Source organism: Cyprinodon tularosa, unplaced genomic scaffold, assembly GCF_016077235.1.
Source record: "Cyprinodon tularosa strain WSP-4 unplaced genomic scaffold, ASM1607723v1 ctg78, whole genome shotgun sequence".
Taxonomy (NCBI): Eukaryota; Metazoa; Chordata; class Actinopteri; order Cyprinodontiformes; family Cyprinodontidae; genus Cyprinodon; species Cyprinodon tularosa.
The window spans coordinates 937,605-1,081,783 of NW_024039540.1; the positions used below are offsets into that span (position 1 = coordinate 937,605).

Genomic DNA, 144,179 nt, shown 5'->3' on the forward strand with positions numbered 1-144,179 from the left:
TCCATGTCGCCTAAATGTCCTTAAGCGATGAGAACTCCCTTTTTAGAGAAGTGGGAAATCATTTCAGTGAACTGTCCTCCTCCTCTTCATCGCTCCTTCCTTTGAGGTAGCGCGTGCTGCTGGCCGCTGTGGCCCCCACAGCGCAACGCTAATTCAGACAGGCAGGAAGCAGACATGATTCCAATATGAATGTCAACTCTGTGGATGTTTTTTTACGAGGCTCAAGGGCCAAGAGCTTCCAGCGTGTGAGGAAGGAACATCGGCTTCCTGGAAGCCTGGAAAGACCTTTGGCACCCCTGGGGCTTATTGGAACTTTGGCACCCCTGGAGCCTAGATAGAACTTCGGCATTCGCAGTGGCCATGAAAGAACTTTGGCACCCCCAGGGTCTGAGTGTAACTTTAGCATCCCAGGGGCTTGTGTAGAACCTGGGTAGAACTTCAGCATCTGGGTTGAACTTAAGCTTCTCTGAGGCCTGGAAGGAACGTCAGCTCCCCAGGAGCCTGGGTGGAACCTGAGGCACCCCTGGAGCCTAGGTAGAACTTCGGCATCCCAGGGGCCAGGAAAGAACTTTGTCAACCCCGGGGCCTGAGTGTAACTTCAGCCTGGGCAGAACCTGGAGCCTAGGTAGAACTTCAGGCCTGGAAGGAACTTTAACTCCCCAGGGGCCTGGGTGGAACCTCAGGCACCCCTGGAGCCTAGGTAGAACTTCGGCATTCCAGGGGCTTGGGTGGAACTTAAGCTTCCTTGAGGCCTGGAAGGAACTTCGGGTCTCCAGAGGCCTGGGTGGAACTTTTGCAACCCTGGTGGCCTGTGTTTAACAGACAGTCTTTTCTATTGTTTGGGCGGAGGTTTGGTCAGACCCGTGGATCCTGGCTCAGCATTTATTCTGCTGCCTGGCTGAGAGGAGATGGTTCATGTTAAGAAGAACGCTTCTGTTTCCTTCAGCTTTTTTTAACAGCTTTATTTTATATGAAACCTGAAAATTGTTCTGCTCATTATTTCTGTTTCATATAAAATGTCAAGTACATTTTATTCATTTATGAAAATAAGTCATATTTTTTATGAGGTAGACACCCTGTCTACTTTTAAGACTAGGCTTACAACTTTCCTTTTAAAAAAGCTTATAGTTAGAGTGGCTCAGGTTATCCTGAGCTATCTCTACAGTTATGCTGCTATAGGCTTAGACTGCTGGAGGACATAGGGACCCCTATTTCATCATTCTTCTTACTATCTCTATTCTCCCACTCTGCAGAATCTATTAGTTCAATCTCTAACCTTCTGCTCTCTCTGCTTTTTCTCATAGTAGCTTTGCCTCGTCTGTTCCTGTTTGGCTGTGACTCCATCCTGGAGAGAAATATCAGCTGTGGTGCTGCCATCAACACCTTTGTTTATAGATGTTGGAGATCAGCCTGTTTTTCAGTGTAGTCCTGTTTCTCTGACTGTGACTGGCTGGATGTGCTCTCTTCATCCTCTGACAGGAAAGTTGGATCAGAGCTTGTCTGCCTGGCTGTGTGTTTCTTGGACGGGACCATATAAAACTGTATCTGGAGCGTGTTACAAAAGTAATTTCCCTTTGGGATTATTAAAGTATTTCTGATTCTGATTCTGATTTACAGCTGCTTTCGTATCTCTGCTTCTGTCTCCTTGAACCCCAGTCAGCCTCAGCAGATGGCCGCTCACACTGAGCCTGGTTCTGCTGGAGGCTTTTTCCTATTAAAAGGGAGTTTTTCCTCTCCACTGTCACTACAAGCATGCTTAATGTGAGGGATTGCCTTCAAGTCAATGAGTCGATGCAATCAACTGGTTTTCCTTAGATAGAAAACGATGAATCAATTTGTATGTATGTATATATGTATGACTGTATCTGAATTGTAAAGTTCCTTTGAGATGACATGTAGTATGAATTGGCAAAATGAATTTAATTTGTTGTGTGTTTTTGAGTTGTTTGTTTGATTTTTTGGGGGGAGGTCGTCCTTTTCAAACTGGGACATTCATAGAAACAGTTCCCGATCTCTAGCGGATAACCGTCCCTTGTTCCTTCATGCCAGTGCACATCATAATGCCTGTACTCTAGCCTAATCCATACACCGTACCATAATCCAGTTACAGATAGTGTCCTGAGATAACCCACCCAGTCGGCTAAGGGCTAACCACACCAGCTAGCTAAATTTCGCCGCTATTTGCCCGTACTCAAACACTGAGAATCCATATTCAGCCAATCATGTTCCAGAATTATGGGTTAACGTGGGACAAATAGCTGTGATAAAAGCAGGAGTTAAACAGCCCACATCTGAACCACAACAAACATGGCAGCTCAGGAGGACATAGCTTATCTGCTGCTCTAGCAGAATCTATGACTTTATATTGAAAGAGGAGCAGCAGAGCGTAAGAAACATAAGTTGTTGTAGTTTGCTCTGGTCTCTGCTGCTGTTTCATTTGTTACTGTGATTGGCTAAAACCAAACCTTGGTAGGCGGGCACTAGGTGTCACTTCGCCCAATCAGTAAGGAAGGTTCTATTCAATGCCCCACCTTTCCTTGAATAGGTTCAATCTGAGTAGTACCAGATTAATAAACCTGATGGCTACAGATTATTAATCTGGATTTCCAGATTACCTCTAATTCTCATTGAATAGGTTGTGACATAATGTTTGTAATTATTCATTATATCCTTGTTTGACCTGAATTGTCTAAGGTTGTGAAAAATGTTCACATTGTTCCACATTAAATTCTCTGACAAACTCGCCTTTATTTGACTTTTTATGGTCTGAATAAATAGTTTGGAAATTAATGTTTGTTTATTAAGGAACTCTAATATTTTGGGATAAAAAGTCCCTTTCATGTGTGAAGGTGGTTTTCTTTGCTTGTAGTGATTCTGTTCATTTCCATGTATTTGGTAAAAATGGTCGAAAGTTTTGTTGCATCATTTTGGGCTTTTTTTTTATCTCTCTTTTGAAATACAAAACAAAAAATATTTATTTCACATCGTTATACATTAAGCTACATTAACAGTGTTATAGACAGACTGATAAATCAGCCAGCTTATATTTTGGTTGATATTTTTTTTCCTTGTATCTGGAGATGAGATGTAGAGCAGTTGAAAATATTTTTACTTTTCCCTCAGTTTCTCAGCAGCTGTTTGTATCAGAAGGACAATATTTGAGCAAATGAACCTAAACTGTCCTCTAAACACCCAAACAGCTGCCAAATCCAGAAGCTTGATCTAAAGCTGCTAACATGTGTTTTGAACAGTTGTAATGTCAAAATCAGGAAAATGAATTTGCTGATGAAAATTTGCAAATGAAACTCATTTTTCATCATGTTTTTTTCTAATTATCAGCTTTTTCTCAACTGTTGCATAATTGATCATTTAACATGACCAATACATAAAAACTGCATCAACTGATAGTGTTAAAAGATCATGAAAATCCACTGTAATATTTAATAGGCCATACATCGCCATGGAGACAAACCTGATGGTGAGAAAGGATCCAAAATTGCAGACCTGGAGATCAAAGCTGTTGATGGGAACAAAAACATATTTAATACAGAAATCCAACATCCTTTTACCTGGTTTAAGGTTTAAGGATAAATGCGATGTTCAAAAACTAGAAACTCCAGATTTTTGCTTTTATCATCTTTGCCGTCATGGTGAGTTGAAACATCATGTCCTCCATCTTTAAACTAGCTCTACTGGCTTCAAATGTTAGCTTGAGGGCATCAAAAGTATTTATTTCTCAAGTAGAAATATAAATGCTACTTTTTAAAAACACTTTTATAGAAGTTACAGGATCAACTTCAGCTTTTTACTTAAGTAAAAGTGTAAAAGTGGCATTTTTAAAACTACTTACAGTATAAAAGTAGAAGTAATGCAGAAAAAAGTAAGGACCGATGCTTGATTTGGATGATAACTTCCTTATACTTAAGTTTCTTGGTTCTTTATCTAATGGCAACAGTGTCAAATGTAAATTTGCACAATCACGAAAACTTTTTATTTTGGTATGAGGAGAAAAACAAGTTCTTGCAGTACTGAGTCTGACCACAAATAAAATTGCCTGTCTGGATGAAAATAATTTTTATACCAAAATGGCCATAAAGAAAACGAGCAGTAAAGTAAAACGTTGTCTAAAAAATAATTCTACCAGTAAAGTATAGATAGCCAAAATTTGTACTTAAGAGAATTTACAAAGTATTTGACTGTTAGGAGCTGCGACTCTAATGATTCAACCTTTAAGTCTTTTTTAGGTCTTCATTCAGACAATGTGGATGTGAAGAGAAAAACAATCATCATACCTGAAGCTGTTGTCTCCAACAGCGAAGGAGGGCCTATGGGGCTGGTTATACTCCCGCAGCAGTGTGTCTTAGGCCCTGTCCACACGAAGCCGAACCCTGGCCTAAACGCACAAATTTTTCACCAAACCAGCCTCTCATCCACACAAAGCCGGCGTTTCGGGGGTCTGTAAACGATTTTTTTTTATTCAGCCTTCAGAGTGGGAAGATTTGGAAACTTTAAGCTCTAACCGCATTTTTTTTGTACACGCATGCGTCATAGCGTTGCCTCTAAACATGCATGCAGTATCACAGTATCACAACAACAATGGCGCCGTACTGTGTTGATGGTTGCTGCTAATGCTACTCACCCTGCTGTCGGGCTTACAACAGAATCTTCTTCTTCTGGAATATCTCCAGGAAGAACAGAGCAATATCGACGACATAGTTCAGCACCTGAATTTGACTTAACCACGAAAATGGACCCGCAGGGCAACCATGTATAAATATTAGTGCGCATGCCCAACATTTCGTCGCTTATTTTTGCTTTGGCACCACAGCGCCACTTACAGGCCTGGCATACATTTTGCAGCGTTTTCATGCATTCGTGTGGACGATCATATTTATTTTACGTCTTTACGACAAACGTTTTGGAAAATATCAGCGTTTCGTGTTTGTTTTGACTTCGTGTGGACGGGGCCTTAGTGAGCTTGTTGCAGGTATAATGCAGATATTTTTTATTCGTTCCCAATTTTGGTCTGCGCTATGTTATTCCACGCCACAACGCAAGAGGGCCAATCAGGAACTAGCTGTGGGTATAGATATGGCTGAGGAGGTGAGGAAGTGGGGGCAAGTTTGTGTGACAATGGAGGGATATGAGAGCAAAAAAGAGCATCTGAATACTGTGCACTCGCATCCTATCTACATAACAGCTGATATGTGCGTAGGTTCCTGGTTCAGCAGCCATGTCTTAGGATCACACATTGCTCCTTCCTCCATCTTCCTTCCATCGTTAATGTTTTGTTGCACTTGTTAATAAAAGTTTTTTTTTTTTTTTTTTTTTTGAGAATGGTGTAATGTCTGTTATCATTGTGTTGTTTTATCATGAATACGGAAGAAGAAAAAACAATACCCCCTAAAATCAGCAGTGGGTATCCTCTGGGTGACTGAAACCTCTGATTAAAATGATCCAGAGTATTTTCATGTTTCTAAAAGAAAGATACAATAACTAATGCTGAAGTTTCGTAGTTTTTCTCCCATTTTTTAACTGAAAAACTGCTCTGAATTTGTGACCGATTGCAGTTTTCTGGTCGATCGTCAATCTTAAAAACACCCGACAAGTAGATCCCAATTTTTGACCAATACCGATTTCTTACATAAAATGTCATATATAACATCGCAATACAGCCTCAATGTTTCAATTTCATTCTTCTTAAAAACTTAATAACACCCAAAAAAAAAAAAACAATACATTTTATTTTGCTGTACTTGATAATGCTTTAAATAAAAATGTATTTAACCGGTAGGTACAAATTTAGGTAGATAAGTGAAAAAAATCAAAATATAGGCCAATCACTAATTTCATAGAATTAGGGAAATTAAGGCAGATTAATTGGGGTATACGTGTTTTTTTTTTTTTTTTTTTTTTTTTAGATCTGCTCTTCTTATTATGTTTGAAAGAAATTCTCTGTTTCATCACTTTCCAATAATATCAACATCCCATAGAGGAAAATGTTCCCATCATTTTTTTGCCAAAAACTTTCTTTTAAAGCTAGAATTAAAAAAGGCTGGTCCTTACATTTTAAAAAAGTAGATCTAAATAAGTAGGTTTTTCTGAAAATAAGTGATTTTTTTTCTTGAATTTAGAACTTAATGTGACACTTTGCCGGTGGAACAAGACAATTTACATTTTAAAATAAGAAAAAACAACTTCCTTGTCTTCCATTGGCAAACTATCTCGTTTATCTACTCAAATTATTGGTAAATACACTTAATTTAAGAAATTTTTACTTATTTCTAGATCGTTTTTTCCAGTGCACTTTGTTTCTGACTCTTAAAATACCTTCACTCCAAAAAACTGAAATCTCAATAAGTCATTTTTTCTTAAAATAAGTGATTTTTTTTTCTTGAATGTGGGACTCAATGAGACACTTTGCCAATGGAACAAGACAATTTACATTTAAAATAAGAAGAAAACTATTGCATTGTCTTATTTCAATTGCATATCATCTATGTATCTAAAACATCTCATTCCATTTGTAAATCATCTTATTTACCTACTTAAATCAAGTGTAAATACACTTAATTTAATTCTTTTTTACTTATTTCTAGATTGCTTTTACAGTGTAAAAAGGAAAACCACTTTTCTTATTTTTTTAACAAGAAATATTGTCTAGAAAGTGACAACATTTGCAACTCTATAAGAAAAATGTCTCTTTGGATTGTAAAGTTTGCATATCTTTGGTTAGAGTGACGTGCAAATAATCGGACCATCTCTGCTGTTAGTTCTTATCAGGAACCGTCGGAAATCAGTATCAGAAAGGCCCCATTTTTCTCTCTGAACCTGAAGCTGTGTGATGAGCTCCGGTGGTCCCTGAACTTGACTTTACCAGCGTTTTCCAACAGTGTAACCAGTGAAGTGCAGTAATGGAGCGTAGTGGCCTGACATGCAGCTATGGAGTCCTCACTAATGGCTCTAGCACATGTGCGTCTGGCTTTAAGCCCTCTCCTTAACGTCACCGGACACTGTATACTTTGTGGCTGTGTGTGTGTTTGCCAGGACAGCCAAGCTTGGGGCACGGCGGTGATCTCATCTGCCCTTAAGGCGGCACCTCCTCCGGCTGAGGAAGGCTCTGCGTTCTCCAGCACACACACCTTCAGGGATGCTTCATCTAAAGGAAGTCGTCTGCAACCAGCTTCCCCTTCGTCATTAAAGAAGCTTCCGTTCCCCCTCTTCTTTCTTTCTTTTCCCTAATCCTGGGCGAATGTTTGTTTCATTTCAGTTTCAGGTACAGATGTTTTGTAACTCCTGCTTGTTTGCATGCCGTCCTGCATGTGTGTGTGGTAAACAGGCTGGTTAGCTCTGTGGAAGGAGGAATTTCCCCCAGCAGTCCCCATCAGTAATAGTGCCTGTAATGAGCTGCAGCTGTCAGCGTGGCTTCTCCACACACACACACACACACACACATGCATGGAGGAAGCAGTGACTCACCCAGCAGTGTGCCGTCATAGCGTGCGCCGATAAACAGGGCAGCTCATCAGACAGGAGATCTGCGCTCCTGAACAGATCTGGGTCTGTAAACCGACTTTGCAGTTTGTGGTTTTCTGTTGTTTTACAGTTTGGAAGTTTACAGAGCAGCGTTAGTGTTTGTTCATTTCTTCATCACCCACAGAAATCCTTTATTTTATTTTTTTTTTTTATACAGTCAATAAAAAATCAAAAGTATTTATGTTGAGTTTTTAATGTTATTATTGGGCCCAGGATGCTGCAGACGCTGAGAGCTCAGCAGGCCTTGAACTGATTATGTGCTGCAGGATGTCTGAAATTTCTGTTTGGATGTGAGGCATCCGACTGTAAAATAGGGTTAAATGTGAGACCCGTTCACATGTTCCGTGTTTGGGTGTCACGGCCTTATGACATAAGCTCCTGAGTTATAAACCACCATGTCTGACTGTATTCCACCGCACAGTGGCCCCCCATGCAAAACCTGGAAAAAGTGAAGCTCTACAAACCTTCTTAATGTTTATCAATCATGTGCTTCATTTGAAACGTGCTTAGCCAGTTTGATGTAGTTTGCAATTATTTTAAAATGCAAGATTTGAGTGATAAATGTGATAAAGCTACTGGTTCTAATAGTTTACAGCAGTGGGAAACAGTGATGCATGAGTGGCTCCTGGTTAGCGCTTTGCTAACCATTAAAATGCAGGAAATCATCTTAGATTGGAACAGTGCTGCTCTATGGTGCTAAAATGTGGTCAATAATTTTGTTAATAAATAATATTTTTCAAACTGGAAAGAAACTAAGTTTTGAAACAATATTTATGACCCAACTACTTTTAGATTCAGGTTTTAAATTGATTATCAGATTTTCTTTCATGCTGATGGCCTCTCTGCCTGGGGGCGGGGCTTAGATGACATGAGGTGTGAATTATAATTTACAGTTTAGGGCCTGAACAAAATATTCCCAGCTGTTGCATTCGGGGTCTGTGGGAAAAAGTAAATGGTTTTAAACCATCATTGATATTCTGTGTTAATATGATTGTTTAAAACTATAGCTTGCTTCCCTGATTAATGTGTTTATGTCATCCCATGAACAAAGACTCATTGGAGAAATTATAATATCGACAGATTTACGTTACATTTTTCATATGTGTTCGACTTTGAGACTTTTTTGTCTGAATATAAAGCAGAAGAACCACCAGCAGCAGTGGGATTCACACAGCATGGTTAGCGTTAATCAGTGAGTCAGGCTAATTTTTATAAAACAGTCACATAAACACAGAATATTGATGCAGTTTTACAGACAATTCTAGTTGCCAAAGCTCCTCAATGCAGCGGATTTGAACATTTTGTTCAGGTACCTAAGCCTTCATTTAACTTTCCACACCCCATGCAATCTAAGCCCCGCCCCCACACCGGAGGGCCAGCAACAACAATAAAAAAGTTGAATCTAAAAAATTGTTTTAGATTACATTAGATTAGGTAGAACTTTATTGGTCTCATAGTGGAGAAATTCACTAGTAACATCAGCTCTTATACGCAACAGAAGGTGCACAAAGGAGGAAAATGTGCATGAAGCATATACAGTGCATCCAGATGTTTACAGTGGATAGGAAAAAATTAAGACGGTAAGGATTTAAGGTTTCTCAAGTACAGTAAAGTGGTGGCAGGAAAAAGAAAAGAAAACAAAAGAAACAGTTTGGTTTCTGGTTTGTTAAATAAATAAATTAAATAAGAGAGGTAACTGAAATGGGTGAAGGCTTCTATAATAGAGGATTATTGTACAAGGTATAAACAGTTATTGCAGTGTTATTACACCAGATCATAGTGCAGTGGCATTGTAATCATTTAAACTTTTCTTTACAGTTTAATTTTTTCAAATGCTTTTAAACAATCTTTATGGCACCAATTGAGCTCCATACAATCCCACACAAAGTATGAAACCCTGTTTTCCTGTTTCTTAGCAGGGAGGAGGGTGCGAGTCACTGCACACCCCCTGCTGATTGTACAGGCAGAGAAGGCCACAGGAAACCTGCTCATGGCGCAGATGACAGGTTAGTGACCAAAACATGCAGAGAATGTTTCTTTTAAATTGCAGCATCAGCAAGCTTTCTCATGTTTATCTAAAGATTGGTTGTGTTTTTATCATTTTTTAATGGGGGGGGGTGTTTGCAGAAAACCCCTGGTGTTTGAGGTTTTAGAAAACTTTTGTAAAAACACACAGAAATGGCTTTTTGATGAATTCTTAGAAAGGGAGGGGTCACCGATTGAGACACACATTAAATAAACGAATTAAATAATTAAATAAAGAAAACATTGTAACAATAATCTAAAAATATATGCTTTTGATAAATCAACATTTCTTAATAAACTTTTGTATTTTTGAAAAAAACTTTTATTTAAATGGCAAAAATTGTAAAACAAAATACAGGCAATTGGACATCTAACAAGAAGATTTCTAATCCTTAATGGAAACAGTTTAGATATTTTGTCGAGTTTATAATTAATGCTGTAAATAGCTTAATGTCTGTGTAAATAAATCTAGGTAGCGATTGGATTTCCAATTATTTGATAATTATCCCAATAATCTGATTAATCCCATGGATGGTTTCAGTTAAAATGCAACAATATAAAGCAGCTCAAAGTTTGTCAGATTTAAGTAGATTTAAAAATGCCTGAAAACAGACAAAGATCCTGTGTTTTTAAAGACCCATTAAATAGCTTTCTTCCTTTTTCTAATAAATACACCTGTAGAAAATTTTAATTACTGCTCATAACCTCCAGATTACATTTTTTTTCCAAATGGTTAGACCTAATTTCTGCCTAAATGAATCCTAATTCCCAGTAATGTGTAAAACAAAGCAGAGCATCAGACTGAGCTCCTTCCTGCCTGATGTTTCGCCTCTGTGACCTCCGCCAATTTCAGCCTCATTTCTGTCCAACTTTGTAGATCAGACCTTAATTTTGAAGGCCGGATCAGGGGACAGTGATGAATAGGCCACATCAAGGAGGGCTTAAATTACCCCGCTCCCTGGTGGCAACACTGACCACAAGGAAAGGTGTGTGCATGCGTCTGTGTGTGTCGTGACCTAGTGGAGCAGACGGAGAGAGAAAGAGGGCTGGTCAGCACTTGGCCTCTCAACCCTGCTGGCTCCGCAGCAGAGGGAGAGAAGAGGAGGCGATCTCTTTCCTGCGCCTTTATCCTCCTATTTTTAAAACATTTCTGTAACTTTTCAGGGGATTTGAGGAGTGACTTCAAAGCACAGCCTAATTTCCCTCCTTCTGTCAGTTTAAATGCAAATAGTTGCTGGAAGGTGATGCTGGAGCTGAATCCAGATGTTCTCCCCTCATTGCTGGACATTTAGGGGGGGTAGGAAATGGTTTTATATGGTCCTCTAATGAGCAGCACATTTGGAAATGAACGAGTAGCGATTCTAGTAAAAAAAAATCTATTTTCTTACTGAATTAATCAAATATAAGATAGTTAAATATAACTAAATATGATAAATATTTATCAAATTAAATGTTTAATATATGCCTTGATGCATTCAGCAGTTTTATACTGATTCAGTTTTTAATTAAAGGCAAAACAAGATGAAGGAGAAAGAAACGGAAAGTATTTATCTGCTGAAACAAATAATGTCAAATAAAATATATGCAGATGATGTATTAAAAGTATGTCTGCAGTCACACTGATCATCCATGTCCTTCAGCTCTGTCTGCAGCTTTGCAGCAGCTGCATTAGAAACCAGATGTTTGGTTAAATCGTGGCCATGAGAACATTTTTTAAAACGTCTAAATAAACATTTACGTTTTAGATGTGTGAGTTTCTTAAATGAATGAAGCATTGAACGTCAGGAGACGGAGGGATGGAGCTAATTTACTTCTTCATACCCTCCCACACATTTCCGACTCCAAAAGTACTAATAATCCCTTCACTATACATATCCTGTTCCTCATCCAATTGTTAATAACCTATTGTAAAATAACCATAAGCAATAATATTTATAAATAATAACCTGAAGAAAAAAAATGTTGTAAATATCTTAAAGTTTATTATATTTTCAAATCTGGTTAAATTTGGACATAGATGTGTTCACGTTTTACTTTTTTTTTCTTTGCTGTTTTCCCAACTTATGTGCTTGTATGGTATATTTAATTATCTAATTGTCCATTTTATAATTTAAAAATAAAAAATAAAATGTACATATTACTCTCTGATGTATTCTGGCCTTCAAACAGCTCAGGGATGACAGCATCAGTAATTGTGGGGTCTGTTTGTGACCCTCTGCTCTGATAAAAACTTCAAGCTTTAATGTGTGTGTGTGTGTGTGTGTGTGTGTGTGTGCTCCTGTTTTGGGATCAGATTGAGGACCGCTTGTCCTAAAGTGAGGACATGTTTTTGGTCCTGCAGTGGGAAAAAGTATTCAACTATTTGCTCCAGATAGATAAATGGAGATCAATAGATTTTCTATTTTTCTCTTTGCAAAGAGAGAACATTTCATGCATGGTAATCAGCCCTGTTTCGTCCTGGGCAGTGTTAGTTCTCCTTCCTTACAATAGTGGAAAGTTGTCAGAGTCAAAACAAAAACACACTTTGGTTAAAAAGCAACATGTTATAAATAAACCTTGAGAAAGAATCTGGAGAAAGAAGGTATGTCTTTAAAAAAAAAAAAACTCAGGGGAATTATAGGTGAAACAGCCTGAGTGAAAAACTTTTATAGTGAGTAAATAGGATAAATTAATAAATGAAAAAGGAGAAACTATATTTTCCGAGCACAGTCTCAACTTCCTGTTATGCTGGAGGTAAATTACTGAGGTGTGAACTGGGTTTATGGTCATTTAGGATCTGGTTCTGATTATTATCAGGTTTAAGGAGAGAGGAAAGGGTTAAAATGTCTGAAAATCAGCGGAGGTAAAGAGTCCTCACTACATATAGCGAGATGGGACGGTGTGTGTGAGTGTGTGTGTGTGAGAACGCAACACCATTTTTATTGATAATTATTTACTCATAAAGAGCAAAGAAAATAAACTTTTTATCTAAAACAGAAGAAAAAAAAACGCATCAATATTGGTTCCGCTGACCCACGTAGAAACTTGAACTCTTCCTGCTCATTTCCAGGTGAAAACAGGCGTGAGTGTGGAGCTGCTGCACCCTCTCTCACAGCGTGTTCACATGCGGTAACTTCACATATTCTCCAATTCTCCACGCTCCGTGGAAAACCCCTTCAGGGCACCGATTAGGCTACGCGTGAAGCTGGAGCCCGTGGACTCCTGCTCCGTCCGTGGGTGGGAGCGGACGGACTGAGGTTCTGTCAGGAGTCAGTGAGCTGTCTGTGACTCAAACACGCACAGAAAGCAGGTCCAATAAAGACTCGCTTCGGCCTGGTGTTTGCAAGACATGCGGGAAAATCTGCGCTTTTTTTTGGGGATCAGTAGCATAAATACGCATAAGAGCAAAATGATCCTGAATAGTGGGTTGTTTTGGGGAGGGAGGGGGCCCGTGGCGATGTTTTACGCACGGGCCTCCAAGAATATCAGCAGCGCAAGAGTTTCCATCGGGCAGCCGGAAAATGGTGCAGCTGATGCTGCTCATTTATTAGGAAGAATCCTGCAATAATCCAACATATTTGGTTGATTTGGCTGCAATGAAAGTGATCCCGGTGAGAAAAGTGATGCATGAAGGAGAAAAGAAATGTTGCATCCATGCATCAGCGGCGCGTGTTTCTGTGAAATCATTCAGGCTTTATTGGAAATCACTGATCGTTTAACATTTCCTCTCTGATCTCTCCTCTTAACGCTGAAAACTTTTATTTTCTCTGTTTTTTAGTTTGTTTCTTATTTTTACTGAGGTCCAAAAGAAGCGGAACAACAGAAACTTTAAACAGAACAAGAACTAAAAGTTTGTTTAAACATTTTTTCTGTATTAAATCCGTAAAAAAAAATTAAATTTAACTTTTAGTCAGATGTGTTTTTCAAATTTGAACGTATTTAGAATATATTTTATTATTCCATCTTTTTTGACGGTCTGTTGAGCAAAACTTTGGGGAACTTTTGGGGAACGTTTCTTCTCTTTGGCTCCTGGAGTTCAGGTCCTGTTTAGTTGTGGTTTGATCCCCCATGGAGGCGATCATCAAGAGGAGATGATTTGGTGCAGGTTTACACCTCCTCCTCCTCCTCCTCCTCTCAGACCTGCTCTGCGCAGCTCCATCATTTAGGAGAAAAACGACCAAACAATAACTTGTTTGCGATGTTTATAACAAAAAATATTTGTTGTTCTCGTTTTACATTAATTGTTGTTGTTTATTACAGTTATTTATCGCTTTTTAAAATACTTATACATTCATATAAGTGGAAAAAAATTAATCTGATTTACACCCCCCCCACACACACACATATATAAATGCTTTTAACATTCTAAAATTTATTTTGGTAATATAAATGTATATATATATATATATATATATATATATATATATATATATATATATATATATATATATATATATATAATATATATATATATATATATATATATATATACTGCATCTAAATACATATGTATACATTTATATATATATGCTACTTTTCGGTGTTTTCCAAAATAAATTATTTTAGATTTTTACAAACCGCGCATTCTTGCATAGTTATTTTTTTACATCAAAACCACAAAGAAGTTTTTAAGACGATGACTCAATAACTGAGTTATTTTTAAAATCTTTGTTTCTTTTTCAGGTCTTAAAGCAGCAAAACAAGCATTAAAATAAAATCAGCGTTCATGAGGAAACAAACATAAACAACGAAGGAGCGTTTTAGTCCGGAGGAGGAAAGGATGAGCGGCGATGGAGTGGCACCTCATCCTCTGGGGGGGGCGAGGAGAGAGAGCGCGCGCGCGCGCGCGTGGTCGTGTGTGTGAGAGAGACACTGATGGATGCACCAATGGAAAGACGGACAGATGCTGGGGCGGATCTAACGGCGGAGCCGCGCGCTCAGTCACGGACAGATTCGGAGCGGAAACGTCGTTCATGTGCGGAGCAGAGGAAGCGCTCTGGCTGGAAGGAAGGGATGAGAGCAGTTAGCGAGCGGACAGCTGCACATCTGGATGGGGAGGAAGATCGGAGGAGAGCAGCGTGAAAGGAGAGAAGAAAGAGAGCAGGAGGAGGAGGGCAGCAGCCTTTGGTAACTCAACCTTACCTTCCTTCTTCATTTTTCTTTCCACAAAAACCTTCAATCCGCCGCTGAAAGCTGCGCCGCTCCAAGAAAACTTTTCTTCCCAATAAGGTGAAATCAAATCAAAAAAGAAGAAAAATCATCTGTTAAAGTTCTGAGCTCACCTGAGAACTGCTCTGATCAGAGAGAAAAACTTTGCTGCGGGAGCGGAGGAAGAAGACATGTCTGCCTGAAAACAGGAGAGAAAAGAAAGGAGGAAAAGAAGACTCTCCTCCAGGAAAGTGTGTCGGAGCTGCTCCTCCGCGCGCCCGCCTGCAGCCTGCTCCTCCTCCACCTCCTCATCTACATCATTACAAACAAGGGAGACCCAATCAAGCGCGTATCTCGTCGATTCACGCACGCGCGCACGTGTGTGTTTGTTGTGAAGCGTGTCGCGCGCGCGCGCCCATGCTGCCTGAATGACTTGCCTCCCAGCAGATGTTTTCTCGCAGCACACCTCGGGGAGCCTCCTCCTCCTCCTACTCCTCTGAAGCGGAGGAAGAGCTTGAATGAATGGATCCGGAGAGGAGCTCCAGCGGCTGGTGCCAGAGGAGCGCATGGAGCCTGTGAAGTAAGTCAGGACCAGATCATCTGCTCACTCCGCCCCCCCCTCCGGTGAGCTTCAGGAAAATATCGGAGGGCTTGAAGAAGTCAGGAGGCGTCAGAGAGGGGGTGGGTGGGGAGGGGAGGGGGGCGGAGAGCTGGCTGTGAGCGCGAGGGGCGCAGGGTTTCAGTGTGTCTGTAGCTGCTGCTCCTGACTGACGCAATCATCTGTTGTTTTTATCCCTCCAGCTCGCCTGTTGCCACTGAGTCACACTGAGGATCACAGGGAGACGCAAAAAAAAAGGGCGCAGATCGGCCGTTATTCTGTTGGACCCCCACCCTTACTCCACCACCTCCATCAGAGCGGAGCGGTGAGCCGCGCGCTCCTCTCTGGCTCCTTCTCATCCCGGTTTTTTTTTATTTTATTTCCCCGCAAAACTGCAGCCAAGTCCTCCGCCTTCAGCAGCTCGGTCTATGCGGAGCCAGGCGGGGGAGAAACTGGATCAAAGCTCCTAAGGATATCCCCCCCCCCCCCTACCCCCTTCCCTCCCTCCCCCCCTCCCCTCCCTGTTGCTGGGACCCTGAAGCCGACATGCCGCGGAGGAAGCAGCAGGCGCCCCGGCGCGCCGCAGGTAACGCGCTGCTTTTGTTTCGCATGTTTTACAACAATTACCCCCCCCCCTCACCTTTTTAGTTGTGTAAGGTTTTGCTATATTAACCTGTCAGAAAATGCCACAGATACAGATTTACCTGCTTTTTTAAAGTTTGTGTCAAATGGATTAAAGGATAAATCCTTTCTTGCTAAAACTAAAGACTCTTTGGTCATTTTGGATCCATTTCCGCTTGTTTTGGTTAGAAACAGATCATCGTTTACTGATTCTGGAGGAGTTCTCTTATTTTTATTTTTATAATTACTGCTTCTTTTTAATTTAAAGATTTTAAAATGTAAAAACATGTATTAATCCGGCTCACATGCGTGTTCATATTTTGATGGAATCAGATTCAGAGGTGTTTACATGACAGAGCTGTTAATTAATCTCCTAAAAGGTCACAGGTCACCTGGGAGTTTGTGTCCTTTCAGAAATCCCAGTGGGATGGAAGTTTTTTCAGAGCGATCCTCTTTTTTTCTGTTTTACCCACAGAAACTCGGATTCATTTATAGTTTTAGAGGATTTTTTTTTTATTCCATAAAGCTCCACGTTTTTCCCCGGGTTCGAGCTCCTCATCTGAATTTAGAGGTTTGAAAGTAAAGGATCTGAAATAAAGTCGTTTAAGATCGTGGTTGCTGTTTTAAAATATAACTCTCTGCATCGTTTCCTTTTTGTTATTATTATTTTATATAAGTCTTTGTTGTTTAGGATGGAATTCAGCTTATTATGTCAGAAATCTCACTGATAGTTTCAGCTGTTTTTGGTTTTGGTTCCGTTTCTGGGAAGAACTTTTTATTTTTAGCCAGTAAAGATTATGTTCCGCCCCCAGGCTGGGAGAGCAAACTAGGAGACACCATAATGGACAGTTGCTGCCTTTGACTTGATGCCTGATTGATGGCATGTCATTAGTCGGAGCCTTTGGTCTGTTCCCACCCGTTAAGTCTTAATGAATCGCCCCTCGCTCCTCCCCGTTCCTTCATAAGCTCCCTCTGCTAGGACCCGTCCAGTCACTCAACTCATTTCTAGCACATCTTTGTGATGTAGTTTTATTTTCTCCACCTGGACTATCCACGGTCGGAGGATTATTGGGCCACTTAGGCCACTATACAACGACCAGCCTTTTAGACTGGCTCCTTAAGTGTTAGCGTGGATGGAAAGGAGAGGACTGCTTTGCTCCATCAGAGGAGCCGTCAGAGAGAATTTGTTTCATATTTGATTTAATTGTCTGCCCTCTGACAGCCACATTCATCAACGGCCCTAATGGTCAATCAGACATTGGCACAGAGACGCGAAACGCTGAGGGAGACTCATGTATGTCAGGCTGGAGACTAGCTGGATCAAAATGTTTTAGTCCTAATGGAAACGATGGTTGGAGGAGGAGGGGGGGTGAAGGAATGCCTGTAAAGACGGATGGATGGATGGATGGATGGATGGATGGATGGATGGATGGATGGATTAATGGGTGGATGGATGGATGATAGATGGATGGATGGATGGATGGATGGATGGATGGATGGATGGATGGGTGGATGGATTGATGATAGATGGATGGATGGATGGATGGATGGATGGATGATGGATGGATGGATGGATGATAGATGGATGGATGGATGATGGATGGATGGATGATAGATGGATGGATGGATGGATGGATGGATGATGGATGGATGGATGATAGATGGATGGATGGATGGATGATAGATGGATGGATGGATGGATGGATGATGGATGGATGGATGATAGATGGATGGATGGATGGATGGATGATGATGGATGGATGGATGGATGGATGGATGGATGGAAGGATGATAGATGGCTGGCTGGATGGATGGATGGATGGATGGATGATGGATGGATGGATGGATGATGGATGGATGGATGGATGGATGATGGATGGATGGATGATGGATGGATGATAGATGGCTGGATGGATGGATGGATGATAGATGGATGGATGATGAATGGATGATGGATGGATGGATGATAGATGGATGGATGGATGATGGATGGATGGATGATAGATGGATGGATGGATGGATGATGGATGGATGGATGGATGGATGGATGATAGATGGCTGGATGGATGGATGGATGGATGATGGATGGATGGATGGATGGATGGATGATGGATGGATGGATGATGGATGGATGGATGGATGATGGATGGATGATAGATGGCTGGATGGATGGATGGATGATAGATGGATGGATGATGAATGGATGATTGATGGATGGATGATGGATGGATGATGGATGGATGGATGGATGATAGATGGATGGATTGATGACGGATGGATATTAGATGGATGGATGGATGGATGGATGGATGGATGATAGATGGACGGATGATCAATGGATGGATGGATGATGGATGGATGGATGGATGGATGGATGGATGGATGATGGATGGATGGATGGATGGCTTGATGACGGATGGATATTAGATGGATGGATGGATGATATATGGATGGATGGATGGATGGATGGATGATCGATGGATGGATGGATGATGGATGATGGATGGATAGATGGATGGATGGATTAATGGGTGGATGGATTGATGATCGATGGATGGATGGATGGATGGATGGCTTGATGACGGATGGATATTAGATGGATGGATGGATGATATATGGATGGATGGATGATAGATGGATGGATGGATGGATGGATGATGGATGATGGATGGATAGATGGATGGATGGATTAATGGGTGGATGGATTGATGATAGATGGATGGATGGATGGATGGATGATAGATGAACGGATGATGGATGGATGATGGATGGATGATGGATGGATAGATGGATGGATGGATGATGGATGGATGATAGATGGATGATAGATGGATAGATGATGGATGGCTTGATGACAGATGGATATTAGATGGATGGATGGATGATATATGGACGGATGGATGGATGGATGGATGGATGGATGGATGGATGGATGGACGGATGGATGGATGGATGATAGATGGACGGATGATGGATGGATGGATGGATGGATGTAGCAAGATAAACGAGATGATTTCTCTAATAAACAAATAAGGAGACATGAGTTAAAGGAGGCATTTCTACCCTCCCTCTCTCCTTTCTTCCTTCCTTCCCTCCTTCCCTCCAGCTGCAGGCTGCAATTCTCCGCCACACAACGAAATGATGACAAACTGATTGCTCTTCAGTAACGGCAGTAGTTAAAGGCAGAATGCAAATGATCGGCCTTGATTAGGATTTTTATTGGTGTAGTTAAAAAAATGAAATCCCCTTTTTTTCACTCTTCTTCAGCTTGAACATGGGAGGGGTTTATGCAGAATTAGTTCTCACTCCATGATGCGTTCTGGACCGACTCGCCCACACTCGCTTCCTGCCCAGGTGTCGCAGCGCGCCCAGGCAGCTAAACAGAGAAGTTGTTTTGCCAGCTTCATTAGCGTTCCTCTAATTAGCCCGCCGTCTGATGGATCTCTGACAGACCTAATGATTGGAGATGACAAGCTCCGCACTCATGTCACACTCACCAATTAAGCCTGCGCCATACCTCGCCATGTAGTCCTCTGGACCCCGTGTCGCCCTGATTGGGCCCCCCCTTCGCTCTCTCAGACAAAGCTGGAGGTTTACACTAAAGTTTAAATTTCCATCATCTGTAATTGACTTTTAAAGAGTTACTTTGGCTTTAGTCGGAAATAATAAACTAAAATGAAGAATAACATTTCATTAAACGTCTTTATTATTTGGTTAATTGGATAAAAAAAAAAAAGAAGATGGATGTTTTTCATTGATTTATACTTAGTGGCTTTCGTTAACTTTTGTCCATTGACTTCATTTGCTTTTTAGAAAGTGTAAATTACTTTATTTTTCTATGGGAGGTCAAAGGTCACGTCCACAGCCTTCTACATTCGTCCAATTAAAAGCAGAATTTAAAACTGACCTCGTGGCTCTGAAGCTAATCTTGACCTGAAGACTTTCAGCAGCCGTTTTACTTTATGAGCAGAATAAAGACGAAAAGATCAAAACGTTGCTTTTCTGCACCAGTTGCTGTAATTCAAGCAGAAGGAACATCGGACTCGGAACGATCCGTTAGTTCAGATGCCGAATGATACATTTTCTACATTTTCATCCAACTGCAGAAGAAGAAGAAGAAGCTGGTTTCAGGGTTGTTTTATTCCATATAACATATAAAACCTTAGGTAGCATTTTTAAAATGAATGTTTGTTTGCAAAGGTAAAAAAAATTATAAAATACTAAATTATATTATTGTGACACTTTGAGGAAATTCAGATATTGACTTTAGCTCCTAAACCGAGGCTCTGCAGCCTGCGGACCCCCTCACTGTGGCTCCATCTCTGAATATAAAAACATTTTTGATTATTAAGGCAATAAGAAAAGGTTCCTTTATGTTTTCATGCAAAATTAGTAAAAAAAATCTACAACAGCAGCAGCTGCACAAGGACTTTAACAATAATTTAATGTTTTTTAGCGTTAAACAGATGCTGTGCGTTTAGAGGTGGGCTGGCCGTCGTTCTTCATCGCTGCCATCACAGCAGATCACTCAGCTGGCCTCGTTCCACTAAAGAAAATAATTTTTTCTATTGTAAAACACAATAATAGAACATCTTGGTTTATTTTCACTGGCTTTCTCTAATTATACATCTTTATCGTAGCTCTCGATGAATTCGGCTTTAGCAGCGGTGGCTAAAAGAGAATGGAAAAGGTTACAGAAGTTTGATTCCATCCAGCTGGAATAAAATATGTTTTCTGTATGCTGGACGGTAATTCGTCACACTTGAAAAAATAACAAGCAGCCTCTTTCAAACTGCAGAATTATCTGCTCTAATTCTGTAAGATGATTGTGATGCATCATTGCTGCAAATGGCTGTTTTTATACCGTATTTACATTTTAAAGTGCTCTTCGTTATTGTCTGCATCGGCTCTGTTTAATAGGCTTTCCTTTCCTTAATGTCCACATCTGATGGAGAGTTTAGAGGCTGAAACGCTTAAAGAGGAAGGAGGAAGTTCAAGGAAGGAGTTGAAATGAAAGAGTTGATCAAGAGCTGGAAAATAGAAATGTTAATGTTCATGAAATGAACGCATCTGGAAATGGATTTATCCATAAATATTATCCACCCTTTGATTTTTTTTGTTATTTTGTTTTTGGAGCGACACTAAAATATTTAATTTATTCTTTACAAATTTATTATAGATGACTAAATATCTGACTTTAAAGGAAAAGTCAGATTATATTCAGAATTCAAACTTCTGAAAGTACTTTAAATATGAAATTATTACATACGGTTCAATAAATGATCAGTGTTTTTAAATAAGAGTAATTTTCATTTGAATGTGTTTTACTGGAGGCATCCATGTTTGTCAAAGAACACTACTGCCACCTACTGGTTTGTGACGTCACAATGCGGTATCGGCTGTTGATCAAGTCCCAGTGCTGTATCTGGTGTTTGTCACAACGCGCTATTATCCAAGTCATCTTGATCATTCTTCCAAATGTTGGCTACACATTACGTGTTTTTTCTCTGGCCAGAAGTTTGAAGGCAAATCCTCCCTCTTCAAGTTGGCAATCCAACAATTAACCCAAGTAACTCTTTTTTTTTTCCACTTTTACCCAATGTATTCCAACATCCAGCTGCCATGCACGTGGGCATTGTCAGTTTCACTATAGCTCTGGTGAATTTCAATGATGAAGTCCTCTGGAAATCTTCAATAATTGTTGTTGATTGCAGATGTGTCTAGTAGTTCCCATTGATTTTGCTTGTAAAGCGGGGAGAATGGCGCTAGGCTTACCGCACCGTGACATCACTGCTGGATGTTGGCAGGATTGAGGCGCTCCCGGACTCAGTGATCGCGATGAAAATCGTTATTTTTTTACTAATTAATGCTTAATTCATTAAATCACCGTGAATATATTAGTTTCAGGTATGAATAATGAACCATTCTTACCTGTTAACTGGCCTCATCTAAATCACCAAAAGCATCTGAAAAAAACGTTGTTATAGGAAACAGGAGCCTAACAAACATCCTGCTGATGAGACGTGACCAGCTAACACATTATTGGGATATTTAATCATTCATTAAACAATTTACTGGAATATTTAAATGAATTAGATGCAGAATTAAAAGTTACACCCTCTTAATTCAGGTTTATGTTTCATTCACGTATGTGCCTTTCATATAGCACAGCGACCACATCCCAATTATCTTGTGACTCGCCCACTTGAGAGACATTTTGTTTGAGAAAAAGGGATTTCAGAAATATTTTAACTGCACTTTACTTTTGACTTTTACTTGAGTAATATTATTAAATTGAATATAATTCAGTTTATTTCTATAGCGCCAATTCACAACATATCATCTCAAGACACTTTACAGTTCAACCAGATCATCCAGTGAAATTGATTCAAAGTTTTCTATCTAAGGAAAACCAGTTGATTGTATTGACTCATTGACTTGAAGGCAATCCCTCACACTAAGCATGCTTGTAGCGACAGTGGAGAGGAAAAACTCCCTTTTAACAGGAAGAAACCTCCAGCAGAACCAGACTCAGTGTGAGCGGCCATCTGCTGAGGCCGACTCGGGTTCAAGGAGACAGAAGCAGAGATAGATAGATATAAAGACAACTGTAAATTAGTATTATTTCTAGTCTTACTACTGAATAAGGAACAAACAAACTGCATTTGTCCCTAAAATACCGAGAAATTTTCGAGCAGTATTTTCTTTTCTGCACACGTACTGCATCCTGTTTTATCAAATATAGTTTATAAACTGTTAGAAATAGTTTAAAATGTTTTATGTTAAGTACATTTATAAATTACATACATTTTCCAGTTTTATTTGAATTCATTACTTTCTTTTATTCTGTGAAACAGAATGATTTTGCATGTAATTGTATATTATTATCTTACTGATAATTAAATGCATCGTTTTAATATAGAAAATCGTGCGTGTGATGAGATACCAAGCATGAGTGGAGTCTCTAGCGGAGAGCGATTTTCGCCTCTCAAAGCGGCAGTTTCTCACGCATGTGTGATTTTTTTGTGGGATGGTAGATAAACCATATTTGTGAATACGTTTATTTTGCTTATTTTGCATTTTAAAATAAATGTGACACAATACAAACTCTTCCACTAGAGGAGTTCTGGATGGAACATATTGACGAAAAAGTATTTTTTTTCTTAACCCTTTACAGGGCAGGTTACCAATTTTGTTCCCTTGCAGCCAACTTACAAATAGAATTTAGAGTTCAAACACCCACGCCAACATATTTATGGACAGTTATTTCACTCCATATCTACCCAACCTGAATAACCTCTCAGAGGGAAAGGGACAGAGGTTCTGTTTGCGTTGAGGCGAGGCGGCCTTGGTTGGCCCAATGGTGTAAATATCGGTAAGCTGAGACAGAAGTTACTTATGGGCCCACAACCTCTTAGGGGCCCCATCACTGTCACCTGGTGGGCCCCCGACGCAATTAGACTAAGACGTCTCTTAGCAGATATTATGGTGCGAAAAATTCCTCTTAAACCCACCTGATACTGAAGTATCTCCCTGAAATGAGTTTTTGGAACTTGGGATGTCTGTAACGTGGTTGTGCGCTGTCACTAATGGTTCCATTCAAGGTGCGCAGTCACTATTTTTGTGTGTGTGATGTGTGATCACATACTACTGAGAATTGTATAATTGTATCTTCTTGGCCGATTTCTGGAACTGTCGCAGTATCCTGAACCTTTATCACGTGTTATACTTCATATGGGGCCTACTAAGATAATGTTGCTGACGGGTCTATTGTTGTGTCTTTACGCCGTTGGGTTGGCCTTTGTCCGCTCACGGTTACTCCTGTATAAATACACTCTGTGTTCACACACGCACCGTTTCATGAGGAGGGCTATTTATTGTTTCAGACGTCCTGACGGAAAAAGAAATAAGCTTGACCCCCCCGGTTGGACTTTTGTCCTTGGGCTTCAAAGCCAAGCTGGACCAAGACGATCATTGTTACCTGAGAGGAAGCCTGGACATCAAACACTTCCTGCGCTGCCTTCATCCCCCCCCCCCCCCCTAAGCTGCAGCTTCACAGCTTTTTTCACATGAAGAATGCTTAGCGATGGATCGTCTCCGCACGTCGCAGACGTCTTCCATCCTTCCAGGGACCCACCGCAGATTGATGACGTTGACATGGGTCATTATTAGCTGCTCAATGACACTTCCCCCCATGTCGAAGATTTTTCACCTGGGTTGATTTTCCAGAAACGCCGATCATCAGCATGGTGTCCAGAAGGGCTAAGCATGATTTATGTAAATATTACCATCAAGACAGATTCGCTTCTGTCCAACAGGAGATAGATTACAGCAAAGCGGGTTGGGGGGGGCAGCAGCTGATTTCTGTGATTTCTCTGCCTCTGAGTAGGCGTCTGTGTGTGTGTGCGTACGTTTACAAGTGTGTTTGATTGATTGTAGATGAGAGCGGGGGATTAATCATGCTTGATGTGTTAACGTTACACTCGTGGTGGATCTGAGTCGAGATGCAGTGGCCCATTTAAATATACTCCCTCACACAGATTCACCCGGGGAGGGGGGGAGCGGCGGCCCTCACCTCGTTCAGCAGGGAGGAGGACACATTCCTAACGGCAACTTTTTAATTGCCATAAAATGATGGAGAACAATGATAAGAAATCAGGATGTTTTGGAGTTCATAAATGTCTTAATGGAAGATGAGGAATTTTATGCTTTTTTCAAAATAGTATAATAGTTTCTTTAAGGTAGGGTTAGGGTTTGGAACATGCAAATCATTATTATATTTGTTGTTTTGGAGGAATGAGGTGAAGGCAGCCTTTGTTTGCTTTATGAAAATGACACTGTTCTGTCAGATCAGCAGACTTATAGTCAATACGCATGCGCAAGATGTCAGATTTGCTTTTTTTCCCTTTAGTTTTGTATGAAAAATAGACTTTAAACTACCTCAATGGGCGTGTATCCCTTTAATTATGTACAAAAAATAAAGAAAATCTAAGGTCAGATCGCCATACGCTTCAGAAAACATCAAAAAGTAAGTAATTAAATAATTTTTTGTACATGACTAAAGGGATACACACCCATTGAGGTAGTTTAAAGTTTATTTTTTGTACAAAACTAAAGAGATAAACAGGGATTGACTATGGGTACGCTGGTCTGACAGGGTATGCTCATCTGACAGAACTTCTTCTTTTATGTCACCTGTGGAGCTGGGAAAATAATCTATCAATATCCGTTGCTGTAGAAGAAGTTGGCCTAATTTAGCAAAAAGTTTCTTAATCAGGAGGAAAAAAATGCAGCCAGCTGTGATTTCTTTCCTGAAACTCCTTAATGTTTCCAAGAAAATGACCTTTAAAACATGGCAGAAGAGGTTTGTTGTGGAGAAATAAAATTCAGAAGATATCAATCCCATAGAAAGAAAAACATTCTCTGCTGTTTCTAATGATCTGGACACATTTGAAGAGAAGATTATTTTAAAGATAATTGATATTCTCTGTTTATGTGATTGGTTTGAAAAAGATTACTGATCCAAACTTTGGACGTTAGATGACAAATTTGCTCTGCATTTTCTGTCCTTGTTGGACATTTTCTATCAAAGCAGAGCAGAAACCTCCATTCTGATTGTAGCAGCAGGATTCTCTCAGGATTGAAGGTTTAGTTCAGATTTAGATCAGCAAAGCAGGTTAATATAAAAGCTTAGTGTGTTTACAAAATTACTGTAACTTCAGTTTATTTCTATAGCGCCAATTCACAACACATGTCATCTCAAGGCAGTGTACAGTTCACCAGAACAACCAGTCAAAGTTTTCTATTTAAGGAAAACCAGTTTATTGCATTGACTCATTGACTCAAACGCAATCCCTCACACTAAGCATGCTTGTAGCGACAGTGGAGAGGAAACACTCCCTTTTAACAGGAAGAAACTTCCAGCAGAACCAGGCTCAGTGTGAGCGGCCATCTGCTGAGGCCAGCTGGGGTTCAAGGAGACAGAAGCAGAGATAGAAAAGCAGCTGTAAAAGGCGGCCCCATCCAGGAAACACACAGCCAGGGAGATAAGCTCCAAGCCAGCTCCCATGTCAGAGGATGAAGAGAGCACATCCAGCCAGTCACAGTCAGAGAGACAGGACTACACTGAAAAACAGTCTGATCTTCAACATCTATGTACAAAGGTGTTGATGGCAGCAGCACAGCTGATATTTCTCTCCAGGATGGAGTCACAGCTAAACAGGAACAGAAGAGGCGAAGCTACTCTGAGAAACAGCAGAGAGAGCAGAACGTTAGAGATTGAACTAACAGATTCTGCAGAGTGGAAGAATAGAGATAGAATAAAGCAAAATGCTGAAAAGGGGTCCCTATGTCCTCCAGCAGTCTAAGCCTATAGCAGCATAACTACAGAGATAGCTATTCACTGAATTACAGGGTCTGACTAGGAGATGATGCTTCTCTTTAGATCTTAATGTCCACAAATCATGACAGAAATAATATCTTAGTACAAAGATTGATTGATGTTTAAAAAGGAATTGGAGGGGACCAGCAAAGGGCCTATCAAGGAGGGTGGGGAAATTTTGAATGGCTACTATTGTACAATACTTTCAGTCTAACCGAGCATGGCTGCTGTACACCCACGTATATCAGAAAATTGGCATCAACAGACAAACATATCGGGCGGCCGATGTATCGGCCCATCTCTAGTGAAAGCAACAAGTGGGAGTGGGGGGAGTGAAAAATGAAAATTATGTTCTTTATAATGTTTGTAAAAACAAACATTATAAAGAACATTTTAGCAGTTGGAAGCACCAGCACTTAGAAGGTTGAACCTGATGCCCCAAACTGGCCCCTGCTTGTTCTTATGGCTAACTTCCTGTTACTGCCTGACCAATCAGGCCGCAGGTTGAATAACACCATTAAATAAACATCCATCAAAGCAGATCTGAAAGAATCTCTGCTCTTCATCTGCTGCTTAGTGAAACTTATCGTATTTAAGTCCAGTTCTGCAGAGATCTTTCTCTCTAACCGGCCTCTGTTTCTGTCAGGTCTCTGTTTGCCAGGATCCGTCCTTCTTCCAGCCTCATTTTGTGCCGACTGAGGTTTTTCCCAGGCAGCAAACTGACATGGTGATTTGTTATGCCCCTCTTCTGCCTTCCTCTTTTTTTTTTTCAGCTCTCCTGGCCTAATATGCCACATCGAACCAAGAAACAGAGAGAGGAGATATGAAGTGGAAGAACTCTAGCTTGGTTGAATATTCTATCTCCGCTAAAGACAGAATGGGAATGAGATTGTAAAAGAGATTATGGGCATGGCCAAGAGGAAGTAGAAGTAAATGAAGAAGTAGACAAACATTCAGACAGAGGGAGAGGCTCTGGGACTCCCTCATATCTCCCCCTTCCCCTCCATTTCTTGAGGATAAGTGGCTGATGGTTTATAAACAGTGTTTCTTTTCCTCTCTCTCCCAGAATCTTCCGTCATGGCTCCCATTAGGTTGACAGCTGTCAATTAGAGCTCCCTTGGTCTGGCGCACTGCACTTTATTGCAGGCAGTTGATGCTGTCATTTCGCTCCCAGTTTCGCCTTGAGCGTTATCACGAGTGCTCAAACAGTCAATAGCTGATGCATCAGCAGTTATTTCTTAAATTGGCTCACAAGGCTGCATCCTTTTCTCAAAACCCCCCCACCCTTTTACCCCCAGTTCTTTTCCCTCTCTGCTCTGTCTGTCTCCTCCCTGTTCTCCTTTTTCTCCCCAAAGATTATTTTTGAGGAGAGAACTGTGCCTGTATCTGGGTAGGAGCAAAGACTTCAAATTTTTTTTTTATTCTGCATTGTATGGCGGCTAAGGAAGATGGCTAATGCAAGACACCATGAAACATTTTTGTCTGAACTCTACCCTTCCATTGAAGTCGTTGGAGACGTGTTTGATCTGTGACGAAGATATATGGTTGAAGTCTGTACTGCGTCTCTAGGCAGTGTAAAAAATAATACATTTTTCTGAGATATTACAATATTTAATTAGACGATATTGATCTAAAATATGGGTTATCCATACTTCCATCCATCCATTTTCAATCACGCTTTTCCCAAGCTGGGTTGCGAGGGGTGTTGGTGCCTATCTCCAGCTGTATACTGGTGAGAGGCAGGGTCCACAGGTCTCCAGTCCATTGCAGGGTAAGACAGAGACAAACAATCATTCACAAACACACTCACATTTAAGGAGCATTTAGAGAAGCCAATTAACCTAACAGTCATATATTTGGACTGTGTGAGAAAGCCGGAGTACCCGGAGAGAACCCAACCATGCCCTGGGAGAACATGCAAACTCCATGCAGAAAGATCCCGGGTCAGGAATCGAACCCGGAACCTTCTTGCTGCAACGCCAACGGCTTATTGGATCTTAAATATAAAAACACATTTATAGGCAAACATACATTGTTTTACTTGTTATAACTCCTTAACTTCCAGCCACTAGATGGCAGCAAACGTTATTTAGCTGCTCTCCATCAGCCGCAACAGAGGAACATCTCCTGAAGTTTTCCCAGAACTAGATTATAATAAAAGTTAAAATATATCGTCTTTATATATTTATCTACATATATCATATCATAATACATGGATCAAATCATATATCATGATACTGCGATACATGATATCATGATATTTATCGTATCACCGGATTCTTACCAAATGACATACCTACTGGGCAAGTTACTCGTATTAAAGCTCCAATGTGTCAGATATACTCCCATCTAGTGGTGGGCTGAATGAATTACAAACGAGAGAAACTCGCTCTGATGTCTGGCTGTTATGCTCGTAATAACTGATGAGGTCGTGAAGCGTCGTAAATGCAATTATTTAAATCCTGCCTGATATAAAGTTTCCGTCAGACGATGAAGAACAGAACGATACATTATTCTATTATTAACTGAAGCCAGTAAGTCACCAGTTAATAGAAACTGGTTTTACTTTGATCTGATCTTATTTCAGGGGTATCAAACTAGTCCCAGAAAGTGGCTGCTTTTATATTACTATTATTTTGTTTATAGGGGTGTGGGATAAAAAATCGAATTGGTGATATATCTTGATTTCTGTTTCCCCGATATAATATCGATCTTTCAGTTCCTAGTATCTATTTTTAACCAAAAAAAACAATCAAGGAAAATGTGCTACCTCTGCATCCCCATTCTTGAAGATAGCGCTGTGGATCCCTTTTACTGTGCGGCCCAGCGCCATGTCTGTAGCTGAGGCACTGACAATGGAAGACATGGACTGACTCAAAACCCAAACCACATTGGTACCAAAATAATTAAATGATCAATATCTTCTGATGGAAATATACAGCAATTGCTTTTTATTGAAACATCTAATTTGATAGCTGGGAAAAATATTGCAATTTATAGTGATATTGCGGTATTGTGAGACATGTATCATATCGCAACACCCACACCAATATTCACCCCTAATGGTTTATTTAAAAAGTTGACTTTTTTTTTTATTTTGATGCATTTATGGGCATAATGGAATAAAGATTTTTCAGTATTTGGACTGTCAGACTCAAAGTCAAAATATTTCAGCCAGTGGTCAGTTGGTTTGTAAATCCTAATATATGGAGGTATGGCAGTGGAACCCGACTGTTTTAGAACCGATTTCGTCGGCGTTGTTTGACTTGACTTCAGTCATTTTTGTCTGGGGCATCTTTTTGGTGGTCCACCAAGTAGCCAGCTCTAAATCTAAAGAAGACAAACAGCTTCTGCTCCTGATTAACTCGGGTCTGTTCCATATATTTCCTGTCATGTTCAGAACAGAGCAGGTTATATGGCTGTGTGTGCAGAAAGGGCTCCTTAAACCTGAAGGAGCAGCAGTCCTGCTTGGAAGATGAGTTTTTCTAAAGAGTGTGTGTATCTTTTGAGTGTCATCTGGGCTCGGCTCCAGGTCTGGGTTTTTCTTCTTACCCTCAGTGGGGGTTGCCTTTATGTCTACAGAGCGTGTGTGCGGGTATCCATGTGCGCTCTCAGACAGTCCAAAGCCCTTACCTCACTTTCCCACGGAGGATTTGGTGGAACCCAGACAAGACTGGCAGCCATCAGTCTTTTTGTGTGTGTAAAAGTGGCTGTGATGAAAGGCAGGGGAGCCGAGCAGAACCCGTATGAGGCCCTGGTAATCAGGGCCAGCCGGCGCTGACATCCTTCTAGAACTGACAGCTCCTTCCTCCTCTCTCTGCATGCACACAAAGACACACAATGCTCCCTCTCTCTATGTTTGTGGGATTACAAATATATAGATATATAGATATATAGATATCTATCTATCTATCTATCTATCTAGATAGATAGATAGATAGATAGATAGATAGATAGATAGATAGATAGATAGATAGATAGATAGATAGATAGATAGATAGATAGATAGATAGATAGATAGATAGATATAGACACAGAGTTCTATTCAGTTCATTTGTAAAGCTTAAACTTATGTGATCTCAGGTCCTTTTCCAGGTTTTTTTTTGATGAGCATGTAGAGACAGTAGACATTCACTTGCATTTTCTTGTTGGGTCTCCAGCCATTCATCAGACTGAGTCTGAATGCAGTGACAGTGGAGAAGAAAAGTACCCTTTTAAAGGTCTGTATAGGAAGGAAACAGCTCTGAGCCAGTTTTAATGTCAGGGGATGAAAGAGAGGACACCCAGTTAGTCCCTGTAAAAGCTGAGCCCATAGCTAGGAGAGAAACAGGACTAACCACTGAAAAACAGGCTAAGCTCTATCATCTATAATCTAAGCTGTTGATGTTCCAAATAAAATCCACTGGACTTTGTTTCCAAATTTGAAGGCGTTTTGCTTCCCATCCAGGAAGCTTTTACAATTCGAAATGTAAGAATTAGAGTTGAGTTCGAGGCTTTATAGTGGACCGAACAAAACCTTATTTTGGTTTAGAAAACATGCAAATTGAACCAGAAGAATGGGTCCGCCCCTATGTAATGGGGACTCGTTGGGTTGTTTGTTAGCCTGCAATACCCAATACTGGTCTATACCTCTGAAAGGGGTGGATTTTGGGGGGGATTGTTGGCCTGGCTGAGCTGATGAGATGTTCTAGTCCCCTGTATGGGGGAGGGGTTGTTTAACGTTGATTTCTCTCTTAACATAAATTACTTCTTTCACACTCCTTTCAAACCTCCTGTCCTCTTTGTCCAAAATGTGAACATTCTGGTCCTCAAAACAATGTCCTTTGTCCTTAAGGTGTAGATGTACAGCAGTGTCTTGTCTGGGGGAGGTAGGTTTGCTGCTGTTGATGGCAGATATTCTCTCCATGATAGAATCACAGCCAAACAGGAAGAGATCGGATTAAGTTACTATGTTGAGAAAAATCAAAGAGAGGATAAAGTTAGAGACTGAACTAACAAATACTGCAGATTTGGAGAATAGAGATAGAATGAAGCAGAATGATGAGAAGTGGCCCCTATGTCCTCCATCGGTCTAAGCCTATAGCAGCATAACTAGAGAGATAGCTCAGGATAAAATCAGCTGTATATATAATAGGGTTGTCACGATACTACACTTTTCAACTCGATACCGATACTAAGGAAAATATTCGATACTCGATACCATTTTCGATACCACAAGGATAAAAACAAAGACTCCAAAATTCAACAGAAATATTTTCATTAATAAATAAAATACAATAAATAAATACAATAAACAATAAGAACAATATTTTGAGGTTGTATGCTGTGCACAATATTAAGCAAGCTTCATAAAAAACTTATAAAATAAAGTTATAAAATTTAAATTAAGTGTTCCTTCCTTGGCTATGCTTTGCACACATAACAATGACACTAGCTAAACCGGTTAAGAAACAAAAATAATTCTCAGCAGCTGCATCTGTTACAAAAAAAAAGTCTGAAACTGAAAAGTGCACAGAATTATTCACAGTGTTCTGAAAGTGCATTGTCCTCTATTCTGCTCTTAAGATGAATGACTGCTTAGGTGCCACTGGTGGTAGCACTGTATCGATACTTTTGAAAATGAGTATTGTATCTGGATACAACGTTTCAGTATCAATACTTTTTTGAATATCGATACTTTTGACAACACTAATATATAAGAATATCTGTGACCTTTTAGTCATGCTGTAGGACAGGGATCCTATTGTTGCCTCCTTCTTGTTTTATATATTGATTAGTCTTTTCATCCCAGTCTCTGTGACTGTGTGTTTCAGATCACATGGTGTTTGAAATGTTTTGGTCTTACAAGGCTGTGCTATGAAATGTGTCCATATTCCTTCTCCAGGTACATTTCTGTCTCTTCTGAATTCTCAGAGGTGGTTAAGAGGAGGGAGGCAGGTGATAGAGAGAGGAAGAGAGTCGACCAACAAGGAAAAAAAAAGTGTGAGAGATGAGAGGAGAGGGGAAGAAGGCTGTTTTATTTTATACTGTGAGGGCCTGTTGCTAATTAATGTTTCTTGGTCGGTTTCTGTCGTAGCTGAGTAATGTTTTTGATCTTTATGCCTGATAACTGCATACCTAATGAGATTTCAAAGCTGGTGGAGATGGGAGTTGCTGCTCCCTGCAATTATTGACAGATGCCTTTTCTCCGCCACTGGCTGCTGCGCCATAAATCCTTCCTCAGTAATGAGCTTGAGAAGTGCCACCCTGCCAGTGAGCTAATGAAACCGAGCAAAGGGGGGGGGGGGGGCGTCTGTGTGTTGTGTGTGTGTGTTGTGTGTGTGTGCATGACTGCAAAAGAGTGCATTACACTCCTCTGACACATTTTTTTCTCTGTAAATGCACTCTGCAGATGTCAGCCACCTCGCCTAGTAGCGACAAAGAGAGAAAGGAGAGAAAGATAGTCAGCGAGTAAATGTGTGTCTTGAAGGGGGGGGGGGGGGGGGGGGCTGTTTTCACTTTATGAGAGAGGGGGGGGCAGACTCAGGTTACAGCCTTAACTGGGGCTATTTGTCTAGTATGCCTTTTATTTGAAATACTAGTAACTTTGTTGCCAAATGTCTCTGTGAGTTACACTTTTCTGTCTTTTCTCCTTTTTTTTATTTCTTCCCCAACAAACTCCTGTCTGACTCAGCGAGGGGGTGCAAAGGTCGTGAAATATAAGGAGCAAAGAGGCGTGTGGAGTTTAAGAGAGCAGAGAAGAAGGGGAACAAGCGTGTTGAGAAATCAGAACGTCCTCGCTGACTTGCCACAGGAAAGATCCCCTCAGTATCTGGTGTGGGTCTGATCGCAGCGTGTGGGTGTGGGTGTGTGTGTGTGTGTGTGTGTGTGTGTGGCAAGTGTTCTGGAGTTTTCTAGAAACCAGAAGAGGAGGGCAGCCAGTGGACGAGTGGCGTCTCCCTGCCAAACAGTCGATTTCCCCCTCTCATCGTCGGCACCATACATCACAGACCCACCCTTCTCCTCTGACACCCTGACGTGTGTCATTTATCAAACAGGGCCTCACATGTGTGTGTGTGTGTGTGTTTTGGGGGGTGGGGGTATAATGGTGTGTGTATTTGTGCACATATGTGTTCTTTAGCGGTCTTCCCTTCTGCGTCTGAGGTCCACCGAGGGAGGAGGGAGCGATGAAAAGTGAGCAGGAGAGAGAAACAGAGAGGAAGGGGGAGATTATTGTTTGGACGTGTGAGTTACAGCATGAGAAGCGATGGAGGAGAGGAAGGAATCAGTTACACGTGTTTCACGGGGCCGACTTCCCTTATTGTCTCCGGGCGATCCGGGAGGAGAATCAAAAACTGCTTTTATGGGCATCAAGGTTCGAAAACTGTCATGATGTTCCAACTGTTGAGATCCCCCCCCGCATCCTATCCCATCCAGTTATTTTTAGGGAAACATGAGGAATTCAGTGGTTTTCTGGGTTTTCTGTTGCTACCAGGTGGTTCTGATCCAGTTGTGTGCTGCAATTCTTCACAACTTTAAAAAGACCTAGCAGATGTTTTCAGAATCTTCCACCTTCACACTGAAGCTTGTCACTAACAGATCCCAACATCTTGAGATGACATGTGCTGTGACTTGCCGCTATATAAATAAACTGAACTGAATTGAATTGATCTGTACCGGTAGCACAATCCCTACCATCAGTGCATTTGCACAACCAGATATCCATCCAGGTCACCGTTGATTTTACTTCACAAAAAAGATCTAGCTCATGTATTTCCCTTAAAAAGGTAAGCGTACTAAACTATGATGTGTTAAAGGCTAATAATGTATTTCCGGAGAAAATAAATGCCTTAAAATCCTTTCTGTTTTATCACTCCTCTGTAGCCGATCGGCACTGGAAATAGGATCCTACGCTACTTCCGGGAGCTAACTTTTTCGGCTTAGGATTTAAACATAAATCTATTTTAAGTTATTTTTTTTACTAACCTTCTGCTATATAGTGTGTAATCTAAAGAAAGAAACAACTAAAGTGCAGATAAACATGGTTTTATCTTATTTTGCCGAACTGCTTTGTGCATGTCCGAATGATGAGGTCAGACGAGCAATTTAACAGAGAAAATCTAAAAAGCATCAAATTGTCTCAATAAAGTCATAAACTACCTTAAAGTATTTGAATTGGCATTCTTTGGTAATTGAAGGATAGAAATAACTATTTTTAGTACAATAATTGCAATATTTATGGCGATTTAGATCAATATCTGCTTGCACATGTGCAAATGAACTGATGGTACGGATTGTGCTTCCATTACGGATCAGATAGTGACAAAGCTCTTTAGTTTTTTTCCTCCTTCCCCTTTACTTTACTTACGTCACATCCTGTCTTCCTGCTTTTCACACACTGGGATGGTCCCACATTCACAGGTCAAGCAAAGTACCCCAGAAACCGAACCTTAGAGGCGTCCCAGAGGTCTGCTGCTAAAGCGGCATCTATAGCATGTCCTGCTCTCTTTTTTTTAAGATCAGTTTTGGCCTTTTAACTCAGTGTTTACATGCATTTAATCGTCTACTGCCCCATGACTATAAATCACATTAAATGAATGTGTGATCGTAATACAGCTTCATTAAATACTTTTAGTCACCTTTCATAAGGCAAATAAGCAAAGATTTCTAAAATTCCAATAATCGGTCTGATTTGAGTACATTTGTGTCAGTGTTAATAACATCATAACATTTCTGTCTCAAGGGTTGTTTGCAGGCATTAATAAGTCATGATGTCTTATGTAAGATACACAAACTCACAACTTCTTGCACAAGTCTCCCGCCCCTGTGGGTTCAGGACCTGCGGTTTCTCTCTTCGCTTCTCTCTGATTCAAAGGGAAGCCTTAGAGAAGATGGATGCTTCTCAAAGAAAGAGCCAGTTGATGGATATGAGTCTGGCCTCGCCATTCATCACAGCTCTGTTATTTAGACTGGATAGCTACACCACTGTAACCCGAGCCACCGCGGCCAACATGTGTGTACCAGTGTTTTTATATGTGTGAGTGGAGAAGGCAGCGAGGGGACAGTGAGACGGCTGAGGTCAGAGCCATGAAAAAAATGGCATTAGCAAGCAGTAGATAGAAAGTTCTGTAGATGGAACAGTGAGTCTGATTCGTGCAAAGCAGGTTCACATCTGAACTAGAGAAGAGTATGTATAGAGGCATCATGCGTGTAGCAACCATGACATGGCTGGAGTATGCCACAGTACCTTGTAGATGTGTTGGGCGGCATTAGCAATGCTTGAAAGAGTTGGATAACACAGAAGAATGACCTCCTCTGGACAAGACTCGGCAGTACATCTACACCTTATGGACAAAGGACATTCTTTTGAAGACCAGAGTGTTCATTTTTTAGACAAAGAATACAGGTGGTTTGAGAGGGGAGTGAAGGAAGCCATTTATGTTAAGAAGGAAAAATCCAACCTTAAAAAGAGGGACTCGGGTTTCAGCTTCCAAAAACCTACAATTGAGATTGAGATTTCTTCCTACTATCATCGCAACCCCAACCGCCTTACAGGGGAACAGAGACCTCGCCTGTTCAGTGAGGCCAACAATTCCCTCTAACGACCCCCCTATCAGAGACATAGACAAGTATCGGGTATTGCAGGCTAACAAAGAGCCCAAACGACCCCCAATCCTATGGCGCGGACCTGTTCATCCGTTTAAAAGCCAAAACAATGCCTTGTGTTAGGTCCACTCTATAAAGCCTTGAACTCAACGCTATTTCTGACATTTTTAATTGAAAAAGTTTCTTTGATTGGAAACAAAGTCCAGTGGATTATTTTTTTTTTTACTTTTTTGGAATGAGTCGGATAATGTTCGAAATTTCAGGTTAACGTGAACTGGATGGTTTCCAGCTGCTCGGCATTGCAGGGTATGCATGCCACAGTAGGCAGTATTGAAACCAGAGGGGTTTCAAAGTACATTTGGAAAACCCAGGGAATCCACATTTGTTGTTTTCATCCAAATGTCTTATGACATTTTTAAATGTTGCACAAAAGAAAGAAACAAAACCAAATTTGAATTCGATTTGATAGCTTCAAGTTGAACTCCTCCCAGTCGCTAGGTGGCGCACTCACACTTACCTGCTAAGGTTCTGTGTTGTTACCAGGTCCACTAATGCTAACGTTAATGATAACCTTCACTTAGCATCAGCAAACATTAGCCTTACCTTTTCAGAAGGAAAGGAACAAACACCACAAACCTTCTGATCAACTCTCTATAGCTGGGCTACTATTCCTGTTGGTGCACAATCCAATGGTGTTAATGTTATTGCAGAAATATTAATATTTTATTCTATATGTTCTGTGGATATTGTAAAAACGTATCACTTTGATGGAAAATGTGTAGCCATGACGTTTAAACTATTTGACGCACAGCGTCAAAAGGTGACATAACATGTGACATTTGTGGACATTAAAATCTAAAGAGAAGGGCTATATCCTGGTCAGGCCCTGTAATTCAGTGAAAGGATGGAAACAGAGGAAAACAAAATGCGCGCCAAGGAAAAGGCCAGTGGCTGGAAGTTGGAGGGGATTTAGCTGGGAGTTGCAGGGAAGTAGGCTGCCATTCGGCTGGCATTTGACTGGGAAGGGCCATTTTAATTGGCTGCTACTGTGAACTGGAAGGGGTGGTTCTGTTATCTGAACTGGTATAGCCAACTGTCTGCAGGTGTAGAGAAATAAATGCAATCCTAATGCACGCAGTGAGGCTACATGGCATACAGAGAACAGAAAGTGTTGAGTCATGGGACCATTTACCTCACATGACTCAGCTCAGGTGTTTTCATGTCAATTTCAGCGTATTAATAAAACTTTTTAAGAAAATTCAGGAAGATTTTTTGAATGCTTCATCAATCCTCATACTAAGCATGTTTGTAGCGACAGTGGAGAGGAAAAACTCCCTTTTAACGGGAAGAACCTCCAGCAGATCACATTTATCACTGATCCAGTCCTCCATGATACAATACTGTATCTGTAGAGAATGTTGACATAAAATAATCCATCTTAAATTATCAGTTTGTCTGTTCGGTGTAAAAATGTTTTAACACATTTTTTTTATGTTAGTGACCCAAATGCATCTTAATTCTTTACCAGAAGAATAGCTGGTTTGACATTTCTAAAATTTAAAGAAGATATTTAAAGTATTTTAAAACTTAAAAAGGGGCTTTTCTCACTTTTGATCTGAAATCCAATAGAGATGTTGAACAGGATATATTCTTTTTTTCAGTAAAGTATGTTGAATATTCGTGTAACTGTGCAAGTTGTGTTTTCTAAACTTTGGGAAAATAATCTAACCTTTTTGACCAAAACTCTAAGGTGATGGCAGTAAATTATGCAACTCATGAAAACTCTCAGCGTGCAACTGTGTGGAAATTCTACCGTTTTGGATTCCCAGATTTGCTCCCACCTTCGTGTCTCTGGCTTCCTGCTCTCCATCCGCTTCGCTCTTCCCACATTTCTATAGCGCCCAGGCAGACGCGGTGATTTATTGTGGCCATCCATCTCTTCCACTCATCCATCACTGGCCGGTTGCTAGGCAATCATGGCAGCAGCTGTTTGCTTTTGAGTTCGACGGAGGGGCCGTCAGTCAGAGGCGGCAGGTGAAAAGCATTACCAACACGCTGTTGTCACGCTGAATAATTAATCAAGGGCTCGAGAGATAATTAAAAAAGATATGACTCTTGCTGTTATTTGGTCGCCTAGAAAAGCAGAGTGGGTAGAGGTGGGGTCAGAAATACCTTTAACACTGTTACAGCTTTTCATTATTTTGTTCATATTTGTTTTTGCTCTTTTGGAAGCTTTGCCAAACTCAGCCTCCTTCATACAGTCTTGTATTTGACCTCCTCTTTCCCTTGTGATGGAGTGGAATAAGTGAGTGCCGTTAATAGTGACAGCCATTTAATTAATTAGAAGAGGATGGGCAGGGAAAAAATAAGAGAAAGGATTAAAGCAAGGCCTGGCAGAGGGAATAAAAGAGCTCTTGAAACTGATGAGGATTCATCTGTCACCTCCAGTGGTAGTTAAATAGCACAAAGCAAAAAAAAAAGGCAGAGAAATTCACCTGCCTTGTTTTATCTTTTCCTTTTAAGTCTTTTTTTGTCATTTAATGCCACAGAAAACACGAATCGTACCGTACAAGTCAACATAAATGGCTGTAGTTTTGAATTCTACAGAGTAAACACAGGAAGGCTAACATTAGCGGAGATGTCTGACTGGTGTAAATGTAAACATTGCTACATTGCGTCGCTGACTCAAAGTTTTCATGAGCCGTTATACATGAGAGATCTGTTGAAACAACAAATGTGTTTAGCTTGTGACCTATGGTTCACTATTGGCCAGTGCTAACGGCATTAGCTGAGACTAGCGTGAAATCAAAATCAGATCAGTAGATAATGAATGACTCTTTAAAGTGACAGTGAAACATCTTTCTTATAACTCAGGGCTCTAATATATCTGAGAAAGTGTTTTGATGCTGATGCTAACCGCTTACGGCCTCAGTTAGAAGCTATTCGTAGCATAACTCTCCATCTGGGTTAGCATCTCATAGCAGTAGCCGCACAAAAACTTACTACTGGTTAACAGGAAGACAATTTAAAAAACTTACGGCTGTACTGTCTTGCATCTGATTTCATGAGTGAATTAAAGATTCAGAGTTTTCTATCTCGGGAAGACCAGCTGGTTGTATCCATCCTCCTGGATGTGCAGGTAGAGACAGTAAACATTTTTTTCATCATGTTTCTGACCCTACAGCAATCCCTCACAGCAAACATACATGCAGCCACAGTGGAGAGGAAAAACTCCCTTTTAACAGGAAAACAGGCCCAGTGCTATCGTCTATAATCTAAGGTGTTGATGGCAGCAGCACAGCTGATATTTCTCTCCAGGATGGAGTCAAAGCCAAAAAGGATCAGACCAGACAAAACTACAATTATAAGAAAAATCTGAAAAAGCATATAGGTTGAACTAACAAATAGTGCAGAATGGGAAAATAGAGATAGAATGAAGCAGAATGTTGAAAAGTGGTCCCTATGTGCTCCGGCGGTCTAAGCCTATAGCAGCATAAACATCATTATACGCCTCAGAAAATGAAGGCAGATGATCATTTGTGTGAGGGTAATTTTAGGTTTGTAATGCATCATGTTTGAAATCTCATTTGGTCTTGGAAGAAACTCTTGCAATGGGTATAAATAGTCTTAGATAAAAATGTAATATTAGTTAATTCAAACTGAAACAATGAAAGCAGAATTACTTTATATGAACCATCACTCCAAGATCTTTCAGTAAAGATACAGATTGAGATAAAAAAAAAAACACATGCAAGCAGAAAAGAGGCCTCCAAATATACCTGACAGATATTTTAAGCAGACAACTTTAACTTTAGAAACAGTAGAAACAAACTGCGGAGAGGAGGAGGCATTGACATGGATGCAGCAGACAGAGTATCAGAAAGCATTTAACATTTTGCTTTCTACATTTTCTGTCACTCTTCCAGGAATGATTCAGCCTCTAGCTTTGCCCCAGGTTATATTCAGTCTCACTGAACGGTTCCCACTACCCAACACACACACTCTGACAAACACAGAGGGGAAGCACACATGCACGTTTCTATGTTGTAGCTGTAATGCAGTGCACTGAGACAGAATGGAGAGATTTCTTTATCTTTTTGCTTTTACAAAGGAAAACATGGGGATTGCTCTAAAGACATCAGAGCAGACACAGAGACTCAGCATGCACTGGTGTGTATGTGTCAGAGCCTTTCATTACCACTTATAACCCAGTCAATGCAAAGCTGATTGGTCAACATGTAGCTATTGATTCATTGACCAATATAAACTCAAATGTTAAGATGTCCTCCCTGCACAGAGCTGCAACAATCCCTGTGAAATCTATATTGAATTACCTTCCACTTACGTCTGAATGTCTGAAAACAGAGCAGTTTACCGTAATGTTTCCTCTTTTGCTTGTTTTCTCTGAAATGTCTGTCACCAGAGAGGTGAAACCCGACATGAAATATCATCCCACTCTACCAAGAACCAGCTTTGGAAACCAAAACAAGTTGATGTTTCTGAGGAATCCATCATTTTTCTGAGCATTTAGCAGCTACTATCAGTCATTTGAAAAAAAGACAAATCAATAATGTGTGTTAAATGTCTCTTCTAGTTTTATATTGCCTTCCTGTCATCCCTGCACATGTCTATATTAGGCATAGCCTGATTACTGTCATGAAGGAATACTGATAAAAAAAAAAATCACACTTTCAAAACTACTAAAATCGAGCTGTTTTTTGTTTTTTTTAGAAAAACATACTGGCGATGCTCACTGCCAGTCAGCTGGCTTAACAGAGGCTTCAACACATTTAACTTGCTCCAAGTCAAACTGGCTTTAGTAAAATACTGGAAATTAAACAACCACTGTTCATAATTCTTAAAGGTACAGACATCAAACTACAAGAGGCAGGTCTGTTTAGCAGCTGATGGCTCTGGGACAATTTTCCCACCTTGTCAAGCGGTGGCGACCCGGATCCCGCTTCTTCCTGTTACACACTGTAGTAAGGGAAGGCATGTTGATTAAAAGATGCTAGTCACAATCTGAAATGAAGGGGTGCATTCGGGGCAGGGCGGCCTTTCACAATTGCCTTTTGTATCTCTGCTTCTGTCTCCTTGAACCCTCAGCAGATGGCCGCTCACACTGAGCCTGGTTCTGCTGGAGGTTTCTTCCTGTTAAAAGGGAGTTTTTCCTCTCCACTGTCGCCTCAAGCATGGTTAGTGTGAGGGATGGCATTCGAGTCAATGAATACGTTTTACCTTCTCTCCATATGTTGTGTGACGTCATCATCGAACGTGCTCAGATCAGTCACAGTAACGTTCGAAAGGCTTTTTAGGTGTATTGCTTTTTTTTTCGTTTTTAGAATATGCAATATTTACGCAAATACATAAATATTCAAAAGGAGCTGTTCAGCTAAATCTCTATTATTCTAACTAATATTTCTAATATAGAGCAAAATTGCCAACACAGAAAGAAAAGTAGAAATATCCCATATTCTGTGTATTAAGCCGTTTTTTGTTGTTTTTGTTTTGTTTTTTGTTGAGTATATTTTTTTTCTTTAATAAAAAAGCTTGATTTCATATTTTTTACTTAGGTACAATATAGAACTTGTACTTTCTAACTTTTACTGTTAAGTAAAGCTGGTACTTAAACGTTTATCCAAGTCTTTTTTCCAACAGAAGTATTTGTAGTTTTAGTTTAGGAAAGAATGAGTACTGTTGACATCCTCTAAAGTTCCTTAAATCATAGACCCCTTTAAACTAATAGGTTATAATTCTTGAATTAAAGGAACTCTGATTGTGCTTAAACCAAATTCAATTCTATCCTTAGTTAAGTGTGATTCATATGAAGATAGAAAGCTTACGATCATAAAAATTGGTTTGTATAACATCTTATTTTCATTTTTCTGTCAGTTCTTGATCATACTATTTTGACAATTATGTGAAAAAATTAATGGAAATAACTAAACCTCTACCTACAGGTAGGGTTTTTTTATTAGAGTCACAGAACCAGATTTTTTCTTACAGTGAATTATTGATGGATTACAAAAATACATCTTAAATCATCGGTTGTCAGAGCCAAAACTATAAAAGGCACGCGTCTTCGCCACCCAATCAGATGACTCAGGTAAATAACCTGAAAATACCAGCATGTTGTACTGTCTGTGTATATCTAGCAATATATTGGCAGTAGTTTATGTAAAGGTTTTGCTTTGGCCATTGCAATAAAATAAACATGATTAGATATAACAGGTACTTTAAAGTGTTTTAGCAGCAGGAGGAATAAACTATGATTGGTTGTGATTTCTAATGGTAAGTTAAAATAACCGATGAGACAATCTTTTAAATGACACTCAAGAAGTTTTAGCTGTAAGGACTGATGGATGGATAATCTCACAGCTTGGAAAATGCCAAGCTGCGTCATTCTGGAATGGCAAACATAAATGAAATATTAGGTTCTCATTTTCTTGAAATGATGGAGCATCTGAACGCTTTAAGGCTTAGTAGCTTCATCGTGGATGTAAATATTAGTGTATTAGAATTAATGAGCATTTTCTCTGAGATAGTTTTGTCTGGTAGTGCACAAAGCATAAAATTGAAAATACTTTTAGTAGTCGCTACAGTATGTCAAATCTTTACCTCTTCAATGCTGTTAAGTTTGTTATAAATTAAAAAAATAAATCCTCAGCTTAATGTGTGGTTACTTTGAAATATATTATGTCATTGTTTCTTATTGGTTTATTCTCTTAAAACATGTTTTACCTCGGTGTGTGCGTGCTGCTCTGTCTTCATATTGGAGTGAGGTCCCGTCCCATCAAAGTGAGGACCGTTTTTTCCAAACCTTGCAGCTCTTCACGCTTTGCTAACAGTTATGTTTAGGCCTAGGAAATGAACTGTTTAGATTAGGGTCAGGCTCAGGTAGGTGATGGTAAAATTTATGAAAAAATACAGCAGACGGAGCGTGCATTCATCCTACGAGTGCGTTACGTTAGGTGTGTCTGGAACGTTATTTACACTAGCAGCATCATACGGGTGTTCATTTATTTATTCACGCTACGCTGCATGCAGGGGGCCGCCAGGAATTTGGGGCCCCATTAAAGACATATGATATTGCAATTTAACAGGAAGGGGGGTGTCAATATATATTTATGATTTGTTTCACTGTTTAGTGCTGAAAAATGAGGGACAATATAAAGATTATTTATTTTACTGCTGGATTTTCTTTTTATATTTGAAAATATAGCAGAACAAATCATTCCTGAGGCCCCCCTCAGTCAAGGGCCCTTACAATTGTCCAAACTTTGGCCCCCCATACGGCCCCCCCTGGCTGCTTGTAAATTACATTCTTCCAATTTCAGATGTGCATTGGCTCCTCTGTGGTCTTTGTTTTACAAGTCACCACTAATTGTCAAGCCTTTAAAGTTGTAGGGAAGTCATATTTAAATGTCAAATCATTCTGGCTTAAGCATGTATATAAATGTACTCTTTATCAAACCATATTGTTCCAAAATGTAGAAAATTTCTATAAAAAAAAAAAATCCTGTCTTAAAATTGGCCAATCATATAACAACGGTCATCTCTCAATCAAATTTTAAAAATAGCATCTTGATTCATATGTCACAGCTAATTTACGCAACGGTTGAAATAAGAAATAAGAATAATTTTCTTTTATATTGACCTCCGACACTAGGCTCTCCTCCTCTTGCATGTTTCCTCTGTCCATAGCGTTCCTTGACAGTGTCGTTTCTAAGTCACCAATTTACTGCTACTTGGTCCCAATGGAATTTCCAATTGGGAACCTACTAGCACTAAGTTGCTAACTGGTTAGCAACGATGCTTCCGACAAAACCAGCCACAATCAAACTTGCTTGCGAATCTTCCGCGAATAATCTCATTATAGGTTCGTATGAAATCGTACGAAAAGTTATGCACACTATTTCGTACGTTTTGGACGTTCTTCCTCAAAAAACCACATCAGTGCGCATGCGCTGGCAGACAGAAAAATAAAAGCCGATCCACGGACGGACGTAAAACTGGGAAAACAGTTCAATAATCACTTATTCATGTCTCTAACTACGTTGCTTGCTGTTTTATATCTTAGGGTTAGGGTCAGGGTTAGGGCTAATTGTAATTTATATTCTATATTCGTGAATGGTGCGTAAGATGCGCATACGACGAAAAAAACGTCCAAAACGTACGAAATTAAGGTGCATAACTTTTCATAAGATTTCATACGAACTCATAATGAAAATACACTGACAATCCCGCCCCCTTGATAAACGACCAATCAGTGTTCTTTGACAAACATGGATGTCTTCAGTAAAGCACATTTAAATAAATCTTACTCTTAATAAAAAAACACTTATCATTTATTTAACAGTTTGTAATAATATTATATTTAAAGTGCTTTCAGAATTTGTAATTCTAAATATGATCACACTTTTTTTTTTAAAGCTTTAGGCTTTTTGTTAGAGCATAGAAAAGGTTCAGAAATGACTGAACATCAGGCAGTCGAATGGGGTGAACACACGGTCCTCACTGCGTATAGCAAAACAGAAACCTGTGTGTCAGGGGGGCGGTATTGTATGTTGTAAATCGCTCTAATCAATTGTGGCCTGTGTCAAGGCATGCCAGACATGTCTGTTTTACATTTGGGGGTCGGGTGTTCTGGTGTGTTCGTGCACATGTGGAAAACCGTCACATGACTGCTAACACCCAGCCGTCTGTCTCCAGGACAACAGATAACGGCCGGCTTGATGTTTGAAAGAAACGTGGAGATTTTTCTCATGGAGAATCCATCCGGGAATAAATCTGAGGATGAGGATGGTTTTATGGGGTTAATTTTAGGTTCTGCATCCGTTTTGAGAAACACACCCTTTCCCACACTTCACTGGTAAAATATTGGGATTATGCAAACTTTTTTTTTCCAACCTTACCATGGCCATTTGGCCTAATTAGATGATTGAAAATATCCCCGTCCTTCCTGACATAAGTCATTACTGTAACCCCTCCAAGTCGGACCGAGACATCCAGAGTCAGCACTTTGAAACTGAACACCCATCATACACACATACTGAAACACTCATGGCGCCCCGTGGCTGAGATGAAAGGTTCTGATGCCTCTCAAGGAGCAGAAATCTATCATGTAACACGTCTGCTGTCATACCCGATGTTACCGTTACACCAACAAGGTGAAAATACACTAAAAGCTGGTCATTCAAGACCTACGGATATTAGGTTTCATTTTAATTGCACTTTGTAACATAAATCATAGTGAGACGTTGAGCTTTGAATTTTATTTTCTAGTCATCGACAGACTGAAGGTTTACCCTATTGCTCTGAGACTATTCAAAATATTGCAGGATGGAAAGGGGAGATTTTAGCGACAAGCTCGCCATATGCTGTCAATGCTTTGAATCGCAGCAGATCCATCAGAGATTTTTCAAAAGATGCTGAAATGGTTTGGATTAAATGTTTATGGTTGTTCAGCAATGCTTCATTCCTTTTCTTTTCTATATCTGCTTCTGTTTCCTTGAACCCCAGTCGGCCTCAGCAGATGGCCGCTCACACTGAGCCTGGTTCTCCTGGAGGTTTCTTCCTGTTAAAAGGGAGTTTTTCCCCTCCACTGTCGCTACAAGCATGCTTAGTGTGAGGGATTGCCTTAGAGTCAATGAGTCGATGCAATCAATTGGTTTTCCTTAGATAGAAAACTGTGCATCAATTTAACTGAATGATCTGGTGAACTGTAAAGTTCCTTGAGATGACGTGTTCTGAAATGGCTTTATATAAATAAACTGGATTGAATTGAATCATGGAGTCATGAAAATACCTGGACAGGTCCATTGGAGACACATAGAGCAGCCTTACCGCTCACTCATGGAAAAAAACTGATTATTCATTAAAGTCGGGCGAGTACGACTTTTTGCCCTTTTCAGGCAATTCAGTTTATTTCTAGAGCAACAATTCACAACACATGTCATCTCAACGCACTTTACAGTTCACCAGATCATCCAGTCAAATTGGTTCAAAGTTTTCTTACTAAGAAAAACCAGTTGGTTGCATCGACTCATTGACTAGAAGGCAATCCCTCACACATACCATGCTTGCAGTCGTGAGAGAGTTTGTTGGATTGTGCTGAGTTACAGTGTGAGAACAGACATTTTAAGGTGGGAACTTTTAAACCCTGCAGTTTTTATCATACTGTGTGAGCTGTAGCTGTGTACAAGGATTGAAAATATCGTACAGTGTATGCCCGGATTTACCGAGATGAGAAGGCGGGTGGAAATGACGCAGTTCTGTGACATCACTGAATAAAAAGTGGAAAATCAAACAAGATGTTTTTTACACTTCTGATCCATTTTCCATACTCAAATTTACATAATTCTGATGCTTTACTGATACCAGAGCTTTGTTTGCTTTAATGTTCTCATAATTACTGGGGATTTTTTAAAGCATCTCATAAAATCCTCACCCCAAGAGATATGAATGAATGAGTGCAGACATGTTCATCCTAAAGGCAACATGAGTTCACCAAAAACTCATGTTAAGAGGAAAAAATATGAAACTGTCAAAGTTCAATCTGATTGTATTTTTAAATCGAAGGCCAATAAAGTTGTAACCATTCCTCTCATTAAGAGATTTACATTTATCATAGAAATAGACTGAAAAGAAGCGTCCGCCTGGATCGGGTTATTACTGATTTTGAGTGAAAGTGAAAATAGTAAAAACTGAATTATCCTCAATACTGGCACCAATACTGATATTGATATCGGATATTAGTTTATCTCAAGAGATAAACTAATATCTAGGGTTAGTCTGCACTTAGGCAAACGCCGATATCAATTAAGATTAATTAAATGCTTTAATCCCCAACCGTCATTTACAGCACAGTTTCTGCCAGTTGTTACTGAAGATGCCAACTAGTAAGACAAAAAGTCTCCCCCAAGGGGATGACGCCCTGAATTAAGAGCCTTTTCATCCGATCAAAACTAACCGATTAGGAGGAGCTCTTCCAAAATCTGGGTAAAATGTTCTAGAATATTAAAAGGCATGAAACCAAACATGACTGTAGCTTTAAAAGAGATTAACATCAAATAAAAGAGATCCCCCCCCCCCCCAAATTATTCATATTGTTAATAACAATTGACAGCAGTTTCAAAGAAGTCAGCAAGTTTATTTGTGTAAGAATATTCATTACATGGGCAATTCAAAGTGCTTTACATGACTTAGATAATAAAATAGAATTCCTTTTTTCAATTCAGTTTATTTCTATAGCACCAATTCAGAACATACCATCTCAAGGCACTTTCCAGTTCACCAGATCATCCAGTCAGATTGATTCAAAGTTTTCTATCTAAGGAAAACCAGCTGATTGCATCGACTCATTGATTCTTCAGCAATCCCTCACACCAAGGATGCTTGTAGCGACAGTGGAGAGGAAAAACTCCCTTTTAACAGGGAGAAACCTCCAGCAGAAGAAAAATAAAAGCAGAATAAAAGCAAATAAAGATAAAAACATAATTAATACAAAACAAAACAGTTGAAAGCTGACATAAAATTATTATAAAAATGTTACATCAAGAGTCAGATTTTTCTTTGCTGTTAAATTGTTTTTTTTTTTTTCATTTTTGCTTCTTCTTATTAAATTAGTGTATTAATATTTCAAAACTTTTAGATCATTAATCTTTTCTTTTCCAGGTGCTTAGATCCCAACTGTAACAAGGTTATTTCTTTAGGCGAGGAGGAGAATCAATTAAAGAATTTCAAAAGATTTTTTTTTTAGTTTGCTGTTTTATTTTTATTAAGGAGCATTCAAATTATAGCTCTTTATTCCTTCCTCTCTCATGACATGTCATTTGGACGTTCCATCTAAGATCCAACTCTGTTTCAACCACCTTCAGCTTTTCAGCGTGTTTCCTGTTAAAAACAAGGGCGTCCAGAAACGCTGCTGCATATAGGTGACAATGGCAGCACTTTGGTTCGTTTAAACAGAAAGCTAAATGAAACAGATTCTTTGGTGTGTTTGTGTAAGTCTTGCAGGTGGGGGGTAGACATCAAAGCCAGAATAAAATAATAAATAAAAACTATGCGCCTGTAAGTGTAAGCCTCATTAAATGAGCCTCATACACGGCTCGGTGCTGTAAACATGCTAATAATTCTTAATGACATTCTTTTACATCCATATATGCATGTGAACTGTGGACCGTTAACCCTCAGAGCCCAATCCTGGTGCTCATCTCCACGCGGTCACCACCACTGCGGGATACCAGTGTTCTATCAGATGAGCATACCCCGTCAGATCAGCATACCCATAGTCAATATGCATGCTCAAGACATCATATTTGCATTTATCCCTTTAGTTTTGTACAAAAAATAGACTTTTATCTACCCCAACAAGCGTGTGTCATTTTAGTCCTGTACAAAACAACTGTTTAAGGTCAGATTGCCATACGCTTCAAAAAACACCAAGGTATGGGAACAATATTGTAATGAAATTATTTGCACGTGTGTGGAGAGTTCTGTGTCTGTATCCTGATTTGTGAGTGGGCAGCGGGAGTTAAAAATGTGTAAATAAATCTGGAAATGTGTGAGGAGATTTGTGTGTCTGTACTGCAATCAAATGTGTAAAAAAATCCACAAACCTGTATTCAGGTTCTGCAAATGTGCACTAAGATCTCCAAATGTGCACTAAGATGTGCAAATGTGCACTAATGCTGCGTTCACACCGGGGGCAGCTGGCGCGACAGAAGCAGCGAGTTTACATGCAATGTCAATGGTTGACGCGCGTCAAGGCGCAGCAAAAGGTCCCGCGGCGCGTTTTGAGCAGCAGGCGCAGCGCGTCTGAGGAGCTGAAGCAGCGCGTCGGGCGCGTTTAAGCATCTGACGCGCGTGACGCGCCGCAAACGCGCTGCTGCTCCTGATGGAAAAATTAAATTTTTGCTGCTCGACGCGCCGCGTCAACCAATCAGAGAAGCTGATCTGGGAACTGGCTGGGAGAGAGACACAGCGCAGATGACTCAGACCGCTCTGATTACTCCTCTTAAACAGTTTATTAATGCATAATTAACTTAAAATATATACATCTGCCGGCAGAATATGTTTGCTTTTATTATTCTGGTGCCTGCAGATCGGATTATTTAGATGAAAAACACCTATCAGCCGCCGCGGTAAACCGCGAGGAGGCGACCCGGCCAGAGGCTGCTGATGAAGGGATTCCTTCTGCCGGCGCACCGCTGGTATGTGGGGGTCTGAGCGGCTCCGACAGAAATAACATTGGGAGACAGGATTGTAATCTGGATGAACTGACTGCACTGATGAAGTTTTCAGGTGTATTTTCTCACTTAAAAACATATTAAAACTACTTTATTCCCACTGATCACAGCAAATATAGCTGCAAGGCAGAGAAAGGATAGTGAAGCTCCGCCCAACGCACGTCAGAGCCACTTTTGCACCGCGCAGCCAGAGCAGCAAAGCTGCTTCAGCCGCGCGTCAGAACTCACTGGTACAAGCAGCAAAAATGAAGCAGCAGACGCGATTTTGCTGCTTTTGCAGCGTCCGGTCTGAACGTAGCATAAGATTTGCAAATGTGCACTAAGATCTGTTATGTGTACTAAGATCTGCAAATGTGCACTAAGATCTGCAAATGTGCACTAAGATCTGCAAATGTGCACTAAGATCTGCAAATGTGCACTAAGATCTGCAAATGTGCACTAAGATGTGCAAATGTGCACTAAGATCTGCAAATGTGCACTAAGATTTGCAAATGTGCACTAAGATCTGTTATGTGTACTAAGATCTACAAATGTGCACTAAGATCTGCAAATGTGCACTAAGATCTGCAAATGTTCACTAAGATCTGCAAATGTTCACTAAGATCTGCAAATGTTCACTAAGATATGCAAATGTTCACTAAGATCTGCAAATGTGCACTAAGATCTGCAAATGTACAGTAAGATTTGAAATGTTCACAAAGATCTGCAAATGTGCACTAAGATCTGCAAATGTTCACTAAGATCTGCAAATGTGCACTAAGATCTGCAAATGCACTAAGATCTGCAAATGTGAACTAAGATTTGCAAATGTGCACTAAGATCTGCAAATGTGCACTAAGATTTGCAAATGTGCACTAAGATCTACAAAGATTTGAAATGTTCACTAAAATCTGCAAATGTGCACTAAGATCTACAAAGATTTGTAAATGTGCACTAAAATCTGCAAATGTGCACTAATATCTGCAAATGTTCACCAAGATTTGCAAATGTGCACTAAGATCTGCAAATGTTCACTAATATCTACAAATGTGTACTAAGATCTAAATGTGCACTAAGATCTGCAAATGTTCACTAAGATCTGCAAATGTGCACTAAGATCTGCAAATGTACACTAAGATTTGCAAATGTGCACTAAGATCTACAAAGATCTGTAAATGTGCACTAAGATCTGCAAATGTGCACAAAGATTTGCAAATGTGCACTAAGATCTGCAAATGTGAACTAAGATCTGCAAATGTGCACCAAGATTTGCAAATGTGCACTAAGATCTGCAAATGTCCACTAAGATCTGCAAATGTGCACTAAGATCTGCAAATGTTCACTAAGATTCGCAAATGTACACTAAGATCTGCAAATGTGCACTAAGATCTGCAAATGTGCACTAAGATCTGCAAATGTGCACTAAGATCTGCAAATGTGCACTAAGATCTACAAATGTTCACAAAGATCTGCAAATGTGCACTAAGATCTGCAAATGTCCACTAAGATCTACAAATGTGTACTAAGATCTGCAAATGTGCACTAAGATCTGCAAATGTGAACTAAGATTTGCAAATGTGCACTAAGATCTGCAAATGTGCACTAAGATCTGCAAATGTGCACTAAGATCTACAAAGATTTGTAAATGTGCACTAAGATCTGCAAATGTGCACTAAGATCTACAAATGTGCACCAAGATTTGCAAATGTGCACTAAGATCTGCAAATGTTCACTAAGATCTACAAATGTGTACTAAGATCTACATGTTCACTAAGATCTGCAAATGTGAACTAAGATCTGCAAATGTGCACTAAGATCTGCAAATGTGCACTAAGATCTGCAAATGTGCACTAAGATCTACAAAGATCTGTAAATGTGCACTAAGATCTACAAATGTTCACTAAGATTTGCAAATGTGCACTAAGATCTGCAAATGTCCACTAAGATCTACAAATGTGTACTAAGATCTGCAAATGTGCACTAAGATCTGCAAATGTGCACTAAGATTTGCAAATGTGCACTAAGATCTGCAAATGTGCACTAAGATTTGCAAATGTGCACTAAGATCTACAAAGATTTGTAAATGTGCACTAAGATCTGCAAATGTGCACTAAGATCTACAAATGTGCACTAAGGTTTGCAAATGTGCACTAAGATCTGCAAATGTCCACTAAGATCTACAAATGTGCACTAAGATCTACATGTGCACTAAGATCTGCAAATGTGAACTAAGATCTGCAAATGTGCACTAAGATCTGCAAATGTTCACTAAGATCTGCAAATGTGCACTAAGATCTACAAAGATTTGTAAATGTGCACTAAGATCTAAAAATGTGCACAAAGATTTGCAAATGTGCACTAAGATCTGCAAATGTGAACTAATATCTGCAAATATGTTGATCAATCTGTAAGCACACACAGAGTCAATTATGTCTGAAATATTTTTGCTTCCCAGAAATACAGACAAATCATTGGTTAGAAGTCAAGCGGTTTCTCGGTTGGCTCACTTTACACACGTGATTTTTGCTACACTTCTGCCGTGTCGATTTGCAAATGTGTGTGGAGGATTCGTATGTGTAATATCTGGATGTTCTGCCCTGTACAGATTTGTAGATCTGAATATAGATTTGTGGAGTTTTTTACACATTTGCGAACCTGAACACACACACAAGTAAATTTACACATTTGCAGATTGTTGTACAGCCACACAAATCTCCTCACACAGATTTATTTACACATTTTCAAATCCCGCTGCACACACACATATCGAGATACAGACACACAACTCTCCACACACACATGCAAATAATTTTGCTACGATATTGCTCCCATAAAAGTAAGTAATTAAATAGTTTTTTTGTAGATGACAAAAGGGATCCAGGCCTGTTGGGGAAGGTTAAAGTGTATTTTTCATTCAAAACTAAAGGGATAAATGTCTATTGACCATGGGTATGCTGTTCTCTGTTTTCCCATTAGCATCCAGAGATTGAAGGCTACATTAGCCGATACAGCCGCGACTAAGATGACATATAAACCCTTAGATGGAGGAATTAAAGCCTAATATAATCAGTTGGCCTTGCATTGGAAAAACCCATCACTCGTCACTCTACGCCGACCATGTGACCTCCTCTCTGCAGCACAGCAGCGGAGCGCCGGGGCCACACGGAGACCGATTTCTCTTTTAAGCAAAGAGATGCTTAAGTGATTTTCTCAAAGGGTTTAAACACATACTTTAACCCTGCGCACAAAATGATACACTTCAAAACAAATACACAAAGTATTGATTTCATGGCTCTCAGAAAGGCCGTGTGTAGGTGTGTGTGTATGTGTGTGTGCAGGAGTGTGTTTTAAAGCTCTCCATCCGGCTGGTTATTTTCAGAGCAAGTGGAGAGCACATCAGTTTTTATTAGATTAATAAATCACCTTTGTTGTCAATCAAGCAGCAGAGAATAATTGGATATGGTTGAAGCCTTGCGTGATGGATTATAAATCATTCAAGATTAAATTAAAAGATAATGCACAAACTTAATGGTTTGTGTTTTGCAGTCTAAATTGCCTCGGAGCAGCCCTGTTTTCCTGCTTTATTGGGAGCCGTTTTTCTTTGGCTCCAAAAGCTCTCACGTTTTACACCTTTTTTTTATAGCCCGGCCCTCGCTGCTCCTTCCTGTTTTACAAATGCAGCTTTAAATAAGGTCACGTTTGCTGTTTTTTTTTTTTAAATAAACAAGCTTTTAGTTTAGTATAATTGTGTTTGTGTGCATGTTGGTAGAGATGGACAGCTTGCATCAGGATTGGCTGTTTGGATTTCTTTTAATTAGTTTCTACCTGAGGCTTGTAGCACTCTGTTAGCTCTCAGAGCAAGAAGAATAAAAAGCTTCACATCGAGTTTCACAAGGAGATGTGGAGCAAAATAAAGCAATGAAAGATGAAGCGCAGAGCCAGGCAGCAGGGAAAACATGGGGAAAAAGAGCTATATCATGTATATTATCCTCCGGCCGGTAAATTTAAGGGTGTCCGTTTGCGTTGAAACAGACCGGGCGTTATCATAATCGCCCACTGCCTACCTGACAGGACCTTAAAGTGATCCTGTCATTTTATTTACACCCAGACCACTGTGCGATTTACTCTGAGACACACACACACACGTACGCAAACACTCCTAACTTCCCCAGTGAGCCCGGTCGGGTGGGTTGGATGACATCTCTTGATCAGAGCTGTCCAAAGAGATCAGAGCAGACTGGCAGGTAATAGATACCCAGCAACTAACCAGACTGCTTTGCAAAAAGTGTGTGTCCCTGCAGAAGTATGCACACATGTGTTGTGTGTGTGAAAGGGTGCAAGAGGAATTTCCACATGAAGCTTATGTGTTTACTGCAAAAATGAAAAATAACTACAAATTTCTTAAAACTGGTGCATTTTTCCGTAATTTCAGGAGGTTAATATGATTGTCTGCTAATGGAATGATTTTCTAAGCCTGTAAGATATTCTGCACTTAAAATTAGATAATGGAGTTGTTTTTTTCTTATTTTGACTGTAAATCATCTTATTTCATCAGCTAATTTTATTAGTTACCTGCTCAAATAATTCAATTCAGTTTATTTATATAGCACCAATTCACATTACACGTCATCTCAAGGCATTTTACAGTTCAACCAGATCATCCAGTCACATTGATTCAAAGTTTTCTATCTAAGGAAAACCAGTTGATTGCATCGACTCATTGACTCTTCAGCAATCCCTCACACTAAGCATGCTTGTAGCGACAGTGGAGAGGAAGAACTCCCTTTTAACAGGAAGAAACCTCCAGCAGAACCAGGCTCAGTGTGAGTGGCCACCTGCTGAGGCTGACTGGGATTCAATGAGACAGAAGAAAAAATACACTAATTTCATGAAAATATTGATTTATATTTCAGGTTTTGCAGTGTTGTTGTTGTTATAAATGTGTATATTGCATCACATGTTGAGTTGTTTGTTCGGGTATTCTGCGTTTTTTGTTTTAGCAAATCACATCTCAGGTCAAAGAACCCGACCGTAGAACCATAATAAAGATCAAGAAAATAAGGGAAGAGAAAGAGAAATGCTCCTCCTGCTTGCTAGGCTAACTCTGCATACTCCCATCTTCCTCTTTCCAAACTAAAAACACAGGATGACATTTATATATATAATTAACACCAATTTATTATTAAGATAACTATTAACTATTTATTAGCTTTCTTTGAGGGGATTCTGGCTGTAAAGTTGTAGCAAATCTATATAGTGATTAAGATGTTTTAAAAATGGCTTTATTACCAGATTTATTTATTTTTAATCAAATAGAGCATTGACTTATTCAAAGACTATCATTAAATAAGGACACACTGATAAAAGTGTTCTTCTTTCTGTGGATAGTGTTCTGAAGAAGCCTGTTTTAAATGGGGCTGTTTTTTAGTTACGTAGAAAAGGCTGCAAAGAAGTAATAAAGAATTTTTCTCATCATTATTACAGTAGTACCAATTATAGTAACACAGCAGAATCCAGAGAGTAGACTCAAACTTTATACTTAAACCTAAACTTTATTAGTGGTTGAAAAACTGCTCTGGACCAAAGCGCAGTCTGACGCTCAGAGCCACATGGTGAGTTTGAATAATTTAATGAACTCCTTCTAGCAGAAAAGACTGACTACTGACTGAGACCCTAAATAGAGGAGAAAACAGGTGCAAACAGCAAGAAAAAAATGGACACAAACAGAAGGTTGTGCATGGAAAGAGAAAAAAAAATGGAAGACTGGGGGTCGGCAATTATGGGGAGTGGTGGCCTAGGGGTTTGGGCATTGTGCTTGGAATCCTGAGGTTCTGAATTCAAACCCCATTCCCACAGATTGCCGCTCTGGGTGAGCAAGACACTTAACCCCACACTGCTCCCCGGGCGCCCAACGATGGCAGCCCACTGCTCGCCGCGTTAAATGCACAGGTACATTTCTCCAGAGATCAAGTTCAATTATCATTATTATTATTTACAGGTGAGGACGTGCTAAATGTGCCCCGTTTTTCCCGGCTCTGTCCTTCAAAAAGACGTTGCATGCCATGGCACGCCTTTGATCGTCTGCTAAATAACCAACATGGTGCCCAACGTTCCAAGGCAGCAATCCTTCTAGAGCCTGATTTAATCTGATAAAACTCTCCAACACGTCCGATCAGCTGTTTGGTCTCAGTGAGGAGGATGTTTCAGGCGTCTGAGAAACACCAGATGTTTGTCTTTTTCTTTGCAGATCCGCTTGAATCTTTGTAGGTTTCCTGGTTTCACTTTGAGCAGCTTACATGTATGTGTCCAGAGTTAATGCAGCTGTTTGATACTCCGTCACCTGTTTATGTTAGCAGATCTAGAAACATCTTTCTAGACACTTCTTTTGTTTGTCTAAAGAAAAAATAATAAATCATACAAAGGATTCTTTGTTTTTTATGTGTTTTACATGAAACAGAATAAATGTAAATCATTGATGAATCACATCATTAAGATCATAGCAGTTTAAACTAGATAAGTATTTTTTTAACCTGATAATGTTTTTACCAAATTTTGAGTTGAAGTTCTGGAGCGTGAAGTTATGACGTGATGTCATAAATGTTTCATTCATAATATCGAACACATCTGCAGGGAAACGCAGAACAACGTAATACCAGCAGTAAACTATACTGATGTAGCATGTTTAGCAAATAGCTACAAGTAGCAGTTACAGCTAGAATAGAATAGAATAGATTAGAACAGAGCAGAATAGAACAGAATAGAACAGACAAGAACAAAATTGATTAGAATGTATAATGTAGCATGTTTTGCAAATAGCTCCATGTAGCAATTAAAGCTAGAATTGATTAGAATAGAATAGAATAGAATAGAGTTGATTAGAATAGAATAGAGTAGAATAGAACAGAACAGAATAGAACAGACAAGAACAGAATTGATTAGAATGTATAATGTAGCGTGTTTTGCAAATAGCTCCACGTAGCGGTTAAAGCTAGGATAGAATAGATTAGAATAGAATAGAATAGATTAGAACAGAACAGAATAGAACAAAATAGAATAGAATAGAACAGAATAGAATAGAATAGAACAGACAAGAACAAAATTGATTAGAATGTATAATGTAGCATGTTTTGCAAATAGCTCCATGTAGCAGTTAAAGCTAGAATAGAATAGAATAGAATAGAATATAACAGAATAGATTAGAATAGAACAGAATAGAATAGAGTTGATTAGAATAGAATAGAATAGAATAGAATAGAATAGAATAGAGTAGAATAGAACAGAACAGAATAGAACAGACAAGAACAGAATTGATTAGAATGTATAATGTAGCATGTTTTGCAAATAGCAGTTAAAGCTAGAATATAATAGATTAGAACAGAGCAGAATAGAACATAACAGAATAGATTAGAATAGAACAGAATAGAATAGAAAATCCCTTTATTGTCCCACATGGGGAGATTCTGATGTTTACAGCAGCAAAAAGATTATAGAAAAAAATGGTCACACAAAAGTGGGACTTAGAAAAATGTATAAGAGTAATATAATAGTAAATAGTAAACAAATAAAAAATAAAATACCGTGCTGTTAAGTGTTTTAACAATATAAAACTTTGCACCTGCATAATAAATAACCAATATGCAGCTATGGACATTTTTACAGTAATGGATATTAGAAAATAGCAGCAACATCAGAGATGTGCAGAATGACAGCAGCAGGTTATTTAACTGACTAAGGTAGATTCTAACCTGCATCCATCTGTTGTTTTTGGAAACGTTATACATGTCTGTTATACATGACAGACAACAGAAAGACAAATAGCATCCTCTGCTGCACATTAAAATACGACAAAGTGAATTTGACCTCATTTAATTTGACCTAATGTCAAATATCCATAAATCTGTGCGTGATTGCTCTGTTATCTGAGACAAGAAACTGAAGCGTAATTAAGCGAAATGCAGATGTATATAATCTTAAAATGACCTGAAAACAGATTAATTCAATCCAGATTTCTGTTGGTACTCGTTCCCTCTGGGTGGGGGGGGTGGTGTTCAAACTGCTAGAAAGCCCTTGTTAGATCGGTGGCCTGCAGGCTGATTTCCTTTGATGTATTGCTGCATGTTTCTGACTCTACATGTGGCACCTAACAAAACAGCATCCGTACCAAAAATAAGAAGTGTTGTGTATGAACACAAGCGTCAGGAAGGCAGCAGCTCTCCTGTGCAGCGCTGCAGGGACAGCGAGGTGAACATGTTGTCAGGAGCCCCCAGCTGACTGGCACCAGGAGATGATTAGCCGGGCTAACATGGCGCCGAGCTACATCTGTGTTTGGGAGCAAACCGAGCTGAGATGCTGACGGCTGCCGCTCTAAGTCCCGCTGCATCAGTTCTGTTGTTTTTGTCTGTTTACCACAAAAAAAACCCAGTAAACTAGAGAAAAACCTAAAGAATCATAGCAGGTAACGTTCTTAGAGATTACATCTGAGAACTTTGATTATCTCTAATAGGCCTGCAGTTTAACGATTGATTAATCTACTGATTTTTATTTTTTTTAACAACTTATTAATCGGTTTATTTTTATTTATTAATAATTTAATTGGTAAGTGAAAATATCTTAATATGAAAGCATTTGTGCTAAATATAGAGTTTGTTGCAAGTTTTAAAGTGAATTGAAAATGGTATATATATATATATATATATATATATATATATATATGTTTATTTAAAATTTGCTATTTTTTTTTTCCTTATTCCAAATGTCTGTTTATTAAAAAGGATTATTTAATAAACGTTTCCTTCTAATTAGTCAAACAAATAATCGGTTGACTAATGGATTGCAAAAATAATAAATAGTTGCAGCCTTAGTTTTATTCTTTTAACTTTTTCTGTTTTTAACATCATCTTATGCATCAAAAGACAAACGATGCCTTATATATATTTTTATTGGTTTAAAAAGAGATAGAACCATTTTCCTGTCGGCCATTAAAGCAGATTATCTGACCTCCAGCTGCTGCTCTGTTGCAGCAGAACGTCTCAGCAGTGGAGCAGAAGTGAATCCGCCGACCTGCACTGATCCTGAAGCTCTGCTACAACTTTAGAAAGTCGTGTTTAAAGAAGCGATTCCATCCGTCAGCCGTCAGGGTCGATGCAGCGCCTCTCACACCTGTTAAATCCCCCGGCTAATATGTCTGCGCATGTCAAATCACTGTAATTAAGCATTATTGATCTCAGATTCAATTAACTTTATTAACGTGGGTTGCACTGGTGATGGTAGAGGGAGGGTGGAGATTAGAGGAGCAGCCTGTGAGGAGGCGTCTCACAGCCGCTGCCACTTCGTCTCAAGAAGAAGAAAAGGGAGTGATGCTTGTTCACCTGCACCCCCCCTTTCCTCCAGAGATCCGAGCTGAAGTGTAAACACACAGCACTGACGTGCCTGTGCGTCTGAAAGGGCTGTTAAGTGATTATATAAGCGTGATAAACTGTTTCCTAACATCATAACATCTGCAGAAAGATTTCCTCCCTTTATGGGCAGACAGGAACACCAAGATGTTGCTCAGCTTCATCATCTTCAGAAGTGTTTTCTGATTCCACTGTGACTCCCAGTGTTTCAGTATTGCTGCTTTAGCAGCTCTGTCAGAGATGTGGACTTTGATGAAACTTTTTCAGCTTCAAGGAGCCGCTCCGTCTTTATTTCTGTTTCTTTCTTCTGCCATGATCCTATGAGATCTCTTGTCCTGCTGACGCCAGGTCAGGAATTGGCTCCGTCTCTCCTCACACTAATTAAAAACTGACCTGCTTACCTGCCGTTCGGCCTTCCCTCCCGCTGTTCCGGTGCTTCTTGTGGTCGTCGCAGGGTTCTGGCTCATGGTGTCTGGGCCGAAGCCAGCCGCCCTCTGAGGTCCCACTTTTGACCACTTTCGAAACTTTTTTTGTCCTCCCCCCAAGTATCCACCTTCTCTCCTTCTCTCAGTTTATAGTAGGAATGATGTGGGTTTATTTGGCTGAAGTTACTGCAGCCTTGAATGCCGAACTTTGCTTGTCCTTATACTTCTTCCAGTATATTAGGACCCCAAGTCGGCCTCAGCAGATGGCCGCTCACACTGAGCCTGGTTCTGCAGGAGGTTTCAATTCAATTCAATTCAGTTTATTTATATAGCGCCAAATTCACAACACATGTCATCTCAAGGCACTTTACAGTTCAACCAGATCATACAGTCAAATTCCTCTCCACTGTCGCTACAAGCATGCTTAGCGTGAGGGATTGCCTTCAATTCAATGAGTCGATGCAATCAACTTGTTTTCCTTAAATAGAAAACTTTGAATCAATCTGACTGGATGATCTGGTGAACTGTAAAGTGCCTTGAGATGAAATGTGTTGTGAATTGGCGCTATAGAAATAAACTGAATTGAATAGGACTCACTGACCGGTGAGTAGCTTCCTTCCAGGTGCACAACAGTTTTCTCTCTGCTTTGGTGACGCAGAGTAAACTGTCTTCATGTTCTCCACATGTCGGCTTCATGGCGTTTAGCTCCACTTTTAGGCAGACACTCACCCCTGCTTTGCGTTTAGAAACCAACCTGCTTGTTCTGCAAAAAACATCCATCCATTTTCCCTCATGCTTTATCCCAGCAGGGATGCTGGTGTCTATCTCCAACTCTACGGGCGAGAGGCGGGGTCCACCCTGGACAGGTCGCCAGTCCATCGCAGGGCAACACAGAGACACACAGAGACAAACAACCATTCACACACACACTCAAACCTAAGGAGAATTTAGAGAAGCCAATTAACCTAACAATCATGATTTTGGACTGTGGGAGGAAGCCGGAGTACCCGGAGAGAACCCACGCATGCTCAGGGAGAACATGCAAACTCCATGGAGCAAGACCCCGGGCCGGGAAGCGAACCTGGAACCTTCCTGCTGCAAGGCAGCAGTGCTACCCTCTGTGCCGCATGCCTCAAAGTAAATATAATATTATATGACATAGATAATTATTATTAAAAGGTTTGTTTGGTTCAGTAAATCCATTCATTATGTGAAACATTAAACTAATTAACTAAACACAGACTGAGGTTTTCAATCCTTTTCTTCCTCATAACTATGATGGTTTCCAGGTTGCAGCTCATGAAAGTACATTAAACACCAATATCAACACATTTTAACACAGAAATATGGACTTAATGAAAAGTTCCTGATTTTCTGATAACAGATCTGTTGGCTTTAATGATGTCAGCATTACTGCAGGTTTTTTAGAGGCTGTCATAAACTCCTCTCTACAAGCGTTATGATACTCATTATGTTTATATTTACATCCCAAAGGGTAACTTGATCAGTGTGAGGTCATAAAAGGAAGATATAGAAAGAGGAAATATTCCTAACAGGACAAATAGAATAGCTGGAAGACTTCAGATTAACTGTATTTATTCAAACTAAAGGCAGGCGCCCATAAATGGGTAAAACATCTTTGTCAAGAGATGTTTAAATTAAATCACTAATTGAAATAGACTGACTAGATGTGCCCATGTGGATCAGACCATTTTCACCTCTACTTTGAACCCTCTGCGTTTATAACCGGTCTAAAATATCCCGTCTGAGTCTGAAAATGCTCTCAGTGCTTCAGGATGAATCAGTCCACTGCTGCAGGAGATTATTGAACTCAGCAGGTGATTATTTTGGCAAACTTTTCACTTCCTCATTGTCTTTTTTTAACTATCACACACTTGCAGGGACACAGATGGCTGCACAGACAAACAAATCCATATTTTGCTCTTTTCACACAAATCTAGCTTGTTTGAGGTGTTCCTTGTGCTTTAAAGGTGATTCCACATTGAGGTTTGGCTTCAGCTGTTCGTAGCGTTATTCTCTTACACAGCTGTCGTTTTGGCTGATGCAGAACAGATGGCGTGTACATGCGGGTCTCCTCGGCTGCACGTATGTGCAGGCGGCTGATGTGTCTCTGAGACAGACGGGGAAAGAGAGAGAGGAGAGAGAAACAGGGCGACGCGTGGAAACAGTAATCTGTGTATTGTCTTCACTAGTGTCAAAAAATGCAGCTAAAATGGATCATCGCTCCAGTCCATTACTGCCCTAAAATGAATGAGCATAAACGCATGCAGAGGAAGGGTGTCATGTGACCCTGCAGCATGTTTAAGGGCTCTCACTGTGAGACAGCGCTGGAACAGATCACATGTTCCACAAAGAAACACAAACGCTTCTCGCCCCGCGGGCAGAAAGTTGTTCCCGTGCTGCACTTATCGTAGAGCCGGTGTGTGTGTGAGAGACATGTAAGGGGCTCCGGGACCTCTGTGCATCTGTTTATCTCACGGCACTGTTGTATCATCGCCGATGGCAACAGAGACAATGACAAAGACTCCTCTCTGTTTTGCTGCTCCTACAGTACGCACATATGCACACCCTCACACACAGCCCTGAGGAGCTCACTATGAGATGCCAGCTAGCAGGTTACATGGAGAGGAAACACCGTGCAACGAGTCCATGAACTCCAGCCACAGCTGGAGTGGAGATATTAAAAAAGAAAGAAAAAAGACAAACAAATGGGTGAAATGTTCACATCCATGATGTCTCTACTTTAGGGAACATCATTATAGAATAAAGGGAGAGAAAATTTCTATGTATGGATGTAGGTTCCTATATGAGCAAGGAGGAGGAAATAAGAATATCTGTCATGAAAAGATTGATTTTATGAAAAAAGAAGACAGTAATCAACATTTAAAAGCATCAAACAATTATTAATTGCATCCATCCGTCTGTCAGTGGTGTTTGTTTATAGTCATCAACAGTTAACCTAACGGTCACTTTTTCTTAATTGTAAGAGATTCAAATTTTATGATTTAATAATCATGAAATGTTCCAGTTTTTTTGTTTTTTCTTTATAAAGGTAATAAGAAAAATATTGCCACTGAGCATCTAAGAAAGGTTAAAGAAAATCAAACTAATCTGAAGCGAACAGGTATGATGATAATAATATATATTATCATATATATATATCATCATAGTGATAATAATAATAATAAAAAAAAGATTTAAAACCAAAAGCGTGGATCAAACCTGTGTCTCATTAAAAAAAAGTAATTTGTGGAATGGAGTTCATAAATAAAAGAGAGTCAGTAAGAATGGTTGACTTTCAAAAAATATAGAAAAATCTGAATTTTATGGATGTTAGAGTTCATGGAAATGATGAGAAAAATACTTATTATGGTATCATTATTATTCTGAATATTTTCAAATACTAAAAAATGTAATAAAGCGAACATTAATAACTGAGAAAATAAGGATGTAAACATTGTAGAAAAGATCAGGTAACAGACTTGTTGAAAAAAGAGTTTCCGCATTGTTGTGTGTATGAATTTTAAAGTTAAGTTTGAAAAATGGAGTGGATGAAATTAACTTATATGTAATAAACATGTAATTATCTAACATTAAATAAAGATCAGTTTTTATTTTTAAAACACTCATAAACCAAAAGGGGATCAGTTGTACCTGTTATTATTTGGCCGACCTAAAAACTTGGAAGGCAACAATATTCCTTAAAATCTCTAGTTCAAGACTTTTCTTTTCTTTAATTTGATTTTTTTCCCCCAGTTTATGTAAAAGTAGTGGTGAAAACAATACTTAAAGTTTTTACCTGAGATTCATGCTTATCATTTAGAGCTTTTTGACTCTTTGGAGGAAATTCATCTGCAGATTTTACCGACATCTTTATGGTTTTTTTGTAGAGTAAAGGTTTTAGTTTTAAATGCCAAGAAGCAAAAGCTTTACTCTCTAACCACTAAACTTTAATATGAAACGTGTTGTTGTCATTGTACAGGAAGTACATTGTTTTAACATTTGGCAGCTTGTTTTTAATAGCTATGTTGCTTTTCTCACATTTCACAACATAAAACCGAGACCTGGATTAACTCTTAGCTTTTCAGGTTCTCACAACCCAAAATAGCTTTGATTATTTGTTATAGAAAAAATATGGGCAGTTATTTAAATTTAATCAATGTGCAACACTTTAGTTTAAACTGCAGAAAGTTTATAAACCCCATAGAGATGCTAGCTCCTCTGTGAGGTTATCCTTTGTTCTGTTCGGGTTTGCAGCCATGTGTGCATGTCACCATCTACATTGCTGAAGGTTTAGGTTTGCATGTGCTTCTGTGTGTGTTTGCTTTTTACTTATTCAAAAACCAAACCGCAGAGCGTGAACATAAATCATTTCCCATCTGATGCTGTTTATGATTTTTATAGACTTAACAACAAAAGGAAACATTCAGAGATTAACAGATGTGATTTGTCTTGATACGTGTTTTTTTTACTGTATGATTTCCATTGTAATATTCTTAAACTAGAGCGATTTGAATATAAATTAAAAGCTTCAAGGCCTCTCACTGAAGCTAAACTGTAAATAATAACCTAAAGTTTTTTTTTTCTAATCTTTGGTAATTGAAGCAAATGGGTTTTACATGGAGAGATTTGTCTTCACAAACATACATGGATTTATTATTTTTTTTTATTTACAAGGAGGCGAAGGCTGAGCGGTGTAATGAGTGAAAACGCATGCTTAATTTAAATGGTGAGTGTGTCTGTTAGGGAATGCATTAGAGTCTGCAGAAGAAGCGTAAGACATATTAATTGACAGACAGGAACCGCTGTCTCCGAGGTTGATACAAGTAATTTATTACTTCAGAAACGAATGCCATCGCCAGAATGTGCTTCATTAATTTCAAATTTAGTTTTAATTTCAAGCTGCTGCCCCTTGAGAAGAATAAGGTGGCGAGTTCTTTTTGAGGAGACTATTTTTTTCCCTCTCCCACATTTTATTGCTCTTCTTCTATCCCTTAGTTTCTCTATCCTTGATTCTCAGTGGTTTATTTCATCCGACACTGAATACGGGGGCTGCCATTTCAAGTACAGATGAGAGAAATTAAAATGTAATTGTAACAAAAATTAGAAAAAGGCCTCCACATATGCATGTGGAAAGAGAATTGTGTGTATACAGGTTTCAGCCTACATAGTGGAGAGTACTGATTTATGGGATGATTTTTCATTCTAACTTTACAAAACCAAAAACAAAGTCTAGTTGGGCATATTGCACTATTTTTTATCCCACCATACAGTGGGAGTGGCTGAAACATTGTGGGTCTTGCGACTAGTTCTGAGCAATGTGTCGTTGCCTGCTATTGCCTGGGGATCCTTGTCAGATTGGTGACACATTTTGTCGCGGAGGCAGCAGTCACATCAGACTCCCAGATTCCCTCTATCCAGCTTCCCTCCATCCAACTTTGCTGGGGGGAGCCTGAGGCACTCCCAGGATAGCCGCAAGACATAGTTCCTTATTGTGTCCTTGGTCGTCTCCTGGGTCTCTTCCCAGTGGGACGTGCCTCGAACACCTTTAGATGAACGTATCCAGGAGGCATCAGTAAAATATGTCTGAGCCATCTCAGCTGACACTGCTGGATGTGGAAGAGAAACGACTCTACCCCTCGATCTCCCAGATGAGTGAGCTCCTCTCTCTAACTCTAAGGGAGCGCCAAACAACATAGATGAGGGTAGGAACATCCATGGTAAATCAAGAGCTTTGCCCTTGGCCTCAGCTCGCTCTACACCACAACAGAATGTGGCAGTGTCTGCATTATAGCAGCAGCCTCTCCATTCTCCCCTTACTCTTTAACAGGGTCCCAAGATACTTGAACCCTTAGACTTCAAGCAGGAACTTTCCCTTGACCTGAAGGGGACAAACCACCTTGTTCAGGTTGAAAACCGTTGCTTCGGACTTGGAGAAGATGATTTTCTTTGCGCGCCACTTTAGACTCGACTGGGAACACTCCTAGTGCATGTTTAAGATGACATACCCAGTCTTAAATGATGTTGCTTTGTGTACAACTGTCAGTTCAAAGTCTGCCTTTAGTCTGTGTGAACTCAAGGCACCCTTCCTTGGGTCCACATGACCATAAGGTAGACTTCAGAGACCTTTCAATCGAGTATTTGGGGAGCCTAAAGACTAAAGCTACCGTTGAGCAAAGTAAACACTTTGAAAATATTATATGTTTTTCAGTGGGATCCTAACAAAGTTTTGTTTTGTTCTTTTCTCTTTCTCTAAACAGCTTATGTCCCAGATGATGAGAAGGAAGTAGCCTTGTTGGATGAGGATGTAGATGGTGAAGAATCTGCACAAGAAGGCGAAGAACCTGCAAGCAAGTTCCTTTGTCAGGACAAGGATTTCCTTTTCAAGGAAAGGCCAGAATCTGCTGGCATCCATGGCTCCCCCAACGCAGCTGACTTTTCTGGTCAGGAACTGGACAGTGAATCTCACTTGAGTGAATCATCAGACAGAATGTCAGATTTTGAAAGCTCCTCCCTTAAAAATGAGGATGATGTCCTTCTTTCTAAAGACCTTTCCAATGAACTGTCTCCCAACTCCTCTTCAGTCATGATGGCTGCCACTAATGCTGCTTCCTCAGTAAGTGGAGAAGAGGCTATTTTGGCTGCCACAAGTTCTGTGGCTGACAGCCTGGAGAAAATGAAGGCAATTTACACTTCCTTTCTGAGCAATTCCTATTGGTCAACGCTGAATCTGAACCTGAGTCAACCTCCTGCAGAGAAGCCCCCTCGCAGTCACAGTAGCAGTAGTAGCAGCAGCAGCAGCAGTAGCTGTGGTAGCGGAGGTTACGACTGGCATCAATCTGCAGTGGCTAAAAGTCTCCAGCAGGCTTCCCAGAACCACCACAACAGACTAAGTTTGGTGCAGCATCCTACAGTAGCGGTAACAACAGCTTCTACAGAACCCAACCTCTTCAGCACTGTCCAGCTCTACCGCCAAAGCTCCAAACTATACGGCTCTATATTCACTGGTGCCAGCAAGTTCCGTTGTAAAGACTGCAGTGCTGCGTATGACACTCTGGTGGAGCTTACTGTGCACATGAATGAGACAGGCCACTATCGTGATGATAACCATGAGACAGACAGTGAGGGAACAAAACGTTGGTCAAAACCCAGGAAACGCTCCTTACTAGAAATGGAAGGGAAAGAAGATGCACAAAAAGTACTTAAGTGTATGTACTGTGGACATTCCTTTGAATCCCTCCAAGATCTCAGTGTCCACATGATCAAGACTAAACACTACCAGAAAGTGCCTCTGAAGGAACCTGTTACACCGGTAGCCGCAAAGATTATCTCCTCTGCTCGAAAAAGAGCCCCCGTTGATTTGGAAATCCCCAGTTCACCCGACTCTAATGGAGGCACCACACCTAAGCCAACCACCTTCAGTGACACGAACGACATACTGCAAAAGATCAGCAACCCATACATTACACCTAACAATCGCTATGGGCATCAGAATGGTGCCAGCTACGCCTGGCAGTTTGAATCCAGGAAGTCGCAAATCCTCAAATGCATGGAGTGTGGCAGCTCTCATGACTCCCTGCAGGAACTTACTGCTCATATGATGGTGACAGGACACTTTATTAAAGTTACAAATTCTGCTATAAAGAAGGGCAAGCCAATTATAGAGTCCCAGGCTCCCACATCCAACTCAACAGTCGGAGAAAAGGTGCAATCAGTTCCCCTGGCTGCCACAACTTTCTCTTCTCCCCCTGCGCCAGTGCCTCCTCCAACTAGCATCTCGCCGATGGCAATGGTTGTCGAAATAAAGAAGGAAGAAAAGGAGGAGGAATGTACTCAAGAGGTCAGTATCAACACAGCCAATGACCACAACAAGGACAAGAGGGCAGACATGGAGGAGGAAGCTGAAGAGAAGTTTGATATCCCTTCAAAGTACAGCTATTTGACTGAAGAGGATCTGGATGAAAGTCCAAAGGGGGGGCTTGACATCCTCAAGTCCTTGGAGAACACAGTGACCTCAGCCATCAACAAAGCCCAGAATGGAGCTCCAAGCTGGGGTGGATATCCCAGCATCCATGCAGCCTATCAGCTCCCAAATATTATGAAGCTATCTCTTGGGACCTCTGGAAAGAGCTCCCCCCTTAAATATATGTTTCCTGGAGGTGAGATCCTCTCTCCTACTGGCAAGAGTCAACCCCTTATTTCCCCTCCCAGCTGCCAGACCTCTCCACTGCCTAAAAACAACTTTCAAGCAATGGAGGAGCTTGTTAAAAAAGTGACAGAGAAAGTAGCTAAGGTTGAAGAGAAAATGAGAGATCCCAGTATGATTGCGAGTGATATACCTCTGAGGAGAACCCCACCTTCACCCTGCATCAGTGAGGCAGAAGAAACAACCCGAAGAGAGTCACCCAAAAGAAACAAAGCAGAGGACCGCAAAACTCCTGAAAATACAGGTGATCGGGAAACAGTATCTGAGGATAACAGAACAAGCCAAAAAGATGCCAATAGTAGTGCTTCCACAAAGCAGTCTGGGGAGAATGGAGTGGAGTCCACTGCTGTAACACCCCCACTGCCTGCCTCTCTGCGTGGCAGTACGGCCATTATTACAGACCACCCACCTCCCGAACAGCCATTTGTCAACCCTCTCAGTGCTTTACAATCAGTGATGAACGTCCACCTGGGGAAGGCCGCTAAGCCTGCACTGCCATCGCTTGACCCCATGAGCATGTTGTTTAAGATGAGCAACAGCCTGGCAGAAAAAGCAGCAGTGGCCTCCTCCACCCCACCGGCTCACACCAAAAAGGCCAATAACGACCATTTAGATCGCTACTTCTACCAGCAACATCTAAACGACCAACCTATAGATCTCACCAAAGGAAGAAATGCTGATAAAGGCACTAACGGTGGTTCTTTAAGTTCAACTACTCTTTCTTCTACCAACTCCACCCCATCAATTTCTCCATCTTCTGCAGTCACTATGACAAAGGCCTCCGCCACAGTAGCTTCCTTCATGTCAAACTCACCTTTGAGAGAAAACGCCCTGTCGGATATCTCTGACATGCTAAGGAACCTGACAGAAAGCCAAGCTCTGTCCAAGTCTTCCACACCAACCAGTCAGTCCGAGCGCTCTGACATTGAAGGTGCCACGCAAGAAGAAATCGAAGATGTTTCTCCTGCTCAGAAGCGCAAAGGCCGCCAGTCTAACTGGAACCCTCAACACCTCCTTATACTACAGGCCCAGTTTGCTTCCAGTTTGAGACAAACAAATGATGGCAAATACATGATGTCTGACCTGAGCCCACAGGATAGAATGCACATCTCCCGTTTCACAGGCTTGTCAATGACTACAATATCCCACTGGCTGGCTAATGTTAAGTACCAGTTGAGAAGAACCGGTGGCACCAAGTTCTTGAAAAACTTAGATTCAGGCCACCCAGTGTTCTTCTGCAGTGACTGCGCCTCCCAGATTCGCTCACCATCCACCTACGTGAGCCACCTTGAATCCCACTTAGGCTTTCGTCTCCGAGACCTTGCTAAACTTTCTGGGGAGCAGCTGCTCAGTCAGATATCACAGCAACATCATCACCATCGTCACTCCAAAGGACTCTCCGAAAAGCTGTTTTCTAGTCTGCACCCATCCAGCCACCCGCTGCCATCTTCCCTTCCGACCTCCGTGCCGGCATCGTTACCAGTCTCACTCTCCTCGTCTTTATCGGCGTCTTTGCCTTCGACTGAATCTCCAACTTCCACTCCTGATGATGATGAAACTGGCGCAGTCTACCAGTGCAAGCTCTGCAACCGGACTTTTGCGAGCAAGCATGCAGTTAAACTTCACTTGAGCAAGACGCATGGAAAATCCCCTGAGGACCATCTGATGTATGTGTGTGAGCTGGAGAAACAGTAGCACTGTACGATGCGAGGCTTTTTACAGTACAGATGACTTTCCTGCTGTCTCACTCTTTAGTCTTTGACAGACATTAAAAGAGGAGCATAACAAGAGAAAACTGCACAAAGATGCCACTTAACTACTGCTAAGAGTGTTGGCACATTGTTTTTAACTTGTGTTGTTCGAGTTTTTCTGTTGTTTGGCGGTTTTTTGTTGCTTTTTTCATGTGAGGAAGACCTTTTCCAGCCCTAATCTCTTCTTTTTACCAGTCTTCTCTGACTAAAGTAGATTCATACTTGAAGCATTTTTTACCTGATAAAAAGATAAAGTTAAATGAAGGTATAAGAGATCCTAAAATTGTGTGATTGGTTTTTCTGTGTTGAAAAGAAATTAGGGTTATTGATAGTTTTTGCTGCATGCATATCAATAAAACCATCTTGTTAAATATTTTATATCTAGATCTGGTGCAATTTTACGACGGCGTATTGTGGTCATATTAAAAGATATAAATTATTTTTAATTATAAAAATAAAGATATCATATTAGGTCTATGAGATCAAAGTCGTAAAAATAACAAGAATAACATTGTAATATTACAGAAATAAAATAATAAATCTACAGGAATAGAATTTGAATATTATGAGATTTAAGTTAAAATAATACCAGCATAAGTCGTAACCTTGTTAAAGTAAAGTCATTGGGTTTAACAGAACGTAAATAGTTGCTAAATATTATGAAAATTAATTCATATTATGTTGACAACATTAAAGTCCTAAAACTAAAAGAATACATTTGTAATATTATGGAAATAAAGTAATTAAATTTAATTTAATCTATAACAGTAGAAATGAAACAATACAGATTTGTAATATTATAGTGATACAGTCCTAACATTACAAAAATAATATATGAGGTCTAGTATTATCTATTCTAATATAGAAGAGAAATAAAACATTGCAAGATTAAATTCGTTAAAGCTTTTCGTCTTATTAATATTACATTTTTTTCTCATAATATTTGACGTCAATACTATTATGACTATTTTCATCGCGCAGTGACTTTATTCTTGTAACGTTACTCCTTTCTGGTACCAATAAAAATCTTAATGTCTTAATATGGCCATAATACTCTGTCCTGTAATTTCTATGCCTTTTTGTTCTTTTTTAATATTTCACTGCTAATTGCTTTCTTTTAAATCCACGAGTCTGCATTTAAGATTTAACCTTGTGGGAACTTCAAAGCATAGAAATAAAATAGTTACTGTACATTATTTCTGCATTGCTGGATGTCAAAACTACCGTGGCGAATCTCATCCCAAACGTAAAAGGGTTTGGGAAGCATTCTTTCTTAGGTGCAAGGATTTGACCCTGAGCTTCATTTTAGGACTGGAGGTCTATACACAAACATTGTATGGAGAAGAAAGAAAATGAAATATTTTCCTTTGATTAATCAGGGACCTATATTATTCAGGTCTGTGTACAATATGTAAATAAAAACATCCAGTTAATTCCTGTTTAAATTATGCATCATTTCTATATTTTTTAAGTTAAAGGGAAAATGACTATTTGCAGGTGCACACTATATGAAGACATAAACTTGTTTTGCACAATAGTTTTATAAAGGTGTCATGTAATTGAAAATCCTGGGGGGGGAAAAAGAGGTAAAAGTGCAAATCTTTTCAATCTCAGCTCCTGCTAAAAAAAAAAAGTTTTTGTTTTTTTTAAAGCGGAGACGGCTGTAAAAACGTGCCCTTGTAAGAACGCTCAAATATGAATATGGTTGTACAAAAAGATGTTCCTTTATGAATATATTTCCTGTGTAAACTGTTATTTAAAAGCACTCTTGGTTGTTTCATATTGCTGAATGCCTGTTTGATTGGTCCTCTGTTTTTTTTTTTTTTTTTTTTTTTTTTTGTTCTGTCTAATTACTCTGCCGTGATTCCACACTGCAGCTTTATCTTTTTGGGATATGAAAGGTAACCATGGTTACTCTAACCTCTTGAGTGACAAGTTCTGCTACATTTTTTGGCACTTCATTTACTGAAGTAACTGACAACTGCCAGAAAAAAATAATAATGATAGTGATAATAAATAATGACGATAATGATAATATAAAAAGTACTTCTGTGTAAAATACGGGCATGTAAAGGGCACAGACACTTATGCATTCTGTGCCGTTCGTCTTTTCCATTTTTTTTCATTTCATTCTTTGGTTTTTCTGTTGTTGTTGTTCTTGACAATGAATCCCCATTATATGACTTCGTATAACCTTGTTTTCTACTGCAGCATTAAAAAAAGAAACTGTTTTTTGCAATAATGCGTGTGTGTACATCGTGTGTGTCGTGGCTATCAATTAGGTGTGTGCTGTGCAGTCCCTAATGAGAGCATTAGACCGGGAGTGTGTCAGCGTCTGTCTGTGACGACCCGCAGACTAGTTTACAGTGAGTGGCAGCAGCGGGGCCGTGTGGGAGACAAACACGCACATAGACACTCATATTCAAACATGCAAACAGAAAAAGATGATTATTGACTTGCCTGTAGCTTCTTCTATTGTGTTAGGGCCTCAGACTATGAGATGCCACGTTGTCGACTCAGCTTCATATAAAGCTACAGACTTATCTTTGCATAGAAAGTGTTCAACAGCCCCAAAATGTCTTAAACAGCCGTTTTAACAGCTGGAAAAAGAAAAGCAGCTGCAGTAAATTGCAGTGATTTTAAATTATCTTTCCGATTAATAAAGTTTTTTTAATTAGGTTGAATATAAATAGATAATTGAATAAAAGACCTACCACCTTTAAAGTTAAATAGTAAATTTTGTTTTATTATTGTTGCAAAAAACAAACACTTTGCAAATGGAAATAAAAAACATTCAACCAAATTATGAATACTAAATAACTTCTTAATCAAAAAGAAGGTTTATTATTTTCTTTTCTGTTTTATTTTCAATTTTGAATTTTTTCCGCCATGTATTTTTTAGATTGGGTTTCATGATTGCATTCTTAGTTCACGCTCTTTTACCATGAAAGCCCAATGCCAATGCTCACTTTCGACCAATCAAAATGTTGTTGCTAATGTCAGGCTATCAACCAATAGAAATGAGACTTTACTTTAGACAAATAATGTGTTCTGGAAAACACATTTTGGAAAAATCACCATTCATTAAACTCAATCCGAAATAACTTGGGAAAAAATGTAAAAAATAAAAGTGACATACAAAAAATTCAGTCAATAAAAAAAAATAGGTCAGTTATATATAGTTTATATATATTTTTAAATGCCCCTAAGAATGGGCCAGTCATACAATTCATACATTTACACTTGTTTCTTTAATCACAGGTTGAGATATATATATATATATATATATATATATATATATATATATATATATATATATTCGATCTAAGGAAAACCAACTCTGTCTCTTCAGCAATCCGTCACACTAAGCATGCTTGTAGACAGTGGAGAGGAAAAACTCCTTTTCAAAAAGAAGAAACTTCAAGCAGAACCAGACTCAGTGTTAGCGGACATCTGCTGAGGCCGACTGGGGTTCAAGGAGACAGAAGCAGACATAGAAAAAGATCAGAAATACAAAACGCAACTGTAAACCTGCTCCACAGGCGGACCCGTAGAGTAAACACACAGCCACACAGACGAGCTCTGAGCCAGCTCCCATGTTAGAGGATAAAGAGAGCACATCCAGTTAGTCACAGTCAGAGAAACAAGACTCCACTTCCCACAACCTACTTGTGATCTACATTTATGTTTGAGTATAGCCAGAAGTGACCCAGGTAAAATGGACCCTGCAGTTTACAGGACCCGCTCTAATGTGAATGGAGCCGCTACATTACTTGGTACGACACACATCAGCATGTTCACCTGACATGTTCAGAGAAGTTTTTAATAATTCCTGGAAACTGGTTAGTTTTTATTTTACTGCTACTGAGATCTATAAAAGCCACTGACCCTGCAGCCATCGTTAGTTATTGCTAATCAGCTGTTGGACAGACCTAATTTAGAGGTTAGCTTGATCAGGTGAAGCTACCTCCTTTGGATTATTGCCACCTGCAGGTGATATTAGGTACATCTGTTGCTTTATTGAGTGTAAAAAGAGCTGACCTTTTAATTCACTGAGACTAATTTATGCCGGTGTTAGAAGTGCTAACTCTTGTTTGACTCTGGAATGTGCTAAATTACTGGGAAAGAGGCTTAACTTTATCGAATTGCTCAGTCCTGATGTTACAGCCCCATTCAGCCCAGCGTTAGTCACCAACTTCATGCAGAAGAGAACCCAGGGATGAAGTAAAGTATTTTTTCACTAACACTGAGAGGTAGTAAATGATATTTCCAAAGTGCTGCTGCACATATTCCCACAGACCTGCATGTTCAAACACCCGTTTATAACCCTTACAGATTATTCAGGTAGGTGTGAACAGGAAAACGTCTAAAAGGTACAGAACATTTAAGCGTAACGCCTGCATGCTGTCAGTCAAAAGAGGGGGAAAAATATCAGATCTGCTCAGTTTGATGCTGAAAGTGCTGTTAACTGAACTTCTCTGCTTAAAGTCGATGGGAAGCGGCTGTTCCAACCGTTGCATATCTGAAATCTCCCAAGTGGTGCCCGACAGTACAAGAGTGAATAAAGTGAATGTGATTGGTCATTTATCAAGGGGGCAGGATTGTTGTGGCGGAAGGTTCACAAGCAAGTTTAATTGTGGCTGGTTGGCCGGAGCTTTGTGTCAGAGGTCGTGGATGAGTCTCCTCCCTCAGACATTTTATCAATCCCTCACACTAATCATGCTTGTAGCGACAGTGGAGAGGAAAAACTCCCTTTTAACAGGAAGAAACCTCCAACAGAACCAGGCTCAGTGTCAGCGGCCATCTGCAGAGGCCGACTGGGGTTCAAGGAGACAGAAGCACATATCCAAAAGCAGATGTAAAAGGCGGCCCCGTCCAGGAAACACACAACCAGGCAGAGCTCCGAGCCAACTCAATGTCAGAGGGTGAAGATGGCACATCCAGCCAGTCACGTTCAGAGAAACAGGACTACACTGGAAAACAGGCCAAACTCCAGCATCTATATACAAAGGTGTTGATAGCAGCAGCACAGCTAGTGTTTCTCTCCAGGATGGAGTCGCAGCCAAACAGGAACAGACCAGATAAAGCTACTATGAGAAAAAACAGAGAGAGCAGAACGTTAGAGATTGAACTAATAGATTCTGCAGAGTGGGAGAATAGAGAGAGAATGAAGCAGAATGATGAAATGGGGTTCCCTATGTCCTCCAGCAGTCTAAGCCTATAGCAGCACAAGCATAGAGATAGCTTTATCAAAGCTAAAGATGTATATAAATATAAAGAGCATATATACATGTTTAAGTCAGAATGATTTGACCTTTAAATATGACTTCCCTACGATTTTAAACAAACCTCAACCTGAAGCTGGAATTGTCGAACAGAACTTATGCTCAAGATGGGATCAGTTTTTAATTGATTTCATTCCAGAACAATTTCCCAAATCTGTCTAAAGCGGTTGAAAAACACTAAAATAAAACAATAAATTAAACACCACTGCTTTTTAACCACGTGTTTGCAGGACTGGCAGCTTTCAGCTTTGGAGTTAAATCAGAAATGTGATTTGAAGCACTAAAAAATGCCCTCCAAATATCGATTAGAGCTGAGTTTGAAGTTTTTTGTTAATTATTTTTGGTAATAAAATTACATTAGACTTTTTGTTTTTCACTCAGATCAGTAATAAATATTATTATTTTACACATTTTCATAAACCGATAGAAGATATAAAATGGATCAGCAGAATAAATATAAATGCACGCATACTCTGTAGTAGAAGTGGAGTACCCAACATTTTTCTGGTTCTCTTATGCATGTTAATACATCCTGAAGCAAACATTGAATGTATGCAGCTCCACACATTACATATGCAAACTACATCAATAACTGGAAAGCTCCACAAAAACGCACTTAAGGTACAAAGAAGGACACCATCACACACACACACACACACACACCTTTGTCAACAGCCAGGTACAGGGACTTCATCCACACTGACAAGGTGCCAATGTGTGTGAAAATGTCAGCCTTCAGCAGTGCTGCCTGATGTCTGGCACTGTATTTAAGGCTCTCATTAGCTTCAAAGAAAATATGCATGAGACTGAAGTGCAAAAAAGCTGTTTTCTCTCTTCCTGTCCTGACACCCTGTGAGCGAAGGCACGGACTTATTAAGGTAAGAAACCTGCAAGCAGGAAGCAGTTGGTACCACCGCTGGAAGGAGCTTAAACAAACTGTGAATCCTATTTGCACCAGATTAATGATGCGATCTAAGTTCTCTGGTAAATAGAAATGAGCCTGAATTCAGTGTTGATGCTTTACTTCTCATAAATACAAATAATCTCTGAGCTCAAACACTGCTATTTCTGCAATAATATTGTAAAGTTGACCCTCCCAGCATCAATAATTATTAGGTTGTTTTTTTTATTTAACCTTTTCGAAAAGGAGAAACAGAATTTCCTTCTTGAATAACCAACTTCTTTAAACTTCAATTCCAAAGTCAATCTGCAGACAGAAGTGCAGATGTGAAAAATAGAATCTTACAGATATCATCTTACACATCTCATGAAGTTAATTTGTTCTTTTTTTTCATTTAAAGTGGAAAAAATAACTTAAATTAAAGGTAAACTGTGGAAATTGCTGTGTTAGCCTGTTATTAATTAAATAAGCAATGTAACTTGCTATGATCCTGGGTTTATATCAAGTTTTAATGTTGGTGTGGCCTCATCCTGCACATTTGTTGTCGCTCCCAGTGTTCCTTAGTAAACTCACGGCGCCTCTGAGTGGTTACTGCCAGATACATAAAAAATGAGAGTGAACATTGCCCATGAGCGCAGGTGAAGTTCGAACCACTAATGCAGCTGTTCTGCTGTCATCAACAGCTTAGAGATGACAGAGTAGGACCTGTTTTTCAGTGTTTAGTCCTGATTCTCTCCTAGCCATAGCCATGGGCTTAGCTGCTAATCGAGACTAGCTAAATGAATTATATATTTCATCCTTTGACATGAAAACTGACTCATATCTGATCAGCTAATTCTTTCCCAAACAGAAACCCCATTTTTTTCTGTCTGCAACCGCGATAACTGTTGAGTGTAAATAGAACACAACTGAGTTGGGCAGCGCCAGACACAACTGAGCCGAGCTAAACTGCTACTAGTCCAACAGTAGGGCTTGTCACGGTTCAGTTCTGGCTCAGTTCTCTTATAATAAAGAGCACATGAGCAGACTGTGTCATCTCCTATTTACAGTCAGCTGACTCATTTCGCGGGTTTTCCGGTGTGTCCGGCTTTGCAATTCACAGATCTCTTCACCTGTTCACAACACTAACTTTTTCTAAGCCTATTAACAATAAATGGCATCAAAAGAGTGAATTTTGACCTGGGATGATGCAGAGACTTAGGCTCTTTGGGCGGAGGATGCTATTCAGGCACATAAGTTCCTGAATGTTATGTCATTAGACTTAGACTTAGACTTCTTTATTTGTCATTTTGTATGCACAGGGTGCATACAGAACGAAATTGCGTTACATACAGCTTATGAACGTTGCATTGATATTTCAAATGGCTCAAGTTATAGAGAAATACAAAAAGTGCAGCAGTGGTCAAAGTGTGAACAGTGCAGAGGATAAGAGACAGTGTGCAAGTTGCAGTGGATTCAGTGCAAATAGGCATTTGTGCAAAAAATGCGTTATTGAAAAATAGAATGAGATGAACAATTAAAGGGCTAAAAGTTAAAAGTTCAGCAGCATTTGATGCCCGATAATGTGCAATAGGTGCAGAGTTCGGTTTGTGGATCAAAGGTTCAACAGTCTGATGGCAGTGGGGAAGAAGCTGTTGCACAACCTGGTGCTGTATGGGGAGCTGTAGTATAATGGATCACTGATCAGATGTGTAAATGGTTGTAAGAACCAAACTCGGCAGCATTAACTGTTCCAAATTCAGATTGGTTTCAGAGGGGTAGTGTAAATGAGCCAAGAGATACCTGAGGAGCTAGTTTATTGTTAGCTTTCCTAAAAAGCAAAGTATGTATAGATCAGTGCTTCTATGTTCCTTTTCTATGTCTGTGGCCGTCTGTTTTAACCCCAGTCAGCCTCGGCAGATGCCCGCTCACACTGAGCCTGGTTCTGCTGGAGGTTTCCTCCTGTTCAAAGGGAGTTTTCCTCTCCACTGTCACTACAAGCATGTTTAGTGTAAGGGATTGCCTTCGAGTCAATGAATCGATGCAATCAGCTGGTTTTCCTTAGATAGAAAACTCTGAACCAATCTGACTGGATGATCTGGCTGAATTGTCTCTGTAAAGAGCCTGGAGATGACACGTGTTTTGAAATGGAACTACCGTAATTAAAATAAACTGAAATGACTGATTTGATGGATCGGTAATTTCAGTGCTGTGTCTTTTAGCTGCCATCTTTTGTCAATAAAACAGAGCCTATTTAAACATCTAATGTAAATTAGAAATCTTAATCACCTTTCACGACACAATAAAGGTTGTAGATTAGAGACACCAAGGCAAAGACGAGATTCCCAAGTGAAATATCTCCCCGATGAATATTCTTTGACATTTGGACAACAAGGAGAAGAAACAGGATTAGTGACGAGATGCAACCCTGGCATTGATCAACCTGAACAGGGAACAAATCTTAAATATACTTTCAGAAGTTCCTTGTTGTAAATAAATTCAGTTATTTTACCAATAATTTAATAAGAATGAATTGCTTGAGGCTGGCTTTGCTATAAGCATTGGTTTCATAACATGAGCTCAGGAGATGGTTCAGTTTGCTAGCCTAACACATTCTTCATTGTAGCTCACACAATGCGGCCGTCAGAATCTCAGACGGACCTAGAGAGAGGCTCCACCGCAGTAAGCCGCTTACACACATCTGCAGAAAGTGTGCTACTGATTCAAACAGCTTTATCTAAAATGGGACTGGTGGGAGGGTGGGGATACATGCTCGGTGGTTCCAGCCCTCACAATGGAATCACAAAGCAGAACCACAACTGAAGCCAAGGTACAAGCGTACATACTCCTTCCTCAAAAGCACATGAGAAAAATGCCCTGTCCATCGGGTTCCTCTTGATTCCTTTTTTTAAATCATGTTCCCTTTCCTTCCTTTCTGTTCATTATTTGAGAACACAAAGCTAAAGCCACAGGAGACGGTGCTTACCTATTGACACAGACGACTCACTTCCTCACACAGAAATACTCATTAATTGACTAAACATATTAAGGTCTAAGGCTGGTATTAGCTGTTTTATCTCCGTTTGGCCGCGGATCAGTAACTGTATCATTTTTCCAAAGAGAAAAGAATCTCTTTAAGAAATCAGCGACTTCATTTGGAAATCTCTCACAGTTTGCATTGTGTTCATTGTTTAATGCTCAATGTAAATGTTAAAATACGTCAAAGATAATGGCCTACAGATCACAATGTAAAACCAAACATGGTGATATAAGGTTCTGTTCTAAAGTTAAAGTCCTTAACATGATAGGGTGACCAGACGTCCTCTTTTTCCCCAACATGTCCTACTTTTCAGACCTAAAAAAATGTTAGATTACCACTCCGTTCCACTACTCCATTCCAGGTTTCTCTGTATGGCAAATTAGTCACGCCCTTCTCCCCAAATCCAATCACTTTGCATTATTTTTGTGTGAGTGTGTGTGGAAAAAGCCAAGAGAGTTGCTAGTTTACCCCTGAGTGTGACAAGCAATAGCCCATGTGTGTCCGCCGGTTTTACGGCAATGCCTAAAGAAAGTGTTCGTTTACAGAGGAGTTAAAGAAAAAATTCCTGTGCTTTCACCAGGGTCATGATCCATATGAGGCGCAGTGTTTGACAAGTAAGGCAGGCGCTTATGTGTCTGTGGCAAATAAAGGTCAAAGCTGAATGAAAGGCCTATCCTGGGACAAAAATAATGCTTTCAAAGCTGGGTACATTTGCAGCAATCGCTCAATGTGTGGTGGTATGGTAGTAACACCACTTCCATCAGCAGGTAAGTAACAAGACACAACATTTGATGGAGCTGCATTGGATTTTATCAAATGTTAAACAGAAGCAACATTTTGCAAAGACTTTTGCTTCTTTCACAATACGCTGCATTATTCTGCACATGTATTATTTAGCAATATTTCAGCAAAGATATCATTTTTTATTTTTGTCCCTTTGTTCTCATTTAATGGTGTTTGGTAAAATACCTTTGTTTTGTAATTATGTCTTTTTCAGATTTATTTTTAGGAATTACTTGTACTCCTCGTCTCCCGCTTTATCCGGAACCGAGTCGTGGGGGCAGCAGACTAAGGAGAGACTCCCAGACTTCCCTCTCCGCAGACACCTCCTCCAGCTCTGTTGGGGGAAGCCCTAGGCGCTCCCAGGCCAGCCGAGAGACATAGTCTCTCCAGCGTGTCCTGGGTCCGAAGAAGATGTCAGAGCCACCTCAACTGACTCCTCTCGATGTGGAGGAGAACCGGCTCTACACTGAGCCTCTCCCGAATGACCGAGCTCCTCACCCTATCTCTAAGGGAGAGCCCAGCCACCCTGCGGAGAAAGCTAATTTCAGTCGCTTGTATCTGGGATCTCGTTCTTTCGGTCATGATCCAGATTTCATGACCATAGGTGAGGGTAGGAACGTAGACCGACCGGTAAATTGAGAGCTTTGCACAGCTCCCTCTTCACCACGACAAACTGGCACAGTGTCCGCATTATTGCAGCAGCTGCACCAATCCGTCTATCGATCTTCTGCTCCATTCTTCCCTCACTCATGAACAGGACCCCAAGATACTTGAACTCCTCCACTTGAGGCAAGGACTCTCCTCCAACCTGAAGGGGACAAGCCACCTTTTTCCGGTCGAGAACCATGGCCTCAGACTTGGAGGAGCTGATTCTCATCCTGGCCGTTTCACACTCGGCTGCGAACCACGCCAGCGCAGGTCTTGGCAGGAGGGAGCCATCAGAACTACGTCATCCGCAAATAGCAGGGACGAGATCCGCTGGTCCCCAAACCAGACCCCCTCCGGTCCTCGGCTGCGCCTAGAAATCCTGTCCATAAAAGTTATGAACAGGACCGGTGACAGAGGGCAGCCCTCTGGTTCGCAATGCGAACCAGACTCCTGCTCGAAGCATACGAATCCAACCCCATCTCTTCTTCCCCGTGTCTGTCGAATTGAGGAGATCCTCAAAGTATTCTTTCCACCGCCTGACAATATCCTCCTTCAAGGTTAGCAGCTCCACACTCCCACTAAAAACAGTGTTAGTGAAGAACTGCTTTCCCCTCCGGAGGCGCCGGACGGTTTGCCAGAATCGCTTTGAGGCCAACCGATTTCCATGGCCTCTCCGAACTCCTCTCAGGCCCGAGATTTTGCCTCTGCAACCGCCCGGGCCGCGACACGCTTGGCCTTACGGTACCTGCTTGCTGCTTCAGGATTCCCACAAGCTAGTCAAGCTCGATAATACTCCTTCTTCAGCTTGACAGCATCCCTTACTATCGATGTCCACCACCGGGTTCGAGGATTGCCACCACGACAGGCACTTCAAACTTTACGGCCACAGCTACGGGCAGCCGCATCGACAATAAAGGCAGCGAACATTTTTAGGAATTAATTTCTTTTAATTTGCATTTTAAGGATCACATGCTCTTAATTTCCTGCCCAATCGAAACACTCGCTGCAGCAGACCAATAGATATCTGTCTTCACTCCTCTCAATGGAGGAAAGCCCGCCCTCTGAAGAGAAGAGAATATGATCTGAAAGAATCAGTTTGAAAAGAATGCAATTCATAAAAATCAATATGAAATAAATGCAATAAAAAATAGAATTGCAAAATGAAATTTGATAGAATGCAAATTAATGGAGAAATCCAGTCAGCAAGAAATAATCAATGGATTGCTATTTATACCTTAAACTTATACATTTGCGGTGATTTAATGAATTTAGCATTAATCAGTGATAAAATAAAAACAATAATTTTCATTGTGATCATTGATTGTGGGAGTGGCCATTTCTGCCCAAATACAGTAACCCCTCCCTCCTGCCATCTTCCAGCAGTGACGTCACAGTGCGGTAAGCCTAGCGCCATTCTCCCCGCTTTACAGGCAAAATCAATGGGAACTACTAGACACATCTGCAATCAACAACAATTATTGAAGATTTCCAGAGAACTTCACCATTGAAATTCACCAGAGCTATAGTGAAACTGACAATGCCCACGTGCATGGCAAAAAAATTAGTTATTTCACCTTTCTGATTCCTGATCCTCCTCGGACGGGTTCCTCGTTGGATTGCTAATTTGAAGAGGGAGGATTTTTCATCAAACTTCTGGCCAGAGAAAAAAACATGTAATATGTAGCCAACATTTGGAAGAAGAATGTTTTCAGGATGACTTGGATAATAGCGCGTTGTGACAAACACCAGATACAGCACTGGGACTTGATCAACAGCCGATACCGCACCGTGACATCACAAACCAGTAGGTGGCAGTAGTATTCTTTGACAAACATGCATGCCTCCAGTAAAGCACATTCAGATGAAAAAAGTTTTTCAAAGTTTAATTTATGAATTTCATTTTATTTATTTTTTTTAACAAGAATAAAGAGACAAAAGATTTTTGGACATCATTTACTTATAAAAAATAGAGTCGTCATCTTTAAGGGGATATTATATTAATAAAAGGTGTTTTCCATTTGATGGACACCGAAATGCTGAGAAGTCCAAGAATGCGGACGTCATTCCCTGAGAGACATCTGCTAAATATTTCCTTTGAAAAGTAGATAAATGTCATAATTCCTCCATGCAGTTGCTTCGCTGTGATGCTTTGATGCGTGGGTTCCCAGTCTGAGGCACATTTCCTACAGTTGTCTCACCTGAGAACTCCGACCAAACACTATTTCCATATGACATTCCCACGATCACAGACAGGAGTGGTTGTGCAAATGAGTGACTTTTTCCACATCAAGATATTAACAAATCAAAGCTGTGCTAATCTATCTGGGGGAGTTTCACAGAGGGATTAACAAACGAGACGCTATGAGAAGGAAATGAAATTACATTTTGTCACTTAGAAGGTTCTTATTCACTTATTTTTAACTGAATTGGGTTTTTATTGATGTGCAATGAGATGCTTTTAATGCAAGGCAATAACCATGAGTTTGCTCTATGTCCAAATCGGCTTCATGCAAACAGGAAACAATTCCTGGTGAATAAAATTTAGAATTAGACTTTTGTACGATGCAGTTGTTGGTAAATCAAGATTCAAAGTGGGACAAGTAAGCATTTCCATATGCTGTGCTAGTAATTATCACCCAGATGCTGAAATAAACTCATTATAGCCAAGTGGCAGCGTGTATTTAAACATTTTTATATGAATAAACACAGATTCCTCCTTCATTCATATAATTAGAAAGTAGGTCCAGTTACTGCACCCAAAGAAGTTGAGGTTGTGTTTCCTGGGAATGTAGCCGTTTTTTTAAAGTGTGCTTCTCTCACTGCGTGACGTAAGACGATGCAGGAGTTGATTTTGGGAGACTTTCATATTTCACACAGTAAGCTGTCTAAAAGTGAGAGATCTCTACTTAAACGTCTTTAATCTGCAGGCAGTAGAACAATTTAAAGACTTCAAAGTAATCAAAAAGGATTCAGAAGAGAAACATGAAGACCACTTTCCCTTTATTGTCCATCAGGTAGCTACTGCTTCTTCACACCCAACATGTTTCCTTGTTTACTCACTGGTCACATGCTTCATTGTGTACCTCCAGACTTATGGTCTTGTTTTGGTAAGAACCAAACAATGAGCAGACAGGATGCCATACTTTAATTGGAAAGCCTTGAGAACCAGAGCAAGTGGCTGGTAAAGGAATAAATTAAAATAATAATTGAACTTTATTAAACTCACATTGGAGAAATTTATCTCTGCATTTAACCCATCCCATTGGGGAGCAGTGGGTTGCCATTGTGCGGCGCCCGGGGAGCAGTGTGGCGTTAAGGGTCTTGCTCAGGGACTCAGAGTGCCAATCTGGGGGAGTGGGGGGTCAAACTCCCAATCTCAGGATTCAAAGCCCTATGCCCTAACCACTAGGCCACCACTCCCGCGAGACATTGCGAGGGCTGGGAATCGAACCCAGGTCAACTGCTTGGAAGGCAGCTATGCTCACAACTATACCACCATCGCAAATTGAGAAACAGCCATGGTCTTGTTTTGGCAAGAACCAAACACAATCAGCAGACAGTATGCCAAACTTTGATTGGAAACCTTGGTTTGCAACCAGATGAGGCTGCTGGTTAAGGAATGAATGAAGTCATTGTTACATTTGCAAAGAGCGAATAATTCCCTACCTGAGCCCAGCAGCAGTGCAGCCGGTCGAAGACCAGGCTCTCATCACTTAATGTTAAATAACACTTGGACTCCTCAGATTCTACTTCACTGGGATTTACCTGCTTTTCCTTTCTGTTGACGGGTTGGGCATTGAAATTAGGAGTTGAAAAGTAAATATTTGAACGATTTCAGGAGAATCGAAAGGTTGGTTCCAATCCATTCTAGATTCTTGATGCCCGACTGCGGCGTCTACAAGGGGAAAATGTTCAAATCATTCACTCTGACCACATCATTTCTATTCGATTTAAAAAACTCTTACAAGATGACTCTTATGATTGTGGCTTTAATGGAGTTTCTGGTTTGAAAGTCATTTTAACTCAAATATTTTTACACTTTGATAGAAAAAAACCTTAATACTTAATTTTTATATAAAAATGTCTCTTTCTGAGGATCATCTTCTACCTTTTCTTTCTCTCTGGAATTTTCTTTCTTTCCTGTTCATCTGATAACTCAGAGATCAAACTCCCTCTAACCGCTTCTCTTCAAACTCATTATCACAGTTAAATTATTTCCTCCCGCAAGAAAGTTAATTAACACACATGTCCAGACTATGTCTGGCTACACAAATTGATTACAACATCAGAGGCGTTGTGTGTGCAGCAAGCCTCTGCAGCAACAAAAGGCAATCGGCCCTGCGTGGGGCCTGCAGGGCTCTCATGGCTGCAGAAAACATTATGTATGCCACACAATCTAAGGTTCACTCCTGCTGCATGGATCTAAAATAAAGAACATGTCGAAGAGAGCAGAGGGGAACGCACAAATACAGATAAAGAATAGGGGGTCTTATGTTAATCAAGCCAAACAGGCACACACTCATAAAAACAGTCGTTAATTGAGGATAGGAATCCTGTCCGTATGAGGAAGCAGGACAGGGAATTTTAGGCTTAGCAGCAGTAGCAAGTTTTAAGCATAATTTTAATCCTTAAGGGGTTAATTAAAGGCTGAGAAAGAAGACCTGCATTCATTATCTGCTGCCTAAAATAAAGAAATGTAATTGAAGATGAAAGAGAACAGGGATGAAGTTTACTTACATCAGCATCAGCTGTAAATGGGGATCAAGCATTAGCTTTCAGTCAGGTATGGGACAAGGCCGGTAATCCCGTTTTTATTTGTTAGAGCTATCATAATGCTTTGGATGTTTTAATGTATAAACTTTGTCAGGAAAGAGGGGAAGACAGAGAGCTGGAAGATTCCATATCTGTTTGTTGGACAACGGGACCATTCGAAGCAGAGTACTGTCACAAAGTTTACCTCCTTTTTTAAATACCATTTTAATGATAAAGGAGAAAAAAACCCAGCTAACATGGCCCAGGTAGAATAGAATCAGAGAATCAGATCTATAGTTATATACAATATAAAACAGGCAATATACTATATAAAATATATAGTATATTGCTATGTACTATATACACACTAGACAGTGCGTTACTGTAATGTAGGAGGTCTGGAGATGCTACGTTGGTGTACCTTCTAGCAGTGTCAGTATCAGGGGGGTCTCTGGGCCTTGTTGATAAGGCCGGTAGCAGATGGGAATAAACTGTTTGTTTGGCGGGACGTTTTGGTCCTGATGGACCGCAGCCTCCTGCTACAGGGAAGTGACTAAAATAAGTTGTGGCTGGGGTGCAAGGGATCAGCCACAATCTTTCCCATATGCCTCAGAGTCCTGAAGGCGTACAAATCCTGGAGGGATGGAAGATTGAAGCCAATCACCTTCTCTGCAGGCCGGATGACACATTGCAGTCTGCCCTTGTTGTTGGTGGTGGCACCTGCATACTAGATTGTGATGGAGGAGGTGAGGAGAAAACTGTACCATACATTTACTGGAAAATCTTTCTAGGAAATGCCTAAATGACGTGTGACGTTATGCATAGTCATGCAATTGAGCATATATAAAACCTATGATGGTTGCGCAATATTATTCAGGGTGGTGTATATCTGTAGCCACAGCTGAGTATTTAGTATTAGTGTGTATCCATGAACACCTGGATCCAAATGCATGGGCATGTTTGTATATAACGGATTTAGAGACTTTCTTCACCAAGAAAATATGCTCAATAGCAGGTGTGAGCGGTCCCAGACTTGCCCTACAGGGTCCAGCACCGATAAAGAATCACAGGCTCCAATATCCAGAGGCATCCTAAATCACTGGAACAAGAGGATGGCTGATATAGGGAAGGCTGCACCCATCAAAGAAGGGCAGACCCCCGAGTGGCCAAACCCTGAAGGGACCCAGTCCCTTAGGCACACCAGATGCCATAGTGCCAAGGTCCCACGGGCCCATAGGCTCCCCCAGCCGCCAGTCACGCCCAAGGTGAATCAAGATAAGAGCCCCGGGGTCCAAGGTTAGGGGGCACACCACACTCCCAGTGGGGACCCCACAGGGCCAGGAGGCCTAGGCCCGACAGCCACCAGGAAAGAGACAGTGCCCACTGATGTACCCAACCCAGGTTCTAGAGAACCGTCAGCGTGCCAGCAGACACAGTCACTGGAGCATAAGATGGGGGAGGAAACAGGCCCTGCCCATACTTGTTTCATTAAAGCCACCCAGAACCTCTAAACCAGCTCCACAGGCCCCGTCCAGGAATCACACAGCCAGAAAGATGAGCCCTGAGCCAGCTCCCATGTCGGAGGATGAAAGAGAGCACATACAGTTAGTCACAGTCAGAGAAAAAGGACTACACTGAAAAACAGGCCAATCTCCAACATCTGTAAACAAAGGTGTTGATGGTAGCAGCACAGCTGATATGAGAAAAAGCAGAGAGAGCAGAACATTAGAGATTAAACTAACAAATATGGCAGTATGGGAGAATAGAGATAGAATGAGTCAGAATGATAAAAAAGGGGTCCCTATGTCCTCTGGCAGTCTAAGCCTATAGCAGCATAAATATATATAAATATAACCTGAGCCTCAGGATAACCTGAGCCACTCTAACTATAAGCTTTATCAAAAAGGAAAGTTTTAAGCCTAGCCTTAAAAGTAGACAGGGTGTCTGCCTCAGTGAGAGGAGAGGAGTCTGATAACTAAATTATCTGCCTCCCATTCTATTTTTAGAAATTCTAGGAGCCAATGTTAAACCTGCAGATTGAGAGCAAAGTGCTCTGTTATAAAAATAAGGAACAATCAGATCTATGATATAAGATGGAGCTTGGCCGTTTAAGGCTTTATATGTGAGGGCACCCTAAGTCACCCTGATTGTGCCGTTAGCATTGCTAAAAAGTGTCCCTAACACCGATCTTCCTAGCTTGGCTCCTGAACGTGTCTGTAGATGGGAATAACATGTCAACAGCTGACTCTGGTCGCCTCATTCATTTTCAGTGTGAAAGCACCATTAGAGGTGCTCAGATGTACTTGAATGGAAAAGTGAGTTTTTACATTTATGAGCTGCATAAGAAAGACATTACGTCTTTTTCTATGTTAAAAATGTTTTTGTCAGGTGATTTAACTCCCTGTAAAACATGGCTGGCACAAGGCTGACGTGGGGGAGAAGAGTTCTCCATCCCTGGTCTCTGTCTCTCAGTCTCTCTCCTCACGCCTTTCTGTTCTACTGAAAGGCTCATCAGGACTTGTCATCGCTCTAATGAATATCATTTAAATTACTTTGTGTATGGGAGCGAGTTTGGATGTCGATTTAATTTGTGCATGTGTTTGAGCTCTTATGCTTGGCGGGGCGGATGGACAGAGAGCAGCCGCCTTGACGAAATGCCCGCCTCTGTGACAGGCTGACGCCTTTCGACCAGATCAGGCAGGTTTGGAGGAAGATTTTTGACGTAATGGTGATAGAGAGCCACGCAAACATAGCAGAAGATACAACTAACATGAAAACACTAAGACACACAATTACACACAGAGTAAGAAAGAGAGGCTTCTGGAGCTGGAATATTAATACCAACCTATTTGCATACAGACTAAACCAAACACACATAGAGAGACAAATATCAGAATGCATCAAATCATTTAAAGACATAAACTAACGGCAAGGCGGGCTGGTGTTATCTCGGCCTTCCAGTGTGTTGTGTTAGCAATGCTAGCCGAGCACCTGTCCTAATTTACAGATCCTATCCTCTTTTAGCACAGCCCTGCTAATGATGGCACTTCAGCGTCCCTGGGCTCGGGGAATATGTAAAATAATAGTCACTCCACTCAGCTCAAGATGAGCCATACCAGCCCATAAGCATAGCCTTATCAAAATGAAATTACAATATATGCTGATACCATATTTCCACTGCCCCCACTCTGAATCCTCCCGTGTGCACTCCCACCGCCGCACACCCAGTGAAATATTACAACCTTTCCCAATGCAAAAGATATAAATCTGCATTGAGGAACTGCAAAAACAGCACAAAGCATTCCCTGGCTGGCCTCTATCTAGTGAACCACTTATGATTTAGCATTGCAGGTGTATCAAGAGCCTGTTATTCCTCTCTTCCTCCATTTTTTTTTCTGCCCATGGCACAGCGGAAGGCACGATTGCACCTTTACCCACTCAGCTGCAGCGCCCTGTTTCATTACTATCACCCAGAGGTTTTAATTGAGTCAGATCCAATTATGAACCAGCAATTAGCTATTAATGTAATCAATTACTCCTCCACGCTTGTCACATCGGAATGCAACACCGATGTGGAATTGTGCACGTGGCACGTTCAGCATATTACAAGGTTTATCACAGTCATAGAAGGCCGGGAAAAAAGACATTTAATTAATGATAATAACAAAAACATTATCGCTAGCAGGGTTGTGATATTCTTAAGCGGTTGATAAAAAATCGGCTCCAAAATGTTTCATCTGAAGTTACCTCCAGTTTTTTTTTGTCAACCTTGGAAATGTTCCTTCTTCTGTTTCTTATAAGCCTTTAGGTTAGTCGGGAGTAAAAAGAAAGTGACCTGGATTCAGAGTTCACAATTATTCATTAAATGTTTGGCCTGAAAGATTTCCTTATTTTGCATTTATAGGAAGTTTGTCTTACGAACGGAAAGGGTAACAGAGAACACCCCGAAACAGAGGAAAATTCCAGCTCTCTAGACAAAAATGCCTTTTTGTTTTAATGTTTTGAGATCAAAAAAAGATCACAGCTGCTCAAATAACCACTGGTTAAAACAAGGCATGTGCAACTTTATTGCTTAAATCACAATAAATGAAACATCAAGTTGGATAGGATAACTGGACAAATTGGAATAATGTTGCTTGTCCAGTTTTCAGTTCCCAGGGTGAGAATTTGGCATAAACTAGCCAACACCTAAACCCCTTTGTACCTTCACCAAACAAAAACAAACTTTTGGTACACTTTGAATATGTTTTAGGCAGCAGCCCACATGAATTACCATCAGGGGCAGGGTTAAATGGGGTTAAGGGAGGGCCATGCCCACCAATCACTGTCCAAACCTCAAAGGAGATTTACTGTTTCCATGTGGATGAAATTCACCACCTCTCTAACAAGAAGTTCCCCTTTAAACCAGAGGGTAGCAGCAGTGATACTGTGAGGTGGAATGTCCTAAGTGATATGCATTTTAACTGTTCGCATATTAAAGTTATAGTGGCGGATTTTCACAAATATTTGAAAAGACCTGTCCTCTCCACTTAAAAAAGAAATGCACATGCACAACCCTGTACCCACTTCAGAGAGGGAACGTCTTTTAAACGCGTGCATGAGCCGATTTCTCCTCGTGCACGCTCTGTTTAAAAGTTGCTGTGTGCATCGCTCATACAAACTTACTGTACTTTCCAAAAGAAGATTTTCAATTTTTCCACCATGTCAGACTCACCACCAGGAAGTAAAAATGGGGAAGAGCATGTACACTGGAAAAACAATCTACAAATAAGTAAAAATTCCTTCAATTAAGTGTATTTGTCTTTTATTTGAGTATGTAAATGAGATATTTTGCCAATGGAATGAGTATTTTTACTTTTAAAATAAGATAACTAGATAAAAAGCACTTGAAAGAATTAATGATTTTGATTTTTTCCAGTGTAGGATGGCCTTATGTAAGCATAATACCAGAATGATTGACAATTAGGACAACCACTTATTTAGATGATCCACCCGGAAAAAAACAATGCTCCACTATAGCTTTAACTAACAAAAATGAAGGAGTTGAATTTTCACATGATTATATTGACATAGAACTTCAGAAACATGCAGGAATAGGCAGGTTCTGCTGAAACGATCTAGATCAAAATGATTTCTTCACTGCAAAAGACTGAAATCTAAATAAATAATTTTTTACTTTAAAAAGTGCATTTGTTCTTGAATTGGGGAGGTAAGTGAGACTCTTTGTCAATGGAACAAAAAGATTTACTTTTAAAATAAGACATAAAAATCCTACAGTGTTGTTTTAAGTGTATATTATGTAATTATCTTATTATAAGAGTAAAAATACTTATTCCAGTGGCAAATCATCTTATCAACCTATCTAAATTGAGGGGAAATACACACAATTGAGGACATTTTTACTTATTTCTAGATGGTTTTTGCAGTGTTACGTTCCTCATTTCCCTAGAGAGCTTAGATGTTTTAACTTGATGTGCCGCTTTAAATTTAAAGTGGGTGTGGCTGATGAAACGGTGGGCACAGTTTGCAAAAAAATTAGAGTTTATTTTCTCTCTTAGTCTTCCTTTGTTGGTTCATCAAACTGCAAAGCGCTCTAAAGTGGCATCAGAAATACCAGTAGATGAGTCTGATTGGAGCAGACTGGTACCAGCAGTAGACATGCTGCTCTGTCAGGCTGTTTGCCGTAATAAGTATCGTAAAACCTCACGTTATCCAATGAAGTGTTCTTATTAATTTAAGGTGAGCTCTGTGTGTGTCGCTCATTCTTCTCAGAGTGAATGTTGCTCTCGTTCACGTTCATTATTTCAAAACTGATCCGTTGAACGTGTTCTGTGAACGGCGTTCATTGAACCCTGCCAAAGACCATCCTACCTGCTCTTCCTCCGTCATGTGAAAGAATTATCATAAATGTAATCTCTAGTGATTCTCAGCCATTTTCAAAGAACACGTGCTTTGGTGTCAGATAAACACGTCACAAAGACCAGTGTTCTGTCAGATCAGCATATCCCGTAAGACCAGCATACCCATAGTAAATACCCATGTGCAAGTAGTCAGATTTGCATTTTTCCTTTAGTTTTTTACAAAAAATTGACTTTAAACTACATCAACGGGCGTGTATCCCTTTTGTCAGGTACAAAAAAAACAATTTAAGGTCAGATTGCCATACGCTGAAAAAATAATGCAACCGTTTTTGGCATTTACTTTATCATATTTAGTTATTCTAACACAATTGTTTTCTGTCCTACCCTGCTAACATGAAACAATTGTGTTAAAGTAACTAAATAAGATTAAGTAAAAGCAAAAATCGGTTGAATTATTTTTTTAAGTGTACGCTTCAAAATGCACCAAAAAGTGAGTAATTAAATTGGATACAGTTTATTTTCCTTACAAAACTCCAGGGATAAACTAAAGGGATAAACCAGTATTGACTGGTATGCTAGTCTGACAGGGTATGCTCATCTGACAGAACACTAGCAAGTGGGACAAACAACAGACAAGATGATCCCCTGGAACTGAAAGTTTGAAGACATTTGCCCACTGAACCTTAAATTGAATGACAGCACGAATGTTTAAATATGTGGGTACATTCATTAGCAAGTGCTTTAGAAAAGTCTAGTCTGTCTGCAGGAATTTATTAGGAAAAAATAAGGATGTGGTGCTCATTCATATCCTGGTTGAACCCTGAACTGGTTCTGGCACCTGTCCATTTTTGTCACATCGGTCCCTACCTGGAAACCGCAGTAAACATTGTCTGGTTCAGCCATTGCTTCACATACCCATCCTGTTAGTACCATAGGCTTTTCCCATTTTTGTATGGATAATGATAGCAGCATTTGTCAACAGACATAAGCTATGTTTACATAGATATTAGTAATCAGAATAAACAGCAGACTGGACTAAAATGTGGCTCAGAGGCAGGAATAAAAAATCAAAGAAAGGAGAGCATGCAAAAACAGCAATCACTTTATGTTAAGTAAATATATAAAAAAATATATTTGGAGCTAAAAAAAACCCTGTCTAAATAAAAAAAAAGTGCTATTTTTCTTAAATTGAGCAGGTAAGTGAGACACTTTGCCAGTGAAACAAAACAATTTAAATTTAAAATAAAAAGAACTGCAGTCTCTTATTTTGAATTCATAACATCTAATTATCTAGGGGAAAAATGCTCATTCCATTGGCAGATCATCTTATTTTCCTGCTAAAATTAAGGGTAAACTCACTTATTTAAAGAAAGTTTTACTTATTTTCAGAACTTTTTTGCAGGACTGAATATAGATCATGTGCTTCTAGACCTCACTGAGGGATGGGAGGGCTCGATATGTAAGGGGTATGATAGTGTTCAAAAACTTGCCATATGAAAGGTTAATACCATTCAGTCCATCCAGTTGCCGCAATTTAGTGCCTAAAAACAAGTTTTTAGGACCTCTTTGACTTCCTTTGACCATCTTCTAATAATTCTCTTTATTACAGGTTAACCCTTATCTTTACTTTGAGAATATAAAAAAGCTAATTGAAATTCAATTCAGATTAATTTAGTTCAGTTTATTTCTATAGCGGCAATTTACAACACGTCATCTCAAAGCACTTTACAGTTCACTAAATCATCCAGTCAAATTGATTCAAAGTTTTCTATCTAAGGAAAACCAGTTAATTGCATCGACTCGTTGACTTTAATACAATCCCTCACACTATGCTTGTAGCGACAGTGGAGAGGAAAAACTCCCTTTTAACAGGAAGAAACCTCCAGCAGAACCAGGCTCAGTGTGAGCGGCCATCTGCTGAGGCCGACTGGGGTTCAAGGAGACAGAAGCAGAGCTACAGAAAGAAGTAGAGATAAAAAGAAAGGCAACTGTCAACCAGGCGGCCCCGTCCAGGAAAAAAAAAGCCAGGCAGACGAGCTCTGAGCCAGCTCCCATTTCAAAGGTTTAAGAGAGCAGATCTAGTTAATCACAGTCAGAGAAACAGGCCTACACCGAAAAACAGGCCGATCTCGACCAAAACAAAGAGCTGTTTCCTTTGGCCACAGATTGTTGAAGCCTTGAAAGTGTATGTGAATAAAATCACCAGCTTATAAAAACCCCTAAATCAGATGACCCTGTGCTGAGATGAGCACCTCAACGAGGTCGTCGCCAAGATGTCTCTCCTCTTCACTAACATGCATCATGACAAGTCCATCAGGTCCTCCCATCTCGGCCCAACCCTTCCCCCACAGCGTAATTAAATGATAAGTTCATATTTGTGGGAGCGTTGTGTGGTACAGTGTAAAAGCAACGCCGCCATGCAGAGCTGCCATTGTGACGAATACCCTTATTAGCAGCCACCCTGCACCCTGTCAGCATAAGGGCTGACCAGGAACATTGTTTTTTGTGCATCTGTGTGTAGTTCAGATGCACACTGTGTGTTCATACACAATCTCTACCAGCCAATCAGAAAATGCAGCCAAACAGGAGCTGTGCGATGCGATTTCATAGAATGGTGCAGCGTTCAGCGTGGCCACTGGAGATTGTTTAAGATGTAGCTACAGAGGGCAGATGGAGGTAAAGGGGACGTGCACTCAGCTCTGTCAGAGCAACATGCATCTCCCAGTAAATCAATGAAAGATGATGCCAGCCCTGCATTACAGCTGTTTGATATGCAAACGGCTCCTCAGTGTAAATTTGCCCTGACAGCTTTGGACAAGCAGTGTAGGAAAAGGGTTCCAAGGCCCAGGTGTGCAAAGGGAAGACGGATAGAAGCAGAAATAAATAAGAATCACCTTCCAATGACAAACGGATGGTTCAGGAAAGAAGCTCAGAGTTCTCCCCGAAACCAAAATGTTCAATAAACCAATTCTCGTAATGCTTAGAGAATATAGATAGAATGTTGTTCTTGAAAGAAAAGAGCACTTTTCCAAAGAATGAATAGGAGGAAAATGTGTTTTTAAAAATCTGACATCTAGAATTTTAGTAAAAAAAAAAGGTTTTGACAGTCTGCTGGTGAAGATTCTCAGTCATCCAGGTCATAGTCATTCCAAAAAAGTTAAAAAACAATCCACTGGACGTTGTTTTCAAGTTTGAAGATGTTTCGCTTCCTATACATGAAGCTTTTCAATTCAAAATGTCAGAAATAGCGCTGAGTTTGAGGCTTTATACAGTAGGGTAAAAATGCGTATTCTATTGGCAGATCATCTAATTTTCCTGCTAAAATTAAGGGTAAATCCTTATTTTAAGAAATTTTTACTCATTTTTAGAACAGTTTTGCAATGGATCCCCTGGCATGAGGATCCTCACCATGCATACTAGGAACTGGGGTTAGCAGGCCTCTTTATCCCACTCTCGTCTGCCGTAAATCCAAACACGTCCCTGTTTTTCACTGGAATCCCGTCCTTTGCTTTGTTGCCCTGCTGAGACTCTGTACAAACGGAGATTGTGTAAATTGAGCGCTCCAGTCAAGAAAATTGCAAAAATTACGTGAACCCACCTTTAAATGGGTTTTGAAAAGAATTACATTTGTGAAACCCAGTTAGCAAGAAAAAAATAGAATCAAAGAAATTAATTACATTTGGAAAATGAAAAAGAGAACAACTGGCAAATTGTAAACATTTCTCTCAAACCCTTTTTTTATTGAGAAGATTTTTCACAGATACATTTTGAAACATGCCAGTTTTCTTTTATAATATAGGAACACATTTCTCTCCATACAATGAAACAAGAAATAAAATAAAATACCAAAATAAGGAAATATTACCCATGTTCATCGGATTACATAAAATCGGACCAAGCAGCATTTGGATTTGTCTCTCCTGCTGCCTGTATGTTTGACACATTCCCTCCCTGTTCTTTTATGAGGCGGATATCTAAGCGTGTGTTTGCTTTAATTCTGTGTGAGGCTCAGTGTAGGACAGGCCTGTTCTCATGACTCCCATTGTTGCTTTCAGTCTTTGTCTGTGGAATAAAGCTGCCTCTGTTGTCTCGCCAGCTTCCTGCTTCAAACGCGGAGCCTGGATCACTCTGTGAAGATCTCCCTCCTCCCATCTCATCCTGGCTTTTTTCTCAATCTCTCTCTCTGTCATTCGGCCTCTCATCTCAATTGTTTGCCTCTTGTCTCTTAGTTCTGTCTAAATCGCTCTAACCGGATTTCTACATGTGCTCCTCCTATCTCCTGGTTTAAAGAAAATAAACCTCCTCTTTTTGAACTCAGCATGAAGGACGATAGGAGTGAAGGGATGAAGTGGCACTGAAGGATAATGAAAACAAAAGACCATTCAGGTATGGACTGAAACATGAAGGCCATTACCAAAGAATCCATGCATCTTGAATTGAATCTCCACATTTTATTACATATTGGTTAGATACATTGAGTGGAAGAAAAATCATATATGTTTACATGGTGACTGAGGGTACAAATGCCCTGCGAATAGATTGATGGAAATTCAAAAAGCAATGCAAACACAAAAAATAAACTAATACCAGTGAAAAGTGAAAGAAAAATTGCTATGACTTAAGAAAAGGCGTAGAAGTGCTCCAAACCACTAGGGGGAGATGATCACCAACTCAGACAGGCATAAACAGGAGGCTAATGCCCCTCTTCCACTGGCCGAAAAACTTTTTTAAACCCGGGAACATTTGTCGTTTAGTGGCAATGGGAGCTCACTGACTCATGTCTCCCCGGGTCAAACGACTTCGCAAGCAACCCGCGTTAAAATCGGCTCTGATCAGCACGCTGTGGGAACACCAGATAAGACCCGCAAAGTTACATCGTGTCAGATCTAACAAGCCAAAACCTCTCTGCTTACATTCGATAAACATGGCGCAGCTCTGGTGAGAGGGATTCGGACAAATAATAGATCGAAACAATAAAGCAGACTGACCATGCCCTGGCTTCCTTACATCTTGCTCTCCATTGTTTACTTTTCTGCTTTCTATCGCAATGTTGACATGATGAACCCTGGCCCAGCAGGATGGTGTCACCAGACACGTAGCCACGGGGGGTCAGAGTTAAGGCAGCTTGCCAGCGAAGTCAGACAGCTGAGGCAAATGCAGATTGTTTCAAACCGGGGTTTACCCAGGTTTAAAATACCTGGTATTTTCAGTGGGAACAGGATTAAGAGAGACATAAAAAGGCTTCAAAGGAAGACGTAGCTTCTCTCTCTTCCCTCCAGATGGCCTCTGAGTGGTCAGTGTCAGGACCTGAGACGTACCGGAAGCTCATACTCAGCTAATTTTCTCAGGTGTAAGAAGCCATTAAATAAAGAAGTTTTTACAGAACCAACGGTACTTAGTCCTATTCTTTATGCATTAAAGTGTACTAAACTACATTGCATAAAAGAATGACTTTGCTGAGAGAATGAGTTCACATATTTTTCACAATTTTGCCTGTCTAGCATCATGACCATTGCTCGGAGCATCCCTGTGAAATATGGTGGCACTGTGGTGAGAAAGAAGGGAACAGTAGCAGTTAGGAGTGAAGGCCAACATTGCAATGGCTGAAAAAATACATGAACATCACATTAGGGCTAAGACAACCCCCAATCCTGCTAGGTGAGAGACACCACCCAAACATGGTTACCACAGCACCAGTGGTGGCTGGCCAATAGAGGGCGCTTGGGTGCCGCTCCACCCACCCAATGACCCTTTCTAAGACATAAAAAATTATATATATATTTTTATAATGTAATTTTAAATTAATTAATATGTATTTCTTAGATGTGCAAGATAAATATTTGATCATTAATGACTAGTAAAGCGTAATTCCATTTTTTTGTCGGATTGATGATGTATTGCCGCCCTAGGGCACAGAAATCTTTGCCCATTGACTCTTGTTAACAGTTGTAGATGCGCAGTAGCTCCTCTGCGATAAAAATGTATAGGAGAGCTCGGGGTGCACCAGAGAAGTGCCCCAAGGTGACAGGAAGTGTATTTGCTCACATCCTTCCGCCACAGCGCAGAAGTTTTGCGGGTGATTGACAGGTCTGGAAACGCATTGGAGAGAGAGAGAGAGAGAGAGAGAGAGAGAGAGAGAGAGAGAGAGAGAGAGAGAGAGAGAGAGAGAGAGAGAGAGAGAGAGAGAGTATTTAGGTAGACTTTTTGTAACCATTGATATAAATAAGTCTGTTTTCATAAAATGCACTGGATTAATTTCTGGTTTCATTAATGAGGTAATGGTACGGATCAGATAGTGCTAACGCATCCTTTTTTTTAATTAGACTTTAGCCTATACATACAGTATTAGTTTGCAGTAATGTCTGTTGTTTGGTCCCAAACGAGTCGATGATTGTCTCCCCCTAGTGGTCCGGACTGCAAAATAGCAAAGTTTGCAGCTTTCTTGAACTTTTGGTTGTTTTTCCAACTTGCAGAATTTTTTCCTTTGCCTGTTTAATATATTAGCATAACTTACACGTTTGCAACAGATTTTGTATGAAGCAGATTTGCGATTTTCTGCATTCTGCTTCCTATAATTGCTGCTTTTCTTTTCTTTCAGCATTTTTTTCCTTGTGTTCTTATTTGTGTTTGCTTGTCATATTTTATTTTTGCAACCCGAATTGTGTGTCTTTGCAGCATGTGTGTTTCCCTTTTCTTCCAGCCCAGCTGTGGACCTCCAGAGGCTGCTTCTCCGGACAATGTGCTCTTTGCCCGGCCCGGCGGTTTTGGCAGTAAATTGTACCAGTAGGTTTGCTGTTGCTACATATACATTTTAGATTACGTCTCTGTGACAGATCTTTAAATGTCAGTGATATTTTTTCTAACTCATTCCTGTTTTATAACATCTCTGTCCGTGATCTACATTCTGTACCTGATGCTTTTTATTTAGTATAATTCTCCAGCGATTCTCCAAGGCATCATATTTACAGGGAGGTTAAATTACACATAGTTTGACTTTTCTAGAAGTTAATTGCACCGGATTACATTTAGTTAGATTTTATTTTAGTGGGTGATACCTCAGCGGCTTACCTCACACCCTGTGAAGAAGTGAAGGAATGGGCTCCCTTCAGACTTCAGGTCCATAAATCATAGAGGAGAAGCCTGTTCAACTGAACTTTATATAACTTCTTGCTAAAGGTCAGTTCTTTCTTTTTCAGAGGTAATTTAAAGATTAGAGCAGCCAGTGTTTCCATCACATTCACACATATTTGAATGAGCATGTCTTCTCTGTTTTTAAGATCCTCCTTAATTATTAAGGTGTCAGTTCAGATGTTGAGGGACTTCTAGTGTTAAAGCCAGAGGACAGACACCTTTCAGTCTGTCACACCTCTGTTCTTTCATTTAAAACTATCTGCATAACGCCCTTTTGATTACTTAAGCACAATTTTTGTAACTATTGGCTGGATTTGCAAAACTCTAATCATAAATTGTTTTGACTTTTGTATCTCTACTTCTTACCGTATGTCTGCTTCTGTCTCCTTGAACCCCAGTCAGCCTGGTTCTGCTGGAGGTTACTTCCTGTCAAAGGCGAGTTTTTCCTCTCCACTGTCGCTAAAGCATGCTCAGTGTGTGGGATTGCCTCCTAGTCAATGAGTCGATGCAATCAACTGGTTTTCCTTAGATAGAAAACTTTAAATCAAATATATGACCTGGCTGACTCACCTCTGTAAAGTGCCTGGAGATGACATGTGTTTTGAATTGGCGCTAATTAAAATAAACTGAATTGACTCAATTGATGGATCAAATTTCAGAGCTTTGTCTTATAGGCATTTGCGGAAAAAATAAATGGTAAGATTCAACACCTGCTTCTCCACATAATTTATTATGTCATAAGTTATAGTCTTTAGACCAGAGTCTCTGAAAAAGAAACTGATTAGCCAGTCACCTAATTTGGATGGGATTAAACTGATTTCAGATAATAAAGTAAAAAATCTTGGTGTTATTTTTGATCAGGACCTGTCATTTAAATCCCATATCAAAGAGGTTTCTAGAATTTCCTTCTTTCATCTGAGGAACATTGCAAAAATTAGAAATCTCCTGTCCAGGGGTGATGCTGAGAAACTAGTCCATGCATTTGTTACTTCAAGGCTGGACTATTGTAATTCTTTACTATCAGGAAGTCCACAAACTGTAGTTAAAAGCCTTCAGCTGATCCAAAATGCTGCAGCCAGCGTTCTAATGAAAATTAAAAAGAGAGATCATATCTCTCCTATCCTGGCTTCTCTTCATTGGCTTCCTGTTAAATCAAGAATAGAATTTAAAATCCTCCTTCTCACATATAAAGCCTTAAATGGCCAAGCTCCATCTTATATCAGAGATCTGATTGTTCCTTATGTTCCTAACAGAGCACTTCGCTCTTAATCTGCAGGTTTACTAGTGGATCCTAGAATTTCTAAAAGTAGAATGGGAGGCAGGTCTTTTAGTTATCAGGCTCCTCTCCTGTGGAACCAACTACCAGTTTTAGTCCGTGAGGCAGACACCCTGTCTACTTTTAAGGCTAGACTTAAAACTTTCGTTTTTGATAACGCTTATAGTTAGAGTGGCTCAGGTTATCCTGAGCTATCTCTATAGTTATGCTGCTATAGGCTTAGACTTTTGGAGGACATAGGGACCCCCATTTCATCATTCTGCTTCATTCTCTCTCTGTTCTCCTAACTGCAGAATCTGTTAGTTCAATCTCTAACCTTCTGTTCTCTCTGCTTTTCCTCAGAGTAGCTTTACCTCGTCTGTTCCTGTTTGGCTGTGACGTCATCCTGGAAAGAAACATCAGCTGTGCTGCTTCCATCAACACCCTTGTTTATAGATGTTGGAGATCGGCCCGTTTTCCAGAGTGGTCCTGTTTCTCTGACCGTGACTGGCTGGATGTGCTCTCTTCGTCCTCTGGCATGGGAGCTGCCTTGGAGCTTGTCTGCCTGGCTGTGTGTTTCCTGGACGGGGCCGCCTTTTACAACTGCTTTTTTTGTCTCTGCTTCTGTCTCCTTGAACCCCAGTCGGCCTCAGCAGATGGCCGCTCACACTGAGCCTGGTTCTGCTGGAGGTTTCTTCCTGTTAAAAGGGAGTTTTTCCTCTCCACTGTCGCTACAAGCATGCTTAGTGTGAGGGATTGTATTTGAGTCGATGCAATCAACTGGTTTTCCTTAGATAGAAAACTTTGTATCAATTTGACTGTATGATCTGGTTGAACTGTAAAGTGCCTTGAGATGACATGTGTTGTGAATTTGGCGCTATATAAATAAACTGAATTGAATTGAATTGAATTGAATTGAATTATCTAAATTCACAGACTCTAAGTCCTCCTCAACACAACATGATTTTTTTGGCAAACCTCATCCTATTGGGAGTTGTAATAGACCTTTTGGCTACCTTGAAATGCATATGCAATACTTTCAAAATGTTCAGATGTTTTTAGAGTGATGATGAGTAGGACTGGCTCCATGGTGCTGTCTCATCTGCAAGCCGTACTATGCTTGGTTTAATTCCTTGGTGTTTTGGGCTTATTTTTTACAGTTAACCCCTTCCTCCCCAACAGTGAGACTTTTTGTAATACTTTAATATGGATGTGGGTTTCGTGGACGGGGCCTTTTACAGTTGCCTTTCGTATCTCTGCTTTTGTCTCCTTGAACAGATGGTCGCTCACACTGAGCCTGGTTCTGCTGGAGGTTTCTTCTTGTCAAAAGGGAGTTTTTCCTCTCCACTGTCGCTACAGGCATGCTTAGTGTGAGGGATTGTTGAAGAGTCAATGAGTCGATGCAATCAACTAGTTTTCCTTTGATAGAAAACTTTGAATCAATTTGACTGGATGATCTGGTGAACTTTAAACTGCCTTGAGATGATGTGTTGTGAATCGGCACTATAGAAATTAACTGAATTGATTGAATTTAAATAAGAAAACCTTTCACTGACTCAGCAAAACTTTTCAGTTCTCTTTCAAAAGTTAATATACCTTGCCTAACTCTTTAAACATTGCAAAAAGTTAATTTTTGTTACAGTTAACAACAAGCCAATACATTAATTAGCACACAATGTGCCAACTACATACTGACGGTACAAATAAAAAAACACATCTGGCTTTTGCTTTCTCTCTGCACACGGTAGGCCATGTCAGTTCGAGGTCATTCTTTTGTGACACTTTTATCAAACATACAGGGATCCAAACTTCAAGCATTGGTGTTTATTTACTTTGAATCAAACAAGGTTTTTTTTTCTCCCAAGTCATAATTACAGAGAAAAACAAAACTCAGTCAACATCATGTGGTCTCTCTAGGTCCACCAACAAGACTTCATCCACATCACATGCAGTGACCCACATGGCTCCTCTATCGCCCATAAAACGGCTGTGCGTTGATGAAAATGACGGTCATTGATCTTCCAGTGCCAGGCAGAGAAGAACTTTTTAATGGGAGTGTTTGGATAAATATCGTTGATGATGTGTGAGTTTATTACACCTTAATATTAGCTGCCTGTTGCATGTCAGAACTGATGTTTTCCCCAGTGGTTTATCTAATCAAGACAGTTTCTCTTTCCAGATATACAGTTATAATCTTCAAACTGCACGTAGCAAAGATTTGGGAATGGAATGAGAGTGGTGTCCTTCAACTAAGCACAAAGTGTAATATTTTCATAAGACTGGCGCCATGGATGTCTACTCATCGTTGCCACTTACCAAGAGGTGAGCCCGGGGGTTAGCAGCTGCCTTCTGTAATTCTAAGCAACTTCTCTGATCTGAGTAAGATAACAATTTCTATCAAAATATGTTGTCATGTCTCATTGTTCTTTAATACATATAAGTTATGAAATGTTATTTAAAGAGTTTGTCCCGGGTGAGCTCTTTCCCGGAAAAAGAACCGGAGAGACAAAGCTTCAAAGTGTAAACACAAATAGCCTATCAGCAACAGGAGAATTATGGGGGGAGGTTGAGAATAAAAAAAAGGAAAAAGCAAAATGGGGTTAAATGAGTCAAGCTTTGGTGGGTGTGTGTAGATTCAAGGAAGCAAAAGAGATCAAACCTGATAAGTTAAATCTTTTTTATTTGCATTAGCGGTCTTGGCTGGTAAAGAGTACAGATGGCAAATGTGAGTGTGCCACTTATTGACTGGGAGCAGTTACACCTGTGGCCGTGATCTTTACCTTGCACAGGACTGACTCTGGTAAAGGGAAAAAAACATGACATACAGTAGTTGCCATTTCCCCACTTTCATTGATGGGCCCTTGGCTGGTCCCATACAACTCCTATTTAAACATCAATATTTGTACTAAAATATTATTTCTGTCATTTGTTGAGATTACGATCTAAAGAGAATCATCATCTCCTGGTCAGACACTGTAATTCAGTGAAAGATTGGAGTCAGAATAACAAAATATGCAAGAAGTGGTCACTCCAGTGGCTGGAAGCTGGAGCACATTTTGCTGGAAGCTGCAGGGAGGTGGGCTGCCATTCGGCTGGCGTTTCACTGGGAAGAGCCATTTTGAATAGCTGCAATTGTAGACATAGACTTATATTGTCATTTTGTATACACAGAGCGTACACAGAATGGAATTTCATTTTGTTCAGCTCTCTTATATCCATTTCTTGGAGTGCAGCAGTGATCAAATGTAAACACTGAAGGAGAAACATGGTGCAAAAAAGCATTGATATGGTCAGTTTGATGCAGAGTCTGTGACATATTTAGTGTCATATATAGAGTTTTCTCAGCAGCTCGGCTGTCTGATGGGGATGTGGAAGAAGCTGTTGCAGAATCTGCTGGACCTCATTTGAATGCTGTGAAGTCTCTTCCCAGAGGGCAGCAGGGAGAACAGTCCATGGTGGAGGTGTGAGGAGTCCATGATAAAAACAGAGATGAAGGTGGACTCTTCATGAAGGGAATCTTTGGTTTAACCAAGGATTCAGGCTATGAGGTAAATCCACCCCTCATATGGTAATACTTTTTCTTAAGAGTGCCCCCGACACACTCCTCTTCCTCCCCTCAGTGAGGCCTGTCACATGCATTTTGGGCTGATGGCTGACGGATCAGGCCAAGAAATTCGTCTCAGGGCACTCCTCCATATATTGTTCATTTAATGCATGATGACGTGACCAATTACAGCAGGCCTGCACGCTCAAATAGCATGTCAAAACCTGTGTATCAGTCTATTAGGTTTTGTCTCCTTATACATTAAGGTACCTTAAAGCCCCATTCTGGCAAAGGAGGAAACTGCTGACCTCATGGGAAGCAGGTTTCTGATCCTATATCCAGCCTTTTAAAGACCATAAAACCTCAAAAGGGCTGCTGTAGGAATACAAGCCTTATTAGAGAAAGCTAAAATACATCAAGGCTCTGATATTCTGGATGTATAAGTATATATACCGCTGTATGATGACAATTCAAGATACATATATGATGCATGGTCATGGGGCGCAACAAGGCCGAACTGAGTTCTTGAAAACTTCTCCTTTATCTCCAATTTTGTTCCTCTCTCTCTCTCTGTCTTCCCCCCTCCTTTGCCTCTTACCCTCCAAGTGGGATTTTCTTTCTGACAGGAGGAGCTGTGAAGTTTGACTGGCTCTGTTCGTGGCTTTGATGCTGTCACTTCCCATCCACTCACAGAGATCAAGGCCATCAAGATCTTTCAAATGAGCAGTCATCAGCACAGGGAGATTAACCAAGTACTTAAAAGCCCACTTAAGGATGTTAGACAACAACTTCCAAAGTGAAGACTAAGTTTTAAAGTAAAGAAACAGAAATACTTCAGAACAAAGTGTTGTTAAATGTAATAACTACATTAGGTTTACATACAGCATCTCATTAGGTAACCAAATGAACTTTGAATAAAACAGTACCATCACCAGAGAGGAAAAACAACCTAGGTTTAGGACTTCATGATTTTAACCCTACTTTTTCTTTCAGCCATTTTGTTGTAGATGTTCTGCTGTGGATGGATCACTTTTCTGCTGCACGACATGGATTTAGTCAGTCTTCTGTTCTAATGCTATTCCATAATCAAAATCCTGATCAGGGAGGGGTGATGACAGAGTTATTACTAACAGGCTCATTTAGTCATTAACCTTTACATTTCAGTTTGTTTCTATAGAACCAATTCACAACATGTCATCTCAAGCCCCTTTACAGAGATAGTTCAACCAGATCATACAACCAGATGGGTTCAAAGTTTTCCATGTAAGAAAAACCAGCTGATTGCATCGACTCAACTCGAAGGCAATCCCTCACACTAAGCATGCTTGTGGCGACAGTGGAGAGGAAAAACTCCCTTTGAACAGGAAGAAACCTTCAGCAGAACCAGGCTCAGTGTGAGGTGGGGTTCATGGAGACAGAAGCAAATATACAGAAGGCAACTGTAAACCAACTCCACAGGCAAGGCAAGGGAAGGCAAGGCAAATTTATTTGTATAGAACAATTCAGTACAAAGACAATGCAAAGTGCTTTACATGATTAAAATACAGGAAGATAAAACAGAATCAAACCAAGTAGGAAACAAATGTGTTTTTAGTCTTGATTTAAAGGAACTCAGGCTTTCCGCACTTTTACAGTTTTCTGGAAGTTTGCTCCAAATAAGTGGAGCATAGGAACTAAATGCTGCTTCTCCATGTTTAGTTCTGGTTCTAGGTATGCAGAGCAGGCTGGAGCCAGAAGACCTGAGTGGTCTGGAGGGTTGATACACTGATAACAAGTCTGTGATGTATTTAGGTGCTAAGCCATTCAGAGATTTATAGACTAACAGAAGTATTTTAAAGTCTATTCTCTGAGATACAGGGAGCCAGTGGAAGGACTTTAGAACTGGGGTGATGTGCTCTACTTTCTTAGTCTTAGTGAGGACACAAGCAGCAGCGTTCTGGATCAGCTGCAGCTGTCTGATCCACTTTTTAGGCAGATGTGTGAAGACACCGTTGCAGGAATCAATTTGACTAAAAATAAACGCATGGATTAGTTTTTCCAGATCATGCTGAGACATTAGTCCTTTAATCCTGGAAATGTTCTTCAGGTGATAGAAAGCCGACCTTGTAATTGTCTTTAAATGATTTTGGAGGTTCAAGTCTGAATCCAGTACTACACCTAGATTTCGGGCCTGATCAGTGGTTACTAGCTGAAGCGACTGAAGCTGTGTGCTAACTTTAGATCTCTCCTCTATTGGTCCAAAGATTATTACTTCAGTTTTGTTTTTATTCAGTTGAAGAAAATTATGGTTCATAGTCACCTGGTGACATGGTGATGTAAAGCTGTGTGTCGTCTGCATAGTTATGGTAGCTGATGTTGTTGTTGTTTATTAAATGAGCCAGAGGGAGCATGTAGATATTGAATAGGAGGGGACATAGGATCCAAAATCTTTGATCTCTTGGGGAACCCCACATGTGATTTTTGTCATCTCTGATGTAAAGTGGCCTACTGACACAAAAAAGTCCCTGTCTTTTAAGTATGATTTAAACAAGTTGAGAGCTGTACCAGAGAGGCTGACCCAGCTTTCCAGGCGCTCTAACAGGATGGAGTGATCTACAGTATCGAATGCTGCACTGTCCAATAGTACCAGCACTGTGGTTCTTCCACAGTCTGTATTTATACAGATGTCATTAAACACCTTAATAAGGGCGGTCTCTGTACTGTGGTGAGCACGGAAACCTGACCGAAACACGTCAAAGCGGCTGGTCATATCTAAGAAAGTGTTTAATTGTTGAAACACAGCTTTTTCAATAATCTTACTGATAAAGGGGAGGTTTGATATGGGCCTGTAGTTCTGGAGTAGTAGTTTGTCTAAACTGTTCTTTTTCAGCAGTGGTTTGATATTTGCTGTTTTTAGGGACTGCGGGAAAACACCTGACAGAAGGGACGTGTTTATTATCTGAGTCAAATCAGACGCTATGACAGGCAAAATTTTCTTAAAGAAAGCTGGGGGTAGGACAGGTGGCCCTATCCAGGAAAGACACAGCCAGGCAGATGACCTCCGAGATCAGTGATCCAGACGGATATTATTATTTTTATATTTTTACTTATTAACGCTAAATTCATTGAATTACCCCAAACATATTAGTTTATAGATAATGGTCCACTGATCATTACTTGCTGACCAGACCGTTCCTTTAATATGTGTATATATGTAAGGTTTATTCAATGATGCTTATAAAGTTAATGTGTGCATATAAAACATTGAGGAAATGAGATGCTTCACTTGTTTACTGCAAACTGTCATGAAACTGTGGTGGAAAATTACTGATGTTTGTGCAAGGCTAAATCCCAGTTATCAGGAGAGCACTGTTCTGTGATTCAATCAGAGGAGCATTCTGTCCTGTGGCTTGATCAATTTCCTTATCAGAAGAACACTCTGTTTTGTAACCCACCCCATGTGTTATGAGCTGCTAATGAAGAAGCTCTGCAGAGGAAGTCTGTTAGAGAGTTGAGAGTTGGGTGTAGCTCTCTCCTTCTGCTGAAGCTGCTAAAAATCACTTTTCTGTGTGGACTCAGTTCCTCTTTTACGAACCTACATATACTTTCCTTATACTTACCATCATATGGAAATGCTAGTCTGTCTTAAGAAACTAATAAAAATAGAGAAGTAATGCTCATTATTTTTCCAGTTGGTACTATGTAGATTGACTATACACTGTGTATGTTGTACATCATTCCCTGCTTGGCCACCCTGGTGTAAACTGCATGGCTATGACAGTGTGTTACAGTAATCCAGTCTGGGTGAAATAAAAGCATTGATCACTGTTTCTAACAGATGCCTTAGTAACATGGATTTTATCTTAGCTAAATATTTGTTGTTCATTTTGATGCAGAATCTTTTGGATCATCCATGTCTTCATATCAAATAAGTAACTCTATAAGTTTTTAAGGGGGAAATAAAACAGTCTAATTTTATGTAATCCCCAGCAGCATTCTGGACCCTTTCTTTTTCTCCTCTCTCAGAAATGTACTTTGGAATGTCCATATGCATATAGGATATATGACCATGATTGATACAAACTGATCACAGGCAGGGGTGGATTTAGGAATTCCATAGCCCTAGGCAGAGACAGAAATGGGGCCCTCTCAATTGAGAAGACAACAGTTAAAACAGACCCATAATACTGATACAGAATTTTTTATAGAATAGACATGCATTATTTGTTCTAGGTTTTGTCCCTCTCTTCTTCTCCCTTTTCTTGTTGTTTTCCTCTCTCTGTTTTGTACTCAGCTGACTTTTCATGCTGTCTCAAAAGGAATAAAAGTTTTTTTTCCAAGCACTAAGCCCACTTAGCTGATTGCTCCTTCCTGTGTTTCCAAAAAGGCAACGGCAAAAGTAAATAAACCAGTCCTTCTTTTCACTGTAGACAAGCCATGATCTGCTTATCTGTTCTACATTTTTCATTTGGATGAAATAATATCTGCATGAATCATGACAGCAGACAAGGAGACACCGATCTACTTTCTCTGGAGAGCAGAGTTCGCTGCTTTTATATGTTGTTGCCAAAGTCTCCAGTAGCAGAAAAAAGTCGCTAGATTTGGCGCTAAGCGCTTTTTGAAATTAAAGCGATAGAGGCTGTATGAAAAGTCACAAAATATGGCGACAGAAGTGCTAAGTTGGCAACATTGCTCTTCTCACTGTTTGTTTTCAAATGGTTTGCTGCTGCCTGTTTGGACCTTTCGGAACATGTGCAGCAAATGGACTGATCCAATATGGTGGACACTGAAGGGGGGGGGCTGAGACACACTTAATATTATAAGTGTTTTGATGGCATTTTAGCCAAAGGATTTTTATCAAAAACATAATTAATGTGTACAAATTAGGAATAGTCGTATTAACGATACATGTAGACACAGTTTTATGGGGCCCACAGGAACTTTGGGCGCTAGGCAACTGCCTAGTATTGCCTAATGGTAAATCCCCCCCCGATCAAAAGAATGACAGGACTAATAACCCAGGCATGGTCCCTCTCTCCACATCCCGCCATGCTCCAAGAGGCTTTCTGATCAGCTCACATTAAAACTAAACACTTTGACTGATTTGGAGTAAAATCAAAATCAATTTGCAACAGGACCCTCAATTCAGAGCCCTCTCCCCCAGGGCCCAAAGCTTGTCACATCCCCTTGGTGTTGAATTGACGTTTTGACATGCAAAGTGATATTAAAAATGAGACCCTGGGAGAGAGAAAAAGCTAGAGAAGAGGAGCTACGGTGAGATTTCCTGCTATCCGTTTACATCATTCCATCAATGAGATCAAGCTTTGTTGGAACATGTCACAACTGAACCGTCAGTCATTGGATGTCATCAACCACTGCCTACTTTAGATCTACCTGGTAGAGAAGCTTCACATGTTAGCGTGAGGCTGTTCTGAGGAAAGTCCCCCGAGAAGGCTCCGGTAAAAGATGAATCATGGACAAATTAAAATGGGAATGTTGATGAACAGGGGAGACCAGCCTGGGGGGCCGGCAGTGACTGACAGGATTGATTGAAAGGGGGCCATGGTGGAGTACCAGGCTGCAGATGGAGTGTGACAAGTCAAAGCTGCTGTGTGACACTTAACACCATCAGACGTCAGGTGACAGCAATGCGACAGTGGTGGCATTTGACAGACACTAGCCTGTCACATTGAGTAAATCTGCTGAAACTTGATTGGCACATGGAGTCTTATCGAAGAGGTTTTTTTTCTTCCCCGTTTCCAGATTTTCATCAAGATACTCCTGCTTGTGTTTAACATTTAGTAGCAGAAGAATAATCTGGAGAAAGTACAGTCTTTATGTTCAGCTCTACGTAGGTCAGGGGGGTCAAACTCAAGTCCCCGAGGGCCGGTGCCCTGTAACCTTTAGATACGTCCAACAGACCTGAATCAAATGGCTGATTTACCTTATCAACATGTAGTCAAGGACTGAGTTAGGCTTCTTTGGGCAAATTGTAGCTCTGAACTCTTTTTAGATAGGAAAGAAAGTCTGGACCGCCCTGCTAAATTCAGCCTTTTAGATATGATGATGTGACATGACATGGATGATGCTACCCTAAAATATCCCTTTAACGCCTGATCCAAGAATAAAACAAAACAGAAAATAACTTTTTTTGGTTTGAAGTCCTTATTTGGACTTTTAACAAAATATGTAAAAAGAAAAAAACAGAAATACATTTTTGATATTAATAATTTATTACTATGCGATAAGTCAAGATTATTTTTTGTGTAGTCTTCTGCCCTCTGTTATCAGGTATGTCTGATTGTGTACAATAGGATTTTGAGAAAAGTTTTTACCATTAAATTATGCAAAAGGTGTCAGACGCAAAACAATTTCAGAAACCGTATGTATCAAATATGAAACATTGGGCATTACAGGGATATACAAATCAGATACCTGTGTTAGACAGTTCAACACTATATAAGGTCTTTAATCTCCTGCGCCCAGCAGCCTGAAAAAAATGGATTGGGATGGTGTTTTTTTTTTTTTGAAGTGTACATAGGCCAATTCACAACACGTCATCTCAAAGCACTTTACAGTTCACCAGATCATCCAGTCAGATTGATTCAAAGTTTTCTATCTAAGGAAAACCAGCTGATTGCATCAACTCATTGACCTCGAAGGCAATCCCTCCCACTGAGCATGCTTGCAGCGACAGTGGAGAGGAAAAACTCCCTTTTAACAGGAAGAAACCTCCAGCAGAACCAGGCTCAGTGTGAGCGGCCATCTGCTGAGGCCGACTGGGGTTTAAGGAGACAGAAGCAGACATAGAAAAAGAAGCAGAGATAGAAAAGGTAACTGTCAATCAGCTCCTCAGGCGGCCCCATACAGGAAACACACAGCCAGGGAGGCGGGATCTGAGCCAGCTCCCATGTCAGACGATGAAGAGAGCACATCCAGCCAGTCACAGTCAGAGAAACAGGACTACACTGAAAAACAGGCTGATCTCCAACATCTAGAACATCAGCACAGCTGATATTTCTCTCCAGGATGGAGTCACAGCCAAACAGGAACAGACCAGATGAAGCTACAATGAGAACCAATGAAAACCTATGAAGACCAATAATGCTCTGCCACTTAGTGTCTTTAATTCAGATTAAGCCAAATTTTCAAAAATCCTAAAAATAACCAGATTACTTTTTGGAAAAAACAAGCATTCTCATCGACTCCTGTCAACCTCCACTTTTGTAACCTTACAAATGTGGAAATATTTACAGCCAGATGCAGCAACAGAGGATGCCCCCTACCAACAGGGCCTGAGCCATTTGTGTTCTGAATTCCTCATAGGCTGGGATCCATATGCAGCTGTTCCCATAGGATCAGTTTAGTTGGCATTGCTGCAAAATAGTCTTTATGTCTTTTTTTTTTTTTTTTTACACTGGCAGTTTTTGGGATTTGTTCAGTTTATAATATATTATATATATATTCCCTTTAATCCAGCTTGGGTTTAAAGTCAAACTCTACAGTGGAACATTAATTTGCTCCGCTGTAAAGTTTTCTTACATTATTTATTATGTTACTACTCTTGAGCATTAGTTTTGCTTCATCTATTTTGTCTTATCTCGTTGACTCACAACAACAACAAAAAAGGAAGATTGTTGGTTTGCATTCGCTGAACAAGCTGTTTTACATTACGTTTGTATGCATAAATGCACAAATCAACCTCGCTATTCAAGCATCAGCAGTTCTTGATAAGTGGGGGGCTCGAGAACACCCCTTTTTAATTAGCTTGATTATATTGTTAGTTTTTACCCTTATATAACCATAGCAACTCCTTTAATTGGAATTAATTACACACTAAGTGGAGGTCTTCCAATGAACATTAATATAAATTGTTAGGTAATTAATCATCCTGAAAGCGAACTCTTCCTCCATTTATTAAAGCTTCCTCTGACCTCAGCTAGTCTCCCCTAATTGCAGGTAATGTAAAGATTTTACAAGAAAATTCAAATGAATGCTGTTCCATTGGCAAATACCTTGACCTCTTGATTAAAATGATATAATGTCAGTGTGCGAGTGAATGAGTCAGGCGTGTCACGGTTGCTGACACTGAAAGCAAACCATGTTCACTAATGGGCGACAGCTCTGACGTCCAGTGTCATGATGTGGTTGAACCCAGCGATGTCACAGAGCTGACAGAGCTATTAACTGAGATGGGGGGTGTTGACACTGATAGCCTCTGACAAGGGGAGAGGTAGAGCAACTACTTTCTGTTGACACAGAAGTCTTCTGATAGGAACAGGATGGTAGGGTCAACATAGAAGTAATGTACTGCTAGTGTGTAGGCTGTTATCCGTTGAGTTGCATGATTCATATTTCTCTTTCCAATTCTGGCTCGGAAAATATAGTTCTTTACTTTATTAGTAAAAGAAATTGGATTCATGGTGATAAGTGTGACGTAGAGGATACGATTATGGCAAACTGAAGACGAGATGTTCTTCTAGAAAAACAGAGTTTTAGCATCAATAGTGATGGGTCTTTTGTTTTTCAGGGTTCGATTCAATTCAATTCAGTTTATTTCTATAGCACCATTTCACAACACATCTCATCTCAAGGCACTTTACAGTTCACCAGATCACCCGGTTTTCTATCTAAGGAAAACCAGTGGATTGCATCGAATCATTTACTCGAATGCAATCCCTCACACTAAGCATGGTTGAGGCGACAGTGGAGAGGAAAATCTCCCTTTTAACGGGAGGAAAACTTCTAGTAGGGTTGAGAACGATGCTTGCCACTTATATATTTCTCTTGGCACTATTTTCTGTAGCGGAAGGGTAAAATGTTTTTCAGAGCAATAAAGGCAGAGCCTTCTCCTTCCAAAAAAGTTTTTAAAAAATCCACTGGACTTTCTTTCCAAGTTTGAAGACGTTTCGCTTCCCATCCAGGAGGCTTTTTTTAAATTAAAAATTTCAGAAATTGCGTTGAGTTTAAGGCTTTATAGAGTGGACCAAAACCTAAGCCTTATTTTGGCTTAGGAAACATGCAAAGTGAACTGGACAAACAGGTCCGTCCCTTAGGAATGGGTGTCGTTTTGGTTTCTTTGTTATATGCAATAACCCGATACTTATCCATGTCTCTAAAAAGGGTGTTGCTAAAGATAATTGTTGGCTTAGCTGAACAGGCGAGGTGTTTTGCTCCCATGCATGGGTGTGGGGGCTGCAATGATAGCGCGAAGGATATAACTCTATCGTATTGTAGGTTTTTGAAAGCAAAAACTTGAGTCCTCCCCCTCTGGTTAAGGTTGGTTTTTCTTTCTTAACATAAATAGCTTACTTAACGCCCATCTCAATCCATCTTTCTGCTTTCTCTAAAATGTGAACATTCTGGTCCTCAAAAGAAAGTCCTTTGTCCATAAGGTGTACATGTACCGCCAAGTCTTGAGTGGTTCTCTTTCTCTTTTGTCGTTCAGCAGGGAGAGCAGTGTGGCTACCGGTGAAATAAGAATGTCCCCTATTCGTTTAAGGTGTTATTTAATGTTTTTGCAGAGATGCATTCACAAGGTGCAGATGATGCAGAGGAGTCCAGAGATTCCAGAGGAAATAATGGGAGATCCGCTGCAGAAAAAACACCACTCAAAAGGTAATTTGTACCTGCAAAAAAATAAAATGCCATTAATCTCTAAGATTACTTGATATTATTGAATGCAAAACTCTAAAATGGTCCTGATAGAATTTGACATTTAAAGGGCATAAGAACAACTTTTTCATCAAATGAAAGAATTTAGGCATTCATCAAATGAATGTCTAAAGTGTCTAAAATTATTAATGAAACATGACAGGGTTCGGCATCGATAGGGATAACAGGTTGAATCCACGTTGCTAGATCCAAGCAGCTAGATGATAGATCTGAGAAACGGCTTCCTCTTGGCTTTACTATCCTCAGATTCAAGCCAAAAGTAACAAAAAAGAATAAAGAACATAATAAACATAGGCTAAGCTTTTAACATTGGCAGGCGATGCATATAGTACATATATAGTGCAACGTGTCAAGGGGTCAATATCACCAATTTCGGATGTTAATAACAAAAATCTCAATTAGTATTCAAATGTGAAATGTATCAAGCACAGATATAACAGAGAGAGATTTGTGTGAGGGTGAATACAGAGATCAATTAAGCAACAAGCCCAGTTAAAACAATCACAATACTCTACTCTATTACCAAAGTTCTGCCACATTTACAGCACCAGGAGCTGTTCAGATTCAATATGCATCTAATTAGTAGATAAATTAGTGCATTAAACAAAATAAAATATATCACACTCACCACAGATGCTGATTATTATTTTTTTTTTTTTTAAATCAATCCTTCTGTATTTGTGCAGGAAGTCTTAGTATCTCCATTAGGTATCAGCCCATTGGGGCCAGAAAAACTTTTAACAAAAGTAAATCTGAAGTGCAGATTGTCACTAGCTTAACTTGGCTTTACACATTTTGCTTTAACTGACCAATGGGATGACGAAATGGTGGCTTAGAGGTGGCCTCACTGGCTGGTCAAGTTTGGAAAATTTGAAATCTGATTGGTTGAAGAACACATTCCTCATTAATTTTGTTAGGGAAACATCAGTGAGCACTGCTCATTCTGAAGACCATGGGCAGATTAGATGGATATGGCAACGCAAGAGGGTGAAATCTGACTGGACTGTCAAGAGAAACGTTCAAAAATTAAGAGAATGGATTGTTCAGAATAAATGAATACATTTGGGAAGAATAAAATTTAAGTTTAGGATCCAAAAAGGTTAAAAAGGTAAAAATAATGAAACACTGGACTTTGTTTTCCAAGTTTTAAGACATTTCGCTTCCCATCCAGGAAACTTTTCAAAGTGTGTGGATTGGCGTTGAGTTCCAAGCTTTATAGAGTGGACCACCTAAGTCATGTTATGGCTTAGAAAACATGCAAATTGAACCAAAAGAACAGGTGCACCGCTTATTTATGGGGAGTCATTGAGGTCGTCGTTAGCATGCAATACCTGATACTGGACTATGGCTCTGAAAAGGGAGTAGTTTAGGTCATTGTTGGCCTGGCTGACGAGGCGAGATGTTTTAGTCCCCTGCATAGCGCTTCGGGTTGAGATGATAGCCGGAGGGAATCAACTCTATCACTGCATTGTAGGTTTTTGAAAGCTGAAACCTGAGTCCATCTTCTCTGTTTAAGTTTGTTTTTTCTCTCTTAACATAAATGGCTTCCTTGACACCCCTTTCAAACCACCTGTCTTCTTTGTCCAAAATGTGAGGGAGTGGTTTCTCCAACATTAGGATCAGAGCGTTCCTCACTGCATTGAACTGAATACACCACTCTGCTCATCTCACGTCTGGGTGTACTGCTGCAAAAACACAAAACGGAGTGCCAGTATTATAGCAGATAGATATTTCTCTGCATTTCTCTGTCCACCAAAACTCTCAATTTTAGGTCATCAATGCTTAACAAATATGAAAACATTAAGAATATGTGTAAAAGTTCACTTTTTGTGCATGTCTCAATCCATTTTTTTCATCAGACTGTGAGAGTGGAGGTGATACTCGGCATTAAAACCAGTGTAGGGAGGGGGCACTGACGCATGCGCCCAATTCAAAAATGCCATGGCACATATCTTCCACCACAGACACCTCTTTCATAAAGGAAAAGTCTTGTCATATTCAGAATCCAAACTTCTGAAAGTACTTTAAGTAGGAAATTATTATATTCTGTTTAATAAATGATAAGTGTTTTAATTAAGAGTAATTTTCATTCGAATGTGCTTTACTGGAGGCATCCATGTTTGTCAAAGAACACTACTGCCACCTACTGGTTTGTGACGCCACGGTGCGGTATCGGCTGTTGATCAAGTCCCAGTTCTGTATCTGGTGTTTGTCACAACGCGCTATTATCCAAGTCATCTTGAAAACATTCTTCTTCCAAATGTTGGCTACATATTACGTTTTTTTTCTCGGGCCAGAAGTTTGATTGCAAATCCTCCCTCTTCAAGTTGGCGATCCAACGACCAACCCGTCCGTGGAGGATCAGGAATCAGAAAGGTGAAATAACTTTTTTCACTTTTACCCAATGTATTCCAGCATCCAACTGCCATGCACGTGGGCATTGTCAGTTTCACTATAGCTCTGGTGAATTTCAATGGTGAAGTCCTCTGGAAATCTTTAATAATTGTTGTTGATTGCAGATGTGTCTAGTAGTTCCCATTGATTTTGCTTGTAAAGCAGGAAGAATGGCGCTAGGTTTACCGCACCGTGATGTTGTTGTCAGAAGATGATAGGAGGTATGCATTAATATATTTGGGCAAAAATGGCTGCTCCCATACTCAGCTATCCCGACGAAAATTATTTTCATTTTTTTACTGATTAACTCTAAATGAATTAAATCACATAAACATATTAGTTTTTTGTTTAGATAATGCGACATTAGGAGCCCAGCGGACATGTTAGTCTTTAAAAGAGGAAGTACAAATGATCAGTGTTTTGCCTGAACGCGTTCATTGAACATAAGTTCATGAACTCGTTCATATTTTGGGCGAACGTGAACTGAACGTACTGTATTACTGCCTGATGAACGTTATTGTGAACTCGTTCATTCTGGTGTCTGTAAACGGCACGCTCTCTCAGTTCAAGTTTGTTCAATAGGTTGCCAGATTTCTATAGAGCCCTCCAGGCGAAACCTTACAATCTTACATTTCTCTGCAAACTTTGCCCGCCGGCTTTCAGTAAAAAAATCCGCACTTCAGTAACATCCAAAGAAAATCTGAAACGGCATATGTACTGAAATGGAATTTCAAATTGAAAAAATTATTAAAATTAAAAAAACATTTGCACCTTAAAGACTACTTTCCTGTTTTTCGTTTAATAATTCCTCATAAAAAAGACCATTCAAGCAGCACATTTTTCCTGATGTTTTTGAGAATATACTGTAGGGGTGAAAGCTGCAGCTGCTACTAGTGTGAAGTGAATGGACAGCAACAAAGCGTTAAAGCAACAATTGGGAAATGCTGTCCCCTCAATGTAAACCTAATGTAAACCCTGGTTGGATAAGGATTCAAAACTGGATATGAAGATGAAATCTGACGCACAGTTTCAGTGTTACAACTGATAAAATAATTGCTGTCTGTGGTTCTACAGTAGGCTATGATGTAATTGAGCAGTATATATATATAAAAAACAAACAAACAATGAACTATTTCATTTTCTGGAACCGTGAACTTAGTTCAAAATTTTGAATTATGAAATATGAACTGAACTAGTTCATTTTAAAATGTGTGAACTGAACTTTGAACTAGTTCACGTAGAAAGAGAACTTTCCCAACACTGCAAATGATTCTGCACAGCTAGTTGCTTCTGCTTTCTTAAATATCACTTGAAGATCTTTCAGCTCCAGCATGGCGGACTGATCAAATTACCAGTAATCTATGTTTGATCACTTAAAAATGTATGTCTTAATCATCTGATTAAAATTTGCATAGCTTGTTAGCTCATCACAACTACTAATAACTGCTGCTTTAGTGTAGACTATTAAAAACTCTTGATTCTGTGTATTATTTTGTAGAAAGTGTGTTATTTTTCTAGGTTTTTCTAAAATAGCAGACATGGGGTCGCAAGTCACATGACACGATGTTGGATTCGAGTAAAAATATCTTGTGACTTTTTATTTTTCTACTGGTTAATGCTAAATTATTCAATTACAGTGAACATAAAAACGATCCATTGATCATTCCTTCTGCGATGAACTGGCGATCTGTCCAGGGTGGATCCTGTCTCTCGCCCTTAGACAGCTGGAGAGGCACCAGCACCCCTCGCAACCCCACTAGAGATTAAGCGTGTTAGAAAATGGATGGATGAATGATTATTCCTTGCTGACCTGACTTTTCCTTTAAATATATTTCAATGTAAATTGAACCAAATAACAAATAAAAAAATATTGTACCAAATTAGAACAATCTTAAATACTAAACAGGAATTTCTATCATTCATTGTTGTAATTTAATATACGTCCTGATATCTAAATGAGACCCACTCCTGTACGCTCTGTGTTTTTCTCTTCCTGTGTATTTGATGCTGTATTCTTTCTCCTACCCTCATCACTGCCTTTCTCTCTGTTTTTTTTTCTCTTTCACTTTCTGCTGCAACCACCCAGCGTCAGTTTATCCCCCTCAACGGTTGGAGCACATAAGCAGACTCCCTCCACTCACCAGGGTGTAATCTCTCTTTGTTTACACTGCCAAGGGGTTATTTGGCTGTCTGTTAGAGTGTGACACAGACAGCAGTACACTGTCAAAGACAGCCTCAGCGCATTGCAGACAAGCAGATTCCGTATTCAGTGAATCTAGCACGTCAGCCCACACTGACAGTAGTGATGCCTCACAAACCCACAATATGCATTAAAAGGCAGGATGTATCTACATGCTGGACAAGCAAATAGGGTGTTACATAGATTTTTGGCTGTAGCTACGCATAACAGGAAATCATATCCAGGGCTAATATTTTTCTCTGGCCTTCTTGGGCTTACATCCCAGTTAGCTCTCTGCTGGAGCCCTGGGCTTGATGTCCTGCGAGGGTCCAAACTCAATGTTTGGGCCCTGTCACACCTTGACGATTTAGCCAGTGTAAATGGTAAATGGCATGTACTTATATAGCGCCTTTATTCAAGTCAGGAGACTTGACCAAAGCGCTTTACACTACATTCATTCACCCATTCACACACACACACTCACACACTGATGGTGGCAAGCTACATTGTAGCCACAGCTGCCCTGGGGCTCACTGACAGAAGCGGGGCTGCCGTACACTGGCACCACCTGGCCCTTTGACCACCATCAATAGACAATGCAGGTGAAGTGTCTTGCCCAAGGACACTGAAAGTCGGAACCAGGGCTTGAATCATCCAACGCCATTGTCGCCCCAGTGTATGCCTGATGTCCCATAATCTCCTAAAACGCTTGCATACGCTGAACTTTCAATGTATTTTTTCAATTTTGGCCGTATACATAGTGTATTCATGACAAGTCCAGAACTTATGTCCAACGACAGCCTAACTTATGCAAAACGCCCATGAAATGATGCACAAGCATCATTGATGCACAAGCATCATTTCATGGGCATCAGTTAAAGCTGCTCCCCTCCTGAGCAGCAATGCACTGTCTGCATAAAAAAATTTCTTTGATCGCGGTATTGACCTAGCTGCTGTTTACTGCCCGCCCAAAAGAAAAAGAAAGAAATAAGGTTTGCAGTCACAGCAGATTCAGCATCATGTCTGCTAAGAAGTTTGTTGGTCGCAGTCATGAACGCAGGGAGGATCCATCACACTCACCTTCACGTTCACACTATGATGGGGATGAAGTCTGGAGGAGAACTGATGGTTTCCTCCTGTGAAACCCCTTTTATACCAAAACACTGTGCCGTTATACAGTAGCTGGAAGTTAGAAACATGTTAAGCGCTCGTCTGGAACACGTCAAGTACGTTAATATAAGTTATTCGACAAGTTAAGCATAAGTTATTTACAAGTTACTCATAGGTTTTGGATAAGCTATACATCACGACTCAATTCAATTCAGTTTATTTCTATAGCACCAATTCAAAACACACATCATCTCAAGGCACTTTACAGTTCAACCAGATCATACAGTCAAGTTGATTCAAAGTTTTCTATCTAAGGAAATCATAGACTCAATGACTTGAAGACAATCCCTCACATTAAGCATGTTTGTAGCATGTGTGTGTTTCCTTGTCCAGGAAACACACAGCCAGGCAGACGAGCTCCATGTCAGAGGATGAAGAGAGCACATCCAGCAAGTCACAGTCAGAGAAACAGGAATACACTTGAAAAACAGGCTGATCTCCAACATCTATAAACAAAGGTGTTGACAAAGGTGTGGATGTGCTCTCCTTTATCCTCTGACATGGGAGCTGGCCTGTGTGTCCTTGAACCCCAGTCGGCCTCAGCAGATGGCCGCTCACACTGAGCCTGGTTCTGTTGGAGGTTTCTTCCTGTTAAAAGGGAGTTTTTCCTCTCCACTGTCGCTACAAGTATGCTTGTAATCAACTGGTTTTCCTTAGATAGAAAACTCTGAATCAGTTTGACTGGATGATCTGGTTGAATCGTCTCTCTAAAGTGACCTGAGATGAAGTGCTTTGATTCGCTGCTATATAAAAAAATGGAATTGAATGAAATTAAATGTTTTGTTTGGTTAGCATTAGCATTAGCTAACCTGGTAAATGGATGTCAAAAGATAGACACTCAGCAGACTTGTTTTGTGGAGGTTTGTAACATCAGCCGTCCAAGCTAAAGACCCTCTTCTTACTTTATCTTATGTGGGCTAACTCAATGCCTAATTACATATTGTTTTAATATTGGTGTTTTCTTTTGTTTAATTTAACTTTTTTACCTGTTTTTAAATTGTATTGCTTTGTTTTCATTTACAATTTTTAATCAATTACTGTTTAGCACTTTGTTTGAAAGTGCCTTAAAATGGTGAATATTATTATTATAAATGCAGAGCAGGCCGATTATTGGCTTGTAGGTTTCACCTTTAAGACATTGTTTAAATATTTTGGAGATAGAATAACTCCCTTGATTGGTTTGAATTACTTGGGGTCAGTAAAAAGTAAAAAAAATATTTTATTAAATGACGTTCTGTAAAATTTGCGGTTGATTTATTTAACAACATATCCTTCAGAAACAGTTTCGGATCAAACATGACAGTAGGATTAAAGAAAAGGGTGAATTACAACTAAAATACATGACAGGTGAGTTGATTTGGAGGATTCCTTACAAACGGTTGTCGGATGTAAAGATGATGATGAGGAGCCGAGATGAAGACCCTAGAGACAATTTTAAGTAATCAAACTCGATCAAAGTAAATTTTTACATCTAAAATATAAAAATAGACTGTTGATCACAATCACAGCCTGGAATATTTGATATTCTGCTAGATCTTTGATTTTTGAATTTTTATTGTCTAAATCAGAGGTCATGGATTAGCGGACCAAGGTCTGGATCTGAACCCACCTGCTGGCTAATCTGATTTAAAACATTTAGAAATTACCGCATGTTGTCCGACGACAGTGTCAAAGATCACTTGCACCGCTTCTCCTGTTAATACGGTAAAGCCCTCCAGAGCGTCCGGCTCCAGGCTGCACGTGATCCAAATTATCCAATGAGCTGCTGTCAGTCTGTGTAGCTGCTGCTACTTTTAGACACAGCAGGCAAACCTGTGGCAAGCCGGGCGATGGGAAAGAAGGAGAAGATGATGAGAAAAAGATAACAGAGAAAGTGTGGACTGCTGGAAGAACTGTGGTGAACTGGTGAAAGAAAAGTGAAATGGCGTGCTCAAAGATGACCCTGAACATTTAGAGGATGTTTGGCTCAACCTGCTGCTGTGAAGCAGGATTCTCCACCATGAACAGAATCAAAAATAAATATGGATCCAGGCTCAAAATGAGCACCTTGATGTGTGCTTTAGAATGGCTTAGTCTCCATTCAAACCAGGTTTAAAGCCTTGCAGGGCAGCATAAAGCCCACTGTGAACATTAAGACAGAAAAAAGAAAGAAAAAACACAAAAATGGTCAGACCAGGTGTTTTATAGAATACGTAAATCAGGAAATTATCTATATACCAAACTGAAAGATTGTTGATCTCTACACTTTAGATTTTAAAATGGAAAAATTTATATATTTTTTTATTTAAAAAATTTTATGTATAACATGGATGCATGAATACCTCATTTTATTTCAGAGTTAAATTAAGTTTAAAGTAACAGATTATAAACAAAAATTTCTCCGGAACCCTTACTGGTTGATGATTTTCTTTATTCTGACCCCGATGATTTTTAATTGGTTACCCCTGATCTAGTAGATTATTTTGGTGTAAATATTACTCTATACCTGCCACCAATCACATTGCAGTATCATGGGGATCTCCACAGTCACTAATTTGTCAGCTCTGAGCTTCCGTAGCACAAAGATGTCTGCCTCCGTAAATGGTAGACCCTCTCCCATGTCATTATAAATAACAATTTCTAAGCTGACACAAACATAAAATTGAGACTTTAAGTTTGTAGATGATAATACATAACGTGCTTATGTATAATATATTACAATAGTAGCCATTCAAGATTTTCCCACTTTCCTTAATGGCTGGTCCCCTACAATTCCTTTTTAAGAATGAATCTTTGTACCAAAATATTCTTTCTGTCATGATTTGTGGAGATTAAGATCTAAAGAAGCGCCATCTCCTGGTGAGACCCTGTAATTCAGTGAAAGGGTGGAGTCAGCGTAAAACAATATGCACGCCCAGGAGAAGGTCATTGGCTGGAAGTTGGAGGGGATTTCGTTTGACTGGGAAGGGCCATTTTGAATGGCTGCTACTGTACCTTTCTGCCAGTAAATCCCTGAATTTGTTACATACTGGAGCTTTAAAAATGCTTTCCAGTTAAAGCGTGTTTCTTAAGAGGACTGATTCTCCTTATAAGCATAAACACGCAATGCTTTGAATTTGACGCTCTAAAATGTGTTGGACAGTTTTTCTTCCTGTACAATTGAGCTCAGACAGCTTTAGAGATTATAACCAAAAGAAAAAAAAATCGATAAGACAAAGCAAAGCAAACAGTGTTTAAGGCCTACCGCTGCATTCAGCTTGCTGTGGTGCATGGCAGGTAATCTGACAGACAGTCAACATACTGAGCAGAGGTTCTTGCACACTGGGCTAAGTGAGTTAACACGAGGCTGCTGGCTCTGTAATAAAGCGTTTAATGGACACACAGCTTCCCTCTGCCTTGGGGGAGCAACACTAAATCCCTCTTTTACTGTCACTGGCCCAGATGTTACTAAGTTATCCATCTCTTCAGTCGCCCCGGCGGCTGGTTCATCTATCTCCTGGTCGAAATACACATAAAAAAAAACTTTGTTTTAGGTTAGATGCAGATTGTAACTGTAGCACATCAACTTATAGTTGAAGTATTCCTATTAATGCACAGCCTGGACATATACCTTAAAATATAATGAATGAATTGAATTGTGTTCCAGTTATGTAACTGTTAAGTCTATTGATGTAAAACATAAACTGTGTTTGACAACAACAAGTTCTAGGTCAATAAAACTGTGGAGGAAGTTGCTGCAGATGAAGTAGTCTTGCAAACATTTGCAAAAGGCTTGATATTATTTTCAATATTTAAATAGCTTCTTGAACATTTTACAATCATTTACAGTGTCATTTTTTAACTATTCCATTCAATTCATTGCTTATTTTATAGTTCTAATGCACAAAACATGTTACCTCAGGTCAATTTCAAGAGACGATTAAATCAGATCATCCAGTCGAATTTAAAGCTACAGTGTGTAATTTTCAGCGACATCTAGCGGTCAGACTGCAGACCGCAGCAACATGAACATCTCCCCCCCACCGCTTCTCCCCCCCAACAGTACGGCGAGCGTTACGGGACAAAATTTCTTCCACGACGTCCACATCACCTACCTTCTTAAGTGATGAGGTTTGTTTACATAGATAATTTTACAGATAGTATTTCATTAGTCTGTGTAGGGTATAGATTTCATGTAGACTTAAGATAATAAATATACCCGTTATTTTTTCTACGTCGTTGTGACGTTTTGGTGAGCTGCTTTGCATGGTGATATAAACAGACGAAGTAATTGTAGTCATTAGTTTAACAGCGAGATTGTGTTCGCTGGAAGAATATATATTCCCCGAGTCCAAGTCATTTTGGTGGCACGGGGGTTACAACGCGAGGAAGAGGGAGAGGACGAGGGAGAAGGCAGGGAGGCCGTGCAGCTAGGGCCAGGCGAGGGAGGGGAGCCAGCGGGGTGAGAGCAGAGGACGAAAGGCTTGAAGATCTCCAAAGGAGCCGGAGAGAAGTAACCGAGGTATATATCCAGAAAATTATTTTACAGAAAATTACTGAATCATTACCTATGAAACGTCAGGGACGTTGCTGAATAAGTATACTGGAGAGTAACAGCATCATCACGCAGCATGTTATTGTTTTAGACAGGTCTGAGCATCCTGTACTCCAAAAACTGCAGTGATATTAGACAATTGTGTGTGTAGGATTAATTACCTGTCCAAGAGAAAACTGGCAACTTGAGCGTCACTTTGAAAACCTTTTTCCTCCATCAGTGACTTCCATCGTGTAAATGCCGTGCCAATGTTGATCCGTGTTTTTTGTCGTTTCTTGTCACGCTTGCGTTTATTGCTCGTCGTGTTTCCGCTTCTTAGATGACGGGGGTTCGGTGTCCGCCGCTTTTCGTTGTGATACAGAGTAGGCATGATCCTCCATTCGTCTGATGTTTGGCCACACAGTGCCAAACAGTTTGCAAAGTCACTCACGCCTGCCGCCTTGTTCACCTTTCTTGTTACTGAGGCGCAGTATACCTGCTTCTTCTTCTTCTTTGGTTTCAGGCAGACTAAACGCTTGTCAGGCATAATACTGCCATCTACTGTTCAGTACCGTCTCAGTTCATCTCTCTCAACTTGCCGTAGTTATTTTCGAGCGTCATGGGAGATCTCGCAATCGCTAGTTTGTTGCCTCTGCGCTTGCCGTAGCGCAAAGATGTCTGCCTCCATGGCTGCGAGACCCGCTCCTATGTAATTATAAATAACGAATTCTAAGGCAACGCAAATATTATGGTTAAAAGGCTGAGCTCATAGGTGATGATAAATAACATAGTTATGTATAATATATTAAATTTCTGACTTTATATGCCTGTAATTATTACACACTGTAGCTTTAAGGTTTAAAATTTTCTATCTAAGGAAAACCAGCTAAATGCATCCACCCATTGACTGCAAGATGAGCAGGTAGAAACAGTAAAGATTTAGTTGCATTGTGTCACCAATCCCTCACACCAACCGTGCATGCAGCAACAGTGGAGAGGAAAAACTCATTTTAACAGCAAGAAACCTCCAGCAGAACCAGAACCAGGCTCTGTGGGAGCAACTATCTGCTGAGGCCACCTGGGGTTCAAGGAGACAGAAGTAGTCATAGAAAAGGAACACTCAGACACTGATATGTTAGAAAACAGTGAACTAGCTCCGTAGGTGGCTCTGTCTGGGGAAAAAAGAACAGTTAATCAGATGAGCTCTGAGGCAGTTTTAATGTCAGAGGTTGAAAGAGGGAACATCCAGTTAGTCACAGTAAAAACTTAGCCCATAGCTATGGCTAGGAGAGAATCAGGACTAAACACTGAAAAACAGGCCCAACTCTATCGTCTATATTCTAAGTTGTTGATGGAACTAAATGCAAGCAACCGTCTACTTCCTGTACCGGCTCATCCAGTAGAATATCCTGTAAAGTAAATGTCTTGATCCAGTCAGCACCAAAGCAGATATTTCTCTCCAGGATGGAGTCACAGCCAACCAGGAATAGACCAGATGAAACTACTATGACGAAAAAAAGAAGAGGCAGCATAATGTTTGAGGTTGAACTAACAAAGACAGCAATCAAACAAAGTTTAATTGTATAGCACTTTAAAAGAACACCAGGAAGACAAAAGTGCTTCACAATAAGATAGAAACATAGTTTTAGTTAAGCCTATTTTAAAAAAATTAGTCTTTAATTTGGACTTAAAAACCGGCAGATCTGAGCGATACGAGGGGCAGGCTGGGCAACAAGTTAGGTGTGATAACCACAAAGGAATGATTGCCTCACTGTTTATGCCGGAATCTGGGCACGTCCTGAACTGGAGAGCTCTGCTGGGGCGATGTATGTTCATCATCTCAGTTTGATATATCGAAGTAAGAACATGAAGGGCTTTAAAAACAGGCATTGAAATTTTAAAATCAATCAGAAAAAGGACTGGGAGCCAGAGCAAGGAGGAGAGGACGGAAGATATGTGGACGAAGTGTCTGGGTTAACCAATGAGGAGACGAGCTTCTGCATTCTGCACTCATTGTATCTGCTGGAATGATGTCTGCAGGAGGCCAGAGTAGAGCGTTGCAATACTCTAACTAAGAACTAATAAATGCGCGGGTCTCCAGGTCTTGGCGTGAGAGAAAGGGTTTCACCTTGGTCAAAAGGTGCAGCTGGAAAAAAGTTGGCTTTGACAACAGCATTTTCTGGTTGTTTGAAGATCAGTTTGAAGCAGAATGGGAAAATAGAGATATAATGAAGACAGTGGGATTACTCAAAAAGCATTATTAAAATAAACAGTTCTGTGATAACAGCTGCTAGGAAGTCTGTGGCAGGAAAGTCTGGAGAGAAGAAACACAGGTTAGTGACCACATAAATCTAACAGAGCAAGATTATGAAAGTGAGTCACTAAACTGGTTTACAAGTTCAGTCCATCACCAGAGAACAAGGTAGGATCCAGCCGGTGGGCTGCCAACAAGATGCGGCGGGTGCCACCCAGAGTGTCCCAGATGCTGGAGCCCCGGAGAACATGCAGGAGTCAGGTCAGGAAGCCAGGTCAGGCAAACAGGACAGGAACAGGCAAGTTCAGAGGTACAGTAATCCAAAGACAATTCAGGCGAACCATTGAGACAGGAATAAGCAGGCTCAGTGGTTGAGAGGCAGAACATGCCAGGATCAGAAATCAGAAACACCAATAAACTCTAAACACGGTCTCACCACAGAGGTAATGGGCAACCAGGCAGTGTTATGGTGAATGGAATGAGTAAGCCAGTCATCAGTGCCAAGATCATTACAGAGGAAGCAAATGAAAAGAAGCCAGGATAAGAGAGATATAATCTCTCTTTTTCATTTTCATCAGAACTCTGGCTGCAGCTTTTTGGATCAGCTGAAGGGTTTTATCTACAGTTTGTGGACTTCCTGATAGTAAAGAATTACAATAGTCCAGCCTTGAAGTAACAAATGCATGGACTAGTTTCTCAGAATTATCCCTGGACAGGATATTTCTAATTTTAGTAATATTCTACAGATAAAAGGAGGAAATTCTAGAAACCTCTTTGATATGGGATTAAAATGACAGGTCCTGATCAAAAATAATACCAAGACTTTTTACTTTGTTCTCTGACATCAGTTTAATTCCATCCAAATGAAGTGACTGGCTAATCAGCTTTTTTCAGGGACTGGTCCAAAGACTATTACTTCTGTTTTGTCTGCATTCAGAAGCAGATCCATTCGATATGATTTTATATCAAAAGAAATGATTATCTGCACTTTCCTCAAAGCCTGTTGGACGTTACTATGGTGACTCTAATCCAAACTTTCTCTGAATACAAGGTTGCAACTTATTTGTCGTACTTATTTGTCCAGTGGTTATCTCATTAAATCTCTCTTTAAACTGTCCTCACCACACCTGGTTCATTCATCACAGAAGTGGTTTCCTGATGATTTTGTCTAAAACAGAATCATGTTCCTCTGATACCCTCACTATGCACCATGGCTTCCTCTGCTTGGCTCCCTATTTACATGAGCAATTTCATAAACAACAACTATATAATAACACATGTAAAGAGGAGGGAGGCTGCACATGCATGCAGACCACACTGCACCAGCGCAGAGAAGTAAAAATCGATGTTGCTTGTGCGTAATATATGCGTGATATATTGGGGCCCCATGGTACTGTATTCACACATGTAACATGTTAAACATGTGCATGAGGAGGGGTTTATGAGAGTCTTTATGAGGTAAAGCTGCTCGTAGGAGGATTTATTGCATATGTAGACTTTTGGCAGAATAATGACGCTATATTTGTGGACATGGAGAAGGCATTTGACCGTGTCCCTTGTGCCTTGTTGGGGGTGCTTCAGGAGCATGGAGTCGGGGACCCTTTTCTAGGGGCTATCCGGTCTCTGTACAAGGGGCTTTAAGTCTGCCTTGTTCCCGGTGCATGTTGGACTCCGCCAGGGCTGCCCTATGCCACTGGTCCTGTTCAGAACCTTCATGGACAGGATCTCTAGGTCCAGTCAAGGGGGATCCGGTTCGGGGACCTCGGTGGATTATGTCCCCGCTTTTTGCAAATGACACAATTCTGCTTGCTACCTTTTGCCAAGTCCCATTTATACTCCCCTTTTAAAACCGTGCCGAGAGTCGTCTGAGCACGGTAACCAAGATAACAGGACAAAACCGAATCGTGCCCAATGAAGTACTAGTTCAACAGTAGGGCTCGGCATAGTTCATCATTTGCTTGGTTCTCTAATAACAAGGAGTGCATGGGCAGGCCGCACCATCTCCTATTTGCAGTCAGCTGACTCATTTTGCGGGTTTTCCGGCGTGTCCGGCTTTGCAGTTCACATCTCTCTTTACCTGTTCACAACCTGAACTTCTTCTCAGCTTCTTAACAATAAATGCCATCAAAAGAGCGTTGTGCGACCTGGGATGATGCCGAGACTGAGGCTCCCGTCGAAATTTGGGCGGAGGATGCTATCCAGTCATATAAGTTCCAGAATGTTATGAGTGCCGCCATTTTTGCTCCCGCCTGAATCGTCTCATATTAACAAAGCTCGTCACAGTTAACAGATCCAAGCTCGGTCCGGACTCTGCATCAGTTTCAGAGGGGTACTGCAAATTGGCCATATGTCTCTTGGCTGGCCTGAGTGCACCTTGGGCTTTCCCCAGTTCTGCTGGAAAAGGCGTCTGGGAAGAGGGAAGTCTGGGAATCTCTACTGAGACTGCTGCATCTCCTAGTCCTGGAGGAAACAGGAGACGACAAGTAAGAGTATGAACATCAATAAAATAAACTTTTTTCATGCAGCAAGGTTTTGTAGCAAATAAATTGTGAACACAGTGTTGCACATACAAATAGAAAATGAATGCACTTTGCAGTGGCATTAATGAACACAAACAATTAAAGAGAATAAAAACAGCAATTTAGTTGAAGAACCTTATTACTTCTGAAGGAGGGAGTCAGAGGTCCTGGTCAGTCACCAACCCACCAATAACCAGGAACTCAGCAGGTTCTCTTCCTGTCTGCAGAGGTAACACAGTATGAGAACTAAAACATTTTTGGAACTTTTGTAGCGTCTGTACTTGTTATTGGTAGTGAAGAAAGTACTCAGCAATTTAGTTTAATTTATTTATGCAAACAGATGAATCTTTATCTTCATCTTTTATATATATAAAAAAGATGGTGGCTTTACACCTGATTTATCTACATCTATTTTCCTTATGTACTTTGACCGATAAAATACAAGCAAAATTCATACAATACATTCAACCAAATACAGCAGTTTTATGTCAGCAACAGCTGTGATATAAGTTATACTTTCATGATCTGCCCTGATATCTAACCTTAACTGTTCATTACATTCACCATCTTAACTCTGCCTGGCTCCTAATTATCACTTATCTTATCCACCTGCTGATTCTTTGGCTCGGCCCAGCTATCGGGGCCAGATCATTGTTTGTTTGCTGTTCGATGTCTTTAGGGTATGTTTCGTTAGTTTGGTTTATTGTGCGGTTCATGTCCCCGTTCCAGTAAGGAGATTATTCTCGAGCCATTGTCTTCAGACGAGTTTATTCCCTAACCAGTGGTGAGAGCGTTTCAACGTTTCGTTTATGATTCTGATTTCCTGATTCTGTTCCCTCTCTTCCACTGAGCCTGTCTGTCCCAGTCTGATCTGTTGCCTAAACTGTCATTAGAATCCTGCTGGATTCTGTCTGTCTGCATCCATGCATTTCTGTCTGAGCTGGCTGCTCGATGCATGGAACTCTGAAGTTGCCTTCACCCTCTGTTGGGTTCCTGGAACCCTGGATTTGTCTGTTCCTGAGTCGATCGGAACCCCCAGACCGGGCTGAAGACTCCTGGATTCCCCAACTTTTCCTGTCTGATCTGAATCCCTGGCGTTGATTGGACCCCTGCCTGCTCACTGGTATTCCTGCACTCGGCCATGAGCACTGGGGATTCTGGACGGCTCAGGCTCACATCTCATTGGCAGTGTATCGTTTGATTTTGCCTATGATTGAAATGATGAACCGTTAAACCGGGTAAGTAACTCACTTGGATAGTCATCTCCTGCATCTCCTGTCAGATTATCATAGTCACTTGCCTGTACTTCTCCCTGCAGAGTTTCAGTGATTTATTTTTCCAACTGAGTGCTATGCATTTCATTATTTTAAAGTTGTGCATTATAAATCACATTATCTTTAATCCAAACCCCACTGACCAATAAAATGTTGCTGCTAACATCCATGCAGACCAGTAGAACTGCTCCTTCATTCCACACCCCAGATGAAAGCCCAACCTTAGAAATTAGGACAATGGCTGTGTCCGCCCTAATCACTAATCAAGTTTCTATCCAGTCTGACTGAATGATCTGATTGAACTGTTTCTGGAAATGGACATGATATTAACTGATATGGTTGATGGTTGATGGCTGGCATTTTCATTTCATTTCAGTTCAGTTTATTTCTATACCGCCAATTCACAACACGTGTCATCTCAAGGCACTTTACAGTTCAACCAGATCATCCAGTCAAACTGATCCAAGTTTTCCATGAAAGGAAAACCAGTTGATTGCATCGGCTCTTTGATTCAAAGGCAATCCCTCACGCTAAGCATCCTTGTAGCGACAGTGGAGAGGAAAAACTCCCTTTTAACAGGAAGAAGCCAACTGGGGGTCAGGGACGCAGAAGCAGAGATACAAAAAGCAACTGTCAACCAGCTCCACAGGCGGCACCATCCAGGAAACACACAGCCAGGCAGACAAGCTCCGAGCCAGGTCCCATGTCAGAGGATGAAGAGAGCACATCCAGCCAGTCACAGTCAGAGAAACAGGACTACACTGAAAAAACAGGCCGATCTCCAACATCTGGAAACAACAGTGTGGATGGCAGCAGCACAGCTGATATTTCTCTCCAGGATGGAGTCACAGCCAAACAGGAACAGACCAGATGAAGCTACTATGAGAAAAAGCAGAGAGAGCAGAACGTTAGAGTGACAGTACATTTACATGTACTCCTGTCATCTGTCTAATTGGCCCGGCCACTCATTTCGCCCATCTTTTCCTCCTGGTTCCTGCTGCTATTTATGCTGCCTGTTTTTCTACCAGCAGCACCAGATTATTCTAGCTGTTTGGTGAGGGTAACACTAGTGATCGTAGTATTTGTTCAGAAATTCTGATTCTGACCTGTTTCTACCTTTGGATTCCTGAGGTTGGCTTTGCCCCTGTTTGCTCTGTCAGTATTGTTGCTCTGGACTGATTCCTGGATTCTGCTTGTTAACAGTGACTGGACTGTGCTTTTGACCTCAGCTTAGATCCTCCTCCAGTGCCTTCTCGGGTCTTTGATTTTCTGGTCTGGAATCCTGGTTCTGTTTCGACTTTGGCTCTGGATTTTACCTTCTCGTACACTGTTGGTCCTCGGCGTCGGCTGGCGTCAGCTCTGCTATCACTGAACTCTTGGAGCGGCCGCAAACGGTCGACAATCTCCCTCTCGGATTCATCTCCTTCCTCGGGGATCGCACTAAAGTCTGAACCAGAGAATCCGGTTAATCTGCTTGTTTGAAAATTGTCCAGATCTGTCTTCTTCGAATATTGGGTCCAAGCTTCCGCGGTCCTGAAACCTTTAGCAGGTCAGTCTCCAAAGTGAACGCATGTGGACAAGCAAAGGAGCTCTGGTGCATGATTAGAAAAAAAAGGGGGAAAAAAACAGGAGAAAGAAATTCATGAAGAGGAATTGTCATAAGCTGAAAGATAAAAAATGTTCCTAAGGAAGCTGTGAGGGGCCATAGTACTGCAGCAAATGTATTTTTACCCCCAGGCCACCATTTAATGGAGCTCATGGTTGAATCCAAATCAGTCGGCTGTGTAAGAGCCAGACAGATTATTGGATCAAATAAAGAACCCAGCATGTTTTCTCTAAGTAACAGTTTATCATTTGAAGAACCTTCACTGAAATGCTACTGGTGCAGCACATCAGAGGTGCTCAGAGGGGATTTCCCAAGTCTAAGTCACATCACAAGTTCAATAAATCTCTTGTTATCGAAACTAAAAAAAATCCACTTGTAGTTTTCTAACGCTGCATCTGCTTTTTAGCTGTGCATTTAGCTTTAATTACCATATATTAAATGATTGACTTTAGTGACTTCAGTGTTACTATAGTAACGGTTATACTTTAACTTAAAAAAAATTGACTTAGAGTAAGGCAAATTTTATTGTCATTTTGTATACATAGAGTGTATACAAAACGTGATTTTGTTTTATACAGCTTTCAGAACATTTTCATTTCTTTAAGTGCAGCAGTGATCAAATGGAAACAGTCTGGGTGAAAAAACATGGAGCAAAAACACATTGATATGGAATCTCAGAGCATTACCGTAATTTTCGGACTATAAGCCGCACCTGAATATAAGCCGCAGAAGCTAAATTGCATGAATTGTACATATACAAGCCGCAACGGACTATAAACCGCAAGTTTTTTTTATGTTTAATTACCATATGGTTTGTGCACAGAGAGAATTGTCGGGAAAGAGGCAAATGTTTGGGGAAGCTCCTATTTATTAACATTTCAACACAATTGAATGAGACAATTCTTCCTGCTGGCATCTCCAACGTGCCACCATGGACTTGTTGATTCTAAGGTTACGTGCAGCGGTTCTACTTCCTTGGTTTACTGCCAAATTGACTGCCTTTAACTTAAAAGCTGCATCATATGCATTTCAACGTTCTTTTTTCCATAATGAGTGTGTCACACAAACTGTCTTGCGCTCGCAATATCCGTCTTTCTCTGAGACTGCTTCCGGAGGACGTCCGCATTCCCGCGCGCGCTACTTGTGTGTTGAAGCAAATGTGACGTCAACATGGTGGATGGTAAAATCCATAGATTTAGGTACCGTATTACCCTAGTGGCTGTTAACTGTAAAAGTCCATAGATAAGCCGCATTGTTATATAAGCCGCAAGATCGAAAAATGGTCGGAAAATGGGGAAAAAGTCACGGCTTATACTCCTATACGAAAATTACGGTAAATATATATGGTGCAAATATGCAGTATTTTGGTTAGTGCGTGACATGATTTACAGTTTTCTCAACAGTTCAGCAGTGGAATGGCGATGAGGAAGAAGCTGTTGCAGACTCTGTTGGACCTGCATCGAATACTGCAAAGCATCTTCCCAAAGGAGATGATATATATATAGATTAATTTATTTCAGAATATATTTCTGACCTCCATATACAGTAACTCAGGGATCACATCGCAGTGACCCCCCGGGGGTCCAGACCCCATTTCTATTATATAATTAGCCTTTCTTTTCTATATTCAGCTACGTTCTTAGTCTCACAGAAACACAGAATGTTTTCCTGATGACTCCAATAAAAGAGAAAGATGAAAAAGCTGATTCAAAGAACTTTCACCAAAAAGTCAGACATGAAAAATCATTAGGGCTGATAAAAATGTGTTTGGCCTGCTGATATGAAGATGTCCTCTTGCTGAACCTTTCCACTGTAGATCTGCGTCTGGGGCTTCTCTGGCTTGATGTTTCCTGGTGGCTATCTGACCATCTGATGTTTGGGGAGAGGTTGACGCTGATGAAACGACTGTCAACATGTGAACCAACACTCCTCTGCTTTATCCAAATACCTTAAAAAAAACTCTCTTGCGCTCACTGGTTTAGGACAAGCTGAGGTGTAAGAAGTGGAAGTCAGTGAAGAGACTGTGGAAAAGGTCACGCAGAGTTCAGAGCCTGCAGGGAGATGAGTGATAGCCACAGCAAGGGGGCTCTGTTGCCGGGCCTTGTTCTTTTCTATGTTGCCTGTCGGCCCGCCCAGCGGTAGACTGAGCCTTGATGGATTGGCAGAACCAACAGTCCCCCCCCCCACCCCCTCCAACCCAGAATCTATTACAAACTACATCCCCGCCGTTCAAATGCTCTTTGTGCTGCAAGGAGAGAAACACAAACTTCAGAAGTGACAGAATGCTAAGAGACGAAGAGGATGAGGAAAGGAAGAGCATTGGGGGGTATTGAGAAGGGGGGGGGGGGGGGGGGGGGGGTACAGGAAGGTTTGAAGTGCTTAAGTACAGGACATTCTCTGACCCAGGTCAGGCTCCCAGACTCGCAACCCATCCTTAACCCCACCCAAACTGCCCCACCGCCTGTTTTTCAGTAGCAAGCTGTGGGTGGACGGGAGGCTTGTTGTACCTGGACAGACACAAAAGAGGGGCAGGCAGCAGGAGAGGGGCTTTCTAAAATAAACATCAAAGCCTGCAGGCCACGTCCCGCTTTTGTTGCCTGGAAAGGGCGGGCCCCTGCTCTCCAGGGTGGTCGAACGGAAGGGAGGGGGGTATGTGATCACATATGTTGCTTCTCCAGCCTGCCAAACTTCCTCTAGAAGTTTCTTCTTTCCTTTTGATAAATAAACCATAAAAACAGTTTTGCAATTATTTAGTGGTCTTCACTGCTTTTTGCTTTCATTGCTAAAGGCCATTTTTGTCAAACCTTAAGGACTTAATGGAGAATTCAAACAAAGTAGCAGGAAGTGATCAGCTCATCCAGCACCCTGACAAACACCAGAATAACACTGCTTTCAGTTTTCCCCTTGGATGAAGAGGACAGGCAGTTTTTCTCTCCTATGTTGCTGCCAACTGGCTGAACCACAATCTTTTTTTGATGTTGATGGTTTAGTCCTTAAAATCTGTCTCTCAGAGCCAGAGAGTCTGATGAAAAACCTCCCTCAGGTTGCTGCAGCTGCTTCTTGATGATGAGCAACAGCAGAAATATGATCAAGATGGTGGAAGATTGGAATTTAGTTAATTTGGGATAATAGTTCCAAAATTAGGGGTCAGGACCCCCTGGGGGTGAGAACCCCTTATCACCAAATGAGGGGTTCTCACAATCATTGTGATGAGGGTCAAAATATAGATATATTATAATATACAATATACTGAACAATATACTAAGTTTACCATAAAATAAGTACATGTAACATTTATTTGTTCACATTTATTTATTTCTCTAATATGTGATTCAGATATTTGATATAAGAGGAGATCCGAACCAAGAACACAACATAAAGAATTACATTCAGTTATTTATAAATGTGTTTTTTTTCTAATAGCGTGTAGTGTTTTGCATAGATGTTAGATTTCTGTAATCCTGAATTATTAGAATAAAAACATAATTGTTTAACTTGCAGTTGTTTGTGATTCATATACGAATGGTTTATCACTCAGGCCAGATCCACTCTCTTTTGGTAACAGTTTGAATAAACAGAGATAAATATTTCTTTGATTGATAATTAATAACTCTGCTGATAACCTAGCCTAGGTCACTAAATTGGTGGGGATACCTGGATTTTAACAGCCGGTCCAGGAACCACCCAGAGGTGAAAGGCACAAACCCTGTTAAGTAAGCAAATTAGAGCTACAATTATTTAACTAAGAACACTAAATTGATTTCACCTTATTTTGAATAAGTTAAATAATTAACTACAACCAGTTCCAGTAATCATTTATTCATAATCTGCAGGATATCATTTTGCACAAAATTTGTTTTTTGTCTAAGGTTGCTTCTAGTTTCATAAATTCCTGTGCATTATTGAGCTTTAAATTAGAATAATAAAGTCTCATTTTAATTGTAAAAAGAATGTATAAATACAATATATTGTTTATACTATTTATGTTTTATCATTTTAAGCTAGAGCTACCTATGTGCTTTCAATTAGGAAACCCTAGGCTATGTGATGTGATTTTAGAGTTCTACCAGTTGGCTTTAGGGCCACATCCTCTGTCACAATCCGGGTTCTTCCCCCGTGTTACAACCACATCATAAAATAGGAGACATATCCGTAAATTGTCATTCATCCGGGTCATAGCCGCCAAAAAATAGGCTTAAATTGGAAGGCAACCAGGCTTTCGCTTAGTTTTCTGAAGACGTTTCGACCCCTATCCAATAATCATTACCTTGGCTTACACCACAGCAACCTGTAGCTGGAGCACTGATGTATTTATTGTAATAATGTGTTATTCTGGTTGAATTCCAATTTAAGCCTGTTTTTCAATAAAATAGGACTTTTGAGGAGTCCAAAAGCTGAGGCTGGATCATGGTAACTGCAACACAAAGCAGCTGTGCTGCTGCCATCAACACCTTTCTTTATAAATGTTAATGCTTGGCCTGTTTTCCAGTGTAGTCCTGTTTCTCTGACTGTGACCAACTAGATGTGCTCTCTTTCAAACTCTGACATGGGAGCTGGCTCGTCTGCCTGTTTGTGTGTTTCCTGGATGGAGCTGATTGACAGCTACCTTTTCTATCTCTGCTTCTGTCTCCTTGAACCCCAGTCGGCCTCAGCAGATGGCCGCTCACACTGACTGGTTCTGGTTTTGCTGGAGGTTTCTTCCTGTTAAAAGGGAGTTTATCCTCTCCACTCTCGCTACAAGCATGCATAGTGTGAGGGATTGCATTCCAGTCAATGAGTCGATGGAATGAACTGGTTTTTCTTAGATAGAAAACTTTGAATGAATTTTACTGTATGATCTGGTGAACTGTAAAGTGCCTTCAGATTACATGTGTTGTGAACATGCGCTATATAAGTAAACTGAATTGAATTGAAATCACCTCTGGATTCACAGCTCACTAATAGTTTTATACAAAAGTAGGTGGGGATCAATCAGCTGAATAGCATAACAATTAATCTTAATTTTTGTTCCAAATAAGATATGTAGCAAAGATGAATAATTTATTTTAATTACCCTGTGGCATTGAGACTTACATTAAAAAGAATCAGTTATAAAAGAGAAATAATTTACATTATTTATATAAATCTGCTTTTAAAGGAGAAGTCCGGTCAGCTAGGAATAATCAATGGATCATTATCTATACCTAAAACTAATACGTTCGCAGTGATTTAATGAATTTAGCGTTAAGCAGTAAAAAAATAAAAATAATACTTTTCGTTGCGATCACTGGGTCTGGGAGCGGCCATTTTTGCCCAAATATAGTAACCCCTCCCTCATGCCATCTTCAGGCATTGACGTCACGGTGCGATAAGCCTAGCGCCATTCTCCCCGCTTTACAAGCAAAATCAATGGGAACTACTAGACACATCTGCAATCAACAACAATTATTGAAGATTTCCAGAGGACTTCACCATTGAAATTCACCAGAGCTATAGTGAAACTGACAGTGCCCACGTGCATGGCAGCTGGATGCTGGAATACATCGGGGAAAAGTGAAAAAGAGGAGTTATTTCCCCTTTCTGATTCCTGATCCTCTACGGACGGGTTCGTCGTTGGGTTACCAACTTGAAGACGGAGGATTTGCCATCGAACTTCTGAACAGAGAAAAAACACATAATATGTAGCCAACATTTGGAAGAAGAATGTTTTCAAGATGACTTGTATAATAGCGCGTTGTGACAAACACCAGATACAGCACTGGGACTTGATCAACAGCCGATACCGCACCGTGACGTCACAAACCAGTAGGTGGCAGTAGTGTTCTTTGACAAACATGGATGCCTTCAGTAAAGCACATTCTAATGAAAATTACTCTTAATTAAAAACACTTATTATTGAACAGTATGTAACAATTTCATATTTAAAGTACTTTCAGAAGTTTGAATTCTGAATATGACCGGACTTCTCTAAAAACTAAAAATGTTGCTCATTATTCAGTTTGTTGAGTGACTGTTATGGCTTTATGTTGTATGACTGCAATTTGGATATATACAATCAAATTTTAAACAGTTGTTTGTTTAAAATATGTCATCTGTGTAAAAATCATAGTACTATGCTGTTTTGTGAATGTTTTTACTGATGATTTCCAAACAATCATGACAATTTCCAACTCTACTGGTTGGTAATTGGTTTTGTCAGCTGGACCATTTCAGACTTTGGCGTGACTGCTGTTCAAATCAGTGTGTTTACTGAGGGGGCTCATTGGGTGTGGGTAGAAAGGGAGAAGATTATGCCCATCTGTGGTGGATGCCAGGTGTGCAACCATCCTCTCTCCCCATTCCCTTGTCTACTCCTTTTAAATGACCCCCCACACACACACACACACCACCATCTTTACTCTGATAGAATCTCACTTTATCTCACACACTCTCAAACAAAATGCACATGCTTAGCTCACACACAATCAAACTCCATCAGCACTCTCCAGCTGGCAGGAAAAGCAACAGCCAACAGTCATTGTCGCTCTAACTGGTGTCAGGGGGAGGTGCTCTGTGCATATGTGCAAAAACACATTTTTAGCTGTGGATGTATGTGCAGATGTCTGCCTGCATAGCCCTATCTCCGACAGTATGTGTGTCAGCATGCCTGGACCTCTTCAGATGATACAGCATGAAAACTTGCAAGACGTACAACAAAAATCCTTAAATTGATAGATATTCTAATATTTCTTTTCAATAAGTAAATAGTATATCGCAAAATAGATTTCACTAATATTTGTTTGAAAGGTTATAGGTATCTATGTTTAATTTCATACAAGGCGTCTGGTTTGTTTGAAATATTACATGAAATTTAGTAATAAAATGTTAATCATCAATATAGACTAGAATCCACTCAACTCTGAATTCCTTTCAGAATTAAATGTTTTAAAGCTGTACCTTGCCCCGCCCCTGACTCTGTGTTTAGATTCGCTTCTCAAACACGTAAAAATGGCTGCAAACAGATGGAAAATTATATTACCGTACATCTGACCCCGAGTAAGATTTAGAAAATGTAGTGGAGCCTACTACACCAGCAGTTACTCAAGTAGCCTTTTGCTACTGGGCCACCCTAGAGACTTCCAGAGCCTCTTGGAAAGCTACATTTTTGTGTTAACTGTTTTGTTATATCTTCTCTTCTACCTATAAACATCTGCTTGTGGGTAATATGTATTTATAAAATGCTAACAGCGCTGGAACCTCTACAGGATTTCTAATGCAATGTAGCCTCATGCTAACCCCTGTTCTGTGTTTTTTCAGCTGTGGCTCACTGTATGACACATTTTTTAGAATGTATTCCTTCCATTGTTTTGTTTTTGATTTATGAAAAAAATAATTAGACAAAAAGGCACTGATATTAGAACATTTTTCAGTTTCAATTCAATTCAGTTTATTTATATAGCGCCAAATTCACAACACATGTCATCTCAAGGCACTTTACAGTTCACCAGATCATACAGTCAAATTGATACAAAGTTTTCTATCTAAGGAAAACCAGTTGATTGCATTGACTCAAATACAATCCCTCACACTAAGCATGCTTGTAGCGACAGTGGAGAGGAAAAACTCCCTTTTAACAGGAAGAAACCTCCAGCAGAACCAGGCTCAGTGTGAGCGGCCATCTGCCGAGGCCGACTGGGGTTCAAGGAGACAGAAGCAGAGATACAAAAAGCAGCTGAAAAGGCGGCCCCGTCCAGGAAACACACAGCCAGGCAGACAAGCTCCAAGGCAGCTCCCATGCCAGAGGACGAAGAGAGCACATCCACTCAGTCACGGTCAGAGAAACAGGACTACACTGGAAAACAGGCCGATCTCCAACATCTATAAACAACGGTGTTGATGGAAGCAGCACAGCTGATGTTTCTTTCCAGGATGACGTCACAGCCAAACAGGAACAGACGAGGCAAAGCTACTCTGAGGAAAAGCAGAGAGAGCAGAAGGTTAGAGATTGAACTAACAGATTCTGCAGAATAGGAGAACAGAGAGAGAATGAAGCAGAATGATGAAATGGGGATCCCTATGTCCTCCAAAAGTCTAAGCCTATAGCAGCATAACTATAGAGATAGCTCAGGATAACCTGAGCCACTCTAACTATACGCTTTATCAAAAAGGAAAGTTTTAAGCCTAGCCTTAAAAGTAGACAGGGTGTCTGCCTCACGGACTAAAACTGGTAGTTGGTTCCACAGGAGAGGAGCCTGATGACTAAAAGATCTGCCTCCCATTCTACTTTTAGAAATTCTAGGAACCACTAGTAAACCTACAGATTGAGAGCGAAGTGCTCTGTTAGGAACATAAGGAACAATCAGATCTCTGATATAAGATGGAGCTTGGCCATTTAAGGCTTTATATGTGAGAAGGAGGATTTTAAATTCTATTCTTGATTTAACAGGAAGCCAATGAAGAGAAGCCAGGATAGGCGAGATATGGTCGCTCTTTTTAATTTTCATTAGAACTCTGGCTGCAGCATTTTGGATCAGCTGAAGGCTTTTAACTACAGTTTCTGGACTTCCTGATAGTAAAGAATTACAATAGTCCAGCCTTGAAGTAACAAATGCATGGACTAGTTTCTTAGCATCACCCCTGGACAGGATATTTCTAATTTTTGCAATGTTCCTCAGATGAAAGAAGGATATTCTAGAAACCTCTTTGATATGGGATTTAAATGACAGGTCCTGATCAAAAATAACACCAAGATTTTTTACTTTATTATCTGAAATCAGTTTAATCCCATCCAAATGAAGTGACTGGCTAATCAGTTTCTTTTTCAGAGACTCTGGTCCAAAGACTATAACTTCTGTTTTGTCTGCATTCAGAAGCAGAAAGTTAAGAGTCATCCAGGTTTTTATGTCTTCAAGACATGCCTGTAATCTACAGGTGCTGGTCATAAAATTAGAATATCATGAAAAAGTAGATTGATTTCAGTAATTCCATTTAAAAAGTGAAACTTGTATATTATATTCATACATTACATACAAACTCATATATTTCAGATGTTTATTTTGTTTAATTTTGATGATTACAAATGACAACAAATGAAAATCTCAAATTCATCATATCAGAAAATTAGAATATTGTGAAAAGGTTCAAAATTGATGGCCCCTGGTGCCACACTCTAATCAGCTAATTAACTCAAACCACCTGCAAAAGCCTTTAAATGGTCTTTCAGTCTAGTTCTATAGGCTACACAATCATGGGGAAGACTGCTGACTTGACAGTTGTCCAAAAGACGACCATCGACACCTTGCACAAGGAGGGCAAGACACAAAAGGTCATCGCTAAAGAGGCTGGCTGTTCACAGAGCTCAGTGTCCAAGCACATTAATAGAGAGGCGAAGGGAAGGAAAAGATGTGGTCGAAAAAAGTGTACAAGCAAGAGAGATAACCGCACCCTGGAGAGGATTGTAAAACAAAACCCCTTCAAAAATGTGGGGGAGATTCACAAAGAGTGGACTGCAGCTGGAGTGAGTGCTTCAAGAACCACCACACACAGACGTATGAAAGACATGGGTTTCTGCTGTCGCATTCCTTGTGTCAAGCCACTCTTGAACCACAGACAGCGTCAGAAGCGTCTTGCCTGGGCTAAAGAGAAACAGGACTGGACTGCTGGTGAGTGGTCCAAAGTCATGTTCTCTGATGAAAGTAAATTTTGCATTTCCTTTGGAAATCAAGGTCCCAGAGTCTGGAGGAAAAGAAGAGAGGCACTTCATCCACGTTGCTTGAAGTCCAGTGTAAAGTTTCCACAGTCAGTGATGGTTTGGGGTGCCATGTCATCTGCTGGTGTTGGTCCATTGTGTTTTCTGAGGTCCAGGGTCAACGCAGCCACATACCAGGAAGTTTTAGAGCACTTCATGCTTCCTGCAGCTGACCAACTTTTTGGAGATGCAGATTTCATTTTCCAACAGGACTTGGCACCTGCACACAGTGCCAAAGCTACCAGTACCTGGTTGAAGGACCATGGTATCCCTGTTCTTAATTGGCCAGCAAACTCTCCTGACCTTAACCCCATAGAAAATCTATGGGGTATTGTGAAGAAGAAGATGCAATACACCAGACCCAACAATTCAGAAGAGCTAAAAGCCACTATTAGAGCAACCTGGGCTATCATAACACCTGAGCAGTGCCACAGACTGATCGACTCCATGCCACGCCGCATTGCTGCAGTAATACAGGCCAAAGGAGGCCCAACTAAATACTGAGTGCTGTACATGCTCATACTTTTCATGTTCATACTTTTCAGTTGGCCAACATTTCTATAAATCCTTTGTTTTTATTGGTCTTCAGTAATATTCTAATTTTCTGATATGATGAATTTGAGATTTTCATTTGTTGTCATTTGTAATCATCAAAATTAAACAAAATAAACATCTGAAATATATGAGTTTGTATGTAATGTATGAATATAATATACAAGTTTCACTTTTTAAATGGAATTACTGAAATCAATCTACTTTTTCATGATATTCTAATTTTATGACCAGCACCTGTATGTAATGGGTTAGCTTCATCTGGATTTATAGACAGATATAGCTGGGTATCATCAGCATAACAGTGGAAATTAATCCCATGCTGTCTAATAATTCTACCAATTGGGAGCATGTATAAAGTAAAGAGAATTGGTCCTAGCACTGATCCCTGTGGTACTCCACAGGTAACCTGTGAGCATGTGGAAGATTTGTCATTAACATGAACAAACTGAATTCGATCAGATAGATAAGATTTAAACCAGTCTAGTGCTGTTCCTTTAATTCCAACAAAATATTCCAGTCTTTCTAAAAGAATATTATGGTCAACTGTATCAAATGCAGCACTAAGATCTAACAGGACGAGCACAGATACAAGTGTTGGGATCCAAAGGTTTGCCCTCCAGAGGGCTGTTTGGATCCCTTCCTGTGGGCTTCTTTTCCTGTTGGGATCCAGAGGTTGCCCACCAGAGGGCGCTGTGGATCCTCCTGGGAGTTGGTTCTCAGCACTCAGCTGATCCCAATCAGCTCTGCTGATTAACCTCTCTATATAAACTGTTTGAAAACTTCACTCTGAGCCGGATCGTGGGTCATTGTCCTTGTCCTTGTCATGGAAGCCACCAGAGTCTCTTGCCTGTTTTATCCTGCCTATCTGAGTCTTCAAGCCTGTGAGTTTCAGTTTGTTTATTTTCCCCTTGAGTTAAACCCGTGCTCTGTCTCCTCTGCCTTCCAGGGCAGAACCCTGTGCTGAGCCAAACAATAAATATTGGACTAAGACCTGCCTCTGAGTCTGAGTTCTGCATCCTTGGGCTAGCAAACCAACCACGCATCATGACAGAACGATCCGGCCAACAGACTAGCCCAGCAGACTCCACCCACGCTCACCTGGTGAGGCCCGCTCAGCGCCGTCCACTCCCTCCTGGGTGGGAGGCGCTGCGACGTCACTATGATGAATTAGTGGCTGCTTTTGCCCCTGAGTTAGCCCCGTGCCGTCCAGAGACCCCAGAGCTGGCCCCGTGCCGCCCAGAGACCTCAGAGCAGGTCGTGAGGGAGAGGTTGTGCCGACGTGTTATGGATTATGGGTTGAAGCAGGAGCGGCGTCGACAAGCAGAGGAGTGGCGTCGACGTGTAGAGGAGTGGCGTCGACGTGTAGAGGAGATGGAGATGGAGCGGCGTCGACGTGATGAGGAGTTGGAGCGCCAATGGGAGATGAAGCGGCGTCAACGTGAAGAGGAGTGGGATCACAGAAGTCGGGAGATCTGGGGCCGTCCAAGGACCCCTGTTCCTGAGGTGGAACCGCTGGGGACGGCCTCCGGTGTTCCAGTGGAGCCACAGCCGGTAAACTCCTCTGCCCCAGACGTTGAGCCGCAGTCCACGGCCTCCTCAGTTTCTGAAGCGGAATCGACGGCCTTCTCAGCTCCAGATTCGGATCCACAGTCGGTGGTTTCCGGTGCTTCCTCTGAGCCTCCTCTGGAGCCGCAATCGACAGCCTCCTGCGACCTTGTTGAGCCACAGTCGGTGGTTCCCTCTTCTCCTGATGTGAAGCCGCAATGGGCGGCCTCTTCTGTTCCTGATCAGGAGCCGCAATCAGCGGGCTCCCCTGTTCCTGACCGGGAGCCGCAACCAGCGGGCTCCCCTGTTCCTGATGTGAAGCCGCTATGGGCGGCTTCTTCTGTTCCTGATCCGGAGCCGCAATCTGCAGCCTCCGGTGTTCCTGTGGAGCCACGAACAGTGGTCTCCCCTGCTCCTGGGGTGGAGCTGCAGTCGGCGGCTTCCTCTGAGCCTCCTCCTGAGCTACAGCCGACAGCTTCCTCTGAGCCTCCTCCTGAGCTACAGCCGACGGTTTCCTCTGAGCCTCCTCCTGAGCTGCAGTCGTCGGTTGCTGCAGAGCCTGTTGCTGAGTCGCGGAAGCTGAGACGGCGACCTCTTCGGAGCTCGCAGCAGCAGAGTCGGCGTCCTCCTCGGCGCTTCCCGCAGCAGCAGAGACGGTGCCCGCAGCAGAGACGGCGCCCGCAGCAGAGACGGCGCCCGAAGCAGAGACGGCGCCCGCAGCAGGGACGGCGTCCGCAGCAGGGACGACGTCCTCCTCGTCGCTTCCCGCAGCAGAAGTGTCTGCTTCCTCCTCCGTGCTTCCTGCAGCAGCAGAGAGGGCGTCTGCAGCAGAAACGGCGTCCTCCTCCATGGCCCCTGCAGCTTCTGAGACGCCGGCCATACGGTCGGCCACCTGAGACTCTGTCCTGCTGCCGGTCACACAGCCGGCCACCTGAGACTCTGTCCTGCTGCCGGTCCCTTGGCCGGCCACCTGAGACTCTGCCTTTCCGCCGGCCCCATGGCCGGCCACCAGAGACTAAGCCTTGCTACCCGGCCCCACGGCCGGTCCCCTGAGACTTTTCCTGTCCTCGCCCACCCCGGGTGGGTTGTTTTGCTTTTTGGACTCTGATCTGTTTTTGTGCCTGGCCCTCCGTGCCTGTTTTCCCCCTCTGTTCGCCCTAGGTGGGTTGTTCTTGTTTTCTGGTTTTTGTTTTTGGGCGTCTGGTATCCGCCCTTGAGGGGGGGGTACTGTTGGGATCCAAAGGTTTGCCCTCCAGAGGGCTGTTTGGATCCCTTCCTGTGGGCTTCTTTTCCTGTTGGGATCCAGAGGTTGCCCACCAGAGGGCGCTGTGGATCCTCCTGGGAGTTGGTTCTCAGCACTCAGCTGATCCCAATCAGCTCTGCTGATTAACCTCTCTATATAAACTGTTTGAAAACTTCACTCTGAGCCGGATCGTGGGTCATTGTCCTTGTCCTTGTCATGGAAGCCACCAGAGTCTCTTGCCTGTTTTATCCTGCCTATCTGAGTCTTCAAGCCTGTGAGTTTCAGTTTGTTTATTTTCCCCTTGAGTTAAACCCGTGCTCTGTCTCCTCTGCCTTCCAGGGCAGAACCCTGTGCTGAGCCAAACAATAAATATTGGACTAAGACCTGCCTCTGAGTCTGAGTTCTGCATCCTTGGGCTAGCAAACCAACCACGCATCATGACAACAAGTCCATTATCTGAGGCCATGAGAATATCATTAGTGACTTTCACCAGAGCTGTTTCAGTGCTATGATGAGCTCTAAAGCCAGACTGAAACTCTTCAAAAAGTTCATTATGGTGTAAGTGATCGCAAACTTGTTTGGCAACTACTTTCTCAAGAATTTTGGATAAGAAAGGAAGATTGGATATAGGTCTATAATTGACCAAGTCATCTGGGTCAAGAGACGGTTTCTTAAGCAGAGGTTTAATTACAGCAACCTTAAAAGCTTTAGGTACATATCCCTGTAACAGAGATAGATTAATCACATCTAAAATGGAGGAGGAGATCAAAGGGAATACCTCCTTAAATAACCTGGTTGGAACTGGATCTAACATACAAGTTGAAGGCTTAGATGAAGACAATAATTTTGCTAATTCAGAAAGTTCAACTGGATCAAAGCAGTCTAAACCCGGTTCAGATTCCATGACTACCTCAGGTACAATCGCGGATAGAGGAGTGCTTATGATCTTATTTTTAATAAGATCAATCTTATTTATAAAGAATCCCATAAAATCATTGCTGCTAAGAGCAGGTGGAATGGACGGTTCAACAGAGCTATGGCTCTGGGTGAGTTTGGCAACTGTATTAAAAAGAAATCTAGGATTATTCTTATTCTCCTCTATTAATGAGGAGAAGTATGCTGCTCTTGCTTTACAAAGGGTCCTCTTATACAGCAGTAAACCATTTTTCCAGACTTGGAAGGACTCCCGCAGGCCTGTGGAGCGATATTTTCTCTCCAGTTTCCTAGCATTTTGCTTCAAAGTACGCAGCTCTGCATTTAATTTATAGTTTTGAATACTGAAGTACTTTCAATCCATGTACTTTTGAAAAGTTTCATATTTTTAAAAGTGAGTACTTCAATATTTTGATTAGATGTTTAACTGAGTTGGTAGTATAAGATTTGACTATAAGTATCAGTACTTTTACTCAAGTACTACTGTTGAGTATATGGTCAACCACTGACCGGTTGTGAATGATGTCATGATGGGTTCACTAGTGAGACCCAGTTATGCAGAACACCACGGACACG

The 144,179-nt window shown here is 40.6% G+C and overlaps 1 protein-coding gene and 1 non-coding gene across 2 annotated transcripts; one reads left to right on the plus strand and one right to left on the minus strand.

Annotated features, from left to right (window-relative positions):
• Window positions 1-14,444: 14,444 nt before the first annotated feature.
• tshz3b (teashirt zinc finger homeobox 3b) lies at window positions 14,445-71,139 on the plus strand. Its single transcript, XM_038270838.1, has 3 exons — window positions 14,445-15,268; window positions 15,490-15,872; window positions 65,204-71,139. The coding sequence occupies exons 2-3, from the start codon at window positions 15,833-15,835 to the stop codon at window positions 68,842-68,844; spliced, it is 3,681 nt and encodes a 1,226-aa protein (XP_038126766.1). The 5' UTR covers window positions 14,445-15,268; window positions 15,490-15,832; the 3' UTR covers window positions 68,845-71,139.
• Window positions 71,140-82,966: 11,827 nt separating this feature from the next.
• On the minus strand, window positions 82,967-83,038 carry trnag-ucc. Its single transcript has one exon. It is a non-coding gene; the product is annotated as a tRNA-Gly (tRNA).
• Window positions 83,039-144,179: the final 61,141 nt, after the last annotated feature.

Bases quoted from the DNA above. Each gene is read 5' to 3' on its own strand.
- tshz3b (XM_038270838.1), top strand. From the start codon at position 15,833: ATGCCGCGGAGGAAGCAGCAGGCGCCCCGGCGCGCCGCAG. The intron at 15,873-65,203 runs GTAACGCGCTGC...TTCTCTAAACAG, and splicing joins GGCGCCCCGGCGCGCCGCAG to CTTATGTCCCAGATGATGAG.